The 131,374-nt window shown below is 42.7% G+C and overlaps 4 protein-coding genes across 5 annotated transcripts in view; 2 read left to right on the top strand and 2 right to left on the bottom strand.

Annotated features, from left to right (window-relative positions):
- Window positions 1-6,180, top strand: part of sec22a (SEC22 homolog A, vesicle trafficking protein) — an 11,638-nt gene extending 5,458 nt beyond the window's left edge. Inside the window, exons 4-7 of the mRNA XM_041950861.1 lie at window positions 101-280; window positions 2,250-2,368; window positions 3,083-3,148; window positions 3,509-6,180. Of these exons, the coding sequence (XP_041806795.1) occupies window positions 101-280; window positions 2,250-2,368; window positions 3,083-3,148; window positions 3,509-3,709 (566 nt within the window). The 3' untranslated portion in view covers window positions 3,710-6,180. The remainder of the gene's footprint in view (window positions 1-100; window positions 281-2,249; window positions 2,369-3,082; window positions 3,149-3,508) is intronic.
- A 3,542-nt stretch (window positions 6,181-9,722) lies between these two features.
- On the bottom strand, window positions 9,723-88,232 carry adcy5 (adenylate cyclase 5). Its single transcript, XM_041950283.1, has 21 exons — window positions 87,297-88,232; window positions 48,418-48,567; window positions 46,145-46,266; window positions 35,441-35,552; window positions 31,576-31,703; window positions 30,286-30,444; window positions 29,999-30,140; window positions 27,617-27,754; window positions 23,786-23,808; window positions 21,417-21,576; window positions 20,299-20,396; window positions 18,435-18,522; window positions 16,768-16,884; window positions 16,488-16,646; window positions 15,466-15,650; window positions 15,344-15,364; window positions 14,938-15,070; window positions 13,343-13,606; window positions 12,661-12,865; window positions 12,349-12,473; window positions 9,723-11,138 (listed from the first exon to the last, which is right to left on the bottom strand). Exons 1-21 carry the CDS (start codon window positions 88,230-88,232, stop codon window positions 11,010-11,012), a joined length of 3,594 nt encoding a protein of 1,197 aa, XP_041806217.1. The 3' UTR covers window positions 9,723-11,009.
- A 12,060-nt stretch (window positions 88,233-100,292) lies between these two features.
- On the bottom strand, window positions 100,293-111,386 carry hacd2 (3-hydroxyacyl-CoA dehydratase 2). Its single transcript, XM_041950478.1, has 7 exons — window positions 111,196-111,386; window positions 108,578-108,695; window positions 107,715-107,733; window positions 105,427-105,515; window positions 104,733-104,854; window positions 102,525-102,703; window positions 100,293-101,023 (listed from the first exon to the last, which is right to left on the bottom strand). Exons 1-7 carry the CDS (start codon window positions 111,318-111,320, stop codon window positions 100,941-100,943), a joined length of 735 nt encoding a protein of 244 aa, XP_041806412.1. The 5' UTR covers window positions 111,321-111,386; the 3' UTR covers window positions 100,293-100,940.
- A 1,759-nt stretch (window positions 111,387-113,145) lies between these two features.
- On the top strand, window positions 113,146-130,627 carry stam2 (signal transducing adaptor molecule (SH3 domain and ITAM motif) 2). 2 transcript variants are annotated; one of them, XM_041950330.1, is made up of 14 exons: window positions 113,146-113,282; window positions 115,084-115,168; window positions 115,378-115,453; window positions 116,079-116,174; window positions 116,443-116,589; window positions 120,029-120,095; window positions 120,540-120,738; window positions 121,472-121,566; window positions 121,747-121,829; window positions 121,921-122,008; window positions 122,120-122,174; window positions 122,397-122,544; window positions 125,272-125,438; window positions 127,845-130,627. In XM_041950330.1, the coding sequence occupies exons 1-14, from the start codon at window positions 113,243-113,245 to the stop codon at window positions 128,029-128,031; spliced, it is 1,533 nt and encodes a 510-aa protein (XP_041806264.1). In that variant the 5' UTR covers window positions 113,146-113,242; the 3' UTR covers window positions 128,032-130,627. The 2 variants fall into 2 exon arrangements, with proteins under 2 accessions (XP_041806264.1, XP_041806263.1); XM_041950329.1 differs by having other exon boundaries at window positions 127,842-130,627.
- Window positions 130,628-131,374: the final 747 nt, after the last annotated feature.

Here is a 131,374-nt window from a genome sequence, read left to right as displayed (position 1 = left end):
CAGAATGTCCTGCTCTTCCATGCAAATGATCTGTTTATCTCCCCTTTTCGCTCCCTGGGTTATTAACCACCTTGTTGTTGTGCTCACCGTCCTCCATCAGACACCTTCATCCAGAAGACCAAACAGCGCTACAACAGCCCACGTTCCCTGTCCACCAAGATCAACCTGGCTGACATGCAGACAGAGATCAAGCTGCGACCGCCCTACCAGCTCTCCCCGGAGGACCTGCGGGCTATCAATGGATTCTCAGTGCACACGCCCTCTAAATACAAGGGCATAGGTAGGACGTGAGCTGCTGTCACACATACACACACCCCATGCATATCCCATCCACCTATCAAAGTTAGAGTAGTATAGTAGAAGTATGGTAGCACAATGACACAGAGAGGTCACGGGTCATTTCTTTATAAACTGGATCCATTACTTCACCAGTGGAGCAACATTAGTGGATGTACTGCTGCATGTGTTCATATTGCTTTTCGAGCGGTTTGGTTTTAGAGCAGTTCATGTCAGACCTGTAGACTCTTCCACATGCTTGTTATAAGGTGCTCTGCAGTGCAGTGTAGGTGATGTTTGTGTTCTGCTCTCCTGTTTTTGCACTGTAGTGCATCAGCACCAACCCTTTTTAATTACACTTGGAATTTGTTTAGCAGCTCATGAAAGAAGTCTGTATTTCTGCTGACAGTTACCTTGCTGAAAGATATAACTTTCACTTTAAACAAACAAAAAAATATATAATGTAATGTAATTCATCTGTGTAATTCTGAATATTAAAAACTGATAAAAATCATGTTCAAATGTTCAAAATATTTGGAACTGTTTTAATCCCTTTTATGGATAATTAAGAGCTAATTTTTGCATTTTACTTCAGCTTCTTTTAGTTCCATGAAATAATGACTGAGCTACAACAGTGAACAGTGTATACAGTAAACTTTTGGAAGCACAACATCATAAAATGTGGCTGAATATCAGTTAAAACTGATTTGCTTCTTTTAAACTCCAGGGGCTAGATGTATAAAACTCAGCGATGCATGACTAATACTCAAAGACAGAAATATACATATGCATTCTTTCAGTCAGATTTATAAGGCTGTACGTGGAACTGGCTGCACATACACTCCCACTCCCACTTTTAGCTATAAATAAACTTGGAAACGCCCCTAACCATCCGTTTGCTTGTCGATACTTGTGGAGTTTTGCCAGTTGTGTTGCATCAGTGAGGTTCTCCAACAGCACCAGAACTGCTTGTGGCTGCTTATACCATGCAAACCACTAATTCATCACACATACTTGTAAACGTTCACAGCAGAATAGCTCAATCACCATTATTAGACATCAGGGGCGTGATCAGTAATTACTCTATAGAGCTCATATACTTTGCAAAGACTTCACAAGTCATTAGAAAATAAAAGATCATTATTAGGGGGAAATACAGGCTCGAATGTAAATAAAAAGAATGATTAAATTCATTACTCATGAAGAATTGAAATTAGGTTTATAAGTGCACCTTTGATTGACATTTAACTAAAATAAGCTCAGCTAAAACTGTGTGTCTGAATTATACACACGTTCTCACTGCACACTCTTCTTTTATGAATACCACTATGTTTGTGTGGCATATGCACGTTGTTTGAATGTATCTACAAAAAAATCTGTAAAATAAACAAAAAAGAAAAGAAAGAGAATGAGCCTCAAGGATACTGTACGTCTGGCGGTCAGTCACACAGCTCCACTCTTGCCTCCTTCCCATCAGCTGCTCCAGAAAACAACCCTCCAGTACGCGCCGTCACACCTCAGCTGCCCTGAGCTAAGCGATGCCACCTCGGGTCACTTGGAGCTGTTGTGTTCCCCCTGACATCCTCCTCAGGGCGGCTTTCCACGCTTTGTTCACTCTCTGTCAGTTGCCCTTGCCAGCCTCTGTTTTCTGAGAGCATAAATCATTTTGTCCTGGAGGATGAAGTATGCTAATCTGATAATAGTGACGTATTACTCCTTTTACCGTTCCAAGAATGTTTTGGAAGACTTTAGAGAAGGAAGATTTAAAAACACAATGTACGCTTGGCTCATCATTTCTGTTCAAGGATTTCTCCTTCTATCCTGCATCCTGCAAGTTTTTATTGATAATTACATTTCATAAAATATATACAGTGTATTTTCTCATATGCTTTGGAAAGCAGAATTTTTTTGCAGTTTATTTGTCAAGGCAGATTGTGCCGAGTCTATAATACCCTGTCCTTTCTCTCTTCCAGCTCCCACACAGATGTTGGAGCCAGTGACTCTCCCAGGCATCGTGTCCTGTGTGCTCAGTGTCCTCTGTGGAGGCCTGAACCTGCTGCGAGGAGTCCACGCTATAGAGAGCATACTGCAGGTGAGGACGTGACTCAGATGACATTCAAACAGATACACTTCCTCTCAAAGGATCTCACATTGTAAACTTAAGTTGATTCCTGAGATGTGTTGAACACGGCGACAAAAAGAAGTCAGACAGGTAAAAAACACAAGTAGCTGGTCACATGTTTAAACTAATCTCCAGGTTAGTCAGACTTACTAGGAAGAGAAAATGAAGGCAGGTGGTACAATAATTACCCAGACTGTCCAATCTAAACATTCCTTACAGTTTACATCCCTGTGTCACTGTTGCTGTGTGTGCACGGCTTTCTCATGCAGTGAGGAATTAGTACTGACACCATGCGTGTGCTCACTTTCAGTTTTACCTCCAAATAAAGTGGTTTAGATAATCTGGCTACTCGTGTTTCCTGTCCTGTCTGACTTCATATTACAATATTATGTACTAGTTAGCATAACCAATAGAACTGATGGGAAAATAAGATCCAAATTATCATTAACCTGAATTTCCTTTCACAAGAGTTTGCAGAATTCACCCTTTGGCTTTGGTGCTTAAGAGTCCGCTCAGTTCCTTTAAACTGTAAATGTTACATAATATTCTATTAAACTAGATAAGAGTAAATGGAAAAAAAAGAAATATAGGAAGCTCTGTTTTTTTTCGTCATATTGGTTTCATGGCACTTTGTCTAGACATGGATGACTAGTACTAAAAAAAGCCCTTTTTTCCTGTCTGCAGAATGACGATGAAGACTTTAATTATGTGATTGCCTTCTTCCTCGGCACAGCAGCCTGTCTGTATCAGGTAAGTGATAGTCTGCGGTAAGAGCAGCCCATCACCGGCTGACTGGCCGACTAACAGCTCTGCACTTTACAGCTCAGCAGCTTGTCAGCTAGACTAACATTAGCAAAAGCTCAGTGCCTTTCACCCCACTACCTTCTCTAAAACATTTTCATCAGCTCCTTTTGTGCAGCTCCTGCCACAAAATGGGACACCACAAATTGGTGGAGCGATGGGAGGAACAGAGTTATCAGATAGGATTTCTTACTTACGGACCAGACTTCTTATCTCATGAAGGACATTAATGATGAAACCATTCACCGATCACTGTCAGTCACACAAAGCGTGCAGCATTCAGATTCTTCTCTGTGCTTCTCCTTTCAGTGCTACCTGTTCGCCTACTTCTCTGTGTGGAGGAACAGTAAGTCCTTCCTGGCGTTTGCACTCATCTGTCTGTCCAACATGTATCTGTATGAACTGAGAAACATGTGGCAGATCCTCTTCCATGTGGCAGTGGGGGCCTTCATGACCCTTCAGATCAGACTGAGGCAACCGCTGGGAAAAGCGCCAGACTACAATGTCTGACAAAGACTGAAAACACAAAGGACAGTCAGACCTTCAGTCAGATGTCTCGCATGTGCCCTGGAAATGCAGGAGACGGCTCTGGACGGCATGCGGACAAAGTGGAAACACACAAGGAAAAACAACAGAACAATCCTCCCAGTTCAAAGAAGAAGAAACCAAAAATGTTCCAGCGCCTCAGTGGTCCTGTTCACTACACCCCAGCACCAGAGGACAGTGACAGAGCTCAGTGTGGACGTGGAGGAAACTCTGCTGCAGCCCCAGTCCTCTCTGGAACGTGTTGGATCGATTTTGGGAGTTGTCTGCTCTCCACCATTGTCTGATAAAGATATTTACTTTTGCTTCCTTTAAATGCAGCCACAGTATAGGTCATGCATCCTGCATATGTACAGTTTTTTAAACACATACCCTCCTGCACCAACTAAGTATCAGAACCAGCCTGTTCTGTATCACATGCAGCCCCACTTATAACCACATGCTATACTACACTCACTCTGTTTGAGGCGCTCCAGTTGCTACTGGGAATGTATTGTTCAAATACGATACCTTCCAGTACCAGAGCTCCAGCACCAACACCAAAATTTTAATACCGTACTGTGAGTGATTTAATACATTTTTTCATTTAAGAATTTCAGTTTAACGAAGAAATTAACGATAAAGATCACTAGACTGCCTGGACTGGACATTAGTCTCAAGCTCTTCTAGTTTTTTTTAGTTTTTCTCCTCTCTCCCTTTCCCATCACCCACTCACATCCAGTTTATTTAATAATAAGATTAAATACAATAACTGTATTTTGTACCTGCTATGTAGCCATGTGTATGTGACCCAGTACAGGACTCTGGTTTAGGTCTTGGTTTAAAACTATGCAATGCAGTGCTATATGTTTGGCCCCTGTCTCAGTTTCTGGTGTGTTCTGTATTCAGGAGCCAATCATTTGCAGATATTTGTCGTTTCATGTCGAGTTCATTTTGCTATTTATTTCCTGATTGATTGTTCCACAGCATGTGGTCGATGAAGATTTATACTGATTTTATTGGTTTCATTTGTTGTTTTATGATATCTCCTTTTTTTTTTTTTTTACATGCAGACTGGTGTCTAGTTGTCACAAAGTAACTCCTGTTCCAGTAGACACAAACAGCCTGTTAGCATTCATACCCTACTTCCTCGCCCACACAGCCTGAAGCATATGCCGGTGTCAAGTGACTATGTTAATAAACAGGTCTGTGTTGGCAGCAGTAAAGATGCGTTGCTGTGTTGTCGTGGCCAGAGGCAGCCCACATCATCTGAGCAGCCTCCGGTGTGCTTTTCCTCCCACCGAGCCCCTCTGTTCAGACGTGGTTGCGACTGCCACTTATGAAGAGAAAAACTCAGTCCCTCACCCCCTGCCTTTGTAATGGATATTAGCACAGCGTTCACTTTTAACATAATTACAGTCAGGAGATGCCACATTCATTGCTATTAGGCAGTGTGAGATTTGTTCAGAAAATTCTGGGAAGATTTCCTGCTTCCTGCACCATCCCAACAAATAATAGCAAACAAATGGAAAAGGGTAGAGAATTGAGTCATGCCTTTATTGTTCATTGTTCATGAGTAGCTCAACAGTTGTGCCAAGATTGTCATAACATTTTTTTTTTTTTTTTTAAACCATTCTTTCACTCACTGGAAGAAGTTAAAAGTGAAAATGAAATGGAGTATAGCCATGCAGCTCCGCTCCACGTCCATCTGGCATCTGCACTACGGATCTGTCGAGGGACCGCTGCAACACTTCAGCCTCAGATGATTCATCTCTGCATGCTCCGAATGTTCGCTGCTTTCCAACAGCGGTACCACACCTACATGACCTAATAGCTCTTTTCACAATATGGCTCGGATTTGATTGGATCTGAACTGAGCCTCGCTGCCTCAGGTTGCTTGTGTTCACAGTCTCCTCTTCCACAGCAGTTACAGTAAATGTGTAGTGTGGGGGTGTTGTGTAAAATAGGAACAGTGAAACTCGAGGCTTTTATAATACTGGTTTATCCAAATATGGAAAGTGAATGTGCTCAGTTCCAGGTCATTAAAACTTGGGAATGAACTGCTGAAAACTGTATGTGGTGTTGTACTATTTGGTCACATTTTAATTTGCTTTATTATACACGACAGTGTACTATCAAGCCTTTTATTATGAAGCCCCTCAGTCATGATTACAATGCAAAAGTAGTATGAAAATAATACTTCTAATATTAAATCCAGGAAATGAAGATCTGGGAAAGAATGGGTTTGATATGAAATGGAAAATGTGTTGGAACACTGGATTTAAAGCATATTTGAGGCCAGAAGTGTTTGTGTTTTGTCCATTTTCTGTTGCACATGAAGGCACATTGATTCATCATAATGTGCTCTGGTCCTCTTCAGTCTACTTGAAACATATCTACTTTTGTATTAGGGCTCATTGTCTCTGAGCTCAGCTATGGAACATTGAACATTAAACAAATCTGCGACATTACCATGACAATGAGATCCATTCTTCAACAAATACTGAATGTGATCTTTTTATCATAGCCCTGCTGGGACTCAATGGGGCATTCACTGAGATCTGGTGCATGTTGCTGTAATTGTGGAAGAGATTAGAGTATCCTGTGATAAGAGGGTAAATGGATCCAAGTTATTTATCATTTAAAGAAATGGTTACCCAACCTTGGAGGCTTCAGCCTCCAGCATATTGTAAATGAGCTCTGGAGGTTCAGCTGCTAAATGTCGTAAAGTTTTTTTTAAAATTCCCCCCGCAAAGTCTTTTTTTTTTTCTCTTTGGAGCAACAACGAGCAACAGATTGCCTCATGATTCAGAGGCAGCTGAAACACTTTTCAGGCACCGTTTTTTCCCCACAAGTAATGGCACAAGAGATATGAATAAGATGATTGTAATTGATGTTGTTTGTGGGTGCCACATTACAAGGAACAGCAATTTCCTCTAGATGTAGATTAATGAAGCAGGGATTTAGTTTTTATCAGCAGGAAGTATGTGGATTTTAATGACAAATGGGTACTGCAGGTGTAACTTTCCAACGACCTGAAGCACAATTTCATCTCGTCATGCTTCAAGTGAGCGTCAGCGGCTATAATGTTTTTGTGGCAAAGCTCACACAGTCAGGGGCTCATTGATTGGCTCCGCGAAAAGGTCAAAACCATTAAGTCTGAGGATTTTGTTTGCTCCAACATGCTTGAGCTCCCCTGAGAAAAGCCAAATAAACACCACTGTGGTTACTGCCTGCAGTACAGTGGCCTTTTATTCCATTACTACCATTCAGATCCTTAAATTGTATAGAAAGATGCAGAGTTTAAATTGAGCCCAGCGCTGCTGTTTTCATGCATGTCACGAGTTATTGAATTAACTAATTGCCAAGACCCTAATTCATTCTCATTCAATGTGATGGCCAGTGATTTGACTTCTGTATAAATATAGATATTAAAGCTGTAATGGATTAAGTAACACTCAGGGTGCTAATCAGCAGATTAGCATTTTGCTTCCATCTCTTCCATCATATATAAACCGTAATCATGGTGCAAAGAAGACAAAGGAGACCATGAACAAAGCAAGCAGTGTAGTGCTGCTGCCATCTGTTGGTGAGCTGTAGGAACATGGAAATGCTGAGGGGTTTTCAACAGTGCTGTATGAGAGAGCGGGGTAGTCTCTCACTGAAAGTCTTCCTTCCAATAGACACTGCTGTGTATGGCCAGAGGTGTGTTCATCTAATCCTCACACCCATGTGTGCTTGTTAAACATGACCTGGCTTTGTGCACAGGTGCATCATGCTGACAGGGTCTCCAAAACTGTTGCCATAAGTTGGCAGCACAACATTGTCTAACATATCATTGATTTATTAGAACTGGAACTAAGGGGCCTTGTGCAAAACATAGGGTGTCCACATACTTTTGGCCACATAGTGCATATCTGATGTCTTGTTCTTTATGTCTGATGTCTTGTTCTTTATGCAGAATCTTTAGCTTTGGTAAAGCTCGAATATGCTCAGACAACAGCTTGCACGAAGTAAAGAGGCATTCATCTGAATCCATTAGTGAGCCGACAGCAGGCAGAAAAGAATCCAGGTGAAATCATGTCGTACCTGTGAAACATCTCAGGAGTTTATTTGACTGTTAAAAAAAAAAAAGCATAGTGTTTGGCATGAGAACAAAAACAACCCACGGTTTTGTCTCTGAAGCTGTTTTTGACACAGACGCTGCCTCACTTTGTCATCTAATCAGTGTCATCATGAGGATCCTCAGCTGCAGAAATGAAAAGGTGAGCTTATCCTACTCTTTAAACCTAACAAAGTCTCTGTTCAGGCACCTCATAGCTGCACCCCTCATCTCTGATCTGTGCCTCCTCTATAACCCCCTCGTGTCTTCTAATGGCACATTCCAGCATAATGAGCAGCAGGAAAAGGGGCTCACGTGGGCGTAGAATGGCACTGCATTCAATGAGTCAAATGGGAGGACACTTAAATGTTTTAGTAGTGGTGTGTGAAGATAATGGCTGCAGCAGTACGGTACATGAACAAAACAGAAACCACGAGAGTAGAAGTACAAGCTTATTTTCATTCTACAGGCTCAAAGCAAACATTTGGATCAAGTGCCAAGTTTCTCCTTTCCTTTTTAAACAGGAAACTAAAAGCCAAACCACCGACATTTAAAAGATAAGGCAGGTGCTAACATTTTCAGATATCACATGAAAAGACCAAAATCACCAACAAGTATTGCCTGTGTAGCAAGACCCTGATCCATCTTATTCCTCTGCGCCATAGAGCGCCACTGCTGTCCAAAAGCTGTTACAACACATCAATGTTCCACAGCGAAGGTTCCAGTGGCACCTGGAGCGTGCCACTGGAACCTTCACACATTTGCCTTGTTTAATTCAAATCAATTAATACGCTGATCCATTTTATAGCCTATTATTATAATTACATATAACATGCTAAATTATATTTATATATTCTATTTTAAATTATGCATTTTAAAACTTAAAGTAAAAAAAATCTGTTTAAATTTTGTTTATTTCTGGAATGGAAACATACAATAATTTAAAAAATGCTCTTTAGCTGAACCTTTTGTAATTTCATTGATCGATGTGTCTGTCTGTTCTGTGTAATTACACCTTTGCTTCCTGCTTTAACATTTAACAGCACAGTTTCTATTGCTGAGGGCCACCTAAAAACAAAAGTCCAACCCACTGAGCAGCAGCAGGAGCTCTGATTGGCCAGACTTCTGCCAACACACTGCAGCTGGCCAATCAGAGCGCTAGCAGCTGCTACATGGGTTTTAATGATATTTTTAAATAATTACTTCTGCTTGTTTTTGTCAAGAGTTTTTATGCAAAATTTCTATTTAAATTTAATTAAAATAATTAATTTCTAACAGCTATTTCAAATGTGTATTTATTTTCATTATTATTTTTAGTTCATCTTGAGTCACCCCCACCAACAGGTGCCTAAACTAGCGCACCAAGTGTGGATTAAATACAGAAATAGTCCCAATAGATGCTCTGTTTCCTCCTGATTGCTAAAAACTACAGTGTCAAAGTACTGAGAGATGGACGAACACGTTGTTGACGTTGGTCTTTTCATAAGCTAACAAAAAAATATCGATTAACGCTAGCCTCATCCTTCAAGCTTCCATCTCTGACGTGCTATGTTATTCTCAGGTGAAAACTCGACACAGTCCAGACATTCACTGATTACTCTGTGACTCAGCCAAGACAAACAGAACCAGCTGTAATGTTTGGTAATAACATCACTAAAAAAATCAGTCAAATCCATGAAACCGCCGGGCTGAGGACAGTTTGTCTGATGACATGCTGAGTAATGCTGTAATACTGAAGAACACTGCTTTGATAAGGAAAAAAAAAAAAGAAAGAAAAACAGCAGATAAAAGGGCACATTTCAACATGGGCTCTTCTGTCCCTGTCCACAGGATGAGCATCATCACCGTCCTCAGTATAGAGTTCATATTAAAGGCCTCGTCGGAGATCATTGGACATTCAATGGGTCGTACCATCTGATTGAGCAAGCAAGAGGGGGGCGTGGTTCGATGCAGGGAGGGGCGGACGGCTGAAAGCAATGGAGTGCAAAAAGACTAATCCATTCCCGTGCTGTAGTCCGCGCTCGCTCGGCTTTAACACTTCCCTCTCGCCATCTAATCAACAAACGGCTTCCTGCACATCGAAAAACGCTCAATGCGGCGGAAAAGAGCGGTAAAAACAGGCGTTCATTCAGCGGCGTCGAATGGTACGTCAGCTGACCAGGCAACGACAGTGAGGACATCTGAAATCCTACATGAGCGTGATACAGTATGTACATCTGAATACACATCGGTGTTTATACATAGCTCTCTAATATATTAATGTACAAAATATAGAATCTTAAAATATCTGATAGAGTTTGGTGTTCTGAAGTCAAAATATAAAATGTCGAAGATTAGAAAAAGCTCTTCATTGACATCGTCTTTGTGGCTCGTGTGTGTGTGTGTGTGTGTGTGTGTGTGTGTGTGTGAGTGTGTACGCTGTCGATACTGTAGTGTGAGTTTGTGAATTCATACGTCTGATCAAGCTTTCTGGAAACACTGTGGACCTTCTTCTCTCTGCTCACACGACAAACAGGCCAAACTGTGTCCGAGGAACCTTCTTACCTGAAAGACGCACCCTTCACCGATCAGACACAACTTACTGCGACCCCTCCATCGATCTGTGAGTTACCGACGTGGTCAGATATTCAAACAAGGACGGACAGTGCTGCCGCGCTGGCTGAGCGTCCACACTTGAGAGATTTGTACCTCTATCATGACAAAATGGACAAAATGTGTTTCACATACAGTACATCAAATCATATACATACACATAAAACTGTCTGTTTTACATGTACATATACACCTCAGCAGGAGAAAGGCAGAGAGAGAGCGAGGAGGAGGAGTTCATGTCCTCCAGCAGGTTCGTCTGAAACTCTCTGAAAATTGAAGCAGATAAATTTCCTCAGGAACATCTTTCCTTCAGGACCCAGCCAACGTATGTCTTTACGCACTGATTGGACATCTTTGGTCTCAGTTGCAGATTTAGGCAAGTCAGGCCTCTCCCGCTCATAGTGTCCTCCACAGGCTGAGCGTTAGGAGGAACTTTCTCACCGTGTCCCGTCGTGGCCTCCGTTGGTTTAAGAAAGGATCACGAGAGGGGCGTCGGTCCGCCGTGAGCTATCAGAGGTCCATGAGCCTGCTCGGTCTGTCGGAGGCAGAGTTAAGGCGCCTGCCCCAGTGTGTCCATTTGTAGCTTCGCTGGGGTTAACTGCTTGGTGGTCCACTGGTGAGGAAATAGGTCATCATCTCTCCTTTGCCCTTCACTGTGACCACGCCTCTGTACTCTAGTGTGTAGTTATAGGAGCTCAGCACCTGGTGCAGGTCTGCAGTCACCTGTGGACAGAGGGGGGGGGGAGTTCAAGAGATGTCTAGACGTCTGCTTTAAAGCCAGGCTAAATTTGCTTGGATATTTCTTTTAGATGCCTAAGTTTCTATAAAATCATTGCTTCAATGGCATTTAAATGACTGAATTTCAATGTGCTGCAAGTTTAATCTACAATTATACAAAAAAATGTCCCTGAAAAGCTTTTTCCTTTAGTAAGAATCATTTACAATATTAGTTAAAAGTCTCAGGTTTCCTTTACTGGTTATACACAAAGCAGAAAAATGTGAGAAATAAACTGGAAAACTATTTATTTACATGTAAAGTGTTTTTCGCTCAGTTACACTTTGCTTGTTTGTCCATTTGAAAAAAAAAGCTACACAAAATATTGCATGTAAAAACTAATTTAATATTATAATAATCTATTTTTTTTTATCATTCTGCATGTTTTACAGCTCTGATCAATGAGTTCTTTTGATGAGTATTCTCGGCCCGTCTGTGTCTGAATGCTGAATATTATCCACACACAGATGAAATCTCGCTGCTTCCATCCCAGCGCCGCTGCTTTGTATCCTTCATGTTCATTAGGAGGCAGCCGTTCCTATTTGCTCTGGCGTGAGCGGTTTCTCAGAAGGTGCAGCGGAGACGTGTGAGATGAAATTAAAGGGCTCCATCTGTGTTCAAAGTAGCTTTGAGTTATTAAGCTTTAATGATTTCACATCTGATAGAGCGAAAACCAATAAGGCCATTTTTAATTAACAATTTTCATTAACTTGAAGGGACAGTTTAGAAATCCAGCCATCAGCCATGTCTGAAAGGCAGTTTTGCAGCTCACGCACGCTAGATGGATTTCTCCTTTTCAAGCAACATAGCCTGGAGCTAACAGCAGCTCTGAGATCTGCACATACTGTTAGAATGAGTCATTTTAGTCTCACCCTAAATTTCTTCCTAAGCGAGTGTCTTCTTACAGTAGGACTGAGACTGTCCCTCTCGTTTTTAAATGTTTCCAGACTTGTTTCAGCTGGAAGGGATAAGACAAGTTCAGATTGATTCATTCGTTCGTGGTTTGCTGCTCTTTGTTGTCACCAAGCCGATGTGACTCTGGGACAACCGTTCAAAAACGATCAGTGTGAATTTGAGTGATCGGACGTATAAAAACGTATTTTACTGAATGGCTCTCCACTCTGTGAATATATTCTACAGCATCACACTTCACTTCACCTGGATCCTCTCTGGTACACCTGTGCTGTCCATACGACTCGCCACGTTCACCGTGTTCCCCCAGATGTCATACTGCGGCTTCCTGGCCCCGATCACCCCGGCAACCACTGGGCCAATGTTAAGACCTGAGGAAATAAATAGATGCATGAGACCTAATTACTGCTACACCAGCTAGACTTTGATGAAAAACGGATGCAAAGACAATTTATTCAGCTTTTTTTACCAAACTTGATTGGCAGGATGTTATTCATTTATGCTTCATTTGAATCCCAGTCAGTAACAGTACTGCTGTCTTTCTCTTCTGCAGCTCACCTATTTTCATCTTGAAGTTGTTAAAGGAGTGCTCGTTGATGTATTTCATTTGGTCCATCAGCCTCATGGCATAGTCGGCCAGGGCGCGGATGTGTGAGCGCCCCGCCTTGTCGTACGTGGAGTCGTTGAGGCCGGAGGCCGCCATGTAGGTGGAGCCGATGGTCTTGATCTTCTCCAGCTGACGGAACTGCTCCTCGCTGATGATCTAAAGGTGGCAGAGAGGGACGGTTTAATCTCCTGTTGATTTTATATTTCCTCTGCATTTCTAGAGTAGAAAGGAAATATTTAAGTGGTCATAGTTGAAGTTCTGAAACCTCATTTTGTCTAATGTTGATCATACTGCAGAAAGGATGGAGACCACCTGGTAGACATAGTGCAGCATCAAGCAGCCAATCGGATCTTTCTCAGGAGTGGTGGAGACCAAAGCAGGGACTTGAATGCTGTTGCTCTGTGTCTAACTTTCAATGTTGACATGCCTTCTTCCAGCATTACAAATGTGGGTGGGAATAGAGCAACTATTTTAAAGTCTCTCTTTTTACAAGCATTCACGAGTCAAATCAGTCAAAAACCAACCTACTCCTCATTTTACTGGCAAGCGTCTAATAAAGCAGCACTGACATCAGCACAGATTTACATCCTCTCTCACAAACACAACCTCCGGCTGGACTTGTTCACATCTCACCTCATCGAAGTCGGCAATGATCTCGTTGAGCAGCCGCAGACACTCCACTCCCTCGTTGTTGCCCTCCAGCTCCACGTAGAACTCCGAGAAGTTGCTGATGGAGGCGAACATGACCGCCACGCACTCGCACGACTGGTAGTAGAGCTCGTCGTTGCGCCGCTCGCGCTGAAGGAAGTGGGCGGCCACGTCTTTGGGCAGGATGTTGTGGAGCAGACGGCGGTTGTAGGCCTGCAGCTCCTCCATCTCCTCCTTCTCCTCCGTGGCCTGCGGGAGGGGTCAATAAAGAAATTACACAGGGGGGAAGAGCCAAATACTGTTGAGTATCCAGAGTGAAATATCTCAACTACTACTGGATCGCTTGCCATGAAATGAGCTGCAGATATTCATGCTCCCCTGAGGATGAATCGTAATGACTTTAGTGATCTCTAATCATGTGGTGCCACCAGCAAGTCACTTATCCAGTAAAACGTCTCCACATCTATAAGACGGATTGGATCAAAATTCAGTACAGACATTCAAGGTTCCCAGAGGATGTGATAATGGTGTGCACTGTCAATAAAGGTGCACGATTACTACAGCAGACACTTTTATTTCGAGTTATGGCTACTTCCGCACCAGCTTGCACACTTACTTCCCCAAGACTGCTTAGGATAAAAAACAAACTTTGGACACGAACTTTTCTCCTCCTCACGGTTACCATCAGTGACACCAGTCAGAGCGCTGGTGCATCCCTTAACAATACTTCACCTGAAATCATTTGAGTATCAAACACTCATGGACACAACAACAGAAACCTCCCAGTCCCCTCCTGCATCCACCTTTCTGCCTTTGATCCATATGTTCAGTGTCTTCTGTCTTCTGACATCTTGGTGAATCGATGATTGTTACAGCCGCCACCCTCCGTGACCGAGCAGGATAGAAACGTTTCAAAAGCTCTTTTTGAGCCTGCAGCGAGTGAGTACATGTGATACCCAAAAGAGAGATTTTTGGCGGATTAGTCCTTTAAATGAACCTGCTCACGGTCAAAGGTTGTAGTTTGTCTTTTTGTGATTGGCTGTCAGTCTCAAGAGAGCTGGTGACACATGAGAAGAGAAGAGACACTTTTGTTTGAGACTGTGACGGTCGCTGAGCGATGACCTTAATCCCTGAAGTTTTCCTCTGTTTGTTAAACTAAATGAACTGAAACTGACACCAAGCTCAGGGCTCGGTTTTTGGAACGGGATGGAGGACTGGAGCGGACCTGACCTGACCGGACCCGGACATACTGTCAAGCGGGCCCATAGCAGGAAGTTAGCTGAGCTTGTCAGGGTCCTGGTGAGGCCTCCATCCTTTTCCTGTTGATTGACACCAAAGGCGCTTCTGTCTGGATGGCCTGTTAGCTGTCTGGGAAAAGGCTAACACCTCATCTTCCTTGATGGAAACATCTTGTAAAGTTCCCTAAAGGAGTCTAGGATCTTTAAACCAAGACCACACACACTCAAACTTTTTGTCCCCAAAATGAAGTCACACCCTCTCACACACACACACACACACACACACACACACACACACACACACACACCCTCTCACACACACACACACACACACACACACACCTGCAGCTTCCAGAGGAAGTCGAGCCTGGCCGTGGACTCCACCTGCTGGGCGTGAAGGTAGAGGGCGAGAACGAAGACGGTGATGACCACCGGCGTCATGATCTTCAGAGGAACCTTGGAGTCCACCACACAGCTGCAGGTCGGCACACACACACGTTAGGTTCTCGCACGTTTTATGGCAGATGTAACAGGATGCTATAGCGTGTGGGTGGAAAGATGTACTTCACAGGAACAATGTGACACAAAAACAAGCTGCCCTCTAAACCTTGGCTCATTAGCGTTAGCATCTGTTGCCAGCAGGTCATTACAGTTACATTTGTGCCACCACGGTGATAATGATGCTGTTAGCTTAATCAGACAGAGGTGATGCTCTGGGTCTGGTGATAGAAGCTGTCATCAGTCTCACCTTGTTCCGTTCATGTGCTCGCTGTGAGGGGAAGAGCAGAGAAGAGCTGATCAGCGGTTAGCATGCGGTCAAATATATACACAACACACACACACACACACGGCGGTCATGAAATGACTCACGCAACGTCGATGGCATTGGCCATCACCAGCAGGTCCTGGTTGTCGAACAGGCTCACTTTGGGCACCTCCAGGATGAGGAGGTAGAGCAGCTCGATGAAGAGCATGAGGAAGAGTTTACCGATGCTGCTGATCTGCAGGAAGACGGAGCTGGCCAGCAGGCTCAGCAGCACGCAGGACGAGAAGTACTGAGGGAGAAAGGCGATGGAAGGGTACATTTCTTTTTATGTTTGGCAGTCAAGCTTTACATTCTGTAACACGCGGCTCAGACCGAATGAGTCACATCCAGAGGTATTATAAAACAGCCAATAAACCCACCATTTTGACCACTTAACCGTTCATTCACGCATTACTGTGCAAACCAAATGTTAATGTTCAGACCTGCAATTACCCTCACTTAGCACCCATTCGTTCTGCTGCTGCTCAAAACTGCATCACTTGTCGTAAGAATCAGCCTTAAAATACATCTTTACAAATGCTTCACCACAGCAAACTGGACGTTTATCTTCTTTTAATTGCAGTGATGTTTTTGTTCTAAAAGCAATAAGGTGTTACTGTACAGTCACTGTGATGTTTCTTGCCTGACGCTCAGGCGGGAAAAATCCTGCCTCATTTCAGCCCTGAATTAGAAATGAGACTGCTGACTGATGACAACTCTGGACACATCAGACGGCCACATCTACGGTTAGATAAAACAATGTACATTCAAGTTCTTCTCTGCTGGCATTTTAATGCTTCCTCACTGGTGAATGAGGCTGACTGAACATTTGTGAAAGATATATCTTGCTGCAGAAATGCTTCACGTAAATTAGCCTTCAGACGGATTTGTTGCTCATCTGAGTTGAACTTCAATTTCCACCAACTGCAGTAAATCCGCCTCATTTGCTCTTACTTGCACATGTTCACGGCAGCTCTGAATCTGCTTGTTGTTGAAATAAGCCATAGACTAAACTACTTTCTTCTGCATTAATGTGATCTTGAAGGGGTTTTGAGTGCGAGTAACACAGAACGAGGACCGCGTGTACCTCGGGGAAGCTGCAGACGAGGACGTCGTCTCCACAGCAGCCCCGCTGCGTGTCCAGGCTGTAGTTGAGGAGGTGGGCGTGGCAGACGTTCACACTGTCCAGACTGACGTTGAGCTCCACTTTGATGCAGCTCCGCAGGTCGTGGCTGCTGCAGGTGAACTGGACGGGGTCAAAGGTCAGTGAGGACACGTCAGAGAAGGAGTGGCTTTTGAATAAGGTTGCAAAATGCTCTGTGCTTTTAAATTGTGAGTAAAAAAAACTGTGTTTAGTGAGAGCTTACAATATTGATGAAAGCAGAAAGAAAGACGATGATGATGGTGAAGACGCCCACCAGGGTGCTGTTCAGTCTGGACTGGACTATCCTTTTAGAAAACGTCTGCAGAGGGACTGGGAAGAGCTGGGAGTACGGGAACAACCAGAAGACAGACAGCGAGGGAGTGAGTGATACAGAGGAAATATTTACTTCATTTGATTTATGTGACCTCATTTTGTTCATTTCCATCTGCAGCCTCTAGATTTACACATCTCTAAGTCACCATTGGTCACTCTATCTAACATGTGATGGGAAGGCTGACTCCAGATATCCTCTCTGTAAGTTCAGTAGATGTACTGAAGAGATTGTTTTCTCCCAGAACAGAAGCATGAGTCATCAGTGAAAACCATCAACAGCAGCCCCACAAATCTCCCCTGCCCCTCACGACCTGCCGGCAGGTGGTGAGAGCAGGAAATAGATGGAAAAAAAGCCTCCTCTGTGATTTGAGCTCTGCCTTTGGCATCATCGCCCTTCCTGTTCCTGCTCCTGCCTTCAAGTTCTGCAAGCCGCGTTTGCACAAAACAGGTTGCACACACAACAAACACACACATCCTGAGTTCCACTATCAATCATAGCCGTGAGCAGTGAGAGATGAAGTGTGTGTGTGTGTGATGTGTATTCCACACATTGTGGGGACATAAATCTGTTTGCACAGACACATTGTGGGGACTTATATCATTAAATGTTAGAGTTAGGTAAGCAGCTGTTATGGCTACGGTTTGTTTAAGTCTCCAGAAGATGACTGTAAGTCTATGTAAGGTAGAAACATGACTGTTTGTGTTTGTGTGTGTGTGTGTGTGGGGTGGGGGGGTGTTACAGCTCTGAAAAGGGGGAATGAAGGGGGAATATGTGCAATATCTTGATGTATGTGCAACATTTTGCTGTCGGGCATTGTGCAGTATTGTTGGTGTGACACTGTGGTTTGATTGTAAATGTGTTCTCTCGATTCTCATGACAAATTTCTCCCAAGGGAGACGATAAAGTCTACTCTAACTCTAACTCTGCTCCCACATGCCTCCCACATGTTCACTGCCGTTTCTAAGAGCTCACTACAGAAACAAATGATATTTAGTTATTTCTAAATAACTGCTCCTTTATTAACGACCGTATTTCAGCGCCGTCTGAATCACATCACAAGCAACGACGTGTTTAGACGGAGCAAATGTTCTCTGAGCCTCGCGCTAACGTGACGGCGCGGCGGCGATTACAACCCCAATAAGAGACGCGTGATCTCAACACAGGCCCACAGAGGGCCGATCATCTTAGCTGACTGGCGGAAACATGGAAGACTGAGACAAACGAGCTGTGTTCTTATAAAAGAAAGGCTAACGTGATGTGTGAACATCCTCAATATAATCTACAAGCTGTAGCTTCAGATGGTGACATCTCCACTTTGCCTTAAGGAACTGAGTTAAATACTGAGGTCAGGAGCACATTATGTTTAAATTTCTGGATCACTGACATTATCTGGACTCAAAAGCAAGCACGGCATCAGACCACAGCCTGATAAAAGATTCAACAGATCCGTCTCTGTGATGTCTGATGCTGAAGTTCCTTATAAAGAAATAAGAACCAGCCCTAACACCGAGGTGTTAGCTCTGCTCAAGGAGTCCAGTTTAGCAGAGATGACTCACCCCGAAACAGCAGTACACAGTAGAGATGAACATGACGGCCATCAGGACAACGAGGCAGGTGATGAAGAAGCCCATCATTAGACCGGAGCTGCGGACGACACAGTTAGGATTACATGCATATAATGTTTGTTTCTGGCTGCTGATGGTTGACTGTGACACAGTCTGGGTCGTGGTTTTGAGGTAATACTGTGGGCAGCAGCATCTGCTTCTCTGTATCATCCCTGACTTTGTGTCGATAAATAACATGGAAGCAGGTATTACGTGTGTGGGCAAGACAGAAAATAACAATCGCAGGAGGCGAGACGGCGTGAATGCAGTGGAAATGACCGAGGAGGGCCGAATCAACAGCGAGACGGATGAGGGGAGGAGACAGGGAGGGACGGGCCGTGAGGACGGCAGAGAGGTAACAGACAGGAATGAAAGAGGAGAGGGGAGTGGTGTGATGAAAGGATGGAGCAGAAAGGTTAATAAAGAGACAGGCTAAAGAAGATCAATACTGAAAACTGAGGACGGGGGAGGGGAGGGTTTGCCTCCAGACAAAATCTGCCAGAGCTGTTTGAATCTCGCTGCTGCTCGGCTGCAGTTACACTGATTTTCATTTGATATTCTCTTTCAGACCTCACGCATGCAGCTTTTTGTGTTATGAAAATGACTTTTTTTCACTTTTATGATTCTGGTTTCGAGGCTAAAGACGGGAGAGCTCGCCGTAGACACTGTCGGGACTAACGCAGCGTGCAGGATTTGTGAGGCTCTGGACATTAAAGGCACTGAGCACTGAAAGATGGGTTAGATAAGATGTTAAAGGCAATGTCGTTCATTTTTAATGTCATCTTTTAGGTTGTAGCATTTCCTAAGAAGACACTGTTTACACAGCCTGTATAGCTTAACTATTAATGTAACTAATTCATTTCTTCATAGTTAATAAATAAACAAGCTTTATGGTTTGGTCACATGACATTATTAAGGACAAAAATCCCTTTAAGGGGTGTTTCTCCTGCTCCAGAATTACTTTTTTCTTGGTCAAACAGTTATGAGAAACCAGAATCATACTTTAGAGCCCTCAGATTAACCACCAGCCTTCTAGAGAAGAACTACCACCATTAGTTATTCATTCAAAAAGGTTATTATTGATGTATAGAGCATTAGTAAATTATTTATTTGCATTACTTCAGCCCTTTTTAATGAAGCGTGAGCTCTGAAGAGAGTGCTGTCTATACTGTAAGTTCCTCTCTGTTCTTTGTGTGGTATTGTACTATGTACTGTGCACTGTGATAACAGGCGAACAGTAAAATCATTATTCAGCATCCGGCTGACCTGCTGCTGAGGAGCAGCGCGCCTCTTGCTCTGTCCAACACGAGGAGACTTACAGTAATAAAATTATGTTTGGTTATCATACGGTCTATAGTCATACATTTGAAAACTGACACCTTATTGATTGTGGCTGCACTGTCAGAACTACTTCCTGTCTCTACTCGTGCAGCCTGTTCACCACCTGTGCAGGGATTTTTAGCCGTGAGCAGTCTCACACACTGTCTCTGCACACACTGTCTACCTGGATGAAAAACAGTCCCGATCCACTACAAAAACAGCCACACGCTGCTATTCGTCATTTAAAATTTTACTGCAGTTGTTACAAGTGCTCATTTTCTCACTTTTGGGATAATACACATTAGTTAGAGTAGTGGATCCGCAGTTAGCACAGCGGGCGCACACGGATGAGTTCAACATCTGTCTCTGTTAGACCTGCTGTCGGTAGAATTAAAGTAATGACAGAGTGTCTGCGAGGAGCCAAAGCACTGTCAGCCCATCCCTATTCTAAAAAAGGGAGCTGGTGCTCAGTGAGTTTTTCAAAGTGTTGACTCACGGCGGCACGATGACGATCTGGATGAAGCAGATGAAGAGAAAGACGAGGGAGGCGCAGGCCACGTAAGCCCCAAACCTGGAGTCCACCTGTTTGGAGTACTGCCGGGGGGGAGAGGAGAGCGAGACGGCATTTTAATGTCTGACAGCACAAGACAAGACCAGAGCTTGAGCATTTGATTTTTGTGCATCTGCACTGAAAGGCCTCAGTCTCTTACGGAGGAAACACAGTTAACACGGCTTTGAAAAGTTCACACGTTATCATTAAAAGACTTCAGGCTCGACTTGGACGGTCAGACCTGAGACTGAATGACACTGGGTTTCAGAGGCTGATCCTGATACTGCAGATATCATATGAAATATGTCTGCTGAAATGTATTTTGTGTCATAAATGCATAACTTTTGATGAGGATTTTTTTTACAGTGTGGTTATCATGAACTGTGATCAAGACACAGTCTGCACTGAGGTCGACACTTTACAACTGAAACACTTGACAGTGTCCTCTATTTAGAGGTGACACTGGTTTTAAATTTACTAAAATGATCCATATCATTGGTATTGCCTAGTTTTAGAGTATCAGATGCTCTAAAAAGTTGCGACATGGTCCAGAAAATTCTTTGGCTAAAAACTCATCTAAAACTCACTGAATTATCTAACAAAAACAAATAAAAAATGATTGTTTTTATTTCACTATGAGTCTACTCTAAAACATCTGGTCCTGACACCCTACCAGGATAACAGTAAGTCCTAAAAACAGCTCTGCAGAGAGTCCAGAAGTCCTTTGATCTGCTTCACACTTTTACCATGATAGGAAGAAAGTGGCTGGAACTTCAAAATGGGACTCCCCAAAACTCTTTTGCGGTGACCCAATCTAAAAGCTTTCCTCTCAGCCTGTCCTTCACTGTCTGAAGCAGTTTACCTCCTCTTTCCTTCAGCGGCCCTCTCTTCCCCCTTTCAAACCCAGTTCCTCCCTTTCTCTGTTATACTTTGCTTTGACTGACTTCCTCCGGGGACGGAGAAAAGCGAGCAGCGGAGAGCTCTCGGCAGAGGGAAGATTGCTTGTCACTGGGAATTATTTGCCTCTGTATTGGCAGTGTGTGTCACTGTGTGCACGTCCTAACCTTCTTCTCCAGGTCAGGCTCTCTGAAGGTGAGCAGGAACTTCTTGACGTGTTCGGAGCGCAGGCGGTCGATGCTGCGGGCGTCGATGGCCCGGCCCAGGAACTCGTCCACCTCGTCCTCGGGGTTTAGGTTTTCCTGCGTGTTTCTGAAAATGAAATGCCTGAATAACACAAGATGAGACCAGGTGACATTGACACCTCAGGACATCTGAAAGGGCTCTTCACATTCTACTGCCGCCACACTTTTTTCTACTCTTCACAGAAAAACTCTGACCCGAGGAGCTAATTCCCTTTTCACGAGGTAGAAACCGCTGCACGTCATCTCTCACTGTTGTATGGTCACCCTAACAACCTACCCTGAGGTGCTGCACCATTTAGCTAATCATATGCACAGTGAAAAGGAGCAATTGACCTAAAACACCATCAGTCCCCTCCATCCCAAAAGACTCTGATGAGCCGGTTTGTCTTGGACTAATCACAGAATCTGCAAAGTGCCACTTGCATTGATTGAAACTCTGCAGCCTTATTGACATGATGATGGAGAAGTCATGCTACTGAGATCACAGCGATTACGCCGGTGTGTGAGGCTGTTGCCGTTTTATTTCCTCAAAATGTTCACGTTCTTGATGGAGGCCCCAGTGGTGAAGTGAGTGAATGAATGCAACAGATGTTAGATGACTTCACGCCGCTGTGCAGCAGCGTGATGTCTGTGCAGCCTGACAGTCTTTTCACGCTCATCCGCTGGAGGAGGAGGATGCTTCGCTGTGCTCGGCCAATCCCGGTCCGACAAGTGAAATGTGGAAACTTGCAGCTAATGCACACACACTGGGACTTTATAGTGAAGGAGACATCTTGTGTCCAGCGGTCAAACTTTGACATTGAACCTGCAATAACTGATTTTTTTTGCATGCAGCTGCTGTAATAGAATAAGAACAAACAAACAGCTTACAATACAAACCAACAGAGCTGCTGTGTTTCCTGATGCAAGAAGAAACTGATCGCCACAGTTTACAGCTCAACTTGTGATGAGGACAGGAGGATGTTTTAGTAAAGAGAATTACTTGAAAGACAAAAGCCAAAACTAATGAAGGCATTTTGCCATCATTATTGAAAGGAGAGAAATTGGAGAGAGAGATGCAATAAACATGCCTCAACCAGGAACATTGTGGTTCACAGCCCCCAAGATATGGGGGAGACCCTAGATAAACTCTTAATCCTTGCCAATTAAGGCCTTAATATGCTGGCAAATTTTTTTGCATTTGCATTTTTTTGAATTTTTGTAGCAGTTTAAGAGGCATTTCTTTACTCCTGAACTGTCTGCCTGGAGTTTTCGAGTGAGTCAAATCCCAAACTCCTCATGAACGGACTAAATACGCCACCGCTGACGACAACGAGCCTCCGACTGCACCAGCTGCACGGACAAGTTTCCAGACTGAACTGTGATGTTGGATGTAGTAATGCCTTCTAGCAGAGCATGACAAAAACGCAGCACGTCCTTCCTCTCAGCTCAGATCAGTGGCGCGGCCCGGAGCCGAGGCTGTCGGCCCGGACGCTCCGGCTCGCTGTGATGTCAGAACAAACTCACAGATGCAGAGCACTTTGGGAGGAGAGGAGGAGCTGCAGTCACTTCTGAAGTGACTGCAGCTTTTTCATCACTGACAGCCTTTGGGTTAAACATCCCCTCCTCTGTCTTTTATCATATTCTGGATGAGATGAGTCACCGCACCACTTCATCTGACAGGGGTGCGCTTAGATGATGACATCTCTGAATCTCGACAAAATGACGCAACGCTTTCTGAAAAAGGACTTCAACTCTGACAGAACTTCATCACAAACACAGCGAGACAGATGGCTCATATTGAATAAGCTGCATGCCAATTAGCAGCAGTCAAAACCTGCCCGGCAACCATGACTTTGGTATCCGGGTTTCCAAAGTAACGTGAGATGACTTAAAGTGGCCGCTAAATCACTTTGTGACCAAATTCGTGGTTGTGTCAGTCACAAAAGCTGCGATGTCACTTTGTCGACACTAATAGTGTCATAAATCAAGAGAAGAAAAGATGGCCACAGAAACTGCATCAAAAATGATCTCAAGCTCAAACTAGTGAAGGAATTTAAAGGCTTTTTAAGATTCTTTTCTAAAACCCCTGAAGGGATAATGATCAAGTGTCACCATCCAGGCTTCATCAGCCACAAGCAGCAGCAATATTAAAATCTCTGATAACACTTCATGACTGCTGATGCTTTTTACAGTAATGCTTTTTTTTAACTGTTACAGTGAGTGAGGACACAGGAGACAGACAAAAAGACACCACAGAGAGCAGGATGAGAGGGAAGACACAACAATGTGGAGACAAAGTCACTACTCACTTGTCTTTGGGGTCTTCAAATCCCTGCAAGACATAACAGAGAGCAGAGGAGAGAGGATAAAGACACAATCGGCTGGAAATGGCGAACTCTAGTGTTCGATCAGTCTGACAGCAGCACCGGGGAACTTCAGTCTTTACCTCTTTCAAACCAGATCACTTTGTTTACTTCACCTCTAATTATCCCATTAACAACACTGGCAGAGGTTTAGAAATCTCTGGAGACGGACAGAATATTACGATTTCTGAAAAAGCCAAAATGTCAAACATTTAGTGATTCCAGCTTCTCAAACTGCTGCTTTTCTCTGTTTTATGTCCCTGTGAATTAAACATTTTTGGGTTTTTGACTGTTGTTTAGACAAACAAGTGACCTGAAGATCACTTTGGACTTGGGAAACTTGTGTTGGGCATGTTATTTCATTTTTTTCCCAGATATTTCAGTGACAGTAATGATAATTGCTATCCGTTGAAAACAGGAGTTATACTAGTTCAGCTGATGAAAGGCAGATCAGATTAATTATTTATCTACAGTGCACACATTCATTTTATCTAAATTTATTATAAATATATGCTTTATAAAACATTTAGCTGCTATTTTGATGCCACTGTAACATCCACTGAATCACTGCCTCAAACCATTTTAATGTCCCGGATATCAATCGTTCAGATTAAAAACTGAGTTCAGGCCATTAATCACTCATCTGATCACGCATTGGCTTGTTCAGTTTAATAAGAATGATCACATCCAGTGCTGACACTCTCATTCTGACAGTGACTTGTTCTTAGAGGCCTGATGATCTAATAACTAGTCTGAGGCGGAGAAATGAAATAAAAGCAGGCATGAAGGAGAAGGTTCGCTGTGGCTGGAAGCAGGTGGGCAGGAATAAACTTCAAGCAGGTGTCTGCTAAAATGAGGGATTTTGCGTCAAACTGAGCTGAAGATTGGCACCACTCTATTCTTATCACAACCGTTCTCAGCTCCGCACAGCAGGAAACAAAGACTGTGGTCAACAAGCAATTAGAAGAAGAAGATAAAGAGGGGATTCTTTTGCAGTTTTTTAGTTCTTGAGATCTGATAAAGGGATAAAACAAGAAAAAATCAGAAAAAGATGAGTTTCACTACATGTTAGTTGGACTTTATTTCTCAAAATGTACCTGAGTAAGAGTGAAAAACAAGAAAAAAGACAGAAGACAGAAATGCTGGTGTCACACGTCCTTCTACACGTAATATCATGTCATTCTTTTTTGTAGACAATAAATCCACTCAGATATCCTGCTGTGGCTGCTTCACGAGTTTCTTTCTACAGTGAACATTTTTAATTTTGCCTTTCAGGGTTTGAGTCTATAGGACAGTACAGTGCAGTTCTGCTGTCCCGACCTAAACTGCTTCACTAATCTTACTGAATTTTAATGAGTGTGCAGCTGTAACAGCTGAGCTCCTCCATAAAAAAAATGCTATCTTCACACAGAGGCTCGGGCTGTGGGGGGCCCTGACCCCCAGCAGGCGCCTTGCAGGAATCCCTCCACGTCCACATCTGACTGTGCTGTAACACAATGAAGAGATCTACCGCGTCTCTCTAGCACCCTCTTCTGGACAAACACATGACAACGCAGGAGGAGCACGTGGAGCACAGCTGGCTTCTACATGCAAAGAGGAGTCGATTCATCAGTGACTCGTTAATCTGTAAAAATGTCTGCTACAGTTTCTCAGAGTCCAAAGTGATGTCTTCAAATGTCTGGTTTTCTCTGAGTCCAAAACCCAAACATGTTCAGTTTACTATCATGTGTGACACAGAAAACATCTAATTCTCACTACTGACAAGATGAACCCATCACATATTTGGCAATTTTGCTTAAAAAGCAATAATCCAATTATCAAAATAGCTGCTGTGTAAACACTGAAATAGCAGCATTCCTCTTGTTTTCATTTTTTCCTCTCGTCTTCTCAACAGATGAAGAAAAGTACAGAAAAGTTCACGTGTGAACGTCTCCTAAGTCATTCACAGTCCACCGCTTAGCTCCATCCATAGCACCCTCCTCCTGTCAGTCCCTCCCAGTAATACAGGAAGTTCTCTCTCACAGCCTCCAGGCGTCTTTGACTCCTCACTCTCCACCTGTCTGTCTCTTCACCTGTCCGTCTTTATCTCTGGCACGCTGATATTAGGCGAGGGAAGAAAAAAAACAGCACAGCCGCTGACATGATGTCAGGAGCAGTAATTGAATGTGCTCATGCAGGACGACAGGTGATAAGCCTGCTCCTGCAGCTTTTTAATGCTGAGCAGTCATAGCTGCAGTGTTTCTGCTTTCACTGTAAATAAGAACATTTGTAAATGACTTCAGCATCACTTTGTTCAGATTTGGTGTTTGGAGTCTCAGTTGGTGGCTCTCGTCTTTTTTCTGTCTAGTTACATTGACTGCTGCTAACCATCTATTTGTTGTTGCATTGTATCTACACAGAACTGCCCACACAGCATATAAAACTGAGAAATACACAAAGGAACAATCATACAAAAATAACTGATGTGGAAATCCATTCAAAGGGATTGCTTAACTGAGCACACCCAGCAGAATATGCACCTGACCTTCAGAATAAAAGCAGCGAATAACAAGGAGGTAAAAAATCATGCAGTATTTAAGTGTCATACAGAGACATACTCCTCACATACAATAAATGCATTGACTCTCAAATGGGACTTGCACAGTTTGAAGCTGATTGTGAGGTTATATTAGCTTTACACAGAATGCATCTCAGAGCATTTATAATATTACATTACGCTCATTTGGAGGACGCATTCGAACAAAACGGCTAAGAGAGAAGTGCGTTCAAGCTCCCTGTGAACCAGAGCTAATGTTCCACCTGGATGACTGACACTGACAGAATCATTGAAGGAGCACTGGTGTGGGACAGTCCTGAATCCTGACCTTTAGTCCCAAGGCTGAGTCTGTTGGCACTAACTCTAACCAGTTCCCATACTGTATTTCCAAATCTTATCCACACTCCTGGATTGGATTTAACATGTAGTCACTAAGCCAAGCTGAGATAGATAGCTAGAGAAAACTGGAGTTCCCCGTTAATCTGCGCTTTCATTTAGTTAGTATGAAGGTCAAACAACAAATTAAACGACTTTTAAACACAGCTGACAGTCTGTTACAGGGAAAGACCGAGTGAAAGACCGAGTGTGCGTTCAACAGTAATCCAACAGGAAAGCTGTGCATGTGGCTGGGCTTTCTCACATTCTTCCCAATAATAGATTGAGTGAGAGAGGTGGGTGGACTGATGATATGAGAATAAACAAGAAACCGTCAGGTGTGGGTGCATCCATTCAGCGAGTGACTCACTCACTCACAGCACGTCGACACAAGTGAATCCTGATACGGTCGCATCACTCTGCTGCTGCTACATTTCAAGCTTCGCCTAAATAATCCAGCTCAGCCCGGGAGAGGTCAACGTTTAGGGGATGCAGGTCTTTTTTCTACCGCCTGCTGCGACTGGCAGCAGCGGACCCACAATTTGTTCTGGTGCTCGCTCGATGGCGTACGCCCACGTGTCTCCCTGAGTGCTCCTGAGAGCTTCTCTGAGCCCAGGTGAGGCGTGAGAGGCGGAGTGCGCCATGAAGGGTCATCACCACCGCTTATCAGGGCCGCAGATCAAAGGATTATGGGTATTAACAATGTGTTGGCTTCATCACCAAATGAGAGGCGAAATGAGATACTGGTGGGAGCGTCACCTGGCCGTGGCACTCCAACAACGCCGACAGACATAATAGCAGCTCTACAAAGCAGAGGGTCAGGACACTTTGACAATAACAATAAGAGCTTTATAAATTGTCCTCACCATCCTCTTCATCTCCTTGGACACCTGGTTGCCGCCCAGATGGTTGTAGAAGGGACGGTCGGTCCAGTGGCCGCTGTTGTGGGTGACAGAATTGGTCCTCTGTCGGTTCATTTTGGCTATCATGGCCTTCTCCTCTTTCTGTAAGAAATAAAAAAAGAAACAGAGGAGTGGGTATCAAAATAGACTCATCACATACTGAGGAACTCAAAAACTAAACAAAAGATAAACTTTATTTATAGTCACAAAATCTCCCTTGTTTAGTTCAGCAACAGCTGGTCCAGCTCACAGTCTTGCCTCTACTGGACTATGATGATATTATTATTATATGCATCAACCTCCAGTGGCGGAAAGTGCATTTACTTCACTGAATAGTCGGAACAATGTGAGACAAAAAAAAAAAGAAAATGCAGAAAAGAAAATTTGGCTGTTCTTTATGATGTTTATGTACTCACGGATTGAAAGGCATCATATGTGTGATTCTCACATTTGAAAAAAGTCAATAGCAATGGGTCTTTGCTCAGGATGACCCCCTGACCTCACTGTAAACAGCTCTAATTGGGACTTTTAGCTGTGCACAGCAGGATCGACGGCTCTGGAAAGGCAAGTTGCTGTTGAATATTATAAAGGTCTTCTTCAAATGCTGTGAGCATACGTGACATTTTCTTCACCTCCATTCATATTTGGATGGAAGCTAAAATATCAGAGATGGATATTTTTAAATCAAAGGAAATCTGCATGACAGTATAATTAATTTAGGGAGTCACGTTGTCCCTGGTCTCCAGTCTTGATGTAAAGCTCTTCTGTTTGCATGCGAACAGCTGATCTACAGTTTTCAGGCTGTGTTGCGTCATGGGAAAAGCATAATTTGAAGGTGCATATCAAACTCAGATGGATCCTCAGTCTGTTGATCACATTGTCGTCATAACGGCGTTCACACATGACAGCAAAACCTGTTCCTGATGACCTGTCTCAAGAATAAAGCTGTTTTCTTCTTGCATAACAAGATGGGCACAGTCAGGAGCAAAGCAGCAGCAAACAAACACTGACTGTCGTGGCAGTGAATAGAAGCATCCACCAACTTTAATGCCGCATGTATTTTTATGCTCAGGAAAAACAATCATCCCTGCTCTGGGTGTTGTGTTAAAAGATGCTTCCGCTGATACCATCTGTAGCCATTCCATTTCTTACAGATCTGATACTAAACTGGCTCCGGGATGCAGTTCGCAAAACTGAACATATAAAAAGTAACCAAAATAATTAGACTGTACAATCATCCTTCTGTCTCGCAGCATGAGCGGCTAAATGAGAGGAAGATATCACTTCACATGACATGCTATCTATAGTCACAGCTTGTGATCCCGCTGGAGGACAAAGACAGCTGATTAAAGCAGTCCAGTCATAAACAAACTGGAGCTCACGCAGCGAAGCGGAGACGGACTCATTCCTCTCCGAAACACAGTTCACATGGGAGCGAAACCCACTTTCTAAACACTGATATGTACCATATGGACTGGCTGTGTGGATTTGAAAAGATAGCACTTTGATTTTTGTACTGAGGATGTATCAAAAATGTGATTTTAGCTTCAGAATAACTCAACACCCACACGCGGATGGTCTCACTGGACTTTTGCAGTTACACTGTGTTGTTTCAAGGCTTAACACACACACACCATCAGCCCTGAGCTTCCCGTTAAAACACTGCAGAGTTAATGGTGTCAAATGCACATTCATAGCATGGCTGAGGCTAATTGTTGTTTGCGCACACGTTTTTGAATGGTTTTATAGCAGCCATGATGAGGACAAAGAAAGAGAAATGAGAAATTTAGGGGAAATGCAAAAGCTTGTGTTTATGCGGTGTTATATGCTGTTAATATTTAAATACCAATACATCTCAGAATCTTTCTAAGGGTACATTTAAGTTTTCAGGGCTTCTTTTAGCTCACTGCTGGTCTGACGGTTAGTTTCAAAGCACATTTCCTGTCTGGTTCAGTCTCCCTGTTCAGATCGACCACACTTGGAGGAGAAAAAAAAAGCAAAAACAGCAGCTAAAGAGTCAGATATTTTTCTCAGGAGTTGATGGAGCCTAAAAAAGATTAAAAAAAAAAAAGATAGATGACAGAAATGTGCCTCTGATGGGCTCAAAATGCTCTCTGTGTTTACTTAATGTGCAATGTTTGCTAATACAGTCATCATAACGACTTTATAAGGTGATAATATGTCAGCTCCTTGTGGCGTTCTAGAGCTCTTCTGCCCCCTAGTGGCTAAAAATCAGAGAATGCAGCTTTAACCAAAAGAAATTAAAACAATAAGACCTAACCATGGCAAATCTTTCCATGTGTGCACTTTGGCCTTTGCAGTTTCAGACAGTAATGTGGACCCTACCCTTTTCTGACTGCAGCCCACAATGAGGTAGGTTTCTATGTTGTGCTTCTTCAGGTAGGCGTTTCTGTCTCCCCCTGCTCCCGCCTCCACATCGTAGTCCCCATTCAGATAATTCAGAGTGGCCTTAGTGATATGGATGCGCCTGAAACGGGAAAACACAAAAACAGCCACGGAAATGTTCACTGATCAGACACATTCAAAAATATAACACTACTGGCAGCACAGTTCCCAGCAAAGAGGACTGGTTTGTAATCAGTTTGAAGGTGACTATAATTGCAGAGGCTTACCCAGCTTGGCCCCCTGCCTCCATCTGATTGGCCAGTGTGACGTCATTGGACCAGACGTCAAACTGCCACTTCCTGAGTCCCAGCACCCCACAGTGCACCCTGCCGCTGTGGATGCCCACTCGCATGTTCACGTTCACGCCAGTCACCTCCCGCACCAGCCTGCAAGACACATGGAGAAGTATGAATGATTAAGATAAGATAAGATGAGATGAGACAGACTTTATTAATCCACAGCTGGGGAAATTTGGGTATTACAGGCAGCAGGTAATGGCAGTTGGAAAAAAAGCAACAGAAATAGAGAAATACAAAATACAGAATACAAAATAAAAGCTGATTATATATATATATGTATATTTTCATACAAAGGGGCCAAAAATAATAACCTGCAAACAATAATCTCCAAAACTGTTTTCTAAATTTGCCAAAATCTTTGGTGATCCATGCTGACTGCGGAGGTATTCCACAGATCACTGGTAAATCAGAGTGTTCAGCACTGTGAGCTCTTTCTAACTTGATTGTTTTTGTTAATTATGCTTCCTCCTCTATGCAGATAACGATATCCCTCCTCTGTGAGTGAGTCAGTCTTGAACGTACACTTTATCTGCAAATCAAACAGGTTCAACATGGTGGCTGCTGGTTGAATGACCTCCTGCACGTGTTCTGTTGGCATCACAATTGACGTTTACTCTGCCTATTATTAATCTGATGCAGGGATCGGGTCCCATGCAGAGCCTTATTATTCCGAACAGCATCAGTGAGGACAGAAAATGAACAGATGGATGGATGAATTAATAGCGGGGATAATGCTAACAGACTGAGGGAGGCAGATCAGCTGCGACCACTTAGAAACTCTGGGCTCTGTTGGAAAAACAAACACTGAGGAACAGGCAGGCCCTTCAGGGAGCAAGCAACAGACATTTCACATCCTTCACAACAACAATTAAAGTGTCGGCCTCCAGCCTCGAACTGTGACCTCAACCCCCGACAGGAGCAACGACGTCAACTGTCACTTTGGCTTCGTGGTCGTTTACAGGAGCTACATGAGACATGAAAGTTTTAGATGTTTAACAGAAAAGCAGCACTGGATAACAAGTGATGTCATTTATTCCCACAGCTAATAAATAATTCCCATGCAACAGCATCTGGAAATCATCCATTCATCCATCAAGTGGTTTTCCCACCGACCGTCCTGCTGCTGCAAATACTCTGCTGGACACAAGGGCTTCCCGTGTTTAGCCATTTTTGCACGTTAACCAGTGATAGCCCAGAGGCGGGGGGGGGTCAACTTACGAGATGGCCTCGATCATGTCCAACCCCATCTCCACACAGCAGTGGGCGTGGTCGGCCCTGGCCTCCGGCAGCCCAGACACACAGTAGTAGCAGTCCCCCAGGATCTTGATCCGCAGACAGTGGTTCTCCTGTCAAGAAAGAGCAACTTATTCAAAATGTACACTGACTCACGATCGAGCTGTTTCACATGGCGTTGGTTCATGCATCCTTCAGTGGCTGTCGCACATGGTGTGGTAGGAGTGTCAGTATATGTTTGCCTGTGTGTGAACTGAGGACTATCGTATGTGGACACAGTAGTATGTGCTACAGTTGATTCCTTTCATTAATTAATGAATTTTGCAACAATGGTATCAGTTTGAATCCCATGAAAAAAATGTCGGCCTTTTTTTGTTTAGAAGGGCGAAACAGTTTATCTGCATGACACAGGTTTACTCCCAGCTCCAAAGATGAACAGGTGGATTTAGAGACTTTACTGGGGATAGATCCCCACTCTCTTCCGGTTTTCTTCCTGCACCATGTCTGACATTGTAATCAAAAAAGTAATCAAAGAGGCATTCACGAGGACAGCTGCGGATTCTCATAACTACAGCAACCATGGAAGCATTCGGCTGACAGTCACCACTAGTTTAGTTTTTTACTGGGAAAACCTGTAGAAGTCCAACATACTTAAGTCTCTCCTGTCATGAAGTCCGGTGAAAACATTGCGGCTCTACAAACAGTTTTCTCTCACTGCTTCTCTGATGTCCGCCCTCTCTCTCGACTCAGCAAATGAAGGGTTTGTTTCCAGTTGGTGGTGACTGTTGGGACAGTGTGAGGATGAACCAAGGCAGTTTTGGTGAGTTTTATTTGGTTTCCTTTGAGTTTGAACGAAGTGTGTTTTATGATGATAAAATGACTGTTTCTGTAAATGGAGTCTGGTGGCTTTGGCAGCTCTTTCAGGATCTTACTCTTTTCCTTCATGTTGTCAGACACAGAATAACAGTCTCAGCCTGTCAGTGGCAAAAACAAACACTTTTAGCAGACGTGCACTGACGGTGTGCAAAAATTTGGCAGGATCACATTGCTTTGGCTGCAAAGCTCTCGCTCAATACTGGACCAATATTAAACATAGTTGTCCCCATTAGTCACTTAGACCCAGAAACTTGGGAAAATAGCGTCTATAAACACAGATAACATTTGACCAGAATTAATCCCATTTGTCCACGACACTGAAATCATCCAGGACACGACTGACTGGGAGACACAGTCCAGCGCGCTTCTCAGCGCACAATTAACCAGTTAGATACCAGTTAAGGAGTTTGGCAAAGAGTCATTTGTCACTCTATTAAAGTACATTTATAATTAGAGTACATGCTATTTCATGATGAACTGACCTCAGTTCTGTCTGTTTAAAATCACGACTTCACAGGATAGAAATGACCTATTCCAGGTAAGACATAGTTTAAAATCACTGGAAAACATTCAGTCAAAACCTCACTAAAGCTTTTGTATTAAGCACACAGTATAAATTACAACTTAAAGCTCGTCTAATCATAATTTGCATATTAACGATGCTTCACATGACTCCATGGTCACTCATAGTGATGAACCCACACAGTCACCTTTGAGCGCATTGTTTTTATTTAAAGCACATTTACAGAACGTTCCAATCTCACTGCTCTCCATAACCTCACTTCCAGCCACAGTGGGTGGCTGCTTTTTTTTTTTTATTAGAGAAAAAGCTCTGACACTGAGCCACAGCAGCCACAGCGGAAGCAGCTAAAGAGCCAGATATTCCTCTGAGGACTCAGTGGACAGAAGAAGAAGATGCATTTGCGGCTTTGAAACACTATTACATGGACAGCAGAATCTCTACAATAGTTTCATCTTAGCATAGATTTTACACACCCATTGGCAGTCTGTTGGATAACCATAATGTGGTGTGTGTGTGTGTGTGTGTGTGATCTGTAGGGCTTGGGAGAACACTGTGTCTCATGATAGCCACCTGAGTATCTCTGCAGCACATGGCTCTGGGAAAACACAAAAAGAGCCACTGTGTAAAGAGCACAGGCGGAGAACGTGTGTGTGTGTGTGTGTGTGTGTGTGTGTGTGTGTGTGTATGCGCGTGCATGAGTGTGCGTGTCCACACACAGACACGAGGTACATCTGGCATGGACATAAAAGTGTCAGGAGCAATGTTGCTGCTTTATAACGCCACTCTGCCCGTTTCACTCATAAATATTGATTAGCGCATCATTTCACCTTTCAGAAACAAAGGGCATACATTGAGCATTAGCTGGGTAAACAATGAAGCTTCTGGATTAGAAAGAGAAAATATCAATATTCATGAAGGTGCTGTTTACGAAGCTGTGCTATAAACACGCGTCTGGCTGCAGGATATTGATGGCAGATATGAAGGAGTTATTTTGGAGCTAAACGCTGGACTGTGCACATGTCTGTATTTGTGTTAGCACTGGATGGCATGGATTCAACACTGAACACATCCCCAAATACTAAAATGAGTGATGCTAAGAGTTTTATCTCTATTTTATTTTTAAACAAAAGGTAGCCACTTGGAAATAAGGACCAAATAAAGTTAAGGCCCACGTTGAAGACAGCATCCCTCTCCCTCCATTTTGATCTTCTGTCCACTATCTCCCATAAAGCTTTTCAGAAATTCAGGGTTTAGCATGAATCTCTTAAGTCGCTGGTTCCCAATCTGTTTGGCTTGTGACCCTTAAAAATTAGCCGTGTGTCCTTGCAATGCTGTTTGTTTACAGGCTGTGACCAGATCACCCAAAGCTTATTCCTCCTCAGATTGGTTTATTTAATATGTTTTAGGGGCCTGAAGTGAGTAAAATTATCCAATAATTCATGAGAAGAGATGTAAAAAAGTAAAAATACGACATTTTCCATACACACAAAGAAAGCTTTTTTCTGCTTTACTAGCTTTGTAACCATTCCATGACCTGTCCGATTTATCTAGCGACCCTTTGAGCGGATCCCGCCCCCAGGCTGGGAACCACTGGTCTAAGTGAAATAGAGCCAAATGACATATGTACGAGTGTGCCTGAAATGACCCATGCCACCGTTCACCAGGTATTTCACAACCTGGAAACTGTGCAGCCGGCTACAGTCAGGTCAAGCATTGGTATTCACGCCGGCTGATCGCGCCCGCTGCTTTGCCCTGAGAGCCCCTTTCTTCTTTAATGGAACAGTCTGTTCCCCTCCTGCGGTGGCAGTTCCATTGAATTTCATGTGTTCTCTATGATTAGTCTGATCACTGTCTCAGGACCTCCTCTGTCAAATTGTGTTTAAATGATTATGCTGATTACACTCCTGAAAGACAAGAACTATGTCATGGATTATTCAGCACTATATTACCAGTGTCAATAATGCATCAAATATTCAGTAGAGATGGTATAAATATTGCAATATGTACAAGATTTTGTGCATATTCACAACGCTGTCAGGCTTCTGGGTTTATTTGAGCATCAAACTCCAAAGAGGTGCGCTTTGAACATCACGCACCAAAAGATGAAGCTTTCACCATTACACCATGACCAATAACTTTAGTAATAAATTTGAGTTATTCACCCCACACATAGTCACAAGAGGGAGGACAGATCTCAGGAACAGCAGAAATGTGATGTCCTAAAATCTGATGTCACACATAAGGAGAACTGTGGATGCTTTCAAAAGCACCAACCAATGTATAAGACAAGCTCTCGTCTGTTACATTTTCTGACCACTGACATTAGTAAATCATTTTCTGGCTTGCATTCTTAATAAAGTTAAAGTATTTTAGAAGAGAAGGACAAAAGGGAAGATGTGAGCGCAGATTGTAGCCTTTCCACACAGTGTACGTGTGTGTTTGCGTCCTTACCGCGGCCAGCTTGTCAAAGCGGGCGAAGAGTTCATTCAGAGTCATCACCAACTCCTGCGCGGTGCACTGGGACGCCAAGCTGGTGAAACCCTCGATGTCTGCAAATAAGATGCTGTAGAAAGAGAGACGAGAGAAGCAGAGGTCAGTGTCCAGCTCCCTCCTGCCACCTGCCAGCAATGAGGAAGGAGCAGCCCATGGGAGCTTCAACTAAGAGTACATAAACATACAACATTAAAGAATTCATGCGTATTCTGTGAGCGAGCCACGTGCGCCCAGAGAAGCATCACTCTAACCTTACTCCACCCATTTGCTTGCTGGTCAGCCACCACAACATGAACCCTGCGAACACAATCAATTCTGTTTGTCTGAATGTTAAGCCAAAGCCAGAGGGCTACTGGCAGCCACGTCCCTGCACCACCCGTGGCCAGACCAGCGTTCTTCAGAGTCCTCCTGAAGAACCAAAACTGAAACTTATGACTCCATCCGAAACAAAGCAACGTTCCTTCACTGCGACCGACACCGTGACAAGAGTTTGTTCTGCATGTCTGACCTCTGCAGGTTAGTCCTGAGACAGAGACGGCCACAGGGACGAGGCTCTGAGTTCAACCTGCTGGCCAGCTGGGTTTGCACGTCCTCCCAGAGCCTGCTTGGGTTTCCTCCAGGTGCTCAGGTTTCTTCTGACCAAAGGCTGGGCAGGTTAAGTGATGAATCAAAACTGCCCGACAGTGTAAATGTCTGTCTACGCCTCTGAAAGACTCCATCTTTCCGAGGTCTGCCCCTCCTCTTGACTAACGTGTAATTTACGTGTTCTACTTGAACACGTAAATTACACAAATTACCATACGCTTGATGTCAAAACTCTTAAAAAAGAAACCAGGATGGCCTTTCAGCTTGTTACACCGGGTACGAGTTCAAATTCAGGAAACTGTGAGGCAGGAACTGAGGGAGGCAGGGGAGCCTGATTAAATGACTCTGGTCAAAATGTACCACTGAAGGCAATGATGGGGGTGAAAGGTGTGAGACTGTGGCCCAAGCAGCTTTGTACAGTCGTGACTAAATGTAATACAATGCCTGGAATCTGTACTGGACGTAGCATTTTGTGCTAATGAGGTCTTGTCCTGGCAAAATGGCGTGTGAGTGTGACGGAGACGGCGAGAGAGTGAGGCCGAGCACACTTGTGAAAAGTTACCTCCCCTTCCCTGAGAACAAGGTAAAGTGATCCAGCAAAGGTCTCTATGTGACTGACTTTCATTACCCATAACACCGGCACAGCGGCGGGACGATGATCTCATCGGGCTGATTCATTTCTCTCAGACAGCGACAAGGACAAAGGGACCGGGCCGGCAGTTGGAGACAGCAACGGGCTCATTCACTGTCGGACGCAGATAAATGCACCTCGCACTCAACATTTCTTTCAATAAGCATATTTATTCTCTAGTCGCTGATTTCTTCCTGCGGTGGAACATGTGACGAACATCATAAGTCAAGCTCAGAAGACAAGGCCGGCCTTGTGTCCTAATACTGCTTAACACAGTGTCCCTTGCAGCTACTTTGACAATGACTCACCTGAGCTTGACTCAGTGTCTTGTGGGATCTTCATTGATCACACAAACTAAAAATAACCATCTCCCATTTTAGTCTCTTTTACTCTACTGGCTATTAATTCTGGATGTTAACGTTCCACGGCAGGCTGGACGAGAGCGCGGGGCATCAATGTGGACTGAATGATGTGAATGAGAAAAGAATGGTGGACAACCCTGCTCACATACTGTGTGTTTCGTGATTTGGGTTGGACCCACCTTTCCAAATAAGGAAGGTCTTAATGCCACAGTGTGGTACAGGTATTTATAGACTTGGTATTTATAGCATTTTCAGGCCAATTAGCTATAAAAGTGAGCAGCTCATATTGTTTGAATGGAGCACTGTGTTAATTCAGGCAAACAGGCCACCAGCTGATCTGCATCAGCTGACTTTTTCAATCACATTTGCACAAGTTAACAAGGCAGTCATCATAATCTGACAATACTGCCTCACTCTGCTCATTATTCATGCCACTGCCGCTCTTCTGCATGCTGCTCAGCCCAACCGGCTCCTCCGCTGTCAGGTTATTTCGCATCGCGCTTGTAAATGTTACTTGAATTACCGTGCTGAGTTAGCTCAGCGCTAATGCTCATCTGCAGTCACAGTTAACACACGAGAACACTGAAGACGCTCGGTGCTGACACGTTTTAAAGCGAACAACAAGCAAAATACCCTGTGATAAGAAGAACCACATCAGGAGGGTTTAAAAAACATACCCAAGCGCCTGCGTGATCATTTGCACAGTTGTTGTGAATAGTGTAATTTAGCATTATTAGCATTATTCACGTCTACGCCATGATAACATTGTGGGACAGTATATAAGCGAAACAACACGGGGCCTAACACTGACGCTTGTGCCACATCTATCAGGCTCATCATATTCCTGGACACTGGATTTAACATACAGCATCCTCTTAAAATGAAGACATTTAAGACAGTAATGCAGTACATTTTATCATATCATACACTGTATAACAGTCATTATATTGTATTTTCTATTTTCTCTCTTCGTAATGCAGTTCGCTGTACTACTGTTTCATATTCTATCATATTTCAATATTATCATTATTTTTACCATATTTTCTTGTGGTTACTTGTAAAGTGATCTGTCCATGTTGCATATGATTCATGTGTATGTCACAAGCCTCGTCCCATTTGAGGCGAACACGTTCACAGCCGGATTATAAAATCTCAGGTTAAGGGAGCCAACCGATATCCAGCCACGTAGTAACAACTAGCCAGGCAGCATTGTCACTGTTTGATTTTCACAACAGGTCTTACTATGAAGAAGTGGCTTTCTGAGTCAGACCCCCAGGAAGGACAAGAGGGAGCTATTAATAAACAAAAGGCTTCAGACCAAACAAGCTCACATGAATCTCACAGGATAGGTGCCTGCTACTCAGCCGAGAGCTCGGTGTGTTCGTACAGCACGTATGCACATACACGTGTGTCAGCTTGTACTGCGATTATGAAACGCTCATTTAGTCTGTGTGTTCCAGGTTTTTTCAGGGCTAACAGACTTTTTCTCCTGGCTGCCCACATGTCAGGAGCACTAACATGGTCTTCAGGACGCCTAAATGTCCTCAGTTTGTGTCTCAGGCTGAAAAGGATTAAGAGCCCCCACTCTGGGGTACACATTTCTGGGAATAATTGATTGTTTTCTGTGAACTGCTGCATGGGAGGTTGAGTGAAACCAGACACTTTACCAGTGTGTTTGAGCTCAGAGACAAGTCTGTCTCGCTGGGCGGAAGCAGTGATGATTAAAGAGGAAGGACAGAGGGAGACAGAAGGATGAAGGTGGGAGGATGCCATGCTCTGTGCAGGCCCTGTAACGACTGCTCTAATTCATCCTTAAAAACGCTTTGGATGCACCTGTATTACCACAGTTTTACTTGTGTCAGAATATCATTTTCAGGCCTTTTTTATATATCAACCAGCTCGTCCAGACAAGACCCTGAGACACATGCTTTATGAGCCCAAAAACAAGCAAGCAAGATGAAAAGGCTATTTGGGATATATGTCTGGTGCGGATTAATGGGGCAACATCTTGGAACATGGTATCGAACTCTCTTAGCTCATCCATGTGTGAACATCATGAAACTGGGCTTCAAAACGGCGCCCATTCATTCCAATCAAAGCTGCTGTTTATGGATTATAAAATCAGAGGCTTCTTGTAAGGAAAGATATTAAAGAGTTGAGATCTGACTTGAGTCGAGCAGAAGATTTCATTAAGAAACACGCATGATAAGAAGAAAATCCAACATACACGTGAAACTTTCTCACTAAAGTGGCAGATTTCAAGATTCAGGAACCACTAAATTCATTTAGATTATGCTCTCTGTGTTACGGTGAAGCTCTTTATAGTCGGATACATAGAGCACAGACTTCCTGATGGCTCCATCCGTCCCCACACTCCCCGCTGACACAGTGAAGCAGAGACCGAGGCCGCTTCCAGCAGCCTGATGTAACATCAGCGGCGACGGCGAGTGGCGAGCTACAAAAGCAGGAGAGGGAGGGAGAGACCTGGGGTCTTTAAGCCCCATTTAATCGTTACCTTGGTGATGAGTTACTTGTTAGTACGCAACATTAAACCCTGGGGATTTTTGCTTTTGTAAGTGACCCTGACTGCAGAGGCAATCCTGACCTGAGAGGCACTGAAGTCTCACAGGGGAAAGACGTTGGACATTTTATTTCACATCAGCTGCAGTGTGAGGGTTAACTTGCTTTCAGGTTGTTTGATGCCGTCCTTCTCTGAACCCCACAAGGACTTAAGGCAGTCGTTTTTTAAAACTGATAACAACACAAAGACATGAAAGAATTTAAAATGTGAAAATATGAATGTTTTGGAGATAAATCTAGGATTCTTTGTATGCTTTCAGATCAGTTCGTCTTGTGGCGTGGGGACAAACAGAGCCGTTAGTGATCAATTCAAGGGTGGCTGAGGACAAGGAGCTGAGGAACGCAGACACACTCGCGTTGAGGGGGAAGGATGACTGCACGGAAACCAGTGACTATTAAATATGTGGCTCAATGCTCACGTTGGCTTAACCCACAGAATCAGAGACATGTGCAGGCTTCACAGGCTGCATGTTAAACTCTGTCTATGTTCCTGTTTAGCCTCATGTAGGCTGAGGCACTGGCATTTATGGAGCCATTATTGGGACACTACCACGATACTTCTGTAATACGTGTAACATAACAAGTGTGAATGGCTCTTCCCTTCGATGCCAGGACAGACATGAAGGCCATGGCGGCTCCTGGCGTTATGGGGTTTAATATACAATGTTAGGATGGGATGTGATTAATGTACTGTAGGCTGGATTTCTACTGGTTTAAAGTTTTTTAGGGTGAGAACTTTAGTGTGATTCAAACTGATGATTTAACATCAACTTACTTTACAATCCTCTGACACTGATCAACTTATGCTCGAGAAAAGAGATTTTTATTTTCAACGGGGATTTCCTGTTCACCTTTTACCACCCACTGGTCCACCCGCAGGATGCTGATGCCCTATGATGAACTTTCACAGACTAACAGTTATATAAAGAGCTCCATGTAAGATGGAACACAGGTTTCAATGTCATCCTGTTGGGGTTTATTTCTCCAAAAGCCTCTAAAACATCACTGAAGATTTCAAAGACTGTCAGCTTTAAAATACGCCAGTGGAAAAAAAGAGGCAATGCATTGCATATCCATGCAAATATCTTAAAGTGACTGTACAACACTGATACAATATCAATGCTTGGTAAACACATTGATCCCTACAATAGATGAATTGACACAAACAAATCAGTTGGAAAGAAGGAATCAATGAATCACTTCTGAGCAAGAGGTGAAGAAAGACAGACTGTCAAGGAAAACTGGAAAAGCAGAAGACAATGCAGAGCGATGCAACAGCGAGGCAGACCCGTCTGCGTGCAGAGCCACCAATAACAGTTCTGGGTCAAATCTCAGCTGAACCAAAGCTGTACCGCGCCGGCCTTGCTTGACCGTGTGATTCCGTCTCGTCTGGCACCGCCACCGCCGCCGGCCAGCTGCCTTTTTAAACCCCACTGCTCTGCCGGTGGCTCGCTAACCCCAGCCAGGAAAAAGTCTCACACAGATCCTTCAGTCCTTTTCATGGGTGTCTGGCTCAGACTTTTTCTCCATCGATTCACCCATGTGTGTTACTCATCCTGACCACAAGTGTCTTCATTTCCCATCATTCTCTTCCTCTCCACCCCTCTGTCTTTCTTTGCTAGCTTTTTTATAGATTGTTGGCCGACCTTGCATCTTGTTATTTGCAAAAAGTGCGTATTTATGCTGCTCTTGCTCTCATCTGCTCAACATCAGGCATCTGGACACCTGTTTAGGATGGATACAAAAAGCTCAATTTCATGTCATCCTGTAAGAAAGCATAGCATTTAATAGACTAAATATTCCTTTACGGTACTTGATCAGAGTGGCAAACTGTGTTTTCTCATCCTGTATAAAGGCAGAGACCATCAACTGATTTGCATGTTGTATGTTTTCTGCCTGTGTGTTGCTGTGTGCTCACCAAGGACACTTTGTCAGGTCAGGCCTGGTTCCCACAGCATCAGCAGAGCAGCCTTCTGTAACACCCACGCGCATAATTAACTGCATCACACACACTAACCTAACCAACCCCCCCCCCATGTGTGTCTGTTGTGCACTGTCAGTTCTTGTCCTTTCTTCAATTAGAACATGCAGAACAAAGGCAAGGTCAGTTCGTCTAATTTATGCAATGTTCTTTCCATGTCTTTCTCTTCGGGGTGCTGCTGGCCTACATAACAGCAACAGCAGCCACAGTTGCGGCGTTCTGAACAGTCCCAAACGCTGACAGGGCGACCCGGCAGCATCAAAACATCTGCCCCAAAGCCCTGTTGCATAAGAGCTTAGTCAGCACACATTTTTGCCTCATTGCTGAAGCCACGGGACACCATTTTTCTCCAGAGGACGAACTCGAGCGGGATGCAACGCTCTCAGGAAAAGGAACCAGCAGGATTGTACCTTTGGGGTACAAAATACTGTCACTGAACAAATGCACTGAGGTATTATTTGTTGAAAGTCAATAACATCGTCAGCAGTCACCAACTAAGCCCTCAACTTAAAACTAAAAGAAATAATAGTGTCACATAACTACCTTAAACAATGATTATACATGTAATCTATAACCCTAGCATATTTCACTGAGAGTTGAATGGACGTGGTACCAGCTATGTAGAAAGGAGACTTATTCGAGTCTTCAGCCTTGCTAACGGCTCTGTGGGCCTGTATCTTTGAGCTAAATGCTAACGTCAGCATGCTAACTTCCCACAACACTGGCTAATGTTAGGTCAGTGTAATGTTCAACAACATGTGTAGATTAGCCCTAAATTTAGGGTACGGCTGAGCTGATGGAGATGACACAACCTGAAGTACTGGAAGTTAAGCCTGATCTGAGAACAGCACCAGAGGAAAGGTAAGAGGATCATCAAAGCTAGCAGGATCCATCGCCTGGGCACCATGGATACAGACAGACAGACAGAGAGACAGACAGAGAGACAGACAGAGAGACAGACAGAGAGACAGACAGACATTGCCATCCCTTACAGCCATTCCACCGGAGCCTTTTTTGAATCACAGCACTTGAGACTTGACTTGGACATGGCCCTAAAAGATGAAAAACAGCTCTGCAGTGCAGAAAGACAACTAGCAGGAGACAGTAGTGCCGCCACATGTTCCTGATTCCTCACCAGCTTCCCTCTGCTTATAGTTTTCAGTGGGGTCAAGGCGGAATTGAAGCTGAATTGAACACAGGCCTCTCCAGCAGTAGACGTGTTTTTCCCCTACACTACAGCGGACTGATGAAAGAATTGCAATATTTATGCATTTGCAGTAATACAAACTGGGTGTCAGCCTTGATGTTCCCAGATAAAATGCTGTTTTAAGTTAGTGCTACTGCAAACCAACATCTCCTACTGCTGCGGCTTCACATTACAGCATGTAACTGGTATGAAGTATGAAAAGCAGTTAGCGAGATTACCACTGCTATCGTTCATCAAAAAACGTGTCTACACCTCCAACTTGTCAGCAAGGTAATGAACTCCTTTCAGTTTCACTGTGTCCTGCTGCAGCACCGTCACTCACAGAATGATGGGAAAAGGCCAATTACTGCCTGACTTGAGCAACTCGCTAGCATCTGAGTGCCCAGGACTCCTGAACTGAGAACAGGGCAGACTAGAAACACACTCTGATGCACATCTACTGCAGCAACAAACTCCAGGCCCCAAGACCCCTTGTCCACCGCTCCACCTCCCTCTGTTTTCCCTCTTACTCTTTAGTTGTAGCAGCGGGAGCTGTCACTTCTCTTCCTGTTGTTACTCTGCCTCTCAGCAGAGTCCCAATTACCAAAAGCCACTGGCCGCTTCCCGACAGGCCGGATCACACCTGGTTAGCTACCCATTAGCCACACACTTATGACCACAGACAGAATTCAGCCAACCTTAGCCGATGTGGCTAATGTGCCGCCTACTCCCCAGTGAGTCACAGAGAAACCTACAGCAAGAAGCTCTACAGCACCAAAACAACTCTTCATCTTCTTTTCCCCCCTTTGTGTCTCTTGGTTTTGTCTGCTTCAGCTGAACATGCAGATTTCTGTCTCTTCTAATTATGTAAATTGTAACATCTTCACAGGCAAGAATGAGTTTCGTGTCACTGAATTTTGTTCAAGCTCGACAGCTGCAGCGAATACATCCACCGTGTGCCAGCATGACCTTCTTGACATTTGCCTCAGAATTGCAGATAACACGACTGTATTGTTATAATGGCCACATGTGGGCGTGCACGCTCATTCATAAGTGCTCATGTGGCTCGGTGCACATTGGTTTCAGCAAGAGTAATTCTGTCACACGTCCGGGAAATTTCCAAATGTGTCGCCCCTGCCCACTCTCAAAAACATCGTGCACTCTTAATTTTATTGAACTCTTAAACTTAGGCATCAAAAAAAGCAAAATTCCTGATAATGATCACATTAATAGTGATGAAAAGACCTTTGTGCGCAAGAGCTCCAAGTACGTGACCTGATGCTCTAACCCCCGAGGATTCAAAGGGACACATCAAAGTGATAACGGGCTTGAATAGCACTTATTATTCATCGAGGATCGGGCCTCCACCTGACTGTGAGAGCCGCGGGCCATAAAACTCGCCCTGCACGGTTTGATAACTGGGCTGCTCTACACACACACAGCACACACAGTTATAACGGAGTGTGTTTCTCAACGTCACCTTGATGCCTTGTTTTATTGCTCCACTAGGTGGCGCCAAATCTCACCACAGTTACTCACCAACTCTGTCCACCATTCAACTACTACCATCCTCAGAACGAGCTGAGACAGACTGACCGTTTTCAGCAGGTTGAAAACATCAGAAATTGACTGAACATAAATTATTGTCAGGACAGGCTCCATTAAGGTATACAGAAACAAAAGTGAATTGATTTTTATTGATTGATTCATAGATTTTTTTTTTGTTGTTGAAGTGTGTAGTGCAGCTGGAGAGCACAGAGAAAAACGGGCCTTGATCAACCATTTCAGATATTGTTCATAAGTGCAACATAGACACAGTGGGAGTTATATTTGACAAATCGTAAGTGTATCTGTTCTGTTCACTCCAACTCCACTGATGGAGGCCAGGAGATGAAAGCTCCTGCAAGTCAACTGAGAGGGTTTTTGCAGATGCTAATAATGACCCTTCAAACTTGTTTACATGATGCTTATTCAGCAGATATGTCGACACTGCTGCTGTTCAAGTTACAACAAATAATGACGGAAGCAGGTTTTTATATTTCAATCCTTTATCTTCCTTCTCTAAAACTATCAGCGGGACTCCTCCTGAGGTGTGAAACAGGGAATACTGACCAGCTGATTGCTCAGTAGCATCCAGTGGTCTAGACAGTGGTGGTTTGGAAAGGCGACCATTAACACGGTTGATCAGCGCTAACCACTTACAAGAGTGTTTATGTGAGCTGCTTCAGTTTTCTGACAGTGTTCAGACCACCATATAAAACATTTTGTATTCTATGACCATAAAACAGCTGTAAATAGCTCTTAAAGACAAAAATCCATTGTTATTGTAACAGCAAAACTTTTAGTTCTAAATAATGAATAGATGTTTTTTAAAGGTAAAAACATGGATTTTGTTTATAATCTTGCTTGTTTTTATGACATCATATTTCCAATGATATTACACTCTATATGGTTGCTGGCACTGTAGAGACGTAAATGGCATAAATACTCTGGGAAAATACCATTCAGTTTATTGTCATGGCAACGCCTGCACTTCCCCCTCCTCTTCTGCTGTCATCTGTGGGTGGGCTGCACCATTCAAGATTTTTCTGGATTAAATCAGGGTTTATTTTACAGCTCTGCTGCACTAACATTTTCCACGTTGTTTCGAGCCTGATTCTAAACATTTCCTTCACGCTGTGCAGACTAACTGCTGCAGCAGAATAAGCCACATGTCTATATCAGCTGTTCCCAAGACCTCTCTCTCCTCCTTCTGAAAGTTTTGAAGGGACAGGCTGGAAAGGTGACAGGCTGAAACAGCAAACGTATGTCATTATAAGCATTGATAATACTTATACAACAAGTACTGATTTGAAGAAAGATTAGGGTTAATCATAGTTTAGCCAAACTTTGTGTTAAACAAAGCCTTCGAAACCTTTCTTTAACACTGGATTGCACCAGAAGGTTTTTATTTTAATTCAGTTAGGGTCCATCTTAGTTTGGCTAAACTTTAGCAGAATACTTAAATCAGGTTCAGATGTAATCCCATCTTTGTTACATACGCTGTCCCTGGATGAGTGTAACATGGTTGAATGTTTAAAGTTGAATATTATCTTGAATCATCTGAAAATATTGGCCAGACTGAATATGGTGCATTCTCAGAGGGCTACGTTTGAATAAAAAATGACACTATTTTGGTTGTGAAAACCCATCAACACAGCAGAAAGTTTGCATTCAATGGTTAGAAAGGTATGGCAGAGACATTCGAACAGCATTTCACTCACTTTCAAGGACATTATGACAGCAGCATCGTTACAGGAAGTCAGAATTCTGACTCTTCTCAGTCAGCTGTTGTTACCTGACGTTGTCGTGCTTCTGGATGTAGATCTTGTGAAACATCATGTCCTCCTGTTTGGCGTTTATGTCAGCTTTCATCTCCATGGCAACGTGGCGGGGAAGCACTGAGAGCAGGAGACGTTCCTGCGAGAAAACATGGCGGCAAAGTAAGTTCAGTGGACGAGTCTGTTAAGAGGCGGAGTGCGTTACTCAATTGTTTAAATCATCAGTACAAAAGATGGAAAAAAAATTAAAGGTGCAGTATGTAATTTCTGCCATTAGAGGTCTCTCAATCAAAACAACAAAACACATAGTTTGATGATGTGGTGACGTAGCATGGGATTGTGGAGGTTGTTGTCTTCACTGTTGATGAAAATGAATAATGGAGCTCCATCACTAGTGAGCAGTAACAATAGCTCGGCAGCTGTTTGCCAACTTCCCTCCTCACTCTCTGATGTATCATCTGGTGTTTCCTGTGTTTCCCCAGAAGTTACAGCAACTAGAGGGGATAAAGGGGGTGCTACACCATTGACAGCTGACCAAATCAAATGCATCGTTACCTTGAATAAAACTATGGATTTCTCTGGGTTTGAACATTGTTGGAAACATCTGCGACGGCACAACAACTCAGCAAAATATATAAGATAGGTCTAATCGTTTTTAGTCATTTAATACACAAACATTACATACTAAGCCTTTAATATAAAAAAAAACAGTAGAAACCTGTGCACATAACAACATAAGTTACAGTTGTGATGCATTTCATCCACATCCAATCACAAAGCTTAAAAGTCTGTCACGAGCTGTGAAGGGTGAGCTGAAGCTAAAGTTCATTCTTTCTAGATAAAGCACGTAGCAGTTTAAACCAGTCTGCAGTTCCAGTGGGAAGAAACTGGAAACTGTGGTGCAGTGTTTTCTTCCCATGTGCAACAGTGAACCATTATGAATTTGGTAAAGCTGGAATTTGCGCCTATGGCTGGCTTCTTCTCCATAGCAATGGCCACTATTTGTCAGGCCAAACTGAAAAAGCATGATTTCTCAGAAACAAAGCTGTAATAATGAAAACTGATGTATATTGTATGTAATATTACTAAATCATTCTGGAGACTGTCTTGTCTTGGTGGAACACTGAGGATATACTGAGGAAAAATTCAAAAAGGTCATTTACAGAAGAGACAATAGTTCCAGAAATCAGCAGCTTCTTCCTCTTCACCACTCTATAGCAGGGAGGTGCTGAGAGGAGTGCATTCATAAAACACACAAAAGTGAAAAGAAGTGAAAATGTTCCATTAGCCCCCACAGCACAGCCCCTACAGCACAGAGTGTGTTCTGAACTAACGAGCCACAAGTTGTCAGGTACATCGTTTTTTTGCCCAATTTGAGATGAATTAAAAACAAGATAACAACCGAAGTGACTCAGCTGTGTGTCAGCCGTGCTGACGGAATCAGATCTGGATTTCAATAGCCTTGTGGGTTCTTTTGCCCTAAACAGGTGAGGAAGAAACCGGTTTATTGTAAAACAGCTCACTCTGTTATTGCATGTTAATGTCAGAGAAGGGCAACAGGACTCTGTGATCAGTGCTTTGCTGATGGGTAAGTGTACATACAGCTGCCACTTTTCCTCAACATCATTTTTTAAACGATGCATTATCAGTGAATCCCATATAAACATACTGTACCTGCAAATATGTGTGCAAATAAACATCGCATGTAATGTGTTGAGTTGCACCGAACACCTGATGTTATGTCTGCTCTCTGGCATATTTTATAGTCTGGCATGTAATTAGGAATGCAGACATTAAGCAATTCCTCACGAAATTGGTACTATTCCTCCTACAAGCAGCCAAGCAGCCATTCTCACCGGAATCTCATGTGTCGTGTTAGCTATTAGCACGTAATAAAAATAAAGTCAAGGAACTGTGAGGATGAGTGTGTCATACAAATATCTATCTAAAAAGGTTTTTTTCCAGCAAGTAGCACCATTTTAAATACTGAAAATATCAGTACATAAACAAACATGACACATTTTTTATACCTCAACTACAGGATCTGATACTGTGTTAAGCATTTAAGCATAACAGCTGCCGTCCTCCACAAAGGAGCCAGCTACTATAAACCCTTTTCAGAGGCATCCTTTAAGCCTGCGGGAGGTGTTTAATATATAATAAGAACCAACTAATGAGTATTAGTTTTCCTCTAAAAGACTATTTGATTCAATCACCAGTGTTGCGGGTGCTTTGTGCACCCTGCCTTCCCTCCGCTTTTACATCTTTGTATATCTGTGCTCGCTCTCACCTGCTGCTGGTTTTCCCTCTGGGAGTGGAGGCGAGCCTGGATGCATTCCCTGGTCTCCTGGAAGGCCTGCCTCTGGGAGCCCTCTGCAGGGTAATGGGTGCACACGCCAACGATGTTGGTGCAGGAGAAGATCAGCACATTGGACACTATCTGTGGAGGAGGGTGAGAGAGAGAGAGTTAGAGGTCAAAGACGGAGCCTCAATGTGAGCCGGAGATCATTCATACAGTTTAAATGCAGTCCACGGACTCTCCCCAGTCCCCTCCCTCTCGCTCTCGACCAACATAAACTACAAGTAAACAATCAATCCATTTCAATTCAGCTGAGAGGTTTTATACCCTGTTGAACATTAACCTTCCCTCTGCAGCTGGACAAGGGACTAGTTCAGGTGCTGCTGCTTACAGATCTAACACTGACGACTATACAGTAAGAACACTGTCTGAACATACAGTATGTGTAGCTCCACATGCTCTCTCCACCAGGTGTTACTCACTTTGAGTGAAAAGGTTAAAGGGTTTCCAGGCAGCTTTTTGGGGCATTTAAGCATCATATTTCTTAACAGTCTCAGTATTTAACTTAAATTACGTATTATCACACCAATCATGCAGCAATGTGAGAAGAAAACACTGTGAACGCATCGTAAATTTGACCCAGTTCTGCATCATCAGCATGTTAATGACTTACAACTTACAGCACTGATTAAGACTGCACTGGTGCAGGTGACATTACTGGTGCATAATGAGCAAGTTTGGTGACTGATGACTGAACACAGAACAATATGTACGCAGATGTTTGTCACTCTGGTGCAAGAATGTGAGCATAGATTTAGGAAAAGGGTTAGGTATTTTTTAATCATAGGAAGAAAAGAGAAACAGGTTAGTGGAGCTACAGACAATTCATCTGCAACTATTTTGTTAATCAACTAATTGCTTAAGCTATTTTTCAGCAAGAATCCTGAACTTTGTCTAATTCTAGATCATAAATTGTGAGGACAGAAGCGTTTGATGTATGTTTTCCAGGCCTGCAGCTGTTTTCCCACTAACTGAGAGTGAAACTCAGAGATTTTGGAGATTTCTGACATATTTGATATGTCAGAAATCTTCAAAATCTCTGAGAGGACTGGGCACTAGCTGATATTGTGAAACAGACTCATCCAAAAGCCAGGAAGTAAAGCTTTTTATTACCCTACATCATGTATTTGTATGTGTATTTTTACAACATTTTTCAAAGCCATGGTTATAAAGAGCAAAAAGTACAAACAAAAAATGTCCTGAACCTGGAGCTTGCTGTGAAAGGCTCAAAACAAGCGTTATCATCTGTTCAAGACCAATAAGCAGAAACACTGTTTTATCGGTATTTAGTGACTAGATTATAAATCCAACTGGGCTGACACAAAAAACATAGCCAGGTGTCTTCAGCAGAACAGCAGGAAGAAGAATAGATGATACTGGAAACTGAGTAAAAGCGGGCTGAGCACTGAGCAACATATCAGGCACTTCACGGTCTGGCTGATGGTTAAACTGCTGAGCAACTGAGCGCATATGTTCCAGAGTGTGACATGAGATCTCCAGAAAATCCAGACATGCATGTAAACAGAGCATTTGCATGCATGTTAAGCAGATTTATCACTGGCTTTCTGCAGTAACATGTTTTCTTACGCTTCATGGAAAGGAGAAGCCTGGTTTCAGTAATCAGGGTCAGTGATTAGAGAAACCTGATATTCCCGGCTAGAAAAGGCAGATTTCTTGGCCAGGTGAATGGAAGCTAGTGGAATAGAAGCTACGTAGGAGAGGTGGTCAGACATCTGTGGGAAACCCTCTGTTGGTGCACACTTGCATGTGTGTGCACACTAAAATTTCAGTTTTTAATTTGCAACAAATCAGCACCCTCAGGTTTGCAGACCCTGTCCAAGTTTCCACCTATCAAACAGCTTGCATGCTGTCATGTGTCCAAGGCACCAGCACTAAAAGACATTGTTTCCATTCAGCGCCAGGCATACAGTGGGCCCTGGGACTGGCAGCCAGCAGCAAGCCAAAGCCAGCAGCCCATTCTTTTCATAGAGCCATTTAATGGGCTGAATCAGCCAGCTGAATCACATTCACACCACGGGCCTCTCTGTTGCCGGAACAAACTGAACAAACACAGCACGTCTTTATCAAGTCAAAAACCCCTCAGCAGGTCTCCATGCAAAAAAACGAGCACACTCAGAGGGAGGAGTGGCCAGCGGAAGGCGAGCCTGGAAGTGAGGCACGACCGAGGAAAATTAAGAAACGGTGTGTGAGACAGAGAGAAGCTGGTGAATTTGGAAAAAGTTACACTTTGCTATTTCTGCCTCTTATCTGACTGAAACACTGCTAAACTGAACTGGACTGACCCACAGCAGACAAATGACTTGTTAGATAAAGACAGTCAACCACGACAAGCCAAAGGTTTATTTCACAGGATATTCTTTTTTTTGGTTGCTCAAATATTTACTTGAGAGCACTATTCTGACTGCATTTCAGTCAGAGAAACTTTAGTCCAGGCACTGACCGTTTATTGCAAACAGCGTAAAAGGCTCTGCTCCTTGAGGGAGCTCTCAAAGAACGAAAGGAGGAAAAACAATGTCGATGATCCCAGCACAGATGCGTGAACCCCGCAAAAGAACATGACTATTATAACTCACCGTTAACACGTCGAGCAGCTCAAAAAGAGATTTGTCATATTCAGTCGGGCCAGCCTTGTATGTGGTTGAAAAGCCAAACACACTGCATGTAAATTAGAACGGAGAGAGGTAGCAAATTGCCTCATGAAGGAGTAATCCATCTGAGTCATTCCAGAGTCGCATCACTGAGACAATCCTCTCAGCACGCAGAGGAAGTTTTACAGGCCAAAGGATTTCTCCACATAATGTCGCAGTCGAGTAAACGTCCTAAATTAAGAGGCAGAAGTGTTACCGAGTCTTAACTGTTAATGTCTTGACTGATGCTGTTGCATGATTGAACACAGTTTTAATGTCAGTGAGAGTGAAGGTTTTTTTGTCCTTAAAGGTTGTTGAAAAATTAGGACTTTTTTTGCATTCAGAATGTATTTTTGGTAAAACTCTGCCAAAGAACGACAGAAAAATCATTATGTTTCCTGTCCGTGAGGGTTTATTAGCGTTTGAGGCATATGATCATTGAATTGAGAATTGCTGCCTGGTAGAAAACCCCAGGGGGGCAGGCGCCTGACTGCTACAGTGTTAAAGTCTGTGTGTTCCTGTTCAGACCATGAAAACGAGTGTGGAAAATGCAGACCTCTGCTTTCAATCTGCTTTAAATGGTCCAAATTTGACATTTAAAAGGTGGGTTCATGCCACCTACAGTGGAGTTAGCCAGTCAGCTGCAGCTACACACGCAGCTCCTCCACAGCCTTGTAGCATCCCTCCCCCACACTGCCATGGAAACGGCATGCATCAGATAAAGTCTTTCAACAGGTCAATACAAATATTCCCCAGCAGCAGTCTTATTCTATTAATACTGCCAGCGCTCACCCAGGCCTTATTTGGAAACCTATGGGCTTTTCCTCGTCACAGAGGGAAAGAGAGGGCAGAAAAACACGACTCCCATGTTTAATACAGAGATCATCCCGAGGGTAAGTACGCAGACATCTATTATCAAATAATTGCAGAGGAGAACTGATGAGGTTTCTGCTGATTCGCAGACGTACAGTAAATAAATCAACGTCTTCTCAAACTTAACATACATGACCAGGAAAGATCATTTTCAGTCATTTCCCCCTGTGATATATGCATACTGTTCCGCTCGCCTCGCTCATGCTGACTCATTTTCATACCATTCAAAACCTGCTGAAGCAAAGACGGTCAAGAGCACTCAGGCAAGTCATTTTCAGGGAAAAAAATGGTTAAAATACAACCAACCTAAATTTAACTAGCAGTCCCCAAATGATCAAATACCTGTGACAGCCATCATGCTCTAAGGAAGCTGTTGCAGATTGTGAAGCGCGAACAGCTGAAGACAGAAAATATGATGTACCACTGCAGGCAAAAACAGGAATCACCACCCTGTGACTGTCTGCCTCCACCAACCAGTCGAGTTGTCTGTCCACACCGATGTAATATATGCAGTGAAAAATCTGAAGGAATTTATTAAAAGGCATCAAGTGTCTTTTTTGGTGAAATGGAAGTTATCTCGATGTTGATGTATGGTTCCAGTGAGAAACATGTTGTCTTTACTGAGACAACATAAATATTTATGAGGTGGCAAGAAGGGGGCAGGCATTTTTGAGGGGTGGTAACATATGACAGATGTATATATACTGAATTTAAGAGTTTGATGAAATGGTACATACACACTACATACGGGCACAGGCTGCCATTTCCAAACTCATGCAGACAAACTTAATCTCATTTGAAGTTTCATGTGAAACACTTCATACAGTACAGTACTGATTAGGAGATAGAAGTATGGAAACACTAGTGTAGGTGGGGCATTATCACAGGAAAGACATTAAAGGAAGCAAACAGTTTTTGACTGTGTCAGAGTGGCAGTGTTGCAGGCAGCATTTGGACAGGAAGAAACTGTTCAGAGAAAAACTTACCCATGAAGATCTATGGGCTGAGCTGTACTAAGCTGAGCATGAATACACTGTGTGGAAATAAATAGGTCACGGCACTCAAACAAGGTACTGGACATCACTTTTATTCTTTACTGAGAACCACACTTTCCATTTCTCCCTCTGTAGCTTGAACATTTTCTTTGATAGATGAGGTGTTTACTGATTATTTTGACGTTGTATTGTCTTCACTGACAACATTATTTTGTGAGTTGGTTCATACAGGGCCTTTCTGGACAGTTTTGTAATGTATATACAAAAGAAGACACAATGAAAAACAAAAATAACAACACTGCTTCCTGTTCAGCAGGATTCACACCATTTACACCAGTGTCAAATTTTAAACACTAGGTTTTATTAAAGGTGATATCAGAGTTCCTCAGTTGCCAAAACAAAGATATAAATACAGAAAAAATGAAATAAAAAGTGCAGATTCTGTTGAGGTCATCATTTTAAGACCTTTGTAAAGCCTCACCAGTGAGCATAACATGAAGTTGGCATGTCTATAACAGCTGAACGTGGTGATTTCCATGCTGCTCTTCACAAATTGATCGAGATCTGATGCTTTTGTGCGTTGATTCAATGCTGAGTGCAGCCAAACTCGATAGCCTCTTTTCTGTCTGGAAAAATGCCGACATGCAAAACAGTAAGCGGCATCTTTTGATTGTGAGTTTTCTAACCAGGGATGAAGTTTGTAGCAGTCGCTGCGGGAGCTTCTTCCGGCTCCTCCCTGGGGGGGTCTGAGGGAAACTGTCTCGCTTTGGCTGCGCTGGTACCTCAAACCTGGACTTGGATACGTCTAGAAGATGGAGGGGGGGAAAGATTCAAAGTGCATTACATCTGAACTAATTATACAATATAACCAGCAAAAACATAATCAATTATAACCATCAGACTGTGTTAACATACACTAGCAGTTTAGCGTGGTGAATCAACAGAGGCTTTTGTAGCCTACTTTACACCGAAAACGGCAGACCTAGCTAACATTACATGTATAGCTAGCAAAACAGCGTTCTTCAACTTCATTGTTATCATCTTAAAATCAGCATTGCAACTATACTGGCAGTGTGCTTTAACTATAACTACATTTCTTAACAGATAGACATATGGATAGTTGCTCAGTTTTTACCTCTTTCCTCCGGTGTCTTCTCTCCTCGCGACTCCTGGCTCCCTCGGTTTTTCAAAACAAATCAGTCTCTTACTGCGCATGCGCTGCAGCCGCTGCGGCCTCATCTCCTGCTGCATTCACCACAGTCAGACATTGTAGTTCCTTCATCGTAAATTTCAAATTCGTCGCGGTCACTTTTCTAATGCGTTACCCTGAGCGCTGCTTATCCATCAGTGTGAGATTAAAAACAGGTGTTATAACCTGTTCAGAGAGTTGTCAGTGGTGCAGTCCTCTTGTTTACGTTTGAAAAAAGAGTGCAATTTTCAATTTAAACATCAACAAAAAAAACTGTACAGATCAAGGCAAAGATGACAGCAAAGATCAAGGCAAAATGCCGATGACGTCATTAGGTCTCTGTATGAATACAGTTGTTCAGGTGGATCATTACTAGTGACACTGTGAACAATAGAGAGAAATACAAATCTGTGAGACAACATAATTTCTTTTAGACATATTCTACCAGCCAAAGAAAATGAAGATTAAAAGAGACATGGAGAGAGCAATCCTTCCAAGACCACGCAGGTCTTGGAAGGATTGTGGTAAAGATGTTTGCAAGCCCGCAAATACACTCGTCTGTAACAGCATAACGAAGGAGGGAAAGGACACAAAGAGAGAGCTGGAGAGGCAAGAAACATTCTGCAAACCAGAACCTCTCAACACTGCAAAGACCAACACTCAGGCAGGAAATAGTGCCAAGAGAAGGAAGGAGGAGACACACTGTCAAGTAGATCATAAGGAGGTGCAAGTAACGGAGAAAATCAGTGAGGACAACATCACAGCGGAGCTCCAGGCGGAGAAGCAGAAGAACAAGGCTCTCCAAGAAGAACTGGACAGAATCAGCGTTGTCAGACAGCAGGGTGAGAGCCTTCGCTGTCAGCTGGAGAAGGAACGCCAGCAGAAGGAGCTCCTTCAGAAAGATTTGCAAGAGCTCCAACAAACATATGCAGTCAGCCAGCAGAAGTTCACTGCTGAGCTAAAAGAGGAGAAGGAGAAGAACAAGCATCTCATAGAAGAACTGAAGAGAACAACCATTGTCAGACAGCAGGGTGAGAGCCTTCGCTGTCAGCTGGAGAAGGAACTCCAGCAGAAGGAGCTCCTTCAGAAAGATTACCAAGAGCTCCAACAGACATATGCAGCCAGCCAGCAGAAGTTCACTGCTGAGCTAAAAGAGGAGAAGGAGAAGAACAAGCATCTCCAGGAAGAACTGAAGAAGATCTATGTGGTCAGCCAAAAGATTGAAGCTGATCTCATCACCACGAGACAGCAGGCTGACACCCTTCAGTGTTCCCTCGACAAGGAAATCAAGTCTCACGCAGACACAGTGTCAGAGGGCTGGCGTGTGATCAACGCCTTGAGGGCTGAACAGGACGCTCTTCGCCAAAAGATGGCGGAGGGGACGAATCTGTGGCAGCAACACGTCTTTCAGAGGGAGAGATCGTTCGGGAAAGAAGTGGGGGAGCTGAAAACACAGCTCAGCGCTCAGATCTCACTCAACCTTGAGCTTTCCACCGAGCTCCAGGCTGAGAGAGAAGACGGGCGACCTCCCCGGAAAAAGGCCAGGCGTGAGGAGAAGCCTGAGAATGAAGCACAAAGGGATCCCTCCCTAATGCACCCGCTTTCAAACCCATGAAAGAAGCTCAAGGCGCTGAGGAGAAGCCGTCAGCCACCACTGCTACATCCACCCTGAAATCCATGGAGGAGGATGAAGATGATGATGATGATAAGCTCCCAGAGACAACACAATCCACAAACCACAGAAGAAGGAGACTTCAAATTAGAAAGGACAGGAGAGAAATAATCAATAATAAATCAATAATCAATAAATCAAAACAACCAAAAAAACTGGAAAAAAATTTGATTCCTGCAAAATTATTTGTTTTATATTATATTAGTTAATATATTTGTTCGTATATTTGTTCATTTGTTTGTATAGCTGTGATAAAGCTTTCATTTATGAAGAACTCGGTTATTTGAGTTTGTGCGTATACAGCATTGGCTGTGATCACAGTATGTATGCACATGTGTGCGTGTTTGCTTATTTGCACACGTGTACGTGTACAGAATGCATCTGGCTGATATTTCACATTTCCATTCAGGCAGAGAGTAAGTAGGCTGGCACCTAATAAGCCGATTACCAGGAGAAGCATATGGTGTGTTCTGTATGGTTCTCTTGACTCCACCATTAGCACTGATGAGAGCTGGGAGAGATGTGGAGAGTGGGTGGGTCAGCTGGGGAGAAAATGCACAGATATGCGTCTACTTATACACACAAAGCTGTTAATTATGAAACAGCTGGAATGTACAAAAACAGAGGATGCAATATCCAGAGCTGCAGGGTTTGGGAATTTGCATCATTTCATCTCATGTTATCATGAACGGTAATTGTTACAGTAATTTATTGCTTTTTGCAGTCATGGAGTAATTTTACTATTAAAATTTTAGTAATTGTATTATAACTACTATATCACATAACATATTGCCACCAGCTATGAAGTGTTCAGCAGCTATCAGCAACAGAGGGAAGAACTCAAAAACACTGTTTGATACAGCTGGTGTCAGTGACTTTACAGGAAGTAAAAGTATTATTGGACTTCATGTCAGTGTTTTACTATTAGGGCTGAGTATCGATTCAGATTTCAAGAATCGATTCGATTCGATTCGATTCGGGTTAGTGTTATTAAAACCGTTTTTTGAGCTGTTTCCTGATTGTCTAGTTGTGCAACATTTTAATAATAGTTTTATATTGACATTTGGCAGCAAATTAATGAAGTATTAGCAGTTAATGATGGTAATAAGACTAGTGAAAATGGCAAGGACCAATCCCCCTCCTAGAATGTTGATAGACGAGTATTTTACAGACATGATGTACGGCAGAATTACTGATGCATTATTAAAAATATGACATTAAGAATTCACCCAAAAGCTGTTGCTGTTAAATACAAATGTGCCTTTAATTTGGCCATTTTGTCCACAAACAGCTGTGAAGTAATTCATCAAAATGTATAAAAAATAGATTCATTTAATGTAAACAAAGTGCTGCTGCTTACAGGCTAAGTGATCAAACTAATGGAAACAACATCAGAGGTAGTAGGGTACCTGAATAATAAAATGACATGATGATGATAACAAAATTTCACTGAACAATGAAAAATATGAATATGTGCTAAATAATATGCAGTTAAAATATTAATCAAACGTGGTTAATGTGATTTCTGCTCCTGAACCTCAGCGCACAGCCGTCACCTGCATCTTTACGCAGGATAAGCTGTCACATGTAAGCGCGCGCGGCGTTTGTTTCAAAACGAACAAAATAAAATGCATTTTAAATAAATGCTCATTAATTATTTTCAGGAGCCGCATCAGAGGGATGAAAGAGCCGCGGGTTGCCGACCCCTGATCTAGTGGATGCACAACGCAACCCCAGACACCACAGTACGGTACTTTCTATGCGCCTTATAATGCGGTGCACCCTATGTATGAAAAAAAGTTTTAAAATAGGCCATTCATTGAAGGTGCGTGTTATAATGCGGTGCGCCTTATAGTGCGGAAAATATGTATATAAATGTATTAAAAAATCGATCTTTGGACGCGAGAATCGTTTTTTTTTAAATAAAATGAGAATGATTTAAAATCGGCGGATCGATTTTTTTAACCCAGCACTATTTACTACCATATCTGATGTTTTTCGATTCATATTACTACTGCATTATTGTGTATGTTGTATTTTACTGCTGCGGATGAGGTTGAGCTAGCTTTTGCTACTTTATATACTGCTGGCTAGTTTTACCCCTTAACGCCGATTGTCGCGAACTCGCATCATCCCGCTTTAATCCACATTGCAGCCGTGAAAACTACATCCGTTGTGTTGTTGTTACAATGTAATGGTTGTAAGACAATTTTGTGGCTGGTTTGATGAAATAAATACATTTTGAATGGCTTTTATGATGCACATTTATGAATTTTGAAAAAAGAAGTATTTTTATTGCTTTTAAGCATTAATGTCTGTTGTCGCTAATTTGCATCATACCTAAGTTTATATCTATTGTATGCGCTACAGAAAAATTAACAAACTCCTCTTAATTTAGGATTATTTGAAAGCAAGACACAAAGAATTATTTTTTTTAATATAATTCTAAATAAATTCAGGCGTCAAGGGGTTAATCTACAGGAATGCATCATAGTCACTAAGATCAACATATGTTCGCAGTGTCACTGTCCTGTGAGAGCCACGTGTCTTTAAAAAGTCTATTTTTAATGAGATCAACTTATATTGAGTTTCGTGACAATGCATTTTCCAGCACACACACACACACACACACACACTATTTACAGAGGAGCACAGAGGACTGACAGAGAGCTTCATCACACGGTGCAACAACAATCACCTGAAGCTCAATATCAGCAGAACCAATGAGCTTGTGGTCGACCACAATGCCTTCTGTTGAGCTGCCGTGTTGAATAATGGCCAGAAAACATCTGTCACATTACGTGTCTCTGTTGAGCAAAGTGCAGTCCTGTGGTCACACAGATGCTTTTTTATGATCTAATGCATACATGGAAGAGGGGTCATGAGCACCAGTTTGACCGTTTCATATATTTTTGCGTACATATTCCATATGGACCCATATTGATATTGGGAAAAGATATCTGTGTCATTATTATAACTTTGACTTCAATCATATAGGTAATGTAATGTGACTATCAACTTTGACAGTGACAGTTTCAAAACAATACATAAACATGTTCAACACATCTGTTGAAACAACTCGAGAACATGGCTCCATTAACAGTCATATTAGGAGGTCAGAGCTATGACGGCTAATGTGTTCTGTGGTTGTTTATTAAAGAAGCCTCATTGGATTTACACTGACCTGGGGTGAGTTCAGTATTAATATCTCAGTCCTCACTTTGAGGTGGATGGGTTTACTTCACAGAGCAAACCCCGTATGTACAATAAGTCTGTTAACTTGGGTACAATGATAGTTACCATGGAAGTGCCAGTCCCGCTCGCCTGTGCGCTCCTGTGTGTGTGTGTGTGTGTGTGTGTGTGTGTGTGTGTGAGTGTGTACAAAATTATTTTAGCGGGTGATTAATAATTGCCAGCAGAGGTCATAAAAACAACAGAGTACGACATCCTAGGTGTCAATATTTAGCCAGCAGTCTGAGTTTTTACCCTCTTATGTCTCTCCCACACCTTTCTTTTGCAGTGTTTCTGACATGCACCCTAAAGCTGAGAGCTTCTTCTCTACTCCTGAGCTGAGCTCTCGCCACGCCTCCATAAGACTTTTCATTTATGCTCATGTGTGTCATTCAGTGGTGCCCAGCGTGATGTCTGTGGAGGACGGGCATCCAGCCCACACAACCGAACCAAACCACAATGTCCTGTGCTGTGGGTACTGCTAGTTCTGTATTTCTAATAGCACATTTATGATATGGTGCACATTAAAGATGAAGGTATCTATTTGATGCGTACTGGTGCTGCCAGAGAGCAATGCTTTGATGAGCGTGTCCCTGTAGTGTTTGTATCACTTGTTCTGCTGTTTCTGAAAAAGTCAGCAAATACGTGACAACTCGTGAACTCAGAGCTTTCAGAAAATTTCCACTTCCGAGGTCGTGAACACCACAAGAGGAGGGCGTTCACATGCACTCTCCTCATGATCACGGTAAACACGACTCCATTTGAAGGCAGCATGAGGCTAGTGTCTGGTGACTGCTGCCCCTTGTTAGCCCACTGCCACACTGTCGGTCCAACTTTTACTTTTAGTTTTGATCAGTTCATTAGTTTATTTCAAGTCTACATTTCCTTAGTTAGCACACTGGGGTACATTGTGTGTTTTAAGGATAAAAGCAGGTCATGTGCTTCATGCTGATTACTGTGAGCAGCACACTGCCAGCCTCATTCTGCAGGGCAATGTACAAGAGGGTGAAAGTCTCTCACGTGAGGGCCTGCAGCTATTTGTTGCCGGATTTTACCTCGAAAGCTGTCAGCTGCTATATTAATGTCTTTGCAACCAGGAACAAACATGAGGGTAAAACTGTATAAACCAAAGGCCGGTTTTGTTGCATGAGTCCTGTGTATGTAATATATCACTATGACAATCCTATGAGCCTGTTATTACCCCTGTGTTACTTCAGCTTTGGGAAGGCAAAGTGCACTCTTAGACTGCAAATTAAATTGAACTTATTTAATGAAAAGCTTTCAGTTTTCATCAGAAAACAATCATGTGGAGTCTAGTGCATTATTGACATGTACATACTTACATTATGCAATAATATATCTTAGCAGGGGGATGTGAACATTCACAGTGTGCACTGTGCAATGGCACCTGCAAAGCTGCAAGACAGTGTTGCTTTTATGAAAGAATAAAAAAAAAACTGAAAAGAAAGCACATAGAGACAAATAGTATTTGATAGGCAAACACACAGTAAACATATGCATACTCACACCTGCATGTGTGCAGACACACATTGTCATTATCTCAGGCTTGTTTTCTCTAAATGTTTCTACAGGAGTGATGTATAAATGTTTGCATGTTGTATTGCACGTGGCCATGTATATATCTATGTTGTAATGCCATTATTTAATGTGAAAGCTGAAAGTTGTAATGTGGACCCAAAGACAACAAGAGAAATGCTGTTAGCGCAGTATACAGCAAACAAACGTGCGAGCCAAAGGCCCTTATGCTGGACACGTTAACACTGTCCATAATCATATGCAACAGGAAGCATGGCCACAGGAAACAGGATGTCATGCTCTGCAAATAAAACTAAATGTCTTCTTTAAAGTTTAAGCTAGGTACATATCAAAACTTGTTTAAAACTTGAGCTTAAAACTTAGGACAATTCTAAAATATTTAAAGCAGCAATATATATATTTTTGGCCACTTGGGGGCAGCAAAGGGAGGTGCACATACAACACATTATCAACATAGAAAAACTGAAATATCCAGCAGACACAGGACAACCAAAGCATTCATTAGGCGTTGCTGTACTGTTTTTACTTTTTATTTTGGGGGGCCTGTTGGTATTTTATGCCTTTTTTAGACAGCTGACACAAGAGGGACAGCAGGAAATGAGGAGTGAGGGTGATGCACAACAATGGGAAACAAAGGTCCTGAGCCTGGCCAGCCCACAGCCTGCACCCCAACCGTCAAGCCACCACAGTCCCCTTTCACATCATATCCAATTATTTAATTCATCGTTATTAAAATTATATTGATTAGTGCAGCTCTAAGAGTGTCAGCTGGAAGATGAAAGCATAAAACATTCATCTGGTGAGTCCACATGGGTGAGATTAAATGTTTTTATTCCTCTTCACAACACGTGAAGTGGCAGACTCAATCATGCCTTTGCCTGCCCTCTGACCTCCAGTGTCACAGCTTGTTGGCATCTCAAGAGTGCAAAGCGCCAAAAAAAACCCCACATTGTTCAAAAACAAAATGTGAAGAAGCAGCAATTTAAAAGAGTTTGGCTTTGACTGGGAACATTTCGGGGGCACCAGATGCTTTCAAGCAGCCCTGATGCCTCACAGGAGACGCTGAACTCCTGGGAACTAAAAGGTCATTCTGTGAGTCACGCCTTTGAAGAAGAAAGACAAGCCCACCGACAAACAGAAGAAAAAGCACGTTTAATTTTTCATCCCATGCATCAAAAGAGAAGAGACAGAGAGGGGACACTGGCTAACTAGAGATTCTTCCAAATATAGACCCTGCATTTCAATACAGGCCATACAGGAGTCACTCTTTGATGTCAACACCTAGCACTCAAATCTATTTTCCTCCAATGCTTTTTCGCAGGAAACAGGTCCATTTTTTAATACCCGGGTAGGTCTGTGCACCCAGTGTGCTGCTATCCACCTTGACAAAAGGAAGGAATGACCACCTGTAGGACTTCTCTCTGCCTGCACAGATATATCCAAAGCCGGGAGATGAAACGATTCAGTCTCCTTCTTACCTTAGGCCTGAGAACCAACGCAGCCTTATGAAATGGTCTAAAACAATTCGACAAATTTCCTGTAACACGCTCACCATGTCACTGGAGAAGCCCGGAGCTTACAGAGAGAAAAGACGTGGCCTAAGAAGGCGTCCCCTGGTCTGCCTGCATGATGAAACGATGAGAAATACTAACGTGTCTCCTGGGTTGACTTGTCCTGCAGTAACACTCGTCATGCATTCCCCCCGCTCGTCCCACCTGAGCTGTTTTAAACAGATGCACCTCTGCGTTTTTGGTGGCGTCTTAGCAATTACTACCAACACTGTTTCTCTCAAAAATACTTTCTTGGCAGCATAATGAATTTAGACCACTGCACATGAAAACCTTTATTATTAGACATTAAAATGATCATTGCATGAATAACATTCAAGCATAGTGCAGAATGTTAGAGAAATAGCTTGACGTTCTATTTGTTTTCTTTGCTGAGGGCTAGAAGAGAAGGTGGATAACTCTCTTAAATTCTGTTAGCTAATTATAAAGGTACAGCCAGCAGGTGGTTAGCTTAGGTTAGCTTAGCATGCAGCCTGGAAGGAGGCTATTAAACAACTGACCCAGCTCTGTCCAAGTTCAAAACCTCACCAAGCAGCACCTCTAAAGGGATTTACATGCTGGAACTACTTATTTCCGCTTGCACTGACCATTTTAGCATTCCCCCAAATTTCAGACTGTTCCTTTAAGGACAATTAGTGTAGAATTGATCAGTACCAAAGCCACTAAAGACTCATCGGGACTCAGCAGGGCATAAAAAGAGAAAGACGCTGACATTTGGTCAGAAAGAAAGGAAGAAATTAATCTGGTGGTGAGGTAATTATGGGACAGTCTGTGATTATATATCCACTACACGAAAACACACGTCTTCAGAAGGTAGCCAGGAATACCCACTCTAAATCTCTAAAAGCTCCCTTAAACTAGCTATAAGAAGAACAGAAGAATAGCTATTCTTCAGAAAGAATGGCTATTGATGATACCAAAAGCCATAAAGCCTTAAATTTACATTCATACATAGCTAATTTGCACAGGATGTTAAGTATTGTCAGAAATAAAAGTCAGAAAACACTTAAAACCTTTGTTGACAATTAAAGGGAACATAACACAACAGTACAAAGTTCAGCGTAAGTACAGCATGACAGTGGACAGTCAGAGGACACTCAAACTACTTGCAATAGGAAGCTCCATTAGATACAGTAAATCAATTAAGAGACGTTTTTTGTGCAAATATTAGTCCACGAATGAGTCTGCTTTTCATATGACACTGCAATAATTAAATTATACTATAAACACTGAGGCACACTGCCACACAAGATGCAAGCTGCAAGGTAGAGGCCAGAGACGAGTCTTTACCCCCCCCCCCCAATAAAGATAACAACAGCAAGAGAGCTTATTATTCTAAATATATTCACAACATGTCGAGTGAGCACTTACGGCTGGGAAGGAGTGCGTGGTGTCTCATGAATTTGAGTGATACAACTGAGGGCCGTGTTCAGCTATTCCGCACTCACTCTGAGAATCCATTCTCCTGTTGTTGTGAGTGGTCCTTATTATGTCAGTTTAGAGTATATGTTCCACAAATAGCAGTCGTCAGCAGGACTCAATTCAAATACAGAGTTCTTCATTATGTGTGAGTGGGAAAAGAAAACTACAGTGCAGTCAGTCTTTGAGGGGTAATTATTAGGCTCATGAAAATCAGAAATACATTGTTGGATGTATGAAAAAGGACTTTCAGTTTAAAAGCTTGACCAGTCTGTGTCACCACGCTGGTTGCACAACGCAGATGTACGTCTTTGTGTCCATGTCGTGTTTTACTGTAAGATGAGGGCATGAAAGCATGCAATTGCCAACTGAGCTTTCCATGCAAGCATGTGAGGCATGTGCCTCCCATCCACAAGTGAGTAAGTGGCTACAACGTATGATTCACAGCCTGACTTGTCATCTAGAGCCACAACAGGTCAATGTTTTCACTTATTGGATGGATGGATGGATGGATGGATGGATGGATGGATGGATGGATGGATGGATGGATGGATGGATGGATGGATGAACCCCTAACATGTTGTCTGGTACCATCAGCAGGTCTGATACTCTGATAGTTTGGTTCATAACCTCATACTTGCACAACTAATGACATGCCCATCAGTCTCAGCTGTACATTGTCTGCAAACGCAAACATAGCTTGCAAACAAAGCATTTAAAAGAAGCTTTCAAATGGCCATAAAAATGTGTGAAACCACTCCTGCAGCGCGGTCTCCTGTCCCTCCATATGCTCACTGTGTTCAATGTGTTCCTGCTCACCCCTGGCTCACCCAGTGACTGCACTGACACTGTACAGTCTGTTTCATAACGCAGAGCTTGGCTGAGTTCAGAGAGAAATGGACAGCTGAATGAAAATTAAATCATGTGGTACCAACTACCTGCCTTGTCTGCCATAGTTTGTTTCCATTGAAAGCAGGTCTTTGAATTACATGGCTGGGAACAAATAAGTAAATTACAACACAGGAATTCGGCCTGATGAATGAGCTAGATGTGAGTTCCTTGTGGTAGCCTATGAGGAAAGAATGGGTTTGACCAGTGGGAGAGCAATAGGCGGCTTGAGGATGCAGCCATACTTTGGCTAACACATGAGTGTTTCGGACATACTAAACCCATGGACGGCAGAAGAAAGACAATAACTGTTTCATTAAGCCAACTGCCACTCTGGATCAGAGCCTCCATCCTCTGTGAAGTGTCGGCCCATTCAAGAGTCGCCCAATAAGACGGACATAAAGTTGGCTGCACATTGAGAGCTGGTGTTTTATATCTAGTTTGGATGCCTGCTTTTAGTACTCCCATGTAAGCAATATTTGTGTCTCTGTGCCAGTTGGCTGTCTACAATCTCAGCCTGCAATATCTTCTCCAAAATCAGAGCCAACTGCAAACTCCCTATTCAACAGAATAAGCAGAAAACAGTCCAAACCCTCCAGTTTCTCAGAGAAAAATTACTTTTTCATAAAACTGACGAGATACAACAAATCACACGGCTTGAAACGGATCAGTGGAACCTGATCTGAGCTTCCTGCAAGCAAGAAATAATGAAAGAGATAAAGATCCACTGACAACAGGACTTACTCATACTTAACATATTAAGTATGTTGAGCTGAAGCCCGCTCTTACAAAATCTGTATGTCCTGCGTGATCAAAGGATGCGTAAGCTCTTAAGTTTACTGCAACTCAAACACAGTAGAACATTAGAGCAGGTGAAGGAATCATGGCCATCTCAGGAGTAGTAACAGCTGAATGAACCAATAATCCCTGTTTGGGGAACTAAAACGGGGGATGTGTGTGTGGGAGAGTGTGTGTTTAAGAGAGAGAGAGAGGAAGCTTAGTGAGAGAAAGTGCCTAGCCTCTAACATACCAAGCATACCATCTCTGACCCAGCAGGGGATAAATATTAATGCTCAGCCTCAGCATATGTGCAATTCTGCACTGTTCTGCATACGTACGGGACACCGTTTTAAAAAACAAGGCCGAATAAAGCCAAAAGTGGCCATTGTAAGGTTTGAAGAAAAAAATGCCAGCGTGACTAATGATTACCTTTGTGGACAGAAAAAGAAGCACCTGGAAACCTGAATTAACATCAGTTTAAAACAATGTCTGCTAGTAATGCAGCGAAAATGTCCATGACTAAATGTACAAAACTATGAAAAGTGCAAAGGATATCAAAATGATAATAAATTTAATGTGTCTTCTCACAAAAATAGAGCAGGCTCCTCTCCACAAGATTGAGGTCTGCAAGACTCAGAAAGACTCGGACAGACGTTTGACAGGGAAGAGAGGAAAAACTGGTGATGCTCATCAAACAAACCCAGCAGTTCAATCCAAAATATAGAGTGTACAGAGTGTTTTCCGCTCTCAGGCTCACTGTCAAAAATATCGCAGTTTAACCTGAACTCTCTTGATGGAATTTCAATCAAACTCGACTTGGTTTCTTTTGTTAGTGGTTTTCCAAGTATTGTTTTGTGAGTTGATACAAATGCAATCACTTGATCCATTTTGGGGGCGTGGAGGTGATGGTGGAAACAGAAAAAACAAAAATAGCTGGAACAGCACAGGAAGCCACCAACACAATAAGGTTACTCATAGTTGGATGAGGAGAAGAAGAAAGTGGTACAAAGTAAAGCTCCATGGCTCTGTGTTCAGTTCCCTACCAACGAATGTCCAGCAGGGGCTCGAGCTCAGGGACATGTATGTGTGTCAGTTAGATGCACCATGCTCCTCTGCGCTGCCTCCACTTGTTTCCACAGTTTTATCCACACGGCGCTTGTGATGTTCTGTGTCTGCCCGTCTGTTGTGTTTGGGTGTCTGGGAGCCAGCGGCCATGACAGTTCTGTCTGAGTGATCAAACACGCCCACGCTGTGATTTCCACAACGCCGAGCCAAAACAGACTGGAGGCCCGCGAAGGCTGTTGGACCGACTCTCAGTTACAACTGGCCTGTTCAGCGACAGTTTACACGATAACACCTTTCAAAATATGCCAACTGCAGCGCAGAGCCTGCCAAAACCCTTCAGACTGCAGTTTGGTAGTGTCAACATACTACATATCTCCACATATCTCCAACAGCAGACGTCCAGAGCTGTCCAGCTACGTGTCTGTGCTACAGGAGAGCAACTTCACTGACCCTTTGTTGCTTATGAGATAAAGTCTGTTCAACAAAGGAGAACAGACTCATGACCAACATGCATGAAGGTGAGACTAGTACAGTGTGCAGATTTCCACAGAAATAACAGTGGTCATAATACAGGTACAGATCAAGAAGTGATGAATAGAGAATTTTATTTAATGTTACAAATAAACAACCTGCTCTGCATTGCATTCGTCTGTTTGTTTGGAATATTGCACACATACATACATGCATACCACGATGAAGGAAGGTCATCAACAAAAGTGTTACAAAGCCTGTAAAATGTGCTTTTCAAATTATGCTAAACAGAACAGTCGGCCACATTATGTCTTGATAATGTATTCGACTAATTAATTTGCAGCTGAATAACTAGCGCAGCCTTCTCCAGGTTATTCAGACTTGGCCTATCTACTCATGTCACTTTCAATAAATGCATCAATGACTACAAAATTTGATTTTATGGCCCACAGAAAAGAAAATATCTAATTTATATTACAATTTGGTGTCAGGTACATTAACACACCAATTTTCAGGGTTGCATAAAGAGGAGAAAGGTGACTGCCAACAGCTCCAAAGCTGTTTTATTAACATTTTGTATCTTCTTCGCTGGCTTGCTAACAGGTAAGCCAGCAAAAATCAGAATCACCTGGTTTTGTTCAGATTTAGACGGCGAGAATCAAAGTGTCAAAGGGGACAGCAACAGTCCCGCAGAACTTCAGACCATCAGCCCCCCGTCTCCTGTTAACCTGACGTCTGACCCGTCTATCATCACACGCAACCGACCGCTTACACATCAAGACGCTCAGTCAGTGCATGGGGTACGTATGGCCAAGAAGCGTGGCGAAAAAATAGACGTCAAAACGAGAGAAGGGGCTGAGAGGGAGCACATTGATTGATTGATTGTTTGATTAAATGCTGTAAAACTACAGATTTCTTCAGGAGAGAGGGGCATGGCTGACTCTGCTCTGTTGACGCAGAAAAGCCTAGTCAGAAGTACAGTCCTTCTTTACTTTCCAGCTAACATCCTGGACCTTGAAGCATCCCCAGATGTGCGCTGATGCCTTCAAGGTACCACTGCTCTAGGAACTTCCATGCATTATAGCTAACGTGCAACTGGCCAGCCTTTTGAAAAGCTGGTGTTTTCCCTTAACTGTAAATGGGGTGCTTCTGGTCAGCAGATATCTATTCCAGGAACCTTTAAACCCAACAGGCTTTCTTGTACAGCTCAACATTCACAAACAAGACAACCACACACTCCGATAAATCCCAGAGGGCACGTTTACACATTACAGATGAACCCATATGAAGGCAAGAGTATAGAGCATATCCAGTGTATCCATTCAGGCACTCACACAAAACAGTTGAAGGATAACTTTCGTTTTTTACAACCTGGACCTTATTTGTAGCATTAAATACGACCATTTAGACACCCAGACAAATGGTGGCATTTGGAGTCGTTTTGAATAAATTAGCCCCAGAGGAGCGGCGCGTATATCCGTATAATGCGAGTACTCGGGGCATCCATGCGCAGCCTCTATAAACGCATAATCTGCGGAAACTCGTTCATATTCCAATATTTTGTTATGATATGCTGGTGCTATTCCCCTCTGAGCCGGCGGTCGGCCAGTTTAGCTGTAGTTTGGCACAGCTATGGTTCGTTATTGCGTATTCGTAGCCGACCGCCGCAGAGTTAGCCGTGTTGTGGCTGGCTGCTCGCAGCGCCTGGCATGATAATGATATCATCCACGTCAGAGGTAGTTGTCTAGAGACGCCGGATGTTGATAACATGCCACCACGGGCTCAGAGGGGAATAGCACCAGCATATCATAACAAAATATTGGAATATAAGCGAGTTTCGCCGCAGATTATGCGTTTATAGAGGCTACGCATGGATGCCCCGAGTACTTGAAATGAAAGTTATCCTTTAACAATGGTGCTTCTGTTGCAACAAGAAGGCCAGAGGTCCTCTTCCAGCTATTTGCTATTAGCTATTGTTTTGCTGTGTTATTTCTGACGTGTTAAGCTCTGAATGTCATTAGCGAGGCACAAGACCAAGTAAGAGAGCGGCACAATATCAAATACCGCTCAGTGTTTTCATGGCAACAGCTTCAGCAGCTTTCTGTGGACATGACTGCTGGGTGATGGTTGGGTGAGAAAGAGGAGGTGTTCACTATTATTATTAGAAGCAATAATTGCTTAATTTCCTCTCATACACATCTCATGCCTTGTGATGGTTTGATGGTGAGTGGATTAGTCCTACAGTGTAAATGGGAGCAGGGGCATTATGCTTCATTGTTCAGAGCTCCCATTAGTGAGCCTTACCAAAGCTGTCAATGTTAAACTCTGCAAAGAAGAAAAGCTTCTAGTGAAAGTCTAAAAGCAGGACATTTCTCTCTGGAATAAATTCTAGATTTGCAGCAAAGATGGGTGTCAACGTACACTTTACATAACTGTACTATTGTACTCTATAAGGACTTTCCATAGCATATCTTTTCTTCTCAAAATCACACTTCCCTGCTCATATTTACAAGCCCTCGATGGCCAGTTTACTCTTTAAAGAGTGGAAATTTGGCACAGGAAATATGTATATAAAATATGCCAGTAAATGTATTACTGTAAACTTAGTCACCCAGGTTTGCAGTGATGTACTCTTGCTGAAACGTCTCATGTAGTTGCTGCATATTAAGCTTGAATTGTAGTTACAACCCAAAAGAATGTGAAACTTTCTTACTTTTTTCCTCTTAGTGGAAAAACATATTAAGTACATACAGTCCAGAGGACCGAGGTGTTTTTAAGGCTTGTGGGTGTAAATCCTAAACCTCATCAGTAATTCACAGGGACTCTAAGTACAGTTTTGAAGCACTTGTTCGTTACTCGACTACATTCATTTTCTGCTGCTTTTTAGTTCTGCTCCACTGCAATTGAGGGGCAAATATTGTGCTTTTTACTCCACTACATTTGTTTGCTAACTTAAGTTACTTGGCACATTTAGATTAGTACAAAATATAAACAACAAATAAATGACACCCATTTTTATTATAGGTGAAGATAAAATAAGAGAGGCAAGAGAGGAAATTCACAGACTACCCAGATATTTGTAAAGTAACTAAACTAGGCCTGCCTTTCCTACCTGCAACATTAAGGTGGCGTACACATTAATGTATCAGTAACTATGATCCTCTTATATAATTTACATTATCCTGAAACTAGCAATTCTGCAAGTACTTTTACTTTGGAACTTAAAGTATATTTTGATGCTAATACTTTTATACTTTTTCCAATTTTGAGAGCAGGACTTTTACTTGCAACAGAGCATTTCCACACTGAGGTGTTACAAGCATGAGTGTGTGTAGTGAAAATACAGGCTAATTCAGAGGCACACGGCAGGAGGAATTGTAAAGATGTTACCCCAAGACAAGAAGCCAAGGATTCAGGACCAAGAGGTTTAGACTATCTGCAATCAAGAGCCTAATATCTGATCTGAGTCCTGCATCGAGCGTGTCGAAACCAAATAACCAGATCCTTTCAAAACAGTCTCTATTGCAGTCTCAGTGTATTTTGGCTTAACTTACTTTTTAATTAACAGAAGTTATAAGTAGCTCACTATTTAAGCACTAACACGCAAGAGAGCCAGTCATAAATCTAAAAGGTTTTCGCCATATATTTCACATAGCTGCTATTTAATGACACCTAAATGTTCTATTGATCTCTGCTGATAAAAAAGGGAAAGATGATATAAGATTCAACATTAATTTTGTTAAGAGCAACGCACACCAGCCCCGTTGTGTAGTGCTGAGTCACGTGACGCGTGTCATTTGATGCCTGTCGCACACGCTGGTCGTGCCACACAGACAGAACAAGAAGCCAGTGTGCAGCGGACAGGATGTGCTGATCCAGGAAGCAAATGTGATGAATGTTGGCGGGCATCAACACTGGGAAACGGGACAATGGGGCATCCTCACGCATCGTCACAGCACTGCCAGTGCACGTTGTCCGTTCAGACTTAGAGCTTCACACGTCCTGGTGGTCGACCAATGTGGAACTTAATCTGATGTGGAACCAACAATCAGAACCAAACCCAAGTAACGACAAAGTCAAGACCAAGACCAGGTCACAGTAAGACCTATACTGCCACCAGTATTTGGTTTTGTGAATAAAGTGCCTGGAAGTTTGTAATTAACAAACACATTAACTGTGCAGGAACCTGCAACTGTGCAGGAACCGTAATGTTCTCTACTAAGACCCCATCAGGAGAGTTGTTTCTAGTGCATTTTGGGGATCTGCGAGGGTCCTTTACAACAAAAAAAGAGTTTGACATATATGATTAATATGTCAGAGCATTTGCACCGCTCAAATGAAACTTCAACACTCAACATATATAATTTCAATACTGGGCTCCGATATGAGAGCTTTACTTCAAACCTGAACTGTAGCATAGTTCCCATATATCCACATACTGCTCGCAGTTCTGCTTCCGTGGCAACGTTCACTGGAAATTCACTGAATATGACTTAGTTTAAAAGCAGAAACATGGATCAGGGAAGCTCCATAAGGATGACAGCTCTGTAATCCCTGACCTGTGGCTCGTGAGCACTTGCATCCTGCTCAGTCCACAAAGCAGCCCAGGTTCAAACGGCGTCCATATAAGGCCAGGTGGGGAGACTCTGAGCCTTATCACACCCTGGTACTGCTCTGCCTCGCACTCACAATACTGTACATGTGGGAAGCATCGCTGGAGAGGGATCTGAGGACTGAGGCTTTTCCTTGACAACCAGCCACAGAATAATGATAACCTCAGGGCTGAAAGACGGCTCTTCCCGTCCAATATGGACCATCTGTAATTTCAGAGCCAGTTTTAGCTCAATCTAACCAGCCCTTTCTAAATATAAACAGAACACACAGATGTGTAGGCACACTTTTTTCTTTCTAGTGAGAATAAAAACACTTTGACAACAGTTTGTTTCTCTGAGGGAAATCATTTCCTTTGTATAACATTAGGATGCTACAGTTTAAGTCACAGCACTTTGTATACATATTCAGTATACAGCATAATGTGTGCGTTAAAAGAACAGGATTTTGCACAGCCAATCAAAAGCAGTCTATTTTTAGATTGCTGTATACTATTTGTATCAATCTGGTTATGAATTCATAACTTAAGTGGTTGCACGTTGTCTGGATCCAGCTTCTCAAACATGAGACACTGCTGCTTTCTGTCAGTGAAAACTGAATGTCTTTGTTTTTTGTTATTCTGTCGGTTGGACAGAATAAGTTATTTGGATGTGTCTATTTCTAGTTTCTGATATGTTATAGACCGAACAATCAATTCATCATAAAAAGTATGACCAGTCTGATCAATCATGAAATAATCATTAGCTACAGGCCTAAATCTGTCTGTTTACATGCCTGCTTTCCATATGGGACATTTGTGTGCCAGAAATGGCTCTACAGTACTCCCCGTACAGGAGGGGTAATTGGCAATGGGCATGCTGCCCCACATCCAGCCACTGTTATGTATTCTCCCTCCAGAGCAGGCTGCTTTTATGTCTGTCACAATGGTGCCTCTATAAAACCATGAAGGGGTCTGTGGGAGCTAAAGTGAGGTTTGACGCCAAGTAGACCAAATTTGTCCTCTGTGCAGGTCCAGGAAACTGAACCATTTGTCTTTGAGAACAACAGTCATGTGATGGAGAATTTAAACATGTACATAAAATAAAAATACAGAAAAAATTCACAGCACAGATCTGTAAATAGACTGCATGATCAATTGTGTAATCATCATATCAAGGAACATTTCTCACACCATCATTTCATCGGTGAGTCATCTGTAAATGTGCGAGCGAATCTTTTGTGTGACTAACAGAAAAACACTATATTCCCCCTCTCTATCCATCAACAACCTGATGACAGGACAGATTTGCATTCATTACTGATGATAATGGAATTACTTTCCACAATTAGCATAATGGCACATAATGGACTCAATGGACTCTTCGTGCCACCTTGACAAAGGGAGCCTGTCAGGCCTCTATGTTACTGTGCATGCAAACACAGCATACGTGTTCAGGCCAGATCAGGCCTGCCCACCACAATATCTGAAGAAAGACACTGTTGCAAAATGCTTTGATATTAGAAGGATAAAACCAGTGAAAATCAACTTTTTAACCTTGTTATATGCTACAATACATATCAAGAGCGAAATAGTTCTGACAAACATGGACTTAGACAGCCAGGTTGTCATATGTCACACACCAAAGCAACCAATCCAGTCTAACTGAAAACAGTTTTCAGTTTTCAGTTAGAGCGTTGCAGAATAGGACGTGGTGAGCAGCTAGTACAGCATCAGCAAGATACCTCATGTGCACATGGCTTTTAGGTAAGTTTTCCTTCAGGGCTTTCTGCCAGAAAGCGTCATTTGTGTGTCTGATGAGCAGAGTTGAAGGTGAGCAGGTACACTCGGGCTGCAGGTGAGTGGTGGAGGGGTGGGTGGAGATAGAGGAGCTGAGTATATATTTATAGACCTGTGCGTACTAAACCAAGGCAAAGGTGTAGGGTTTCATCTACGCCATTTTAAGGCATGAGGGGATTTCTTTTCATGGAAAAATCTTCTGGATATGTGATTATGATGAACAGATTTGAGTTTTCGGCTTTTAATCGAGGCCAGGCGAGGAACTGCTTTTTCTCTCATTTTATTTTCCATGCTACAAGAATCTGTGATAATACACCTGTGCTCTTTAAATCACAGAGGCCGATGTCTAGTTCCTCTCGGTCGAGAAGCCAGAGAATCATTTCATGCTGGCGTGTCCAATCAGAGGCTCTGGCTATATTGGGAAGCATATGGCCAGGTGGAAGTGAACAACACAGTAAATCCAGCCAGGAGAGAGGGACTAGCTGTTTCCCTGGATATCATGGACGGATGGTTTTACACATGAGGCTCTGAGCCATACACATTAGAATACAAGTTGTATTCATGAGGCTGAACCTTGGATCTGATTCCTGGTCCAGCGGCAGCTATGACTGATGCAGAGGTCCGCAGCATCCGTTCATTGAGAGCCTCTGATTCATTGATTATGAGGTAACCCGGCGAGATGGGAGAGGAAAACATCCCCCATGCAGCCGGCAGAAAACGGGGACTCACCTAATAAAAATGGATGCGGCACAACACACAGAGTCGCGCAGAAAAACAAAACATAATGTCCTCATTTGAAGCTGGGTCACTTTAAAACACATCACTTAGTGGCCGCTATTTTTAAACCACCACTCTTTGTCTGTGCTTACAACAAACTTCTCTTCTCTAAATGTTACAGGTCAAGAAGTTTATTCTGGACTGAAGTCTTGGTCTGTGAGGTCACTCCGGCTCTGGACAAAAATGGCAACAAAAAAAAGAAAAAAAGTCTTAGTTCCCCAGGCTTGCAGGTCTGTGGACTGACTCTTTCTGCCACCATGTACGCACAAACACTGGAGCAGCAGCGCCTCGGACTCCTCTAGGAAAAGGGCACAATCCTCAAGGAAACGGTTTGGTTGCACAGCAACGAGATAACAACAAGCAACAGGAAGAACCTCTCAAAGATAAGAAAAAATATATTTAAATCTGTGTTTCAGGGTTTTTTATGGTTCTGAAAGCAAAGGAGCACTTGAATTCATGTGTGGCAGCAGCAGTTGTGACAGACATCACAGCTGTGATGTCGACACAAACCTGCTCAGGTTTTCTTCCTTTGTCGTCTCGCTGTGAGACATCTGCCTTGAGAGAGCTATCGCCAAGCAGAACAATAATGTAGCACAAGTATGCAAAACGGGACCTCCATGATTACTGAACCAACACAAATGTAGCTCTGTAGAATGGGGAAGTTTTCTCAGCGGAGGAGGAAAACATGGTGCCTACAAATGACAGCTGTGTGCCTAAAGATGTACAACACATGAAATCTAAGCACCGATTGCACTTCTGATCAACCTCAGCATCCACCTGCATGAGTAAGAAGCTACTTCAACATTGTCCCTTCACTATTCAAAGGAAAGGAAATGCCAGGGATGCACGATATTGGATTTTTGAGGTTATCTGACATTTTGCAACTCATTTTGGCCGATTACCAACACCAATATCTGAACATATTTTTTTCCCACCTAATTAGGAACATCAAGTCTCTCCAGTCGTGGAAATAACATGGTATTATCCCTACTCTTATCATGACGATGACGATACATAAGATGTGCAATCAAATTTGTAGTGTTGAAGGATTGCGCTTTGGCTCCTCCTTGCATGACAGATGCTGAACAATCAGCAACTTTGCTGTCCATTCTAGACACTCCAAAAAACCTCCACACCACAGACATGCTCACATCGCAAGCACAATTCAGGCGCCATCTTTTATCGGCAGAACTGTTAAATACCAATATCACACTTTAAAGCCGTTATCAGTCGACATTATCATGCATCCCTAGAAAACAGGGTGCTTTGGGCCAACCTTGGAGAGTTTATTATCAGAGATTGACAGTAATGGTTGTCTAAATATCCCCTTTCATCTAATTTGAGTGTTCAGTTGTTTCTCTCTAACCCTTTATCACCCACAATTATGACAGCTGAGAGCAAGTACCACGTAGAACTTAACGGACTGCTAGTATTTTGAAAAATGACAGGAATATGGACGTGTGTGGAAATTATAGGTCCTGTCATTAAGAAATAATAAATAAATAAATTTAGATAAAGTACTGAGTAGAGTAGACAACTGAAACCACAAAATGATGGTGTCTCCAGGAAGGTGAGTGACAGGAGAAAAGGCTGAGCTACTTAAATTTAGCAACCAATTACAAGCCTGATCAAATCAAGTCAATTTTACTCATATAGCCTAATGTTACAAATTACAAATTTGCCTCATGGTACTTTGCAATCCTACAGTACAGGACACCCTCCATCTTTAGACCCTTGATTTGGTTAAGGGAAGAAACTGAAGGAAATCTGTCGTTCGCAAGGGGCCAAACGAACAGGATTGGAAGGGACAGACGAGACTGAACTACAACAGAGGATGAAAGACTGATGACGACTTGGAGTAAAAAAGGCCGCTGTGGGCTCCAATGGGAGTTTAGCATATGGTGTATGTTAGAAAGCAACGCAAAGAGACGTGTCACACAAATGACACATTAACATGAATGACCCACTGAGCTGAATCTGATGCAGCGCTCAGTAATAGAATCGTGCCGAGAGTAGAAACAGCTAAATCAATCACAGATCCAGCATTTTTTATGTGCTCATTCAGAGGAAGGATGAACAGCCCCTTGTCTTGATTGGTCCAGCTACATTAGCTCTTCTTGGAACGACTACAACAACGTATCTTGACTCTGTCCAGAGTTTCGCCTTTATTCTGGTGCAAAAACGTTGCTTTATGCACAGACAAGACAAATAAATAAAACACGTCCGTCCGGATTGAATCACTCAGTCAGCAGTTCAGCCGCTTTGTACCCTGGACTCTCATTCATCAAGAGGAAATAAACCGTGTGCTCGTTCATGGCTGTGTGACAGATATACGTTTCAGATGCCAGCACACTTACAGAGTATTTTTAGAGGACACAGCTCTCATTAAATCAGTGACTCATGCATAAAGGAAAAACCATGGGAGAAACCACAAGGAAACATCCGCTTGTCTTCCTCATATCAAAGAGCTGTCAACAGCAGGCAATACAGCCGCCACAGAGGGCTGAAAATGGGAAGTGACCACCAGGTTCCTGACAGTCACTCACTACAGCAAATAAACTGAGTCAATACAGAGGTCAACTTACCTTACAGGTTCATTTTGCCATGAACTAATCAAACACATTAACAGGGCCATAATGCTTGTTGTGATAAATAGAAAATATGGCGGACATGTTGGTAAAGTACATCATGAGTGCATCATCACACTTGTACTTTAGCCATTTCTGTATCACGTATCATCGCACGTCGTAAAAATAATTCCCATAACAAAGTCGTCAAATGTTCCCCAACGCAGATCCTTGCAGTGGTTCTTGGGGCGTTAGCGCCACCTGTAGATCAGTGGAATAGTGCGAAATCAGGCAGATATGTGTTGATATCATGTGACCTGCATGTGCGTGCAGAACAAACTAAACAGGGACCCACTCACAAAAAATGGCTCCATAGCGCTACTAGTGGTCAAAAACGCTGCAGATTACCTTTAAGTCTTCACGTTTCTCTGGACCGTAAACGCATCATTCCTGTGTGTATTGCCAATACTTGTCATACTATGGTGAATGCAGCATTTCTATCCATGTTGAAATGTGGAGATGATGACTCCGTTCTTGCAGATGATTGGTGAGGAGGTGCTTTTATAGTTTTAGTACATGCGCCTGAACACATGTACTAACTGGGACAGAAAGGCCGGGTTAAGCCCTACAGTTAGTTAGTTAGACAACCTTTCTGTTCTGTTTTGTGAGGCAGGCCCTGGGTCAACCTCATGCTTGCTAAACCATAGAGCTGAACGGTATGACACAGTCAGCTGAGTGAGCACAAAGCGTGAATCCAATTGATTTTCAACACTTTCACTGCAGTTCAGGGGCAGCTGGCCTGAATAACACATGTACACCACATACAGTTAAAGTAAGCTCTTACAAATCTCCATGGCAATAATTGTTGATGGCAGACTTTATTTGAACGTGTGCTCAGTGGGCCAAACATTCTCCAACTCAGTGGAGGAGCAAAGTAGATAAGATCCCAAAGGCAACATAGCCTAAACATGTTTCCTCACTTACCCCTGGTGGTGCGGTTCCAGGTAGATCAAATCTGCTTTATCTGCTAAGGCTTTGAGATCTTTGTCTCTGAAAATGTTGTTTCACCCCAGTACAACAGAAGCAGGAGGAGTTTTTGGTTGAAGCTGCTACAGGATTGAAATATTGCAACCAAAAAAATCCACAGCTTAATTTCGTTCTGGAAAGCTAATTTGCTGAGTTGCACACCTTCAGCACAACACACAAAGGTTCAGGTGCTGTAAGGAGGCAGCAGAAATCTCAAAGACAGAAAAAAACACCTGGTGACTCGTCCCTTTAATACAGTTGAAAATGGTGTTGAATTTTGAATTCTGCAGCATGATTCATTTGCTGACACCTCATTCGGGATAATGGGTTCCCTCTCCTGGAGAGAGCACATCAAACAACCGGTAGAGCTTTGTTAACCACACACAATGAATCAACTTCAGTGTCGATGAGTACAGTCCTGGAGGGGAAACTACAAGGCCCCGCACATGACCAGGCTGAGGAGAAGCTATTTTTAAGATGCTGAACGCACGAGGCTCACAAAACCAAACAATGCAGCACAGACATATGAGACAGCAAAGCTCAGAAACCACACGACCATGTAGCAAACACTCTAGGTTTTAAAATGCTTGTGCTGGGCACTCGTGGACATGATAATGGGCTGCCTTTGTTTAGTACAACCCCTCTGCCATTGCTGAGTGGAAAAACAAACCTGCCGTGGCTGTTAGGAATGTGCGGAGAAAAACAAACAAGTGATGTGAAAAAGGCCATCGACAGCGATCATCGATCGTGTCATGGACATCGAAATGTGGCCAGAAATGAAGTTTCCTGACATTTATAGTTAAGACAGATATCTGAGGGGTGTTTTTTATGACATGTGCATGCTCACAGGATGTGGAAAACTAAAATGACTGAAGCTGGTGAACCGACAAGGAAGAAACATCACTCCTCTGAACGGGGATGACACACTTTCTGATGTACAGTAAATGCATTACGAACACAAATGGTGATTCAGGACGCTGTCTTTCACACATCCACTCAAAGTGGCACGCTTCGTCGCAGCAGAGGCCAGAATCAATGTGCATCAGGCCTATCAGGGAGAATGAGACATGAAGAGTGTGTATGTTTCCAGGTGCATTCTCTTTGTATGCTAGATTGATCTTATGGAAAGATGCGATACAAAGAAAGCTCCATTTCTCGCACAACTACTTTACTTGCACTCTGTTACACAAATTCGATTCTGTAAGTCTTCTATGAATGATTGTTTTCTGAACATGCTCTAAAAGTAAAGTGACTTAACTAAAATGTGTGTGGGCGAGAGACTGTTTACTTCCTGGGTAAAATATTTATTGCCTAATATTGTATCTCAGTGGTTTCAGTCAGTTCTCAGATGACTTACTGGGAAAAGTACAACATCTTTCTCATAGTCTAACAAACCACAGGGCCACATTAAAACTTTAGGCATCATGATCCAATAACGTTAACAATGCAAATTACCACAGCCTTAACGAGGCTGAGGCGTGAAATAACATTCTCATGTCTGACCTTAATCAAAACCCAGGATGCAATGGCACATGAAAAGGGCAAGATTTTGACACCATCTGAATTTCTAAGTGACCATCAAAAGCCACTTAAAACCGATGATGGAAGCAGCTTTAGAAAAGAGACGAGGAGCGTGATGAAAATCTGGAGCTGCCAACAGACCTCAACTCTCATGCTCTTCAATCACATTGGCACATCAGCAAAGTTCAAGGTTCAAGGTCTGTATTCATCAAATGCAACGCAATTTTAGGCGGGGTCAGCCGAGTCATTGCAGGCAATGAAATCCCCCAACAGCGATCAGCTATACAATATGATTCACCATGCTTAAACATGTCATCTGACTGCGTTGAAAAGCAAAACTCTGTCTTTTGCAAGAGTTTGTTGTCTCATAACGTGCTGAATTGTACATATGGTTACAACAACCCACATTTTCAAGCAGTCTGAATGGTCCTCAGGCATTTGTTCTGCACTCTGCTGTACGAACAAAAAGTGCTTGCTCCAGGTGCATGATGAGACATACTCATACTCATACTGACATACATACTCTACAATCCAAATTTTTTGTTGTCAACTGATCAAAATCGGTCTGTCACTCACCAAAATCCAGCATTAAATATTCATGGCCCTGGCCACGCAGCCACACGACATTAAGGATCATGATCATCTTCCTCCTGACAGGACACTAGCAGCAATAACCTCTACACCCCCTGAAGTGCTAAAGGATTATTCACACAATATGTATGCATGTAAAAACTACAAATCTAGTGACCTGAGCAGTGGCTGAAAAGGAAAATTCACCCTTTCTTACTTCAATCGGCATAATAAACGTCAGGCTAACTGCTCCTAGCCACCGCTAATAGAGCCTCTATATGCATCAGCCACATCCTTATTGCTCAGGGCAAAGAATAAAAAACAAAACATGCCTATACCAAATAGAAAATGGCTAACAAGAAGCTAATGCCAGATTATTATTTAGTCCCATAACAAAAAACCACAGCAGCAATAACAATACTAGTCATCACAAAACTAAGCAGTATCGCCTTGTTATAATACAAGCTCTCAGAGGAATTGTCTCACTGGACGAGTAATTCCATATTAGAGATGTGTATCATAATTAGGTTATTTATAATTCCTTCTGCAAATAATATCACCATGAGCCTGAATTCCTACATAGCAAACAAACAAATTAAAGTTAATGAATGTCAGATGAGCAGAATTAAGCAATAAAGCCCAACAGCCGAGTGTTGCTAAGCTCACCACAGCGGAGACGACAATGTGGAAACTATCCTTCAGTTTTACATTTCACTGTCAAAGAATCTGCTCATAATTACAGCAACATGCAGACATCACAAGGACAGGATGTTTTCTCTTTATTAAACATGCAACATGTTGTTAGGGAAGAAAAAAAATCTGAACTCGAGTTCCAGTCACCAGCTTTGTCCATTCAACCACGTCTCTCAGTCTTTCTCAGCAGATAAGGTTTGCTCTGCATCGCTAATGGAGAATGTCATTATTAGCTGAAACTGAAGACCTTAAATGAAAGTTATCAGCCTCTTTAAATGCAATGTAAATTGCAAACAGCGGTTGACATTTGTGAGCCCTGCTGCTGACTGTTGTCCACATGTAAACATCATCCTGCACAACAACAAAAACAACAGCATTCTTCTAGTTATGCTGATATGCTGCAATGAAAAAATTTGGGGGGGGGGGGTAATTAACATTATTAATGGACACTCCTGCTTCCCCCATAACCCATGATCCTTTGTACTAGCAAAGAAAACAATAAATGGAGGAACTACTTAAAGACAGCATTTGGCTATCTTCAAGATAGCAACAAAATAATAATGAAAGCAGTAGAACCACTTGTATTGTGAGTGTTTCATCATGGTATAAGATTTTATGCCCCCACACAAATGCAATACCAATCGGGTTTTGGCATGTCAGCATTTTTTTTTTTTACTATATCCAATGGTTCACAGTGATTCAGGAAGCTCAGTTTCCCCCATCACTACATGGGATATGGGAGGAGTGTCCATTCATGAAGTGCACAAAAAAACAATTAACTTACAGTCGCTGTACAGGACTAACCAGACCCACAAGATGGTTTGTTACACAGAACCAACTCGGAGGTCTTCCGGGAAAGCTGTTTGGAAAAGGGCGGACACTTTTAGGTGATTGGATGAACCATCACCATCTATCACAGGCTAACTTCAACCAAACAGATCAACAAACCATGTGCCTTCATAGGAGAGCCAAACTCTTGCAAAAGCCATTCCTGCTCTTCTTTCAACGAAGAAATACTCCCCAGTTCTGATACAACTGATGCTATAGCGGCATCTATGCTTCCCTCTTTAGGAGCGGCCATTGTTGTTTTCTGAACCATTGACAAACCAAGTCAGCCACTAGTTCCTCACAGGGTGCTGATTGGTCCAATTCACTGTCGTTCAGCCACAAGCCGATCACGTGAAGCCCGAAAAGATGTCACCTGATCTCGCAAATCCAGCTGCCTCACAACCACAGGACAACATTCAGCATTTAAAAATGACAACTGTCAATATGAAACTATATTAAAAGAGGTATAAAACCACAAACAGCAGAGGATCCTGTCTAAAAGATGGACTGGGTACCGGTTGTATCAATACTGTTATTTTTATCATAAACAGTAACAAAGAAAAGAAAATTGCACCTGTATCTAAACGATCAGGCCAACTATTTAAAGATTTTATACCTATTTTGGTAGCACCTCTGGTGTTAAAAACATACAACACTGCTGCATATTGTGTACACGGTGTGAACAAAAACTAGCGCGGAGGGGCAATAATACAAGCATTCTACAGACATTTTCGGTCTCGGTTTGACCCACTACACAAAATGATGTGCTGGCAGCCCATGGCTGGAGGTAAAACACACAGGTGCTCCCAGGGAAGCAATGAGCGGAGTCGGTGTTTATAAAATAGAATCTGTTGCTAAGTTACAGGAGTACTGAACTCACGGGGGAATGCGTCAGCAGTGGTTTCTCAAACGTACTCTGGCTTGCCCCGCATCCATGTTTGGTTCAAATATGATCTCTAAAACAGTAGCATCCTCTGTGGCACTCCTCAGCCTCTGGGTGCTCACTGCTCACACACGAAAATATGATTAAACAAAGCAAGCAGCAGTGAAACTATATATTACAACCCTGTCACAGGGGACGGGGGAAAAAGGTGAACCCATCGATGTGAATCTGATGTTTAGATTCTGATTTAGACGGTTTTCCCGAGAGGCACTTCTTTCTCATCACTCTAGAACACATGTAGGCCGTCCTGCAGGGGAGGAAAGTGGTTAAATGTCTGTCCACAGGGGCTGAGTCTCACGGGGAAATTAAAAGCATGTCTAGAAGCAGGTCAGGAACAGGAGGGATGGGTTTATGAAGGCAGGTAAACGAAGGAGAGATGATGTGGACATCTGTTTTGAGTTTCCACACATTACGGGCACCAGGCGATTCAATTGGGAAAGCTGAAAACCCTGTTACCCCTGGAACCCTGCCAACTGCGACTGGTCCGCTTACATGCCCTCCTCCGTGAATTTGGAGAGGGGGGGGGAGAAGACTGGAGGCAGGGCTTTTCAACCAAACGGTCCCAGGAAACAAACCGAGGAAGTGACCCAGGAGTTTAAAGTTCCTGCATTTCCACCGCATCTCAAGATTAGGCAAGTTCAACCAGCAGCAGATCAGACTGGAGAGTAATTGTGCTGTTATTCCTAATTTTCAGCTGTGATAGATGTTGGAAAGGAGGAATGCACAGGGGTTTCAAATGGTCATTTAAAAGGGAGCTGTTTATAGATTTGGGGAGTACTTACGCCATGCAAAGCCTTCTGTGGCTTCAGAAGAAGCTGCGTGAAATCTGATTGCCTCGAGTGATGTCATATGAGTCAGCACTGGTTGGGGCAAAAGACTACAGGTATGAAAATGAAAATTTCTGGGAGCGTGGAGTTACCAGAGCGCTGCATCTCCACTCCTCACCGCTGCTTGAGGCTAGAGGCTCGAGGCTACATCAAGCCGCTCCACGCGCTCGAATCTACAAATTAACTGCCCGCCATCAACTTGCATCGTGGGTAATTAATCATAGTAAGTTCCCATGCTAGTTCCTAAAATTGATACCAGCACCAACCAGCTAGGTCCACCCAGCGCTGTTATCTGGTGCTACCACCGTCTGAATAGCATTGTTTTCACTTGACCAAACAAACCACACCACAGTAACTGTACACCATACTTACCTCTGTGTCAACACAACCTTACGGTGAATCTTTATGTAACGTCACCTGCTTAAGGAACAAATGTCCGACATGACTGGACTGATGTAAGCTGGATCATGGATGATGAGAGAAAGGCATAGCGTGGTGATGATGGTTTGAACAAACAAAGTCCGGGACTCATCCCACACTGAGGCTGACGTGACTGTGGTGTAGTTTGTGTTGGGCATTATCATCTCTGGGGATTTGAGCAAAGATGAGGACACTGCAGCTAAAAGCTTCCCTTTCATGGTCACAGAACATCAACGTCCATGATGAACCACAGTGTAAAGTGATGGGAATCATATGCCTGCCAGTGTAATGGTGACAGGACAGGCTTTTGGGCGGGAATGAAAACGACGCTTCTTCTGAAAATTTTCTGCAAACTTTTGCTAGTGTAGTGACCAATGCAGGGCTGTCCCCGTGACAGCTCAGAAATAGCCTGCATCAGTGTTGAAAATGAAAGTGAAACCGCATCCTAGCTCTGCACGGATGTGATTTCCGGCACAACTGTTCAGGCTTGTGAAACAGAGCATTAGGAAAGGAAACAAGGTTGACTGAAATTGCATTTTAAAAGACTTGGGGAAACGCAGCGTATTCCGAGGAGCCCACGCATAAAAAAATGGCATTATCTTGGGATCTCGCATAAACAGCAGTGGTCTGACTGAGAGACAAGCTGGGTCCTATGTAAACAGGGGAGAACAGATATGCTAAAAACAACAGCATGGTGAGGAAAGAACAACAAATACAGCAGCTCGTTCCCACACGCTCACATCAACACATCAAATGACAATGTGGCCTTCGCAGAAAATACAAATAGATGCAGGGTCACATGCCATTCACGCAAAACAACTAAACTATCAGCCTGATTTCTGCGTACATAACCAAACACTGGATTCCCAAAAGAAACAATAGGATGAAAAAAGTGAAATCCGACATCCTCTCTGGTGTTCAACATATTCTACGCGCTTTGATGGTGACTACATGAGTAGTTGTGTCTATTCATGCATTTTCATGAGGTTTTTAAATGGTGTGCGCCTTAATGTCCTCTTTCTAAAGTTGAATACACTACTGATGGCCCAGATATAACATGGGACATGCTCTTTGTCTAATTTCTGGAGCACGGTGTCTGTAGCCAAAATGGCTCATGTACAAGCCTGTTTAAGGCTCCCAAAGTAGACTTATGGCCAAAACTTTATTCTTCCGCTGTGACAGCCTCCACTCCTCCCGGTGGGCTCTCACAAAATCTTAGAGCCCGGCTGAAGGGATTTACTCCCATTCAGTAACAGGAGCGTAAGCCCCAATGTCCACCAGACGCGGCTGCATTGCATTTCAGCTCCAAATTTGGTTCCTGGCAGACAGACCGCTTGAAGAAGGTCCGGCTTGCAGTCTGCAGTCCACTTCAGCAATAAAGGTGCTGGATGGATCCGCAACAAATTGAGAAAACCATTTCTTTATGGACCCTGCTGTGTGCATGGGGCCATGTTGAAACAGGAAAGGGCCTTCCCCAGACTGTTGCCACATATTTCAAAGTACACAGCAGTCTAAAATATCATTGTATACAGTAGCATTAAGGGGCCTGGGCCAAACCATGAAAATCAGTCCCACACCAACAGTACAACAAAGAACGTGGACGAGCGTCTTCACATACTTTTGGCCATGTAGCATGTTTTCAAGAATAGGCCCCTTCTGAGTTAAAGCACCTCATTTGAGGGAGGTCTTTAGATGCAGACGACATAAACAACAGGCAACCACCTCCGTAGCCATTCTTTCTAAAAGCACCTACTCTACAAGAGCTCTGTTGTTGGAGCAAATGTTTATGGCCTGATAAAAAATGATTAACTAAGTGAGCAGCCAAAACAATGTGGTGGGAGAGAGGAGCTACAGAGCGTGTACACACACACAGTCACACACACACACACACAGACAGAGAGCACAGTTTGCGGTTAATGATACCGAGTTGTAGAACTCAGCAGACGATGCAAATAATGGTGGAAAATTGAACCCATTTGTGGAAGCACCTTTATTACAGGCAAAGTCCATCAGCGCTGGAGAAATGTTCTGAAAGCAATGTTGATGTTGTAAAAATACTACCTGAGGTATTTTGGATTTCATGTGGAACACATACGCTCTGCAGCACATTAAAACAACATCCCCTGAAACAATCGCCTGTGAGCTTATTACAAGTCCAGATGAAGTAAAACAAAGAGTCTGAAATCAGTCTTTCCAAAGCCAAGAGCAAACAACTTCTTCTTCTTTAAAACAGCTTCCATCTCAGGCATTTAACCTGCACTTTGCTCTTTGCTTTCTAATAAAATAATTAGCCCTTAATATGACAAATATCCGTTAGAAAGGAGCTTTAATGCAAACATTAAGAGGTTGAAAGCAGGATTTCTATTAGCTGCATATCTGAGCTGTTGCTCAAAGGCGTCATGAATAAACAGTCAAAAATAACACATGAAACCCCAAATGTCAGATAAACATCCTCTGCATTCTAACGTGCTCTCCAAAAGCTCATAATGTGGAGGAGTCTGTGGCAGGGATGCGACAATAAACAATAAACAGTCACACAATCCATCCTGACAGGAAACCGCTGTGTACTTTAACAATTACTTTTCAGCCTTAATGAACTAAGAGCTTGAGCGTGTGGCCACAGTGACACAGCCGCTGCCGAGACGTGTGCACTATGAATCACAATGAGATGTAGCGGCAGAATGCAAATGAGGATTAAGTACAATATTCTGACTTTTGGTGGTGATGGACATATTGACAAACTGCTTCCAAATTACAGCCTGATATAAGAAAGTCAGCGCCTCTGCTTCACCTGTGTCTCATCATCTGACTAATGTTCTCTGTTTAGCTCCTTCTTCTCACACACCAAACAAATGAGGAAACGGGAAACTTCTAACCCACTTCTCCGACTGCAACTCTGACTGTAGTTTGTATGGATGCATTTGTGATAAACTTATAGCCGTCTGCAGCCTGAGGAGCGACAAGGCAGCTGATACAGTTTCCGTGGCAACCAGCCACTATATTCCATAGCAAGCTCTTTGTATAGGAATCACAAGCTCGATTTATGGTTGCTGAAGAAACAGCCTGCAGCCATATCAGAAGTAAAGGACAGAGCAAACAGCGTCACTTACTTGTTTTGTCTTTTCTTTGTGCTTAAGTTCCCTTTAATGCTTTAAACCTTTACTGGGGACTCTCTAAGACCAGATGGGGCTCTTCCAAGCATAATTTTTGTCCTAATTTCTTCCAAATGTCCCTCTGCTCTGCCCAGGTGCCTCTTAAGTCAACCCAAATGCCTCGCTGATCAGCCAAAGTGCAGCTGGGCCTGACGCTGAGCTTCATATGTTTCAGATGATCTGGGGTCGGACCACAGAAGTGAGGCACAAGTGTTTAAACTTGTTTTGAATGGCCACACTCGAGACAAGTGGCCATATAGCCTCCTCGCAGCTGCATCCCACTGCCTCCCCACTCTCTCACTAAGAGCTCTGGATCTTTGGTGCACCTCACACTTTGGGACAGTCTCACCTCAGTGTGCATTCATTGTTTTGCACTCTTGTGAACACACAAAAAACTGACCTCAGTAGCTGTGTGAGGAACTGACCTGCATGAGGTGGTGGTGCCCCTTTCTCATGTTCCCTGATGCCCCTTAGAGAGTGTGTGTAAGCCACTGCTTATGAGGAACTTTTCCAGCCACATCATTGCACTGCCCATATATATCCGCTAACATAGTGAAGGCTACATGTTAACATGCTGCTTGTTCTCCTGTTTGACAACTAGATAAAACGAGATCAGCAGCAGAAAGCTTTCATTGAAATGCCCGTGCTCTGCTGTGCGTTATTGCGCACAGTGTAGGCGTGGAATCCCGGCTCTCCGCGCACATTATTCCAAACCTTAATCAACGACACACATTCTACATACCTGTTTCCACAGAAAGCTGTCCATGCCGTTTAACATCCAAGAAACAGCCACGTGGATGGCGGAAAGAATAACTCCAGTGATGACTGCGGCGCGCATCCTGACGGGCAGCAGAGTGTAGATGACATGGATGAAGAACACGGTCCACCAGATCCCCTCTGAGGCACTTCTGGGCTGCACGAGCAGCACTCCGATCACCTGGATCACCAGCACCACCAGGATGACCACATAGCACACAATCCACATATGGTCCTGGTGAAAGCCGTTCCTGTTGCAGACCACCATAAGTGTGAGTGTGAGGAAGATTGCCACGGAAAATACCACCACATAAGTTACGCTCGGCCTCGCCGCCCCACCGGAGCAGTGGAAGCCCAGCATGACCGTGAAGACCAGCACCAGCACAGCCATGAGCATAGTCAAACTGCTCTGGTTGAGGCGGAAAAAGTAGCGCTGGTAGAGCCGCTCCAACTTCTCAGACTGGAATTTCTTGGATTTGAAAATGTGCATGACGCTGGTGCAGCACGCCACGAAAGAAAAGTGAACTTCGGGCATGACCTCCTCCTCGTCGGTCTTCGACTTGGCTCTCCGCTCATCCAGACCCAGCTCCACAGACTTGGGTCTCACCTCGCCGTCTGGACGTTTCGGGGACGCGCGCTTGTTGTCTCGGCTCTCCTCGCCATGGTCCTGCCAAGCCGACCTGGACCTGAAGCTGACCCTGCTGACGGTCGTGGAGGCTCGCCCGGGCTGCCGGTGTTCCAGATCATCCTCTTCCCTCCACCGACTGTTGGTCCGTGTGAGCTTCTTGCGCGGGGATCTGGCCGAGTATGGGCACCCGTTGGCCACGGACTCAGACTCGCCCCAAGCTGATCTGAGCTCAGTCCCTCCCCTCAACCCGGGCGCACCGACTCCGGGTGGGCTGACACTATTTGATCTGGACATGGTGGAGGACGGGACGCAACGAGAGAAATGTGCCTGAACAAACACTGCGGGAAAAGTTTGGCTCTGATGAAACTTAATGTCAGGAAACTAATTAGATGAGGCGCATTAAACGTCTGTCGTAAGTTGAATTTCTCATAGTTGGTCACTAATGAAACGCTTCAAATCTATCAAGCACAAACTGTCAACGGGTTATCTCCCACTTTTAGAGGCAGACATCGTTTTAAAATGTTTAAAAACGGAGATGGGGTTACCCAGAGCAATAACCAGGAGTGGTGAAAAGCTGTGGGAATAAAAACAATTGAACATGCGCAAAAGTCACAGGGGAGCCAGTTCCGCCACGAGAGGAGGGAACATCAGATCCAGGTGGATTTGGCACTACATCATTGGGCCCAATTAACTGCCATCCATGGAGAGGTTGCACGGCAGCGCGCGCTGTAATGAAATATTACACAACTCAGATAGTCCCCAGAGATCATAGCGCAACACCATCAATTACGCCGTGAACCCGTTATATCTGCCGACATGTTTCCCGTCTTCGTGTGAGCGCTTTGTGGGCAGAGGAGACAGAGGTGGAAGGAAACAAAACGGTGAATCTCATGTTGGCGGCTTTTATTTGGTCCCGTCAAGTCTTGATGCACCTGTATCGAGCACACATCGCAGCCTGGCCGGCGGTGGGAGTCTCACGTTTGGCCGAACAGCATCATCACGATCCTCGCACACTTGCGCTGATCGGAGCGCAGGAGAAGACTCAGCCGCTCCTCCTCCTCCTCCTCCTCTGGCAGCCACACCGATCAGCTCCTTGGTCCATGGTATAGCCTGTGTTTCCGCACGCTCAATTTATCCCTAACCTCCGCGAGGAATCGATGTCCAACAGCTGTCCATCACTGCTCAAATCCCCAGGGAGACACCGTTGGTTTGATGTGCAGCCAGTCTCCGCGCACGGCGAATCCGCGGCCGCGCAGCGGCAGCATGTCTTGAAGTGTCTACGCGGTGCCAAAGTGCGCTCCCCCAGCCTCGGACAATCTGCTCGGTGTCTGTTTGGAGCGTGGCATCATAACATATTTACCGCTGATCGCTGCTTCAATGGCCATTCAACCAAGTGTGCTTCCTGCTGCCCGCCTCTCCGCCGCGCTTCCATTGGAAATGAAAGGGGGTGAGTCACGCTCTGACGCGCTTTCATTGGACCACAGGCGGGTCAATCTAAATCAGAGGCTGTGCGACCCCCGGGCGCTTTCGATGAATGGGCGGATCTGTTCTCACAGCTGGGTAGCCCTCACACGCACACGCACACGCACACACACACACTTTATCTCTCACACACTCACATTCACACACACAATCTTCTGCCAGTGATCCCAGTTTCTCCCTTTATCCCCATTCTCAAATTAAAGTCCAACAACAAAATGGTCTAACACAAGTATTCTCTTTCAAAATGACCTGGTAAGACAATATTTTAACAGTTCTGTCCACAAAGCTCAGATCTCAGCTTACAATGAAGGGATGATGTCTTTGTACTTTTCAAAGGGCAGTTTTTGCCAAGAACTTTCCAAGACTCGCTTGTATTTCTTTGCTTTTATCGGCCAAAAGGTTTGTTGTTTTGTCTTGGTAAGATTTGTTCCTGTCTCTATCCTGCCAGTTTGATTTTGTCCCTCATGAGTTTAATTCATTTAATAAATCGAATCATGGTTTAGAAACATGAAACAAACGTGAACAGGTTTGTGGCTTCTTAAATAGGAGAATTTGATCCTTTTCTCTGTTTTAGATCTCTGTAAAGACGTTTTGGTTTTGAAGATGTTATCTAGGGCTCCGGCAACTTGTGACAGGGATTTTTTTTTAACACTTCCTGGGATGTTTTATACATGAAACAATTCATCAGTGACTCTAAGATTTTCCAAAATGCAACTGGACTTGTTTAAGGATGAGAGAGAATCTCCACAGACAATTCATCAGTTAATTGACAGTGAGAATGATCATTGCTCGCGGCCCTTCACATCTTCACTTCCACACATGCGGTGTGGTACAGCCCGTGTGTCTGATCAGCACATGTCAGACCTCGTCAGAAAGTTGGTAGAAACAAATATGCAGTCTCTCCTGACCCGACTGTGTGAATTAGTCCAGTGTTTCCATTCCTCCACCTTGAACACTGTCCCTAAGTTGACATTGTGTGCTAATGAATGTAAATTAGAGGCATGTGACGAGGAGCCTCATGTGTTTTCTGGGGCCGGCTCACCTCCAGCTGAATTCCCTTTGCCCCTTTTGGAATTCATCAAGGGTGAAACTCTGTTAAGCGGGAGAACAGGAGCTTCCATTCAGCACTGTCCTCGTCAAATAAGAAGGGGCTCTCAGACATAAATCATCTCGATTCAAGCTGTGCAACTGTATTTTCTTTCTTGTCTTATGACTGCTTGTTTGCTGCTCTCTGGTCTCTTTGCTCTCTGACAAACACCCCCAACACCAATTGCTGTTGCATAACACAACCAAATAGAGATCTAACAAAATCCCACAAAAAATCTGTTAATGTGAAAAATCAGGCTCATTCAGGGAATCTGACCACTCTCCTCTGTCACTTCCCAAAACAGTACTCAGAGCTGGAAAGTAACTAAGTGCATTTACTCAAGTACTGTACATGAGCACAGTTGTGGGTACTTGCACTTAACTTGAGTAAGTCTTGTTTAATGCTACTGTATACTTCAGCTTCACTACATTTCAAATGAAATTACTGTACCTGTTTTACAGCTTACATGGAAGCAACTTTGCATCTACACCAAATGGGCAAAAGTATGTGGACATCAAACCCAAACCTCTACTGCCTCAACTTTTCCAGTTTCAGACTTGCCACCAGACTTTGGAGCCTGGATTCACTCCTATTCCCACTAGACATCAGCCACTGATGTTTGCTGATAAGGTCTGGCTCACAATCAGTATTCCAGCCCATCCTAAAGATGGTAGATGGTGCTGAGACCAGTCAGTTTCTCCCATGCCAAACTGGGAAACTAATTTCTTTATGGATCTGGTTTTGTGCACAAGGGCGTCGTTATGTTGAAACAAGAGGGGGTGTACACCAAACTGTTGTTGCTGTCTAAGTTGGAAGAACTCAACTGTCAAAAATGTACTTGTATGGAGCATAAAGATTTCCTTTTATTGGAACTAAGGGGCCGGGCCCAAACCATGATAGCAGCCTCCAAACCAAGAGCACACAAACAAATGAAGCGGGATGTCCACATACTTTTTGGCCACATAGTAGTAGTATATGCACACTATGATTTTATAATATAAAATCATAAGATGAGATAAGATAAGAGCACCATTATTAATCCCTAGTTGGGGAAATTTCATTTTACAGGCAGCATCAATAAAAATAGCAACTAGCGAAGGCAATAGAAAATAAAAAGTGCAAAATAAGAAGTTGACTATGTATATGTACATTTTATACAAAAGAGTATAGAAAATATGTTGCCATTGGAAAGTAAATATTAAAAACTGCACTGGGAATGCAACAAAAATTACCCGTTATGGATAAATTAAGTACATTATTTGCTCTATTGCACAGTAGATAAGTAGTGTATATATAAATATATATATATATATATATATATATATATGATATATATAGGTAGTCGATGGTCCATGCAGCCAGGTGACGGTCTACTCTGGCACTTTCCAGCTCCCCCCTCAGCAGTGATGGCTGGATCGTGTTGAAAGCACAAGAGAAGTCAAAAACCATGACCCTCACTGTGCTCGCAGTGCTCTCCAGGTGGGGAAGAGATCTGTGCAGCAGGTAGATGATGGCGTCTTCCACACCAATGCCCTTTCGGTATGCAAACTGTAGGGGGTCCAGCTCGCTGCTCACCAGGTGACGGAGGTGGTTGAGTATAATCCACTCCAGGGTCTTCATCAGGTGGGAAGTTAAGGCTACAGGCCTGAAGTGGTTGGGCTCCCTGGGATGCACCACACAGGAAGTTTTCCACAGGGCAGGAACTCTCTCCAGATTTAGGCTCATGTGTGAGCTCCTTCATCTTTCCTTCTTTCAAAATATATGGTCAACTTATAAAATTGATGTATTGTCATAGAGATGAAACAACCAGACCAAACAGTAAATAAAGTAAATAAAATTAGCTTGATCAACGCTTTCAATTGCTGCTTAATCCAACAAAATGATTGACAGTATAAAGTATCACAGTCAGAGGTGAGAGACACTTGAGGTCATGTGATGTACACATTTTCACAGTCTAATGTCAAATATGTGTGTGTTTCCTGCTTCAACCTGATGTTTCACAATCATTCCAATCACACACGTGTTGTGGGTTTGTTCTGAGGTAAAATGCTTTCACCTGCGCTGTGAAAGCGTCTAAAACGAATGGAAACTGGGCGGCTGAAGACGATGCTTCCTGTTGATTTGACACAGAACGCTACTGCCATCATCTGAATGTTAGATGAACTTGTTCAGAAGCAGTTTATCATCATACATGAGGTGCACGCATGCATAAACACACACACACACACACACACACACACACACACACACACACTATTTCAGTTTCCACTCAAAGATGCTTATATAAAAGGCTATTTCACAAAAAACTTTTTCTGTTAGTTCCAATTTTAGTAGAGGTCTGTTGGTTGTGAGAGCTCTGCTGCTGAGATCCACCACACCACAACTGAAATGAATAAAACTTTGTGTTGCTAAAAGCTTTGAAGTGAGACAGAAACAGTCTACCTGATAAGTAGATACATCTAAGACAAATTTTCAGCTGAAAATAGTCCAAAATGAGTATTTGTACTAAACCAAAAAACAAAGCCATCTTCACAGCGAGCTATGTGGCTATGTAACCATCAAGGATAAATGGGAACATATTTGTTTATTTTTAGTGATCTGCGTGACTTAGTGTAAATTTTGGAAAGTGAAATATGTGTAAATGCCTGTGTAAGCTTTTTAACAGGGTTAACTGAGCACTATATGGATTTTTTGTCATGTAGCACAAAGTGGAAATATTGATGATCATCTCTCCCGTGCAAATGACTGAAGTCATGAGTGGGTTCATTTTAAAGTGACAGCGTAAAACATGTGAAGAGCAGAACGTCTTTGCTTTGTTAAAAGCTTGTTCCTACGGTGCTCATGCTCTTTAATGCGCACTGTGTTTCCCCTGCTCAAGGATTGTTTGATGCAGTAGAGTCCTTTCATACTAAACAGAAGACAGAGATGGAAGGTGGCAGCATTCAGTTCGCTGAACAAACACTGTCAGTGTCTTCATCCCCGTCCCTCTGTGCAGACACCTCAGCAGAAGAAATCAGAGACGAGAACATGCAGCAAAATACATGTTCTTGTCCAATAGTAAATGACCAGAGAAGCTAGGAAGTGCCGGCTTTCTATGTAAGAAGGAGATGATAGACGCTGCAGATTGTAAAGGCCAGCTTGTGATATGTTGTAGCACTTTCACATTCATTTTTTAAAGAGGGATTGTCAAACAATAAGTATGATCTTCTCTGGGGCTCAGAGAATGCAGACGTTAGGCAGAAGCCGTCGCCCTTTCTGGGGGTCTTCTCCAGGGTTCGCAGCACAGCACAGCAACAAGTGCTCGATGCTCGGTGGCTGCCTGAAGAATTTCTATAGGAGTTCATGTGATTTAAGGAACAGGAGGCCGGAGGACAGTCAGCTGCAGAATATAATATAAACCTTCATGTGAGGACCACAGTCATCCTCAACATGAGTTTTTTAACCTTTTGTTGACCTGAACGATCTCTTGATTTCTAAATCTGCTCTGGCAGCACAGTCACGCTGCACAAACCAACACAAAACCAACATTCAGTGAAGAAGGAAGGAAAGACACAAGGACAACAAAGAGGCATTTAAAACACTCCAGCTCCACCCAAATACCCCCTGAGTAGACAGAGGTGCACAACAATAAAGGATAGGAATAAATTAGAGGAAAGAAAGGAATCTTTAATCCTTTTTCCTTCAGCTAAAACTGTGTGAACAGATGTCCTCTGCAGATTTTCTTGCCGCAGCAGGAGGCTGCGTGGATGCTGCCGGTCAGTCTGTCACCTCTGCTACTGTGGCTCATCACGCTGCCACATCTTCAGACTGAGGAAAAGTTCACAATGAGCATGCGCTCAGGCCAACGAGCCTGCACTCAGTGTGTGAGCCTTTATTGAATCAGGATCTGGGCTGGAAGGTCGGCAGTCACTGCGAAACCTCATATCCAAATGCATCAGAATCAGTATGTACCGTACATGTGCACCGTAAATTTCATTCTGTATACTGTTTATTGCCACATCATTCTTTATAAATATATATATATATTGTTTTTATTACAATCATTTATTTGAGCTGTTTGTCTTTTTTGCAATGCAAGCACATTGAGTGCAATCAGTCAGATTCTTTCTATGTGCTCACATGGTCAGTGAAGTCAATTCTGATTCTGATCTGACTCTGATACTGGGTAAAATAATAATAAATAACATTTTAGAGACTGTAACAGCAATTAGAAAATGGGGAGAAAACTTATGGTTGATTGGAGCCTCTTTTGCTTGCAGATTTCTGATTTTGAAAGAGCAAACAAAGAAACAAAGCCCAAAAAGCAGAGAAGGAAGTCAATATTTCATATAACTGTATGTTTTTTCCTTCCCGTTCCTACAGTTGTTTGAGCTTCACTGTGCACTTAAACACCAGAAGGCTGTTTTCACACTCATCTGCTAACAGTGGAAAGTTTCATTGAGCTCACTGAAAATCCCATTTGAAAGAGGCGGGCCTACAAAATGATTTTTTTAATGAGGGAGAAGGAGTAGAAGTAATTTTAAGGATTTCAACACGATAAAAGGTTTTTTGTGGAAAAACATATCAGAAACACATTATTAGTCCAAATAGATTGTTTTATATACATCTTAAAATGTGTTTGTACGGGGGCTTTAAGGGTATCACACATAAATGACCATTTCTTCATCAGATCCGGAAATGTGCCCAGGTTACATGCAGCTGAAGATGGATTTCAGACCTCGGAATCACAGCCCACATGCTCTTCTGTCTGCAGCCCACTGACAAATATCACATCTCAGGCACTGTGACATCTCGCAGATAAAGAAACCTTTTCAGTGTTCCATTGTTTCGCATATTACGACAAAAATGTGCTGGCAGGGCCTCATGAGCAGCATAACAACCGCACAAACCATTTAGTGACATCCGAAATAGCATCAGGCATTCACAACACGCGTGATTTGTGTGATGAAGAGAGAGACGAGTGCTGTAACACTGTGTCATTAGGCCAAGAACTGACAAAGGGGAACAATCCCCTCACCGGGGGCAGCCTGTAAAGACGTGTGGTGAGACACAGGAGGAAGATTCAGTCTGCATCAGAGCAGTTTCATTCCCTCTGTCATAAAGAGGAGAAAATGACGAGCGCTGCAGCGTCGTGACTCATCCTGGCGGAAAACGACCTTTACAGTCACTCTGGGGATTGTGCAATCAAACGCACACGCATGCCCGCACACGCAGTCACATGTATTGTGGCTGACACTGTGCATGCTGTACATGCAGTACGTGGTACTCACACCCAGCCAGCCATATATCTTCCATATTATGTTTGAATTTGCTATTTGAGGCAGTGTTCAGATTAAAATAGTCACAGCTTGGCAGTAGCATTCTTCAGATGGTGGTCCAAGGAACATTGGACTGTCATGTGTGATGAGTAGAGAAACAGTGTGGCTGACAGTATGCGTTTGTTATCGACAACATGTAAAAGCTGGCTGAAGTGTTGGGTCTGGTGTGTAATCTTGTTTAATTATTCTTTGATAGTTTCAATTCGAATTTGGCCACTTTAGGACTATTTTATCTAGGCAAAGTTCTTCTTTTGCATAAAACGTATTTATATGTCACAAAGTAAGGAATCAAACATATTCAGCAGAATTTTTTAACACAGGAACAGGGGTTGCAGAGCTTGAAACATGTGAATATTTATTACGGAGGGTCTAATAAGAACACACAATCAAGTTGCATTATGGGAAAAATAGGATCCAGGTGATTTTGACTGTCCTTTTTTTCCCTCTCCACACAGGTCTTGATTTGTCTTACTTCCTGCCTTCGTGTGTTTTCCCACCTTTGTGATTTTTGATGAGTTTCACCTGTCCCCCATCAGCCTTCCCTCCCTACTGTGTTGAAGTCTGTTTTTCCCTCAGTCCTTGGCGGTTCGTCTGAGTAAGGGTCAAATGGTCCAGCCTGGGTTTCCCAGAGTTTTTAGACCTTTGTTTTGTTTTTCCTGGACTTTCCTGGGCTTTTGGATTCTTGCCTGCTCCCTGTTGGATTTGTTTCCCTGTTTGGACTCCCTCAGGTTTTGACCCTTGCCTGTCTCACCACATCGCCTCTGTGTTTTTGCCATTTTTGTAATGAATCATTTGAACTGAACCGGGTCCAGATTTGTAGTCATTTGGGTCCCACCTGTTGCTTCTCTGGACCCTGCTTGTGTGCAGCAGACGCTGTATCTGATGAACTTTATGACCTGATTGCTGACCTGCTGTGGTTAGGAGTTTTGGAAGAAGGCATCTTGTGAGGAACACAGGGAGACGAGAAAGTGTCCTCAAAGCCTTAGTTAAAGAATTCCATTCCTGGGCGGGTCACAGACTTTCTTAATACTCCTGCTTCCCAGCCGGTTAGCATCCAGCATGTTAGCCTCCAGCCAGCATCCGGCTGGTTAGTAATAGATTTGATTTCCAGGCTTTACTCCAGTATGCCATGAAACAACCTGCATTCCCTCTTGCTAGCATCCAGACTGCTAACCTCCAGTCAGGCGGTTCCTCATCGTCACCCCTGCCTAACGGCCGGAGGTCTCTGGTTCTGCCTCTGCCCAGACGCCAGGCTGCCCACCTGAGGTCTCTGGCTCCACCTCAGATGTTTACAGCTCCGCCCCTGTCCAGCCCTCCTTTGTTCAGCTCCAAGGCCACTTGACCCGAGTCCCTCCTTCTGACACCCTGCACCGACCCAGTACAGCCTTGGCTTTTTGGACTTTGTGATTCCCTGTTCCCATGCACCAGAAAACAAAACAAAAATCTTTGACCAACTAATGCATACATGTCCAGACTATTCTAACTGTTGACAGGCAGGACAAAGTTACTGGTGACTTGACAAGACAAAAATAAACTTAAATCACTGCTCCTCTCCCTTTTTTTTCAGCCTTGGTGCTGTCACCGAAACAACCACCATGTCCTGCAGTCCGGATGAGGTATGTTTCTTTCTGTTACGTCCTTGTCGGGACGCATCAGGACACATTACTGTTTACACCACCAAAGATGTGTGGTTATGCGTCCAGACCACCTCGGCAAGTGGTTTTAGTGATGGATCACCCAAGATGCATGTTAAAGCCAGGTGTGAACGGGGTCATATGGTCACCAGTTGTACCACCTTGTCCTGAGGAATGAGAGGAAACACCTCTGTGGAATGACTGTTTTACATAAGCTTGATTTTTTTCTGCTTCACTTTATTCACAATATTTGAATACATGGTTCAGTTTATCTGTGTGTGTGTATATATACTCTATCAGAGCACAGTACATACATGCAGTTTCGTGTGATATTCTTTACCACCATTTGATCAGGCGGAAAATGACAGATTTAGTTGTTGTTGTTGTTGTTGTTTTGTGCTGTGAAGTGATTGGCTCTTCAGCTGCTCCTGAATGCATCTGAGCCTGCCAAATATTCGTACTCTGGGCCTTTAGACGCTTACATCAGAGGGCAGTGATGCAATGTTAACAGCAGCATGCAGACGAGAGGCACGGCCATTCTGAGAAGTGCCTGTCCTTACCTGCTACATGCATCACATGCATCAGAGTCTGGGCGCGTAGCAGTGTGCCTATTAAGATACTTGGGAGTTTGCATTTAGCTGGTGAAACCTTCCAGCGCTGCTAAATTTTATGACAAACAATGTTCCCACCTACATGGTGCATGAGTGAATGAGTCACCACACACACATTTAATGCATACATAGAAATAGAATTACCAGAAGCACTAATGCTCACAGGGACTATCAATCTTCCAGTTACTGTATACATGTATTATTGCATGTAAGTGTGCACATATAATAAAAAAAGTGAATATGCTTCCCATGTTATAGGTTTATTGTAAATATATACTCATTATTCATACCTGTACAAAGTCGGCTGGCCCCATGCAAAAACATTTGTATCAAAACTTTATTCGGTAGAACCAGTTCTGGAGTAACATATGCCATGCTTTTGTAGTTTTTCTTTTTTTTTAAGTTCGGTTGTGACACAGATCATTATTCCAGACATCCAGATCTCCTCTTTCATGCAGTTTTACAATGAGCTGCACCTCTGCCCCTGCAAGACATTTCCAATAAGTATCCCAGAATCATGCTCAACCATTTATGGGAAAGAGGGAAGAAAGTGCACAAAGGCTAGATTTGACATTACAGCCACCAGCTGCTCACTTTGCTACAGAATAAAGTGGTGTGAAACGGGTTTATGATAATGACAGCAGGCAGGGCGTCAGCAACGTAACTTGTGTGTTTTGGAGGCGGTGTGATGTACAGGACAGTAATGTTGACACTGCACGCTGATGGATGTCAGCTTCTGAGAGCACATTTGAAAGAACACGACAGTGGTGGCTGGGCTTGGAAACATTAAAGGGTTGGTTCACCCAGTTTACAAAAACCCTGCTTCCTCACCTCTAGTAGAACAGCTTCAACATGCAAAGGTCTTGAGACCTCTGCGCCTGAGATTTCTGCCTCCACTCCAATATGATGAAAGAGGAGTTTTGTTTGTGGTGCTCCAGTGTACTGGGATGGAAGCAGAAATATCAGAGGTGAGATTGGGAGATCTCAAAATATGGTCAGATAAAACCAAAACTATCTACATGGCTTGATACCACCAGGCGCACCTGAGCATACTGCATGTTCTTTGTAATTTGGGTGACCAGACAGTGTGAAGAGTAACTTAAGCTGAATATCTTGTTTTTGCTGACCTCAAGTGGTTGAAGCTCTCACTTTGCTGCAGCGCTGTAAACATGTACTCAGGAGAGCAGCTCAAAGAGGTCGATGAAAGAAAGCTTTTCAGCCTGGTCTTGAGTTACTCTTTGACGGCTGCAGAGGAGCCCAACAAAATATCAAGCTGTCAGAATTACAACTCCAAAATGTTGCAATGTAACATCGTCCAAAACTGACAAACATTATGGAACCTGCATCAAATATGACCATTACAAACTAATCCTTTTTCATCAGGTAAGGAAAAGGTGGGACCGGTGTGATTCACAGTTCTCGCGCTCTATATTATTAGTCACCTCATTGAAAAGGCATGCCTATAGGCTCACAAACTCAATTCAGTACCGAGTCTATTCACTTCCTTCCAAAGTACTATATCAGCCTACAGCTCTACATAAACCAGTTTTATCTACCAAATTATAATGACATCACTCTGTACTGTAAAAGTCCATAAAATTGAAAAAGAAAACAACATATTTGGGCTACAATGCAGTTTTGCTTGTTATATATTGAAGCTTATTTAATCAGAAAACACTGTTGCTACTGTATGTTGTGCTATCTGTTCTTTTTTTTTTTGCTTGTCCTATAACTTAAGTCATGTCTTGATTGTTCTTTTGTAATAAAAGGTTTTTAACATTGCATCTCTACACCACAATGACCTCCTTAATTAATTACAGCCGGGACGAAGACTGGGAGCTTAATAAAGCATGAACGACAGTGTGCATGTTCTAATTTATATGGTTTACAAAGTGTCACTTTATCAGAGCTAAAAATGTTAAAATTATTTACTTTTGATGGGTGAAAGAAAGAGAATGTTATCACATGAAGGGAGGAGGTGGATGGGTGTGTGATGGAAAACCATACTGGCTGCTTCCTAATGTATAAACCGGCTAAACATCAAAGAATAAAGAAATGGAAAGACACCACTCACAATCACTGGGAAACTTAAGCTCTTAAAGAGCCAACATAATCAATGTCAGATGTCTCAGGATGCAACTGCGACAGACGTCCAAACTACATCCAAGCAAACACGAAACACATAGCGGCTAGCACAAAACAGATAGAAAACCATGCAAACGCAGAATGAAAAAGGTTTATTGAACTAAATCAGGAATGTAATCAATCTTTTGAGTGAAATGAATGAGAGAAAAAAACAAATCTGACCACAGTTTGCACCAACATACACACTGTAGATACATAACCTACAGACGACCTAGTTTCAGTACTAGTCTTCACATTATACTTTCTACATCATGGTAAAGCAAAACTGCTTCTTAAAGAGAGCAAAAGACACGGGGAGGTGAAAAACCTATGAGGGGTTTTCTATGGTGACAGTTAAAGAGAGGTTATCGATTCTATCAGTGCGTCTTTCAGTTCAGTGCTGTGCTGTGACCGACTTCTGCTCACTGCTCAGACAGCAGCTCAACTGTATCCACGTCAAAATACAGTTTCTCTACGGCTGCAAGCTCTCTGACTAAACACAAGTAGATGTAGTTTGTTCATAAATAAAAATAACAAAAAAAGAACAGCAGTTCTTTCTTAATTAGTGAGCACCTATATAACCCGGACCACAGGTGGAGAAAATAAAGTTGCTTGATAATTAGAGTTTCTGCCAGGTCGGTTCTGGCTGGGTTTGCATTTCTTTAAGCAGACATGATTTTGTTCCTCTTCTGTTTGATGTTTTGGTTTCTGTTCCCTGGATCAGATCTGACTGAATGCTGCAGGGCTCACTCCACTTTGCTGTAGTCCTCTACGTGGCCCAGCACCTTCTTCCTCTGTCGTATCATGTGGAAGTAAAGCTGGGGGAAGACTGAGGGGAGGCAGAGGAGGGTCAGTGTGTCACCAATAGACTGAGGGAGTTTTACATCACACTGGAACAACAACAGCATCAACATGGGAGACAGCAGTGGCAAATGTACCAGACACCTGTACAACTGACTTTTATGATGCCTACAATGTTTATAGTTTGTGACTGTGTTGTATTGAACTGCATCATGAATGGAAATATGGAGGACAAATACTTAGAAACACCTCAGTATAATATACTCCACCTTTAACCATGATCTTATAAACAAATCAATAAATAACAGAAATGGTTCTGAATCTCCAGAGTGTACGCTGCTGACTGATGATTGGGGCCAGAATCTGAACCATACTCAAAGACAGCTGTGGCCATGAGCCTGCGCTGCTGGGAAAAAGATGCTGGCGGTTACGTGGCCGCCACAGCACACTTTCTTTTCATCAGTGGCATCACTCTTGATTTCACCTGTGGGACTGATGAGCAGGGCAGGCCAGGCTACGCTCAAGGCTAGGAAGGAGGCGCTCAACGCCGCTGAAACTATGATATCAGTTTTTATTTTTATGTTGCTTCCTTTTGTTATTCTGCAGCACACTGTGCAGGATCCTGCCTGTATAGTGGAATTTAGAGAACGGGCCCTGGGGAAGGGCTCGGTCAGTGGTCAGCAGCGCATGCTTTCTGTTGCTTTTCTGTATCTTTTACTGGCCTTCTCATAATAGCCTTACTGTGACTAAAATGTTAAGTTATGAATTTCTCAAGTGAAAAATAGTATTTCTTTTATTACTATCCATTTAATTTATTTATATCTATCAATGTCCTGTTATTCCTATATGTTATGTCACTGACAGGTTACTTGTTCATGCACACCTGCAAACTTCATGGAAAATAAAACAAATTGGTCACAATAAATTATAATTAACAAATAAATGTACCTGAATTTGCACATCCGACAACGTCAACAAATACTGAACATCATGAGCCTTGTAAAAGTAGAATTGATGGCTGAGCTGTTGAATTGAATTACAACAGAAAGCACAGGTGGACCTAATTTTGAAAAAAAAAATTCTATAGAAACACACTGTATTCACCAAAGGAAAAAGATGGAAATGTTCATTTTCATCAATTACGAGTTCTTGTCAAGTCTGAAATCAGTCAGAATTTGAGCCGCTACACAAACATAGTGCAGGCGTGCTCTTCACACACACAGTTGGTGCATTTGTTGCTGGCTAACATCTGCAGAGTCAGAGCATTCAGGATGAAAAAACAGACACTGCAGAGGCCAAATTCATAAGAAAAAGTAAAAAATAAAAATGTCCTTGGTGTTTAGTCTCAGTACAGCTTGAGGCTAATGATACGTGATGGGAAGTAAGAATTACTAGAAAGCGTCTCCATTTCTTTTCTCTGGTGAATGCAGTGGGAAATCCTTGTATTTGTGATTCAAAGCAAGTTCTTACTGGAAGCACACACCTGTCGCAACTAAAGAGGAAAAAGTAAAATCTCCATGTTGACTTACGGGGAATGTAGGAGATCATGATGAGGATGAGGAAGGTGTAGTAATCAAAGGAGAAGTTGTACTTGTTGGGGAGGGTGACAGAGTACAGGCCTGTTTTCTGCACGTATGGCAGCGCTGCATAGATAGTCAGAAGCTCCCCAGTCACTCCCATGGGATACAGCACAATGAAGAAGGTGTACCTGCAGCAGAGGCAGAAGAGGGAGACAATAAATCCTACATCTTCATCATTGACTGTCCTGCAACACGAGGGGTGGGCGGTACAGCTGGCATAAACAGAAATAACATGGCTTTGCCTTTTTATTTGAACATACATGCTTCCACTAAAACAAACACATTTTGTAGAAAATCTGGGTGAAGAACACAGTGCTCCAGAGGGAAAACCAAACGATGAAAAAAAAGGTACTTCATCCATATTTTGGCCATGGTTTGAAGAGTAGGAGGAATGTTGGAGAATGTGCTCAGGCTCTGTCACTAGTAATTCAAGTAGGCGAAGATTCGAATACATCATTATCCTACAAGAAAAGCCAGCTATGGAACGACATGTAAACACCAGAGCTGTGCATTCAGTAAAGACACAGTCCAACTGCAGGCTGAGATACTTTAAAAGGAAATGTCGGTATTTTTTAACCTGAAACATATTTTCCCATGTTTTTGTGCCTAAGTGACTAATGGAGACGACAATTTTTGAAACTGCTCCAGAATTGAGCGAGAGAGCTGCTGCCGGCAGCCACAAAACAGGCTGCAATGTAATCCTTCCAGGCAATTACGCAGCGTCAACGTACGTCCACTGAAAGTGCTTGTTTTTCACCACTGACAGGCTCAGATTGTGTCTGATAACATCAAAGCACCCGACACAGAAATCAGCTGACACAAATAATACTCCATCATATACACATAGATTATCATCCCAAACTGTAAATATACTGTGGTACGAATATTAGCCCATGCCATGTGCTGCATTACAGGAAAACTTGACTGCCTCTGCATGCTCCTAAATGTTAATCATAAAACTGTTGAGGGATCAGGCCTTTTGAGGAGAACGAGGAGAAGGCTCGCAATTACAGACAGTACGAACTCCTTTTCTTCTACAGAGAGAATCAACATCAAAAGAGAGAAAATAAAAGGTCCAAACCCAGCGAGCGTCTCCTCTGATCCCTCACTGAATTTTCTACAGATGCACGACCAATTCCTTCTGCCTCTCAGGGTGCAACTCAAGCTGAAAGTCAAATACCAATAAGGCGACAGTATCATTTGCTACCTAGCAACAAAGACGGTGGGGAGGGGGCACTTAACAACTGTTCCCTTATTTGAAGATGCGGTTAAATTCCACTGGGCTGATGTAGATTTTTATGGTGGAAACAGCACAAGATTGGATTTTTTTAACAAGTAATCAGTGTTGGGAGTCAGGCCTTTATAGAGTAATGTGTTCCTGTAACAGCTTTACATTCATGAACCTTTTCACTGTTACAGTAAGGGCAAACATATCTGTTTAGGGTTTAAATGAGGTAATGTAAAGAATATCATACCAAATCACCTTTTGAAAATTAATGAATCAATAATTAACATGTAAATGTATTACTTTTAAGATTTTTTTTTCCTACAACAAGCCAAACTGTGAAAATACAACATTTTCCTTGAATTTTCAACATTAGACAGTTAGTCTGGTCAACATTTTGTGTACTACATGTCACAAAGTTGTGAAAATTCTATCACAACTTTGCAGAGCAGACGATGAAGTCATTCCATTTCTTGCTTTGTTTGACAAACTGTCCAAAAGATAGTAAAGATGCAAATTTAGTCCATTTCATGTGATGTGAAACAGAGAAACTGCAAATGCTCACATTTGAGAGTCTGGAACCTATGCATGTATTTTGGCAATATTAATGACATTTTTGGAAAATAAAATACAGTATGGAGGTGAAACGATTAGCTGGATCGACATCAAAAACAATCAGCAATAAAATCTCTTGGTTTTGGACTGCTGGCCAGACAAAACGAGTGATTTGAAGATGTTGCCTTTGGCTTAAGAACATTCTGATAGGCATTTTTTTCACCACTTAACATTTATCAAGACTCAGGCCAACAGACGTAATTCATTAAATTAGTGAGGCTTGACCAGCTCTCATGAAATGAACTGTTCTTTTCGGCAGGTAGACTTAGACAACGACGTCTCCTGCTCTGACACCACCCTCGAGTTGATTCTCCTACCTTGCCCATTTGATGAGGTATGGCAGGTGATTGAGCAGGCTGAAGGTGTAGAAAGAGTAGCGGATAATCTCTGTGACGGTCCAGGCTGTGACAAACAGCAGCACGCTGTCCTCGCTCTGCACCTGCGGAAACACACACCGGGGGAGGATGATGGGAGGAGGACGGGGGAACGGACCGGCTTGCATCATGCTGTCGCAGTTACTCTGCTGCAGGCTAAGCTAGACGTCTCGCCGCAGACCCATGCTGTTTGTTTCAGATGCTCAGAGATCAGATCACACTGCAGGCATATGGTCACTGTCCTCAGATATTAGGTTAAAACCGATGCAGGAATGATGTTAAAAAGAACAGCACACTTCTCATCGCTCTTAGAGGAAGAGCAGCTTCAGACAGATGTCAGTACAGCATCATACAATAGACCCACAAAGGAAAAACAGCACTGAAAGCCTAAGTTACATACGTTATTCACAACACTAAAATTCAACAGATTCATTCCTGCAAACCTACAGCAAGACCGTCTGACGTTACTTACACATGTACTCCTCTCCGATCTATTAACAGGGCAGACAGTACATCAACTGGTCACTCCATGTCTACATTTACATTGTGTCATTCATACCAAGTCCACTGCACAGACTGTTTTACCCATGACTGATTTATGTGTGCAAGTTCGACCACAGAGAGAAACTCATCCCACCTCCCTGACGCTGTGTGTGACGGCCCAGGTGAGGAAGACCCGGGACATGACCTGGAATCCGGTCAGGACCACAGAGGACGGTACGATTCCTGGAATACGAGACAAAAGACAAACACTTAAAAGGATGACAAAGTACCGGGAGTCACTGCACACACTGACTGACAGACAATGAATTGTCTATCTAGTTCATCTTGGTTTGTCAAACAAAACCTCTGATCCTCTGACTCCAGCTTCTCAGACGTGAGGGTTTGCTGCTTTTCAGCCTGGATTTCAGCCAATGACGTGGGCTTCAGTATTGTAGTGGGTATCAGAAGAGAAACGCATGCCTACTAATTACTAATGTTGCCATTTACTTGGAACGAGTTGGTTTTCTGGGTCTAATTTCCATTTTTTGGTTGCTGTTTTGTTGTTTTTCTTTCGCTTGAGGAAAAGAGCTTGCATGGACCTCTGCGGTTACATGTTCCTTTTTACATCATTATGTTACATCAAATGGAAAATTGGTCAGAAGAGCAATGGCTGTCATGTGGATTGGAGTGCTTGGTTGGGGAAACATAAAAAACAGCATTTGTCCAAAACACTTTATTGACAACTAAATAAGCTGGATGAGCAAATAGCAAAAAGGACTGAAGACTGTGTGAGCTGTCAAATCCACGGGAAAAAGACGGAAATGAATGTTGATGTGTTCAACTGGCAGTAGAGAAGAACCTAGAGCTGCGTGCGTGTGTGAGTTAATGTGTGTGTGTTTGCTCTGAGTGGACGGCAGCTGCAGGGAGCCTAGGTAATCTTCCATTAATCCTCGATAATGAAGGATGGACTGTGAACCGCGGCGAGGCAGCCAGGCGAGAGCCGCCCTCTCTTCACACATTAACACCACGGCAGCCAGCAGCTTCTCTGCTCTCTCTTTGGCAAACACTTCAAATATGAACAGCTTCTGTTTGTCTGCGCATATTTACACATGAGATACAAATGCGATCCGACCGGCCATAACTACAACGTGACCAGCCAAAATGATCATTTGATGTGTGAATCAGTGCTATCTGACTCGTCGCAATGAGTTGAGATATCTGAAAGTCATTTCCATTCCATATGATAACTGGAGATCTATGATTCTGCTTAATCAAAAATATCTTTTAGATCGGTACAGTTATAATTAAAAGGTCAAACTGGTTGTGCATGATGTGACAGTTTACTAAATGATATCAAATCTTTTACACCAGAGGAATTAACAGCAGTGGTGTTGAAAAAATCCTAACAAATATGCAACATATTTTTCGGAGCCTTATTAAGGAATTTGTGAATTTGTTTTGTTTCTGATAACATGTCAGGAATTAAACGTCTCTGGTGATTGAATTGTATTTAAATCTACATGATCCGAAAGCAACAGACACATTTGACATTTGATATCTCCTGCTGCACTTGAACTGGACTAGCACATCAACACATACTTCAACCTGTTACGATGATAACTGAAGGTAATGTACTCTTTGCATAGCTTCTCAAATGTCTTAAAAGGACTTCTGACCATCAATAATTCACATTTCACATGTGGCTGGGTGACCAATCAAAGGAGAAACTGTCAGTAAGGTGTTGTGTCAGCGCGAGCCTTCAGAGCAGCTTCACTGCTCTTTGGTATAGATTCTTCTGTGGAAGTCCATGGAGGGGTGAACACCATCCTCCCTGCTTTGATGATATAATGAAGGTGGTGGGGAACAAAATCTGAGGCCTTTGGAATAATCCAAAACAGATGCACAGCATTCTGTTTAGACTGCAGTGGCTTCACACGTGGAGTCACACATTTTGGGCTGCGTGTGGACCCTTACAGACATGAGCGGATGCCAATCTGGCAACACGTGGACCCCGGCGGCTCATAATTTAACCATAACACAGAGAAATGGCCCACAAGTGTTTAGGCACTGGTGACTGGAAAGGTCACAGCATGCGATTCACATCTTTTTAATAAGAATCAAAGCATTTGATTGGTGTGTATGGATGCATGCGCTCCAGGCTTTTTTCTTTAATTTAACACCCATACATATGTCTACGATAGCTTGATTAACTCCAGTTCACACATCTTCACTGTAGAGGTATTCTGTCATTTGAGTTGTGAGTAGTCATATTTAAAATGAAGACATTTGTATGTATGTGTATAACATGTCATAAACAACCTAATGTCACAAGCTCTGACAGTAAATCGCTACAGATATTTATATTATGCAAAACTGCAATGACAGAAACTACTAATAAATGGTTAAAGGAGCAGTGAGGGTGGAGGCTGAAGAGAGACTCACCTACAGCACAGTGCAGTATCTGTGAAAGGAGAAGATAAGAAAAATGTTCAACATGCTTTTTCTTTTACATTTTTTAGATTCGTTTTCCCATTAATATTCTCAAAGCATATCTAATTTTTTTTTTTAATGTGCAAAAACCTCCATAATCCAAAACCCAACTTAGTATTTCTACATAATGTGTTTTCCATATGTCAGAGTACCAAGGTGCCTCTGGTGTTCAGTCTGTGCACAGATTATTTCATGAATGGTTAAACAAAGCTATGTCTCTTATCACTGAGCTACAGTGTGTCTGGACAGGATCACTGAAACGCCTCATGCTGCTTAGCCTTTGCACTATACACGTGTGTGTGTGTGTGTGTGTGTGTGTGTGGTGTTTGTATGTGCGTGTATGAGCAGTCTTCAATCATCTGAGGGAACTAGACAATTCTCTTTTACCTCGTTTAGAAACAGCAGAGGACTTCATTTATCACTGTCATTTTCAGCCACTTTCTTTTAATTAGTTTGAAATCTTATAAAAACTCATTAAAAAATCAAAGCATTTCTTTGGCTCTCTGCCTTTAACAGTGCAGCCAGGCGTGTTATGGAGGACATACCAAAGACTGTATAGATAAGAGGCCTGAGTGCCGCTGCACATTCAGACCTGAAACACTGCTATTACCCGTAATCATCAACAGTGCTGTAACATCGGTACATGAAACACTGACAAAAGGTTAATTGAAAGCTAACAGCATCACTGATGGATTAATCAAATTCTGCATATATGAACTGGATGTTGCGCATTGATAAGAGCAATAAATGTCTTCTTTGAAATCCTGTGGTGTTTAATTTTGTCAGTACTGTCCAGCCCTTTGTGCTCATCTCACCTCAAGAATAGCTCCAGTCTGAAAGAACTTCAGGGGCTTCTCTATGGAGTAGTACAGCCCGTGGTAGCTTCCTCTGGCCAGGTAAGCTCTGACCAGCCCCACAGCTATCACCAGCCACCTGGAGAGCAGAGGAGGGAAAAAAATACATCACAGTATTGTCACTGCAAAAACTGAAAATGAGACCCACCAGATGATCAGGTCCTGGAAACAGAAATCTGTGTTTGGCTTGTGTGCAGTTTCTGTTTTTGGACTGAAAACCAGAAAAACAATATATTTTGAGCACAAGAAAACTTCACTTGAAATTCAATTAGTCTAGATGTAGATACAAAATGAACAATATAGTGTATCAAACCTGTACTAATAAAAATGAAGGTGAGGAATAAATGAAAATGCAGCCTTAAAATATCTGTTGCTGTGATTCCTGTCTGCAAGGCAACTTATTTATACAGCTGCACATCTGCAGACATACACAGTGAATGAATGTGGATATATGTTTAATAACCTAATACTGGTCAATTATATTGATCATGCGGATGCTCAGTATCTTAAAAACATTTCTCTAAACATTAATTGATTAACTAGTATGGAAATCATATTTGGAAGTTTTATTTTTGAGTAAATAGCAAACAGCCAGGCAGGTAGCATGCTGCCTGATAAGGGCTTAAGCACATGCAATCAAAAAAAAAAAAAAAAATCAGTCTCATAATGCAATGAAATGCACCATACAGAATCAGCTTGTTCCGATGAGCACAGAGGACAGAGGTCAGCTGCAGGACAGAGCTTGTGGAGGCAGCTACTAGCTGTCAGAGTGTTACTTGAGAGGACCCGAGCAAGGGCGAAGTTTCAGTTCACACTTTGAGGTGTTTCACAAGACTGAAGAATGTGAGTTGTATCTATTAGGCCTCAAACTCAGTCAGAGGCAGTGATGAATATCAATATCAGGGCCAGCTGGGCAGAAACTGAGCACGCCTGCTCGGCCGCTACAGCAGTACCTGCATGCAGACGCTGCGTTTGAACAGCGACAACGTGGGTGCACGACACCCTAACGTGTGCTCAATACAAAGCGAGCACTGTATGGCCCATCAACACTGAGACACACACAATGTGACCTAACTGGTTGGAACAGCGAGCAAACAACACCCGCCATTCTATTGTGCAACAGTCTAAAAACCACTGCCATTAAACACACACACACACATAGATTTTCCAGTCTCTGGGCTGGGCAGTGGAGGTTATAAAACCGTGTCTAACGTGTATCAAGCCTGCTTTAACACAAACCCGACTGGAATCATGCAAAATGCAATAAAATCGACCAGAAAACTTATTCCTGCATGGTTCTTGGTGATGCAAATAATCTCTGTATGAAGATATACCACCGGTGTTTACTTGTAATTACAAATAGTGGATGATTTATAATATAGTCAGTCTTGGACACTTAAGTAAAAAGGGACAATTTGATCATCATCTTAGTGAGATAAGAAGAAACTAAATGCTTACTTTTCAAACTGCAACCTTGTCTGAGCAAGCATGTTTTCAAAAACTATATAAAAATCTTCTTTCAAACCTTTTCTAATGAAAATAGCAACCCACTTAAATCCTTGCAGCCTGTCTGCTCTCTGCTATTCATTTAAAAAACTTCAGCTTCTTTCAATCTTGGCTATAAATGGTTTCCAAACATGTAATTATATATAAAAAAAATACAATTCTGAGAGAAGAGCTTAATCTCCAGACATCCAACTAGTCATTTTCAGTAATATATGCAGGGCTGCAACTAACATTTATTTTCATTATTTATTATCTTCTGTGAATTCATTCTTCGATTGAAAGATAAATTGCTGAAAGTCAATAAAATGTATAAAAAAAGTGCCCCTCACAAGTTCTGAAAGCCTCAGATGGCATCTTCAAATATCTCGATTTGAAAACAAGACAATAATTATAAATAATTATAATGAACAAGCGAAAAGCAGCACATGCCCATATTTGAGCAGTCTGCAAATGTTTAACTTTAAATCTAAATTTTGGCCTTTTTTCGATTAATTCATTATCAGCATTGTTTGCAGTTTTTCTTTATTTTGTTCCGACGACTAATCGATCTGTTAATCGAATTATTTCTGTTTCGGTCCTTACTTTATTTATTTGGTTAACATTACAGAGCACGTTTAAAAAAAATTCTGCTTAGTAGTTTGGTTTTGTTTTTCGTGTTGTATGAACCAAACTCTAAATTCAGTCATAGCAATGCTAAATGAAAAGCACCACTCTGTGCTATGAAGCAACGCTGACTGCAGACAATAAACCATCTGTCCTGATATTTCTGCGACCCGTCACTCTTCCTGTGCACGCCAGGTTAAGTCCGCTGCTCGTCTGACGTTAATCTGCGTAAACCGTTGGACGTTGAGGCATCAAACTCAAAGTTATTCCACTGCACGACATGCTAGCAACTCTAACAGTAACTGCACACACAACCTGCAGGTTAATGATGCTAGCGCTGTAACATTACAACGAGGAAAGCTCGCTTCCAGAATACAGTGCTGTCTGGGTGAACAGAGCACACACAGAAACACACACATACACACACACTCCATCACAGCAGCATTAGCACGAGGAAACACGCTACATACCCCGCTGTCATAACAACGTTGTAAATGACCAAGTATGCCGTGGCCAAGGCGCCCGGACCCTTCTTTTTCTTCGCGGCCACATCGCTTTGGGCCGCCTTGCTGGTCCCTGGGGCAGCTGCCGACATGACTGCAACCGTCAACGGTCTTTGGTCCTGGACGACACGGTGTCTGTCAGGTTCACCGAGTCAGGAAACGAATAGGGGCCAGACCAGGAAGTGTTCTCCTAAAGCGAGAAAATTCAGTCCTCCGTACTTCCGCCTTCGCTTTGAAGAGCTCTCAGTCAAATATCACTTTCAGAGTCGGCGCAGCATTCTTTCGGCGTTCGACTGTATTTAATCATTTATGGTATTTATTCAGACGATAAATTTTGTTTAAATTAAATCTAGCTTATATGTCCCTTGGATATCCGCAGACTCGAATAGTACTAATAGAGCCTGAACTATCTTGAACTGTGGTTAGACTCTTTGCCAATCTCCTCTTATTGTATGAGACGCTCTTTGATGGGAGCGCCCCCTACCGGGAGGCTCAGATTCCCTGACTACATACGTGCGAAAAACAAGCGCTTCCCAGTTAGAGTATACACATGTGTTACTAGGCTCCAGACCTTCAGGAGCCCTCACTGTAAACCCAAATGAAAAGGATCTTAAGGTGGATTCTTCATTTGCAACTAATTTCCTGGCCCTGTGTCAGAATCTTTTTTTTTAATTACACACACTGAAAACCTGAACCAGGTTAATATTCCACAACGGGACATCATAGATCTTCAGGGAAAACAACATTTCTACAGGTATCAAGTTATAGATATATCTCAAAAGCAATAACAAGAAATAAAGGCCATTGGCTTCATCCCAAGCCAACCATGTGTTTGTATGCAGAGGACAATGGAGTAATCATCAGTCACAGGAGACAACAAATGGAAAGCAAAAGAATCAGACAAAACAGCACAAGAGCACAGAGTATAGAAATGAAATGAATAAAATCAAATATATCTACATTATTTCAATTTTCCCAATAATTTTATTTGTTGCTTGTTGCCACAGTTAGTGAGATGTGCATACAACGAGAATTTCTGAAATCCATCATGGGAATTGCAGGTGCAGCTTGTTTTGAGACTGATCCTTACTAATCATTAATTAATCAATAACTTGCTGCACCAACGGGCAACTGGCAGCTTTTTAAAAAAATCTGTCTCTGGTAAGTCCCCAAACTTCATAAAAGTGCAGCACTAAATTGCATGAGCACCCCTTTAGATAGAAGTGATCATATTTAATATTTGATTGTTTACAATGGGTGACTGTGCCCCACAAACATTATCAGCAACGGTGATGGTCTGGCAGGCCTGTACTGTGGTCACCTTCACCTTCTTGTTTCAACAAATGAAACATGTTCATTTGGACTGAGTTCATGTCATTGACTCTGACAGTCAAGCACATTTCACCGTTTGGCCCCCTAAAAAATTCAGATTGCCTTGTCGGTATGTTTGTATGTCCTGCTACATTACCCTAACATTGGTCGACTGTGGGGTGGAGGGGTTACAAGTCCCATCCTGTTTAGCAAATTTGGATGTAATCGTCGTTTATCTAAAGCTGAAAGTCAGCACAGACGTGTAGACAAATCTAATTTGATGGGGTTGAAACGAATACTTGATGACTGTACTGGGCATGATGAAGTCCTTATGCGCGCTTCCTCCTTTATCCACTAGATGTCACTGTTTTACTCGTCTCTTCAGAGAGTGAACGGCGGCGTTAACCGGGTGCTGCCAAATATTGTATAGGACATTTTTTGGAATTTATGTCAACGTGCTCTACTTTCACTGATTAAATAAAAAAAAGGACTTAAACACACGAAACGTATTAGAAACACACGTTGCCCACTGCACTCCGCCATTTAAAATTATTGTTCAGGCATTATTCAAGGCAGCCAAGTTTCCGGAAGAGCAACTAGTGCGAGTTTAATGGACAAGGAAGAGATATTTGTTTAGGTTTCGTCTGGACAACACACTTACTTTTCTTTCGTCAAAGAGCCTGACTCTTTTTAAATCATTAGAATGCCGTTGTTTGCCCAAAATCCATTTGACCAAGATGTTGGTAAGCGAAGTGCTGTTTCTTTGGTGTTTTCAATGTGTCAGAGCTAGCTAACGGTAAGGCCAACAACATTTGAAGGTAACGTTAGCTTAGCTTGAGTTCTTTAGTTCGCTGTAAAGCGTTGCAAGTTTAGTCGTCACTGCCAGTTTTGGTGACATCATCCAAAAAGTCGCAGCCACTTTCTTAGCGTGTATCGGTCTAGGTGACTGGCTGTGAACACGTTCCATTAAATTTATCGATCAGGTCATTCGCTAGGGGATAAGCGACTGTTTGGTAACCAACTTTGAAGTTGATTTGTACATGTTAGCTAAACCGTGACTGGCTAACATCAGTTACAAGATCACCTGATCCCAAATTAGGTCATATTGTTCATATAGGTCGATTATTTCTAAATATGAGATATAACAGTGTGATAAGGGCAAATAATAAGTCTTTTTTAAGTCTCTATTTAAATGTTCTAATATGATTCATTTTTGATTAATTGATTAGTCTATAAAATGCTCGAAAAATTGTAAAGCATGACAGTTGCAGTTTCTGTGAACAGTCCCACAGCCCCCAGACCTTTAGATATTGACTTTACAATGACATAGCTGACATGAGAAAGTGAAACAAACGATGTTTTTGCTTTTCACTTGAAATTATTGGTTGATTAATTGGCTCCTCAGTTGATGGAAAATGAATCGGCAGCTGTCTTGATAATCCATTAATCATTGAGGTAATTATTCAACTAAAAGTGCTGACCATTTAGTTTCCATTCTCAATTTTGAGAATTTGCTCTTTTCTTTGCCTTATGACAGTTGAGTAAATATCTCAAGATTTTGGACTGTTGGTGGGACAAAACAGGCAATACAAAGGAGGGGGTTTCAGTGTTGTGATTGCATTTTTCAATATTTTCTGAAATTTTATTGATGAAACAATTAATTGAGAAAATAATTAATATATTTGAATATTACCAAACAATTCTTATCAAATGAAATATTAATGAATTAATCACTTCAGCTCTAGTTAACACTCTTCTCTACTTTCAGTCAGTGTGATTATGTTGTTTTACCTTGGTCATCTGGGTTATAGATATTTATTTTCTCATAGCCGTGTTATGGAAATCTTTCCTTGGTCACAACCCTTATCTGTCCCTGCAACACCACGGTTCTTGTGTGACCAGACAATAGTACACTGTTGCTCTTAACTAGCGCTGTGGGTGTTTTATAGTTAGGATGGTGTGTCATGGCAGAGTTTACTATGAGTTGGAACCTCATATCTGAGTGAAATTTGAGTGATTTCCTGCTAACATATCACAAAGCAGCAGTTGTTCACCTCACCTGACAAAAAGACCATAAAAATTCATACACTTCTGCAAAATGTTACACAACTAAGAATTAAATATTAACTGGAGTAAAGAGCAGATGTGCTTTTAAACACAGCAAATCCCATGCCATTTAATGAGTGTGGCTATTGTTTTAGGCTGCCATCTACTAAACTGGTCACGAGTTAAAATGCTTCCAGATTAGGATGGGGAATCCCTGCAAGTTAATTTGCAGGTAAATGGCATAAAATGTGAAATTTATTTGGCCTATTGACGGCCTGTTTTTTTTTCACGTTAAGTCTGACAGGCTGTGGTACAGCAGTAACCAAATCCAAAATGTGCCACCTCAACACTTGCTATTCATTATTCTAGCACTTGCCCACTGTGACCAGCATGTCTGCCCACGATTACATTATGTCTGATGACAAGCAGCCATGAGGCCAGTAAAGATATTTTCTCACTGCACCATATGCACTGTCTCTTTTTTTGACATATTTACAGAGAAGGCAACCAATGAAAACAACACAACAGATGACTGGGGGCTCATCATGGACATCTGTGATAAGATTGGAACGACACCCAACGGGTAAGCTGGAAAAGGGCCTTTGATTGATAAAGGCTCAGTAGCATTTAGGCAGCACTGTGGTTCAAATAGCTCCTCATTAAAGTACAGTACATTTTGAAACAGTTTACATATTATCAGGACCTGGCTGCACAGGAGCATCTCCCATTTAAGGACAGTGAGTTTGTTGTTTCTTCGTCATCGCACCAGCAATGAATTCTCTTCTCTTTCAGACCAAAGGACAGCTTGAGATCCATAATGAAGAGAATCAACCACAAAGTGCCTCATGTTGCCATGCAGGCCCTCAATGTGAGTCTGGTACCATGTTTTCATGCCACCAAACTTATGCACATGACATGAACTCTTTCTCAGCGGTGTAACATCATATCCACGTTACTGCTATCATCCGTTCATTTTTCTGCTCTAAAGCTTCTGCCAATTTTACAGTAAAGAGACTGTTTCAAACACACAATTGTCCTTGAACAGCAGGAAAAAGGAGTTCCATAGTAGTAACATGGGGAGGATCAAACTCCTCTGTCCCAGTTAGCCATGAGAAATAAGTGTTCACCAATACAATCTGGCTGCAGTTGAGCTGGAATTGATCTAATGTTCCCACCTATACAGGAAAGTCGAGTATTTCATACTGGGAGGATTTAACTCAAATGAGCAATATGAGAGCTGTTTCTCTATCTGAGTCATCATGAGCAAACACTGTCACATGGTCTGCTCTCTATATAAGACTCTGTGACTCAGATATTTCAAGTCCTGTTGTCATCCAAATCATGTATAATTACAAAAGCTTCACCTGCTATTGATGTGTATTCTAAATACTGCAGTTCACTAAGTGGTAGAAGAAATCTTCCTTTTTTGTGATAATACAATAAACACCAGGTGTATAATCTCATTTTTACTGTTTGGACTTCTTGTCTTACAGTTGCTGGGTGCTTGTGTGTCAAACTGTGGCAAAATATTCCACCTCGAAATCTGCTCAAGGGAGTTTGCCGGTGAAGTACGGAGTGTTCTGAGCAGGGTATGTGAACTTTTTTCCCCTCACTATTCCTATTTTGTAAACACATCTGTCTGTCATCTCTTTATCCACTCTTGACCAGTGTCAGTCTCACTCCCTCACACTCTGGTGAAGGTTAACTGAAAGGTCACAGATAAATCATAGCTATGTTCTTATGACCATCTGGTCCTTAACTGTGTTAGAGCCCTGTTTTTGTGCCCCCATTAGACTCCTTCTGGCATAAAAATGCTGTAGAGAGCAACACAGCTGTTTGTGTGCCTGTCCTCTGTAGGCTCACCCGAAGGTGTGTGAAAAGCTAAAGGCTCTGATGGTGGAGTGGGCAGAAGACTTCCAGAAGGATCCACAGCTCAGTCTGATCAGCGCCACCATCAAGTCTCTGAAAGAGGAGGGCATCAGCTTCCCCTCCGCATCTTCACAGGTTTGTTGACATCATACAAAATGTGAATGTATGACTTTGAGAACGCACACAAAGGAAGGTGAAGGTGAAATCTTGCCTTCATTAGGGATGTTTTTTTTTAATCTTCTTTACATAAAATCATGTATTAATGTAGCTTAACCAGACAAAAAATACCAAACTTACAAGACAGCATTACAAGCATTGTATCAAAATATCGTTTTTACACAGTCAGTCAATGGGCAGAAAAGTTGAACTCAGTTCTTCAGTAAAACAAGCAGCATATAGCATGTTCTTTCAAAGTTAATGTCTTTCCACCCCAATGTCTTCCAATCTAGCCTGAACTGAGTTCACAGCAGATTAACAGCACTGAAGTCATCTTACTGAAGTTTACAAAACTGTCTTCAGATCTGGTGCCCAGTTTAGAAATCCAAGGCACAAAAAAGTGGAACAAAATATTTTGAACACATTAACATGCCCACTACAACATAACGGGCCTCTGGTGAATACCAGTTTAGTTAAGCAAGTTAGTAACCTTTATTATTCAGTCGTCCTCCCCTTAGAAGGAATAAAACTTAATCTGTCTTTCACCACGATACCAGCCAGGTTTTATTTTTTGAAAAGGAGCTCCAGTCTGGTTGTTGGCAAGGAAAACCTTTCATCCGCAGCCAGATTTAGCAACATTTTGTAATATTCGGTTGTTTCCTAACAATTTGTCTCATATGTAGGAAGGTGTTTTGACTCGAGTGTCATACAACAGATGTAATGTGTTAGCAGTTCTCTTTCATGCTCCTTTGTTTTGCTGGTTTTCTTCCCCTAATTACAGCTTTAGTCCGTGCGGGACAATGACAAAATAAGTGAGTGTGCGGATACTTTTTGTCTAGCCTGAGGCTTTCGTTACGGCTGCGGTTTGACTGCTGACCAGTGTGTTACCAGTGTGTTGCCAGTGTGACGGTTCAGGTTGGGTGGCGCTCGGTTGTCTGTGTTTGTATGGTGCTTACAGTGGAATTTCCTCTCCACATATTTGACATAATTCTGTGGATATGTGTGTATGTCCCTGCATCAGGAGTGTTTTTAATGATCGTTGTGCACACAGCTGCCTTCTGCTTTCTGTTCTGTTCTTCGTTCCATATCCGTGTGATTTGTTACCGTATTTAACAACTTGACATATGTGTGTCAAGGGTTGAAGTGGACTTTGCTCTCGGGTTGTTGTAAAGCAGCTGACCTACAATTGTATCATCTGTGGTCACAGTCTCTCTGTGGCCGACACTCTTGTTCAGAGGAGTATTTGAAGGTGGAAAAGAGGGCTTAATGAGTAAGCCAGACATCACCACAAATTGTTTCTCATTAGACTCCTGGTGTATTTTTCACATTGTGTACACACTCATTACCTCTCAAAAGGCAAATTCTGCATTTAGCTGGCTAGACAACAGGGTGATTGATTGTGATGCAAGTGGAGAAGAATGAGGTTCATGGTCAAACTCTTAAGCGCAGGCATAGATTGGCATGTCAAGTAAACACTGGTTAAATCCAGCAAGTCTAAAGTAATCCAACATACAGCACAACCATAAATTCAGCACAAAACACCTCTGAATATAATGCAGTCCAGTTCAACACCACCGCAAACTCCAACCTCAATAATTAACATACACCTCTCTGACAGTGTCAGTCAGCTCTTATAAATGTACAACACACTGCACAGCTGATCAGTTTATCCATCTTCATGTGTTTACTGTACAAACTGACAGCTCAGAACATGGATCAATAAACACCATTGTGGCTTTTGTAGGAATGATCTGAAGCCTCTTGTGTTTACTTTTCTGTCTCATCCTCACTCTGTGGCCACTGGCTGTGGTGATGCACTGCGTATTATGTTGTGGGAAGTGCACCTGCTTTAATGGATAGCAGCTGACACATAAGGCAGCAGGTATGACATTTAATCTTTATCAGCTGATGATCAAACAGCAGTGGGTGGTGTGACCCAAGCTGTGGCAGTGCTTCCAAGTATTTTCCCTCAGCTGTCTTTCACGCTGAACTTTAAAGTCGTTTTTAAGCAGCGTGTAAGTACTGTTTTTTGTTTTCAGCCACTCACTATCAAGCCATGTAAAACAAATGAGTTTTTCAGTCACTGCTGTGTACCCCTCTGTTGGTATGCGTTGCATTCAGTTCTCTTATGACACAGTCTGTTGGTTTAAGTCAGCACAAGCAAAATTTGTACTTTTGTGTGCCAGTTTTCGATGCAGTGAAAGCTCCATCCATCAGGTACAAACCGGCACCTTGCTGGTCACCAGCTTTTGGAACGTGCCTGTAGATCACAAATACTAAAATGCTCAACAGTATCAGTATTTATTTTACCTTTGCACAGTGTCCCTGTGGGTATAAAGGAAACTATTTTTTCCTTTGATTAGTGTATTCACATGTAAACTACAGTAGTATGCTATTAAGTATATATGTATTTAGCTTTTTCAGTAGATCGGTTTGTACCAGGTACTGGGTCACTTTACAAACCTGACTCATACTTGCATCCCCACACCTGTTAGCCTCACCTGTCCTTTTCATCCAGTGCCATATAGAAGTGTGTGTATTTTCCACTGCTCTTTAAGACACTGATTATTACCAGTTGGATGACAGAATTTTCACCTGATGCACTTTCAGGCACTAAGCACATAACAACATAAAATAAATATTATTTAAAAAAATCTCAGGGCTTCTCCACTGTGCATTTGTTCAGATTTTTTTTTTAACAAGGTATGTAGCCTGGTGGGGGCCCATTAGTTTGTTCCTTGTTTACAACTAAATAGTAAACTATTAACAATGAAGATTTCTTCTTAGCTCTGTTCTGTCCAAGTTCTCCAACAATTTGCTGTAACTTTTGAGATGTAGCATTTTTACTAAGTTTATATACGTTATTTCCAATATTAAGTTATTCACTGTGCACACTTAACTAAAAGAATGCCACAATACCATAAATATTTGATCTATTTCTGTATTATATTGTCATGTTCCCAATGAAGCTTGTGTCCAGCACCCTGTTAATCTGCTCCTGGATGTTAGATTTTCCTTCATATTGTTTGTAGAAAACAGACATTGGACTAGCGTCTGTTATACTTTGTTTCACCAGAAGCAATAGTTCACCCACTGTGAATATGTGGGTGTGAAGAGTTGTTGTGCAGCACTGGCAACAACGTCCAGTTGACCTGTATTGTCCACTTTGACCTCATTGCCATGCCAGACAGCTGCCTTGGGTCTCCTTAGACGAGAGATAATGAGACAGCTTTGTGCAGCATTTCTGTCTGAAGGCTAGAGCCATAGCTCTGACCCACATGTAGTACCCAACATGAACTACAGGTGGCATTACAGTCACTGGAAATCTGTTTTTCACTGCCCTCTCCCTCCTGGATGTATACACACAGACACACACCACACACACAGCCATGACCTTATCTTCCTGTATTGACCACAGGGGTCCACTGTAAAGGTCGGCACACCTGCTGTGAGCAAAGCATCGGATGATGACAACCTGGCCAAAGGTAAAGTGAGACGCCGTCGTTCAGCTCTACGCACACCTTTACTCCATTACTGCAGTTCATCTGTTTTTTAAGCACATTTTTCTACAATAGAAACACATTTTACATCAGCTGTGCTGTCTGTTTACGGCTTGTTTTTATCCGTTTGTTCCAGTTTTCTCAGAAAAATACTACTTTTCAAAAGGAGTAGAACAATTTAAATTCATTATCGGCTGGATTTTATGTTCTCATGCATCAAAAGGCTGTCTTATTGCCTGAATTGGTGATTATCTTCATCTTACATCGGAGCACTCTTCTGAGAGCTGACTGTATTCTGGAAAAAAGAAAAGATGAATCCTGTGTCTGTGCCGAGCCCATGTGTTGAATTTCTGACAAACATCCTCTTTTCCTTTCCACTTTTCTTTCTCTGCTCTCTCCTCCTCCCGTCCAAATCTCCACCTCTCCCAGCCATCGAACTGTCCTTGCAGGAGCAGAAGCAGCAGGCGGAGACTCGGCCCCTGACCGTGACCTCTGACCCCCAGAACTACACCAACAATGGCGGGGGGCAGGAGGTCCGGAAAGTGCGTGCACTGTACGACTTCGAGGCGGCTGAAGATAACGAGCTGACCTTCAAAACTGGAGAACTTATTCTGGTTTTGGATGACAGGTAATGTTTCATAACACGTCCAATCCCGTATCAGCTGTGCCTTATCCTCAAAGCACCAGTTTGAGTGTTACCTTCATCTCTGACATGGCAGACTTTCTAATTAGTTTAGTTTAAAATGGTGATATTCTCAGATTGGGAAATACAAAATATAGAAAATTTGATATTTTCTTCAGCTACATGCACGTGTACAAACAATTCTACCATGATAAAGCTTATATGTCCCAGGGTTTGTTGACAGCGTGTTAGAGAGGCACACAGAAGTAAAAAAAAATACAGTTCCTGATAATCTCACAGAATTTAATATTTACAAATGTCTGCGTGCTTGCCTTAGGTATTTGAACCTATTAATTGAAAGATGTAGTTAATTTAAGCCTGTATGTTATGAGCATACAGTATATGTAGTGATTTTGAAGTGATAACCAGGAAAAAAGGATGTATCAATTCTTGTTTCCACTGATCATCATAAAGCAAACAGCTGTTCAGCTATAAAATAGAAACTATTAAAGTTTTATTAAAGTTTATTATTTTAGCAGAGGCACCTTATTTTATCCAGCTTCCCTGAGTTACTCTCCAAATTTGCTCCAAATAGTGTGCTTTATGTGAGCCTTAATAGCGGGGCCGTTCCACAAATATATTAAGCTACTCATTGGACGACTTAAAGTTAAAGACTGAAAAGACGGCACATTTAGCTTTATTTACGTTATTATTCCTGTTTCTTGCTCTTGTTTTCTAGTGATCCAAACTGGTGGAAAGGAGAGAATCACAGAGGAGTGGGGCTTTTCCCCTCCAACTTTGTTACGACCAATCTGAATGCTGAGCCAGAGACAGGTTGGTCTTCTTCTTGAATGTGAAAGTGACCACGTAGCCTCTTAGCTGCCCTGGTTTTTCTGTCCAGTGTTTTGTACCTTTTAGAAAGCATCCCATCCTCTGTGCTGTGCCACTATTTGATTTAAACTGGAGCAAATTAGTTTCAAACGTGCTAATTGAACCGAACCTTTACCTCCACAGTGGCTTATGTTGAAAAGACCGCCAGTCCTGAAGAGGTGCCCCTGGAAACCAAAGTTGAGCCTGAGCCCGTCTTCATCGACGAGGTACTGCATGTCCTGGGTGTGTGTACATTTACAAACCCAAATCACTTCTCAGTCTAACTGCCAACCCAAACATGCTCTCTTCGTTCTGCAGGGGAAGATGGACAGAACGCTGGCATTGCTGCAGAATGCAGATCCTGCAGATCCGGCTCCTGACTCCACAGAGCTGATCCAGCTGGAGGGTATAAACCTTAATGCTGGTGTAAATCTTCTCACTCTGTTAGTGACAACTGCAGTCAGTCTGAGCTACGCTGTTACTTTCTGACTCTGTTTCTGTTTATATATCTGAACAGGTGCTTGTGAACAGATGAACCCGATGATTGATGAGAAGCTACAGGAGATTGACAGGTAGTGTGTTACAGATGTGAGCTTCCGATATTTCTGAGAATTACTGTGACTAATACAAGTGTAAGAGATGGTCTAACATTAATTTCAGCTTCAGTTTAGGGTAAAGATAGCTGTGATTGTGCCTTAGCTGTTGACGCTTCAGAGGACAGTCTGTGGGTCAGTTGGACTGTCCTACAAATGAAAAATATCCTTGTTAAATAGATGTTTCTCTCTACGTTGCAGGAAACACTCAGAGTTGTCAGAGTTGAATGTGAAAGTTCTGGAGGCCCTGGAGCTTTACAACAAGCTCATGAACGAGGCTCCGTTCTACTCGGCCTACTCCAAGATGCAGGCGCAGTACGCACCCACCAGCTCAGCTGTAGCCATGCAGGTCAGAAAACTGTTTAAGTTGTCCCCCTGTGCTGTCCAGAATCTCACTTTAACAAAGACTTAACTTGTGTTAAGCATTCATACTTCAATCTTGTCTCAATGTAGCTTTGCGTTGTAGAACATTAAAACTACAAGCCCATCTAAATCAATCAATCAGTTACACTCAGCCGATTAAATAGGACACAGGATAGAGTACAAAGTAACAGGGGTATCTATCTTATCACGCTTCATAATTCTGCCTTTGATTGGCTCATGTATTAACACTGTCTACAATGACGTTGTTCTTAAACAACACAGGACAAGGGCTGGTTTTATGACGTGAGAGAAGTATTTCAGTTTTGATTTAAAGATCTCCAGTGAGTGTGCCTGTATGGATGAATGTGGTTGAAAGGTCATGTGATTGGTTCTCGGGAAAGATAAGTGGACCATTGAAACTGTAGCTAATTGTAGAGTATGTCTCCAGTCTAAATGACAGGCCACTCACACAGTCGAGGTAGAATTAAGGTCAGCAAATGGATGGGCTTAATCTCTCTTTCAAATTAATACGTTGAATTCATGCATGTTTGGACAACTTCAAATCAAATGATTCAAGATTCTTGCTGGCGTGCTGTAGTCATCTTTTCTCTGTCCTGTGATGTGTGCTGAGTCAATAAAAAGCAGCACCAAGCCATACATAATTTATGGCTGGATTCAGTCAGGGTGGTTCACAGCTTACAGCTCTAAAGGCTGTAGATCTCCAGCGTTAAAGAAGAACTGTGTGTTAACTACCAGTGTACCCACCCACGAGTACTAGACTCCCACTCTCGTCTATTGATCGTATTGATCTCTTGATGTGCTGTTTTTTTTATTTATTTAATGGAGACAACAGAGGACTAGTGTAGAGGAAAATCGCTCAGAGCAGTCACATGATTATCCCTCGCTATTAGTGTCCTCTTTCATTTCTCATATCCTTTCTTCGTGTGTTAGATTAGGCAGGGAGAGCAGTTGATTTTGTTGCTTCTTGTATTCGTCCTGATAGCTTGACATTCAGTCAGCCTTTTTACCTCCCTGGAGAGTCGGAGGCTGCCTGTGTTTTCTTGGCAGTGGCTGTTTTCTCTGCAGTGATTGATGTCACTGTCTCTCCCTCGAGATTTAGAAAAATGTGCACTTCACTGGCCCACACTGGAGTGCTGCTTGTTTTTTGCCCTTCATCTTTTTTCATTTTTTTGCAGAGTACTGTAAAACTGCCTACCAGGTTCTTGTTGCACCTGCACTGACAAGCCTTTTGTTTTATATCAACACTTAAAATTAGAAAAGTACAATTCTGACACTATTCATATTTTATCTAATCTTCTCCAGCAGCTAATGTATATCTTTGTCGCTGGTGCTCTTCTTCATAATTTGAATGAAGTGTGAAAATAATGCAGCAACACTGCCTGACTTACTGGAATATTCTCCATCTAACTCACATTAGCCAGACATTTTCTGATCGGTGATGAAATTGGGCTTTAACGCTTCCACATTCCAAGTGCTAGTAGCCACAAAGCCATAGGATGCAGACAGCAGAGGCCAGATTCATGAAACTCTTTTGATTCACCACTAAAACTAAAACTTTATTAACTCATCCAGTTAATAAAGCTGTTGGTATGGCTGATTGTGCTTTATAAATTTCAGTTTCATAGCAGTAATTGTGTAAGCGCCACCATTGATTTGACCTGTCAATGAGAAGAACGGCAAGGAAGAAAAGTTACAGTTTAACCGATTGTGTTGCATCAGCAAGGTTCTCCAACAGAAGAGCCGACCATTACGCGTGGCTGTGGCTATTTATAGCCCCCGTACCACTTATTCACCACAAGTACTTGTAAACAATCATCACAGTAATAACTCAGTCATTATGATGCGTCAGAAGGATGAGCAATGATGAGTCCATAGAGCTCGTTTTCAGACAGACTTTACAAAGTCCATTGCATTTCACAATCAAATGATAAGACCATTAACAGGGAAGTAATGATTCCAGTCTAAATGAAAGAATGATCAAATCCATCACTCATGAATAATTTACAGTTTATATGCGCCTCTGAGTAACATTTTACAGAACACTGTGTAGACTGCAAAATAATAACACAATCAGTGAAACTGGCAAACAACCGAAACAATGTTTTACCATCATTATTCATGTCCACCTCATCATTTCACCTGCAGCTGTGTGTGCTGGTCTGAGGTCTGTGTGAGGCGACACATTCTCACTGCACATTCTTCTTTTAGAAATACAGGTTTATTTGTGGGAAAAGATGCACGAATGGTTTTTGTCACATCGTTAATACATCAGTCTTTATCGCTGCACCACCATCTCTACCCACTGCTGCTGAAGCTACCACGTCCACCGCTTCATCTACTGCTGACCTCTGAACGTCTCTCTAAATTATATTGAACTGATACAGCGCTCCAAGGAGTTATCACAAACCAAGACTTTTAACTTGTGCTATCTTACAATCAGTGTGTAGCAAATATGAGTTAAAGTGTGTCGCTGATGAAAGAAGTTAGAACTTGCTGATGAGGTTTTAAAATGTATGGAAAGGGTCTGTAAAAAGGTCTGAATTTAACTTCAGGACTCTTGCATGTACCCTGGGTGGTGTACAGAGCCAAAAAAAAAGGAAAAATTGTGTCACAGACCAACTCAAACCAAATTTTAACCATGCACTCAGCGCTTGTTAAAGCCGAACTGCACCTCTGTCTCTGGTCTGCTCAGGGTTACCTCGGCCCGGCCGGCTCTCCCTACCTGCCTCCATCGATGCCCCAGGTTTCTGCCGCGCAGCCCTACACTCTGCCCAGCGACCCAGCCACATCGCTGCACTCACTGCCACCCAACGTGTCAGCCCCACCCAACAGCCAAGCTGCTCAGCCTCCCTACATGAGGTAAGAAGACAGCCCCACCGCTGTAAACAGGACCTGTGAGACTGTCAGAGTAGTAGTGCTCTGCAGAGACACTTCAGAGACAAATAATGGCAAGGGTCACGTCATGTGACTTAAAAAGGTGGAACGACACCCCAGATCTGTGGTTTAAACAGGCTACTAGTTTGGATAAGTAGAGTGCTGGTAATGTCTGAGGTATAGACTAGCACTGAAAGCTGGTTTCTACCACTGTATGCATGTTTTCATTATATAATAGGTCAGAAATTAAAGTTCTTTGGTACAAACGGTGGATAGTGATAAAAATAATCCAAAATAAAAATCTGTGACAGGAGAACATAGAAACAAGTAAATTGGTTCTGGTTTTCCAAATGGATCAACAGAAAGTTGTTTTTGCATGATTATTCTTTATAATAATAAGGTATGTTGTTGTGTTTTTTGGAGAGAGTAGCTTGATGTAAAGTCACGTTTCCACCGCGGGAACTTTCCCCAGGGACTCTGAACCTTAGGAGGAACTGCATTTCCACCGTGTGGACCAGGGTCTAAATTAAATCCTGGGGGACGTTATTATTGTACAATGTCTCTGCTCAGGGGGTCGTACTTTCCAAAAGCACAGGGGGTTGGAGCTTGCATGAATGTTTCTGATTGGTCGAGTCAACCACCAAGTCTGCAGCTGCGAACCAGTTTGTTTTTTGTTTATTGTGCTTTGACAAATAATAATAATAATAATGATAATGTTAGTAATAAGAAACTTTATTGGTGTAGAACCTTTCATACAAGAAATGCAGCACAAAGTGCTTTACAACAAAGAACTCACATGCACCAAGTGCTTCATATAAAAAAGACATGGAAAGAACATAAAAACAGGGATAAAGAATTACTGGAAAATAAGATGTTGTATAAAACCCACTTGATGAAAAAAGGGATCAAAATAAATTAGAGCCTTCTTTTAAAAATATTCATGAGATCCCTCCCTGATATCTTTGGGTAGTTTGTTCCAGAGCTTTAGGGCATCATTGACAAAGGCTGCATCCTCGATTTTCTTTCAACTGCTGCTGGAAACCTCCAATAAGCGGGCAGCCGATGATCACAGCGCTCTTGAAGGAAAAGTAATGAACAAGGGATTTAGCAATGTAGCTTTGTAGACGAGGAGGAGGGCCTTGAAATCAATTCTGAATGTTACAGGAAGCCAGAGCAGAGCAGCTAAAACTGGACTAATGTGCCCTCTCCTCTTGGTTCTGGTTAAAAGCTGAGCTGCAGAGTTTTGAATGAGCTGAAGTCTCTCTAAGATGTCACATCTCCTTTATTGCACTTTATCCTGCGAATACCAGTTGCTGCATTGTGTCACTTAAAAGTGCCTCTGGAATCAAACTGTAATTTTGCTCCCATGATTTCCACTCTCATCTGAACTGAATGGAAATAATCTTTTAGAAAAGGAAAACCTAAAGGGGGGATATTGGATTTGTTTTTTTTCAGGCGGGTAAATAACGCGTCATCTTGAAATGAAGGCTTGAATCCGTTTTTCAGCATCCTTTTGATTTATAAATGGTCGTACTTTAACTATGTTTCTAAGGTGGAAAAATGAAGTTTTCATCACCTTTCTGATACGGGACTTGAAGCTTAGATCTGAGACTAGGTAACACCAAGACTTAACCGCAGCTTGGTTTACTTTAAGAAAGTATAAGACACAACAACATGGAGTTATAGCAGAAAACATATGATAGATGGACAGACAACAAAGTCCAGGCTTTCATTGTCGTATAGTCACGTGTTAAAACAGCCGTCCCTTTGTCATACGTCAGTGGACTGATTTACCAAATCAAGTCTTTAGACTGTGGTAGAAAGTAACATGATAACCCCACTTCTGGACCAGCCATGTCGAAATGAAGTACAGGTATGCAGCCAGTACAACCAGCGACTGATGCCACTGGATAATGTGTTATAGAGGGTTAGCAACCAGTTTGTATTAACCTGCATGAAATACAGTAAAGAGCAGACAGACTTGGTGCTACAAAATCTTAACACAGATCTCCTTTTTTTATGTATAGTTGTTTTCACCACTTCTCTGCCTATTCCTCTTCATTTTTTCATAAAGGGTAAAAGTAGGTTTTTTTTGTCACTTATCCAAAAAACAGAAGCAGCATGATGTTTGTCCCTGGAGTGTGTCGCAGCATGCTGTTGGATGTAGCCTTCTGTCTGATATAGACTGTATTAGAGCTGGGTGATATGGCAGACATTAGTCACTATTAGTCAGATATGTGTCTCAAATCACCCATAAAACTGTTACAGCAGCAATACAACACAAAGAAAGAGATAAGAGGGTCTACTTGCATTTATTCGCTTCATGTAAAGTCTCAGTTTCCTTATTTGCTGTTGGTACAAAGCATCACATGTTTGTTTTCTTCACAGCAGTGGTATGAACACGCAGTACATGAACCAAGCTGCTGGAGCTCATTACCCACCCCAGGCAGGCGTGGCCATGGACATGTCGACCTATCACAACTCCAGCATGCCTCCCGTGTCCTATCCTGTGGCCGCTCCCCCTCACCAGGCTCCTCAGCAGCAGCAGGCAGCGTATTATCAGCAGCCTCTGCTGTAAAACTCCGACTGACAGCAGACCTGAGATGGATGCATACTCCAGCTGTTTCTGATTCCAGCGGTGTGGTCATTTGGCTCACCTTGTGTGAGCGTGTGTGTTTGAGTGGTGTTTGCTTTGGGAGCGTTCCTTTAGTCATTTTGTGTGCCTGATCAGCTGATTTGAACACACCCCATGAAGGGTGAAATAACTGAGGTGTGTATGTAACGCAGGCCTGCTGTCCGCTCAGGAGAGTCAGGACTCTCTCCGTGTGCATGTCCTCAGCTCCTATATGTGAGGCTAAACATGCCGTCAGGAGCTTTCTCCTGTCCCCCACCTCTTTTTCCTGGCTGACAGTGAACGCAGCGCTGGTCTTCACAAACGTCACAGGTCAACACAGAAGAAGACTTGGGTTTGTCCACCAGTACGGGGCCATCTAATGAGCAGTCATTGCCTAATTCTGAAGAAATTAGCTTTTTACAGCTTCTACTTCAACACAATGCTACTCCCACAGTATGTTATTTCTGAATTGACCTCCTGCAAAGAATCTTCGCATATCCTCTTCTGACGTAGTGGCAGAGGGTCAGGCCATGTCCACACTGATGTCGATAAATGTGAAAAATGCTTCTTCTTCTCTCCATTATGGCCTTGTATTTACACTACCATGTCTATACCAGCCATGTAGCGAAAGCAGCATGTCAGCAGTCCCCTGTACTGCCTATACTGGATACCTTCAGCCACAGTACTGTTGTGCACTGTGCCTCTATAGCCCCCCTATAATACAAGATCGGTGTAATTACATGCGCACGTAGGAATAAAGTGGACTAAAATAGCAACTCTGCATGTAAAAGGCGAGTGAAACATGGGTCTGTACTCAAGCCTTTGCGCAGCTGGTTTAGACAGCTGTATTGATAAAACCTTAAGTATATCTGTCCTGTCACACGCTTGTGAGATGGATGACTGAAAAACGTGTCCAGTATAGACAGCCTGCAAGCTGACAAATCATACAACGATTCAAAAACGTTCTTCAGAGGAAATAATACTGAGAACAGCGGTCTCATGTTGGAGTGTGGACAGGGGGAACCCGGCTGGTACAGACTGCTTTTCAATCAGTCTTCACAGACGTGCATGATATGCTAGTGCTCTTGCTACAGAGCTACACTTTGACACTTTGACACCTAAATGGCATTTTCAAATGTATCTGCATTAATGTGCACATGGCCTGAATGTTTTGTTTTTCTTTTAGGTTTTAATGGCCGTCTTGTTTTTAAGTCTGTAGGTGAACGTGATTGAAACACCCTGGATTTGTGTGAGAGCTCCATGTGTCTGCAAAGCCAGCACTTATCAAATAATGTGTGGGGGCAGGGTGTGGGCGCTCGCTTCAGGACAAAGTGTGAAGTCATTGAGAAGGCAGGAGCTCCGCTTTTTCCTTTTTTCTTCCTCACCAGCATCCATCACTGTAGCTGATCTGTGTCTTGGAAAGAATTTCTGAAGTACAAACTATATTTTCAACTATCAAATATGTATGTCAACAGTTATATTTGTGTAAATGGTGCATCAACGTTCCCATAAACCCACTGCCTTGCAATGCATTCTGCATTCGAGATATTTAAGATGACATTTATGTGTGTATGTGTGTGTATATGTGTGCACGTTTCCTTTTTTACATATGTATGTATGTATTACGTACGTATGTGTGTGAGGGCTTCTCTGTAATTGGTTCTTTATCATTGTAAATTGACATTGATTTTCATAGGGATTGTCAGATTTTAGATTGATCTGAGGAATAGTTAGTTGGATTTCTTTGTGTGTTTATTAATCTCATGAAAGGCCGCGTCTGTTCATGATTATTACATCACTACCTTCCTGCCTGTCGTCTTCATGTGCGGGCTCTCTTCCATTCAGCAGAACCCGTCAGAGTCCGTGTTTTATGCAAATACACGATATTGAGATTTTTCATGTCTGTGTGCTTAAATTTCAGACTTGTCAGTGACATCGCCTGTACTTTGATTTATATATATTGAAACAATATACATGTGTAATTTACATGATTGGAGAATGTGTAATTATTCTTGTTACCCTGCCTCTGCTTTTACTTTCACTGTTAAGGAAAAATGTAAGTGGAACAGAATTGTCAGAAAGTTCAGACATCATATGTTGCTGTTAACATGAAGAAAGAGAAGTGAGACTATGATTATACCTGAATCCTACTGTTCTTTTATTCTGAAGTTTTAATGTTAAGGAGCAGCTTTCATAGAATCCACAGTCCTGTTGCAGTAGCTGCGTAGTTGTCATTTTATCCACAACTGTTCCTTTACCAGCCTCATATTAAAGGCATTGTATATTAGATGTAAAATACCTGGTTTTGTCAGTGACATTGACATTGCACCTTAGCTTTGTAAACATGTATTTACCACTGGATGCCTTGTTTTTCTGTAGAAATCAAAGAATGACACGGACACAACTTTGGCGACTAACTTCAGTCTCAGTATCCGCTGGATATGTATAATTCTGTATATTTAAAATATTCCAGGAAAAGTCCCTTTATCCAGGATTTTAAAAATGCTTTTGTAACAGAGCAAACTTATAATATTCTTTGAAATAAAAAAAAGTGACCTGTGTTGAGGGTGGTTTCTATTTCCCCTTGGATGCCTTTCAGTAATTACATTTATACAATTAATAGGAAGGTGATTAAAATAGTAACTGTCCGCCTAATTAGCCTCTCTATTCCCTGCACACATCGCCAGCTGCACGTGATGAACAGGCCAATAATGTGACCGTTGCCCAGAAGACATGATTTATTCATTGAGCTTTGGCTTTTTATAGTTTCTGCTCCTCTGAAAAAGCCTCTCTGGGAATCCTTTAAATGCCAGCGTCAGTCTGGTGGCAAGGTGCAGGTAAAACTTTGGTTTAATGTTCAAGGCCACATGCCACAGGCTGTTCCCCAGGATGTATACACAGCGTTGTGCCGGAAAAGAACGTCTTAAGTGAAAGAAAGAAAAGTGACCAGAGCAGCATTCAAACTGACTGACAAAGATCAAAAAGAAACATGATGTATTTATAACAAATGTGAGTGGGGTGCATGATCAGACAGAGGAAGTGACTATTAGACGGGCAAAGAGGAACTAAGCCAGAGGTGTCAAAAAGGCCATGACCAGATCTGCTTTGGCTCAGTTTTGTGGCTAGGTGTGCTAGGGAGTACAGCTAGGATAAGCGATGATAAGAAAAACTATATGACAATATAAGGAGGTGTTTGTACCATAAAAAGCGCATGAATCTGGCTGTGGTAAGTGAAAGTGCATGAAAACAAGTACAGAAAGCCACATTATGATAAACTATCAGAGTAAAAGTGAAATAGTAGTTTTCC

This window comes from Chelmon rostratus, chromosome 13, assembly GCF_017976325.1.
Source record: "Chelmon rostratus isolate fCheRos1 chromosome 13, fCheRos1.pri, whole genome shotgun sequence".
Taxonomy (NCBI): domain Eukaryota; kingdom Metazoa; phylum Chordata; class Actinopteri; order Chaetodontiformes; family Chaetodontidae; genus Chelmon; species Chelmon rostratus.
The sequence above is the reverse complement of the archived record's forward strand: the minus strand, read 5'-3'. Positions and strand labels throughout refer to the sequence as shown.

Bases quoted from the DNA above. Each gene is read 5' to 3' on its own strand.
- stam2 (XM_041950329.1), top strand. From the start codon at position 113,243: ATGCCGTTGTTTGCCCAAAATCCATTTGACCAAGATGTTG. The intron at 116,590-120,028 runs GTTTGTTGACAT...TATTGACCACAG, and splicing joins TCCCCTCCGCATCTTCACAG to GGGTCCACTGTAAAGGTCGG. The intron at 121,567-121,746 runs GTTGGTCTTCTT...TTACCTCCACAG, and splicing joins GAATGCTGAGCCAGAGACAG to TGGCTTATGTTGAAAAGACC.
- hacd2 (XM_041950478.1), bottom strand. From the start codon at position 111,320: ATGTCGGCAGCTGCCCCAGGGACCAGCAAGGCGGCCCAAAGCGATGTG. The intron at 102,704-104,732 runs GTAGGAGAATCA...CCTCTGCTGCAG, and splicing joins TACCTCATCAAATGGGCAAG to GTACACCTTCTTCATTGTGC. The intron at 101,024-102,524 runs GTAAGTCAACAT...GCCTCCCCTCAG, and splicing joins CATGATCTCCTACATTCCCC to TCTTCCCCCAGCTTTACTTC.
- adcy5 (XM_041950283.1), bottom strand. From the start codon at position 88,232: ATGTCCAGATCAAATAGTGTCAGCCCACCCGGAGTCGGTGCGCCCGGG. The intron at 23,809-27,616 runs GTGAGGACAATT...TATGTCTTGCAG, and splicing joins CCAAGGAGATGAAGAGGATG to GGATTTGAAGACCCCAAAGA. The intron at 16,647-16,767 runs GTAAGCTCTCAC...GACCCCGTCCAG, and splicing joins TTTCTGCTTTCATCAATATT to TTCACCTGCAGCAGCCACGA.